We start from the raw sequence: 144,179 nt of genomic DNA, 5'->3' as shown, positions 1-144,179 counted from the left end.
GAAACGTGTCCATGCGTTACACAACGGGACGTCCACAATGTAAAACACCACAAGAAGACCGATACCTCACCATGAGTACCCGCAGGCGGCCACGGGGCACTGCAGGTAGCCTTGCTTCCGACCTTACCGCAGCCACTGGAACAGTTGTCCTGACACACAGTCTACAGACGACTGAACAGTCGTGGTTTATTCGCTCGGAGACCTGCAAGGTTTATTCCACTGACCTCTGGTCACAGGAGAGCCCGTAAAGCCTGGAGTTACACTCAGTACATGGTCATTGGAACAGTGGCCCCAGATTATGTTCACGGACAAGTATAGTCTGAACAATGATTCTCGCCGGGTTTGCATCTGGCGTGAAGCAGGATTCAGATACCAGCCCCTTAATGTTCCTGAAAGGGACCTGTATGGAGGTCGTGGTTTGGTAGTGTGGGGTGTGATTATGATTGGTGAACGTGCATCCCTGCTTGTCTTTGACAGAGGAACTGTAACAGGTCACGTGTATCGGGACGTCATTTTGCACCAATATGTCCGCCTTTTGGGGGTGTAGCGGGTCCCACCTTCCTCCTGATGGATGAAAACGGTTGGCCTCATCGAGCTGCCATCGTGGAGTAGTACCTAGCTGTTCGACCACCTGATCCACTGTATGCCATCCCGTTGTGCGGCCTGTGTACGTGTGCTTGATGGTCGTATCCCATATCGATATGGGGGTACGTGCGCAGCAAACAGTGGCGTTTTGTAGCACATGTGTTTCGAGACTGTTTTCTCAACTTATAACCAATACCGTGGACTTACAGATCTGTTTAGTGTGTGTTCCCTATGTTCCAAGCTATTAGCGCCAGTTTTGTGTAGCGCCACGTTGTGTGGCATCACTTTCTCCAATTATCCTTAATTTATTAGCATGAGTGTATTTTAACGGTTAGTGAACAGCTTATAATGGAAGAGTGATGTGATTAATCATCATTTCATCCCAATCGACGCGCAAGTCGCCGAAGTGGCGCTAAATCGAAAGACTTGCACCAGGGGAGCGGTCTAGCCGACGGGAGGCCCTCGTCACACGCCATTATTATTATTATGCAATGTGCATACTGTCTTCGTCAGTTCGTCGTTTAAAAAGATTTGTTAGTGCCGAAATACAATGTCTTACTACTAAAAGACTGCGTGTTTGCAGAATACAAAGATGAATGGAGACTAATGAATGAAATACTTGCGAATGTGATGATGAATTGCTTACTGAATCTTCAGCTGATCTTCCTCAGTCTTCGAACGAAAAATTTACTGTTTCTGGCCCATACTTAAATCGTCATCCTAAACAAGGCACTGAACACGAGATTAAGTACCAACAAACATGGGAGTAAGTACTATTGGTTGTACTTAAAAAGCAATCGAGGTGGGGAGTTTTGCAAAATTGTGTGAAACGCGTTTAAAAAATGATATAGAAGCTTTACAAAAGTACCAGGGGTGAATGTTCATTCCTGTATCTTTGACTAAATTTAGAAAAGCTACTGGAACACAGGAAAACTATAAAATCGTGCTATCAAAAAACATGCAAAAGCCATTGCACTTGAAAAGTGTAAATTACAGGGATTAAACGGTCGAATTCATTTCTGCTGCCATTGCTCATATGTATCAGGTACTGCTTTGTCTACGTCAGAGAGCTGTTGAACGGAGGGATAAATAAAAACAAACACAGAAAAACACTTGATGAATAAAGCTGAGAGAGAAGAATGGGTTAGAACATACATCTAACTGTGCAAACCATTTTTTCTGTCTAAAGGTGGTAGATCTCTGATAGCACACTAATGATCAGTATTTCACTATAATGTACAGAGCACAGGTGGCATATGAAACGAATCTGAAAAAGTGTTAAATCGCTAAATTGTGTTTTCTTTAACTGGAAGTGTGTATTTCCTTAGTAAGGATGAAATCTTCCACACAGCAAAATATGTATCTCTAAATCGTTAGATAACTCTTGAAGAGTGAGATAAATTTCGGAGTGGAAAGTCCATGTAAAGTCCATGTATGTTAGCAAATACATAGCTTCAGAATTAATAAATTGCTTTGGTAAAGTTCTAGACAATAAAGATGAAACAATTCTCCATGATAATTACTTTTACTTAATGACAGAGGAATCTACAAGTATTTGTAACCGAAGTCAACTGTCTTCACTTATTCGTCACTTTGCACCGCTTCTGTCGTTTGAAGTGCAGGAGAAGTTTTCATGCCTGTTTGAACTGAAGAGGACTACAGCTGAATCTATATTGAATCTTGGACTAAAGAAACGAAAACTTTCTTACAGCAAATTAGTAACATGCTCTTTCGATGGTACTGCTAATTTTAGCAGGCTTACACTCCATTATCAGAGAAAAGGGAACGCGAGTTGCAATAATCCACTGCCAACTGTCAATGCTGAGTCAAACTGTTTTCGTATGATACTTGTAGCCCGTATAGAATGGGAGTTAGTTGTGCAGATCAGTGCACAATGTGCAACACATCTTCATCTGCATTGGGGCAGCTCAAAATAAAACATCTTGAATTGACATATACATTGTCACGTTATACCAAAAACTGTAACAAATTGCCTCGTGTGACAACAAAATTGTAACAAAGTGCTTCGTGTTACAGTGAAAATGTATCATAATGCCCTATGTTGCTCTGATATTGTAACAAAATTGTCTTCATTACATATCAACAACAAATGAAAATATATTAAGTGTTAACTCTCTTTCTGACATTGCAACACCTGAACTGTTAAGTTTCGTACTACGTAAAATTTTGAAACTGTTAGTACAGACTTTCATATTTATGAGTTGTGCAAATAAAGCATTACTGCCATTCTTTTGTTTCTACATCAGCTGCATTCATCACTCTCAAATATTTTCAAATAACTGTTTTATGTGCTTTAAATTCAGCGTATATTTCACACAAACCAACAGAAGCAGTAATGCACTTAGAAATGCCATCTGTAAATGCCGGCTGTGTGTAATTTCTGTTTATAAGAGTAATACTCTCAGACTTAGATATGCACACACATGAGTATACACACCTAAATCCTCCTCCTCATTTCGAACTTTGTATTCCAGTGTATACTTGTTAACATCATCAAAGAGCAGTTTAACATACCGTCGCCACAGAATGTCTCTCTCCTTGGTGATCGATTTTGCAAGGTACAAGCAACATAGATTTATGACAATGTTACACTTTATATATACACATTGTGTTAGGTCTAAGATGTTAGCTTCATTATGTCATCTCCAAAAATGTCGAAGAGGAATATGATTACTGCCGAAGATACAAATGTCTCATGGGAATGAATTGTACAAAATTATCATGTAATCCTCGATGTATTTCAGCTTGCAACACAGTTGATCCCCACTCCATGACTGAAGTGCACCGTTCGTAGCCCATCCAACATTCTTATTCCTGCTATAACTTTGAAGTCTTTATTAGGTTCCAAACTGATATTAAAGTGCTTTGACCAATTGATGGTCAATTTATGACTAATGTTGAACTATACGCCAAAAGATATGCAAATACGCGTGCATTTCTGCTACTGGGCATTCTAAATGATAAGTAGTGACAATGAATTTTTTAGGTACGGTAAGTTCACCGATGAAGCCACACTCAAAAACAATGGCGAATTAAATCGTCATGATTGTCATTATTGGTCCCCTGTCAATCCACACAGGCACAGACCTGTTGACAATCAACACAAATGGTTGTTAATGGTCTGATGTGGAATTTTAAGTGGTTACTTGATAGGACCGTATTTTTGACCGAAATGTTACTAGGGACTCTTATTTACAACTTCTCCATCATGATTTGTTGGAGATAATGGAAGATGTTGATTTAGAAACTAGGCAACGAATGTGGTTCCAACAGGACAGAGTAGCTCCCCATTATGCTAAAATGTGCAGAACGTTTTAAATTTACGGTACCCTGGTCTGTGGATAGGACACAGCGGACCAATTCAGTGGCCTCCACGTTCACCAGATCTAACATCTCCTGATTTTTTCTGGTTATTATTGTTTATGCCAGACAGCCCAAAACCCGAGAAAATATGGAGCAACGTATTCAAAGAGCGTGTGCAGCCATACCATGGGATGTGCTGCTCAAAACTGTGGACAACTTTCGCAGACGACTGGCTTTATGCATTGAAGCAAATAGGGATAATTTGGAACAATTTCTTCATGGCTAATTTCATTAATTAAGCACTGCAAATTGTGAGAGTCGTGGGGACTCACACTAATGAAGCACCCCAACATGTGAGCGACAAGGAGACTCACACTAATGAGGCACCCCAACATGTGAGAGGCAAGGAGACTCACACTAATCAAGGAACCCTTCGGAACATCATTCTACTATGTCCATGTCGTCGTTCCTGGGTAACACTGAAAGTAGGATACAGTACGTTTTGTACAAAAATAACTTAATGTGGCGTAACGAAAGAAATGGTGCACATTTTTTATCGATTTGATGCGCCTTTCTCGGATAATTCTAAATAAATCAGAGTTCTTCCCCAATTTTACTTTTTTCTCGATTTCAGCGCCATCTGTCAATGATTTAAAAATGTTTCAGACAAGACTTAATTACTTTTTTATGGAGAATCCGAATCTGCAATAAAAATGGGTGTTTACATTTCAGATTTAAAAGTTGCCCCCCGGCCCATCCAAGGGGGCAGGAGCTGGTGGTCACGTGTAGTATCATTTGATGTCCCCCTTTGAGCTTACGAACTTGTCTTACCCACTATTTTTACCCGATGTATAGTTTTCGAGATAATCTCATCCGAAACTTCAGATGGACCACCCTGTATGTAACTGTGCAAATGATTTTTCGTGTCTAGGGGTGGTAGATCTCTGATAGCAATTTGTGATAATGATCAATATTTCACTATGATGTACAGAGCACAGGTAGCAGTTCGATTTGATGGATAGTAAACCTCGACACTGAAGATGATGGTGTGGTAAGTGACTGTAGGGTCAACAGAAATTGGACAACCCTTTTGGACTGGCAATATTTCAGGCTACATCTGTATTCCCAGGTCCACTGTCTTGGATCGTCATCTTGGATGGTGATGTAAGCTATGACATCATGGATCGCCATCTCGTATTCTAAACTTATAACCATGTAGACTGTACCAGTACCATCAGAATCATTATCATGGATTAGTCATCATACAGACTGCACTAAGGTCAGTCATCTTGTTTACTGCTTTGGGGCAACGGGTTGCAGTTTCGAGACAATTTGTAACAGTGGGACAGGGATATTTTGTTACAGAGTGAGGGCATTTGTTACAATTTGAAGGCATTTTTTACAGGTTGGAAGCAATTTATTCCAGTTTCGTTGTAACGTGTAGTTATATGAGTGAAGTATTATGTATTCTGCACTGTGCAGCACACACATTGTTCACTTTCCTGCCATACCCTCGCTTCATATAAAATTACTCAAGATCTGGACTTCATACAAAATATTTCATGATTGCCTCCATAGAATCAAACTTCTCTGCAATCATGAATAACTCTAAGTTTGACGAGTATTCGAAATATTTCAAAGTTTAACTACAGTCATACATATTTTAATGTCCTATAAACTAGCAGGCTTGTAGAATTTCTCCAGGACTACATGCACTGTCATGACCAGCAGAAAGACACCCTGCACAAGCACTTCATTGGAGGAATCATAGAGGCATTCATCGAAAAATTATTTAGAAATCCAATGTAAGCATTCAAATCGAAATCCCGCTGTCTTACCACTCTGTTGCGAATATAAAAATCTTTCATATATTGCTCACAACTTCAGATTACACAACTGTCGCCACATAAAAACTTCTGGAAATGTTAGAGCCTTATGTCTAATGTAAAATACTAACAATTTATGTGAGTAATCTCTTAAACATCACATGCTGGCCTGGACACCAAGGCATTCCTACAGCGAAAAATTAGAGATAGTTATATATCAATGTGCGTGGTTATTTCGGTACATCTTGTTGAGAATCCAGTACTACTACAGCTATTTGGGAACCTATTGCAGTCTGTAGTATGAATCTACTGCTACTACCTTACTGAGTTCACCATGGGACGTACTGATTGAATCTATAGAATAAATGTACTCTACCAGCTGAGCCAAATCGTCTACACGTCTTTAAGAACTACTATAGTGTTTTTCCACAGAAGCACCCTTCTAATTGACTGTGGTATAATACTCAACCATGCTGCTCATATAGCATTTTGAGGAGTACTTGCACTGATGTCTTAGCCACAAAATTCGTATAATCTGAATGCATCTGGGAACACTATTGGATGTGAAGCTCTACACCTATAACTTACAAGAGTTGTGTGTAAACATATAATGCCACATATCTCCGGAAGAAACTACTCTAGAGCTGATTCGTCTGCTTGCTTCACCTGCTGGTGATTGTAAAACTGCATGTGAAATGTGTTGTATCATGAGCATTTGCAACCTTGGCAAGCTAGAGATTTCCAACACAAGTGTGTTGCTGAAGGAATCATACCAACATTCGTCAGAAATGATTTGTAAATCTAGTAGAAACGTTGTGTATGTCTGTCGTTTGTGCGTACTGAGACGTAGTGCATTTGCAGTCCAGTCTAACGAACTGTGTTCAGTCTTCCAGCATGGAAGGGTGTCTGTCGTACAAGTGCAGAACTGTATTTTAGCCTGAGAAACTAATATATACATTTCTTTAACCATGTGCTTGATAGTTATTGTGTGGGAGAGAGACCAGGATATGTTTGTGTTCTGTACTGTTCGTGACGTTAGTGCAATGGCAGCAGCGTACTGTCAAGTTCAAACGTCAAACACTGCTGCCCTGCACACGTGTATTTCTGTCAAGGAGTTCGCTTTCATTGCACTGCTTAGTGAAATGTGTATTGATAAGAATAATTTTTGTAAATACAACTGGTGGTGTTGGTGTGTTGGGGCTTATGGGCGCTCAACATCGAGGTCATCAGCGCCCTGACACACATTAAAAGGAACGAACGTGGACAGACCTAAGAAAACTAAAGCACACACTCAAAGAAAGCAGGAAAAGAAGGAAAATGTTACATAAGAAAGTAAAACCTAAGGAAAGGGGAAACACAGCAACAAGAATGTCACAGGAAATTGTTATTGGCTGCCCACTTACATAAAATATAGGCTAGCTTGTCACACAGCGAGCAAATTAAAATCCTCTCCCTAAAATCTTTGTAAAAACATTTGACATATCACAGAACTTTAAAACTTTAGCCACATTCGTCCGAGTGTTGCCTAAAAGATATGGCAGGTCCGCTGGCAAGTCAGCTGCGGCCCGCTGGTCAGAAAATAAAACGCAATCCAATAAAACGTGGCGCACAGTGACCTGGACGCCGCAAGCACCACACATTGGAGGGTCCTCTCGCCGGAGCAGGTAGCCATGCGTCATAGGGCTGTGGCCTATTCGAAGCCGAGTGAGGAGAACCTCATACCGTCGTTGGGGCTGAAAGGAAGTACACAACACACGCGTTGTGGGCTTGACTATACGGAGCTTATTGTCAGTCACTTCCAGCCACTCATCCTCCCACCGACGCATAACCCGTGAGCTCAACAGCGAGGTGAGTGCGTGCAAGGGGATAGCACACTGAGATACTTGACAACTGATAACTAGCTGAGACAATCGATGAGATGACAACTTATTGTAGGCATTGGTTAAAAGCAAAAGCATGTTTGCAACATGTGGTCACTGTGTCTAGTATCATTTTTGAGAACTGCACAGAATCGAAAGATATATCACCATCTAAATGTTGTATGTAAACATAATATACTTGATTGATTCAGTACCGCTAAACATGTGGAATTGCGTAAGCCGTATCAAACTGTTCACAATTACACTGGAATCGTTCTCAGTCTTCGTAAAGTACAGGGGAAGCGGATGGAAGATTTGTTGGATAGGTTCTCAGAAAATATCGTGTCCTGTAAAGTAAACAATATAGAGAAGCTAGTGTGACCAGTTCGAGATGTTTATCTGGAGTGCTTACGAAGCAAACATGACAACAGATGTCGCATGAAATCAGAGACGCTCTGATACCATCATAACAGTTATGTATAGGCCAGACGAAAGTATAAAGGTATGGACCGGGTTTTATGAGAAGTTCACAGTTTCAGGTACAAATTTCATTGATTTAGAGACAATAATCGTTGATTTCAGCATAAAATTGATGTGAAAATGCAGTGATTTGCTATTTTTTGTCGCCTGTCTCCATTTAGAAATGCTGTGGATATGTCTGATGTTATGGACACTTATGCAATGTAAAATACATAGTGAAGCTGGAACCCTTAGATGTAAGAGTTCTCTAGAGTGATTGCTGTCATATGTCACTTGCTGACTGAGTAACTAAATTCGACTCTTCAATGTTCATATTCAACGGTGGAGGAGTAGGTTTGACACAGAAATTCTCTTACTTACGTAGAAAATTAATTGATTTCGGCATTACATTCGCTGAATTCGAAGCAAAATTCAGTGTTCTTGATAATATATTTCTTGATTTCGGTTCTATTCCAGTCGTAAATGGATTCAGGCATGAATGACTATATGGTTCTGTACGAGTACAAATTATTCTTGTCTTCACTGTCCTTATGTAAAATGTATTTATAGAATGAAAACCAAAATTCGAAGTACATTCCATTGCGTGCCGGCCGAGGTGGCCGAGCGGTTCTAGGCGCTACAGTCTGGAACCTCGCGACCGCTACGGTCGCAGGTTCGAATCCTGCCTCGGACGTGGATGTGTGTGATGTCCTTAGGCTAGTTAGGTTTAAGTAGTTCTAAGTTCTAGGGGACTGATGACCTTAGAAGTTAAGTCCCACAGTGCTCAGAGCCATTTAAACCATTTGAACCCATTGCTAATTGTGCAAGCGTTAGTTTTTTTCTAGGTCGCTTACTCGCATAGTAGTTCTTGCCATCTGAGCTACGCAAGCACGACTCACGCCCCGTCCTCACAGCTTTACTTCCGCCAGAGCACCTGCCCACAAAAGACAGAGGTCCCGAGTTCGAGTCTCGGTCCGGCACACAGTTTTAATCTGCCCGGAAATTTCAACCAGAATATGTTTACTTCCTTCCTAACTGATGACGGAATATAGTGACACAAACATTCTAAAAGCTCCGACATGCTGGCACAAGCAGTGCGATGGACTGCTAATGGGATGCAAGTGCCTGTGGTGGATAGTCAGTGGTCCACGCTGAACTATCTGTATTCAGTTCTCAATACAATACTGCCGAGGAAGAACATTGTGTATGCAATGTAATCTGTCTGAGCAGGTATCTGGCTGCGAGACGCTGACAATAGCTGGCTGCACTCTGGGTTAGTGGCGTTCTTGTATGTTGCACAGTGGTTGTTGACTGGCTAACACAATCTCACCAGCGTCCAGGGGTTGTCGACCTGTGCCTTTCCAATACAGGGAGGAATATGCTTAAATAAAGGCGTGATTGTGCTCTGTCCTACTAAGCACACATAGTAGTCGCAAGTACTTGGCTGCCGTAAAGGTTGCACTAGTCACCTATACAGTTTTAAAAGTTAGGATATGTGTTCCAGTTCTGAGAACCAGAGAGGGCTTCCCATCATTTTAAACGTAGGGTAAATGGATTTTTGAATTCCGCACCATTTTAAAGCCAAGGACTTGTGTATTTTTTAATATCTTGCCACTTTAAACTTAAGGTAACTGGGTTAGGAAAAACTGTTTAAACTATGTTGTCCAGAGGTGAAGGAAAAGTTAAGTAAACTTTAACATCAGAGTGTCTGTTGTTTAATCGTTGGACAGCTACGCTACCAACATTTTTAAGCTTAGGGAAAGCGGGCTTCTGAGTTTTAAACTGAAATGAATTTAATTGCATTTGAATTGAAATGAACTGAAAAGCACAAGCACCATGTGTGGTGTCAGGGGAAAAACCCAGTGACTATATTGAGTTCTGTACTTAGATTAAGTGACCTACGAACTATGGCTGGTGTATATAAATGTCTCTCCAGGTTCCTACACATCTGAGTGAATAACAACTTTCTACATGCACAGAGAAAACATGTTAAATGATTTTTTTCATCTTGGTGAAAGTAGTTCGTCTACAAAAGCAGACAAGTTCAGACAGATTACTTCCCATTTGTCCTAGTACGCAAAGTCGCCAATATGGATTCAGGTAAAATGAGGGTAATGGAATGAGTCAAATTATGTCACTGGCGATAGCAGACGTAACGAGGATATAAAATGCAGACTAACAATATCAAGAACAGATTTTCTGCCAAAGGGAAATATATTAAGGTAAAACATAAATTTTATTGTTAGGAAGTCGCTTTTGAAAGTTTTATTTGAAATGTAGGTCTATATGGAGGTGGAGTGATAATCAGTTCAGGCAAGTAGGGAACAGAAGCTTTTGAAAGTTCATGTTACAGGTTAAGATTGAAGTTTAGAAGGGCAGATAGGGTAACTATTGAAGAGACAGAGAATCGAATCAGGGAGAAATAGAGTTATTGGCCAATACATAAAAAGAACGGATAGGTTGGTAGGATACATTTTGAGGCATCCAGGAATAGTTAATTTAGTAATGGCAGGGAGTGGAAAGAGGGGGGAGGGGGAGCGGACAAAAATAGTAGACAGAGAGAGAGAGACCAAGGCTAGAATACAGTAATGAGTAAAAATGGACATAGGTTGCAGTAGTTATGCAGAGATTAAGAAACTTGCATAGGATAGCCCAATGTGATGAGCGCCATCGCACTATTTTTCGGACTGAAAACAACTGATAAAATGAATATTTCGAGACAGGGACTCGAAGACGTGTTTACTGCTTATCGCGAACAATCGCCTGAACTATTATGTTACCTAAGCATACTTTCAGTCTTATTTGCACTAATGATACAATTTCACGTCTCTTGGTCCTTATTGACTTCATCTTCATCGATCCATTCACTTCATTTCAATGCATTTGACATTTGATTTATTTCCTAAACACCAGATTAGATAACGCACGTGCGAAGCAAAGACGAATGCCATTAAATTTCTTCTGGAAGATGTGAGAAACACTGTTTATGTGTAGAAGAAATGTTGCAAAATGTCATAGATAACGGCTACGGGCCTCTAATGTCGAGGGATAACTTATAATCTTACCCACCTGAGACCGCAGTTTCATTTTTGCAGCATCATATTTCACAGTTTCTAGCATAGGAAATATAGTGAACAAAGGGAAGCTTTTTGTATGAAGTTGGTGACACTGAGCCAGAGTATGCTATTTCTCCGTTGGGTATGAGTAATATACGCGTTGTTGTCGAACGTTATTTCAGTGTGGCATGACACCCTCAAATATCTGAGAAAACATAAAAATATGTTTTGGACTACTTTCAATGTATGTGACGTTTAATAAATATTATGAGCAAATCTTCGTATACGAAGCGCAGTAAACTCTTTATCTTAGGACCTGCGCTCACAGATCTTCAATAAAAATCTGTTTTGCCTTTTTGGAATAACGGCCTTATTATTTTTACTCGGTTTGGGTATTCATTAGGTGAACTACTGAACATAATAGCAGAAGAGTATTCTCGCCTGCTCAGAGGAGATCATTTTATAACGTCTTCACTAACTGGAGATGACTCAGATAATAATAGCGGTAATAAAGAAGGAGAAAACATTGAACAGATCACTGGGAAACAGTTTATAACAAAATCAGAAGGTAAAATTACCACTATAGTTGGAGCAAAGTGACAACTGTTTCTGTAAGTGATTTCCTTGAGTAGGGTGAAGATGATGCAGATGAAGAAGAACGCTTTGTGCAAACTAGTGGAAACTAGTAATTCTTCCACAAGGCTCTCTTACCTGTAACACAAAAGGAACACAACAAAAAAAGTGCTGTTCCCCGAGGAAACTGTTCTGCATGACCTGTCCACTGACGAACGGGATTATGAGAAACAGTCACGATTGAGAACACGATATCTTGGATACAGATAATAAATAATCTAAAGTTTGGTGTTTGTAGCAATGACTAAATCAAAAATTGAAGAAGTTTTATCATGGAAACGTACAGTTGTCGATGCATGAGGCAATGATACCATATCATGAAACATATGGAACAAAACAACATATATATGATAAGCCAATGAGATTCGGTTATAAAGCCTTGTGCCTCTGTTGTCGTCTTGGCCATTTAGCGCAATCTGTTTCACATCGAGGCTCAAGAAATAGTATATAAAGGCCTGGTGTCGGATGATTTGTTGTCAACGTTCTGGAAATAAAGTCAATCGAAATCTCTTTTTTGACAATTTTTTTACTCGTATTATTGACGGAGCTGAAATATTCAGGATGTGATGGCACCAGTACCAGAGGGTCAAAAAAAGAGTATCAATGGCCAACTGGAAGACAGAAAAGAAACACGAGAGAATGCTGAAAAGTAATGCCTCCGATTTTTTTATGTGAATCTCTTGAAGCTAATTAAATAAATAAACATTACTAACATTCTGCATCTTTAATACTTATTTGCAACCCTCTGACGCTCTAGGGCTCCGAATTGTAGCTTGTAACATGGAGCTGCGTGATGTAACTATATCTGTGCATGAGAAACAGCGCGCTATGTTCGAGTTTCGAATTGTAAAAGTGCGCCCACAAATGGGGTACCCTCTCCCTCAGCAAGACAATGCGAGACCACTGGAGCGCTGTGAAATCTGCGACAGTTGACGGCTTGGATTCACTGTCATTGATCATCCTCCATACCATCCCGACTTGGCACCATCCAATTTTCATCTGTTTCCAAAACTTAAAGAATATCTTCGAGGACTTCACCTTGATAGTGCTGAAGCGGTGCAAGCAGAGGTGAAGTCGTGGATCCGTCAACAAAGTCAACCATCTACAGTGACGGTGTCACAAACAGGTCTCTCGTTGGGAGAAATTTGTTCGTCGCCAGGGTGACTATATTGAGAAATAAAAATGTAGACATGAAGAACAGAGATGAGGAATGTTAATATTGCCTGTTTTATACAAAAAGCTTTAAGAGTTGCTAGATGACTGACCCCAGCCGAAGAACTTCTTTGATGAGATACAATGGTGACGTAACTGTTGCATCAGCACAAGGAGGTGTATAACTTCTGGATAAAGATGCAAGATGGAGGAAACAGCTAAGGAGAAACATAAAAATCGATCAATAGTACTGCTTCTCTTTGCAACGAATACATGGGTGAAGTGGATTCCTGCATAAAAATATAGCAGAACATAGAACACAAATTTGAAGCTAAAAGTGATTCTGACTACTCATTTTATACCTACTAATTGCGTGAGTAGTGACTGCTTGGTAACTCTTCGGATATAACACAAAGAGCATAACTATGACATACTAATGTATCATCAAAAAATGTTTTATGGGAAGACCTCTTGCTAATTGTGTCAGATCTGCTGAAAACAGTGTCACACGGAAAGTGAGGTATGATAACAACGAACACTGTGTAACAAAAGAATACAAGCAGACGCAATATGGGCAGTGTAGAAAAATCTCAACTATGAAATGCTTTGAAGTGTTATTTTGCCTTCCAAGGACAATCTTTGGTAGGTTTTCATGACAAGTAACTGTATTTCAATTTTGTTAAATTGTTTCAGTAATATTTTAATAAAACTGTACACAGTTTCATACGTGGAAGAATAGATATCTGATTGAAATTTAATGTTTTATGTTTACAGTAATCTGTCAGGGTCCCTGTTCCGAAAATGGAACAACCAAGAAAATGTAGATATGTACTGTCCTAATACCATTGTTCAAAACAATGAACACAAAAAAACAAGGACAAATTTTTTTAAATGCAGAAATTTCTCTATGAGTCCTGCGCTTAGGTTGGAATTCATAAAGACACTAATTCCTTAAGGAAAACAAGTTGGTTCGAAATGGCCTAAGGAAAACTAGAATTACACTCAAAACACTGTTATTAGATTCAGCAAGCCTTTTGACCGACTCCTTCATAAGCCCTATAGAGACCGTCTTTCAGCAGTCGATATTGGCAAAATATGTAATAAAACGGTGAAACCGATCACGAAATCAAAATAAGCTATATGTTCAAAATGACTGTAAGCTATACAAAGGGATATATCGGAGTTTAATCGAGACTAATCCTTCTGCAAGATATGCCATATACACGGAGATTATTTGAATACACTCATGATAGAAATTATTAGCGCACATGACAGGAATTGGGACATCGTTTTCACAACGATAGACGGTAGCTCCACGAAATGGTTTCGCATCCTACGACTATGAATTTCCTGCTTATCGCTAGCGATCTCCTTAACCGTTTTGGCTGTTCGTGCATACCTCCAGGAGCAATCCAAACTTCCAGAGGTCAAGTAGTCACAAACCTTATGCTCGCACAATTCATGATTCCTGCACAGGGAGACAAATATTATACTGTCATTTTGAGTCCGTCGAGGTATGGGTACATCATTGATAGTTACAACCTCTGTGTTTATACAGTATCCGTATCCTCACAATACAAGCTTCTTCAGACGTGCAGCGATGTCTGTGTTTATATAACGTCTGTATAAATACGGACATTGTAACCATCAAAGAGGCCAACTCGCCAGTACGTTCTTCCGGCTGCCCTGTACGTGACTCAGTGCGAAAGAATCACAAGAACAGATGTACTGGCCTGTGTTTGACTTACAGAGTACTTTGTGTTCTCCAAGTAGGCCCGCGTCTAGACGAGTCTTCAGCATATGGAAGCAATCATCAGTTCTGCAGAACCACCCAGGCGAGCCTACCTCACACTAGCCCACAGTTCACGCCTACAAGCTTGACAAGGAATCTGCGACAAAGTTGCAAAGAATGGAAAGAACAGTCGCATCCAATGTTGTCAACGTAAACTTGAAGGATAAGAAAACTTAAATTTCGTGTGTAAGAAAAGGCTGATAAAGTACTGTAGCCGTCAGATTTACAAGAGCATATTGAATGGGTACAATTCCGATGGCATTGTTTTCGACTCGCTGCTTCTAAATGTAATAAAAATAAAAAAGTGGTCAATTTGGGTGTGATATCTTTGTTCATGGGGTTCCTGTAGAAGATACGTTAAGGTTATTAGCAAATAACTTCCCTCTCGAGATTATAAAACTGTTTGTATAGTTGTCACTTGGGGTCAAGGGCAGTGGCTAATATCTTCAGGGAGAAGCTTCGAATAACACGCGTTAAATTCAGGTCTCCTTCATCTATCCTGCTTATTTAGTTATATTGATAACATTTTTATAAGCTGTCCACAAGGGGTCGAAGTTCTTCTCGTGTTCATTGATCACATTGTGAAATATAGATGTATCTCACTGTATTACATGGTGCAGTCACATTTATAGCTTGATAACAAATTCAACTGGGAGTAGCACACCACAGAAGTGCTGAAGCGTCTAAAGAAATCTCTATTTGCAATGCGAATTGTGTCAGACATAGGGGCCATAAAAATGAAAAAGCTGGCATACTATGCTTACTTTCATTCCATAATGTCATATGGGATTATTTCTTGGGGTAATTCATCAAGCCAAGCTAAAGTTTTCCGGGCACAGAAACGCGCAGTAAGAGTTATATGTGGTGTCAAAAACGTCCTGCAGAAGCCTGTTTAGGGAACTAGGAATACTAACTGCTGCTTCCCAATATATTTATTCCTTAATGAAATTCATGGAATCAATACTAGAAATAAGAATAATCTTCACAAGGATTTAAAGTCACTTAGTCTTGTACAAAAAGGTGTGCACTATTCAGGAAAATACATTTTCAATAACTTGCCAGCAGCCATAAAAAGCTCAACAACTAATGAAATTCAGTTTAAGAGAAGCCTAAAGGATTTATTGGTGGCCAACTCCTTCTATTCCATTGATGAATTTCTCGATAAAACCAACTAATATAACTTCTGCACAATTTCAGTGCAGTAATGTGTTCATTGTAAATATGTGTATGTGTGTGTGTTTGTGTGTGTGTGTGTGTGTGTGTGTGTGTGTGTGTGTGTGTTTGTGTGTGTGTGTGTGTTTGTGTGTGTGTAAGTACAATCTAAATTCTGCACCATTTCTGTGTAGTAATGTGTTCATCGTATTATAGTAGTTGTATTACACGTTTATTACCTTATAAATAAATTTAAAAAAACTTTTTTATTTAAAATTCAGTGCATTATTATTTGTAAAATGACTCTTTCATATAGTGATCGTTAAAAAATGACGATCATTCCACTTCGAACGTGTGGAATGGTACATTGGCTTATCTGTTTTAGTTGTAAATATTTGTCATGTATTGTTGTTTTTCTGACATGTTCTACGTCCTGGAGGGCATACTCGCTATGGATCAATTGGAATGAAAGTAAATCTAATCTTCTGTGATCACCGCGTATGTTCAACATCAACGTGCAAGCTGTACTCACAGACGGCAGGTGGCAGCAGCAGCAGTGGAGGATATATAAAGCGTGTCGGGGGCCGCGGTGAGGGGGACCGGGGAGGGACGCCGACAACACTGCGGTAGTTGTCGTAATGCGGAAACGAAGTGATTCATCTGACGTCCAAAAGGACATAATCATTGACTTCCAGGCCAAGGGTGGAAGCATTTCCGAAACGGCTAAGTTTGTATATTGTTCCCGCTCCGCCGTGACTGAAGTTCACTTTGAAGGGCAAAATGGTGCTGTCCAAAACTGGCGCCAGCGGAACTGTGGTGCACCACAGGCAATAGATCACGGCTATGAACGACGGACCAGAGATGTGTGCGGGCATTCAGACGTGCAATTGTTCAGCAACTGACCTCCCACACAAACCAAGGGGCTACCAATAGTGTCTCCCCAACGACCATTCGGTGAACTTTGGTGGGTATGGGTCCCTGTAGTAGGTGCCGGGTTCATGCGCCCATGTCGACTTTTATTCATTGCCGCTGTAGACTGGAATTCGAACGCCACTACAGCAACTGGATTTCCAATGAGTGGCGATGGATAGCCTTCACAGATGAATCACATTTTTACTCCATCATACAGATGGCCTGTACGGCGTGAAACGTCTGAAAGTTAAACACCCTGCAACAACGTTATGGTCTGAGGAATGTTTTCGTGGCATTCTACGTGTGATCTCGTCATTCTGGAAGGTACCATGGATCACCAGAAATATTCACCTGTCCTTGGGATCCGGCCGGAGCGGTCGAGCGGTTCTAGGCGCTTCAGTCTGGAACCGCGCGACCGCTACGGTCGCAGGTTCGAATCCTGCCTCGGGCATGAATGAGTGTGATGTCTTTAGGTTAGCTAGGTTTAAGTAATTCTAAGTTCTAGGGGACTGATAACCTCATATGTTAAGTCCCATAGTGCTCAGTGCCATTTGAACCATTTTGTCCTTGGCGACCACGTCCAGCCCTAAATGTAGTTTGCTTTTCATCGGCATTATGGCATTTACAAGCAGGACACTGCAACGTGTCACACAGCTCGCAGTGCACTTGCGTGGTTCGAAGAGAACCAGGATAAATGTACCGTACGCTCCTTGGCTCCAAACTCCCCGGATTAAAACACAATCGATAATCAGTGGGAACTCCTCGATCGGGCTGTTCTCGCCATAGATCCTCAACCTTGAAACCTAGCGCAGCTGGCCACTGCACTGGAGTCAGCATGGCTCCACATCCCCGTCGGTACCTTCCAGAACCTCAATGACTGCCTTCTTGCACGTCTCGCAGCGGACTGCCCTTCAGAAGATGGGTAATCAGGCTTTTGACAAGTGGTCATATTAATGTACGCATACACATAAAATTTGGATCAGTTTTCTACATTATATCTTCTGAACTAACATTTTAGAATACCTTACTGTTTATTCCTAGTCTCAGCAATAGGTTTGATTTGCCGCACACAAACGCGAGGCGATTATTCTGTTGGTGCATCAACGAGAGAGAATCCCTGTGTGGACGAGTATCTGACAAAGAAACGTTGTTCGAGCTTGGTATCACGTTGTAACGACCCAGCGCGTTTATCCTGTTGAATGTTCTAGTACAAAAAGCATTATATGTAGGGCTGTCAGTATATTAATCTACTTCTACATACATGATTCGAAGCCACTAGCAAAGGCTCTTTGTACTTTGTGACGGTCCAATCCTATAATGTTCCTTGCTTATGCGAGATGGAAGTTGATGGCATCAGAATCGTTCTGCAGTCAGTTACAAATACTGGTTCTCTAAACTCTCTCAATGACGGTTCACGAGAACAACGTCTTATCTCCAGCGATTCCCACCTGGGTTCAGGAAACATTTCAGTAACACTCATGACCGGCTGCTGTGGCCGAGCGGTTCTAGGCGCTTCAGTCCGAAACCACGCGGCTGCTACGGTCGTAGGTTCGAATCCTGCCTTGGGCATGAATGTGTGTGAAGTCCTTAGGTTAATTAGGTTTAAGTAGTCCTAAGTCTAGGGGACTTATGACCTCAGATGTTAAGTCCCATAGTGCTTAGAGCCATTTGAACCATTTGATCAAACCTGCCGGAAACAAATGTAGGAGCACGTGTCTGCATAGCTTCGACATCTTCCTTTAATCTGACCCGATGGGAACCCCATTCACCACTTCATATCGCTTTGCTATTTTACGCCTATATATTCAACCGATATGACTGTGTCAAGAGCACACAACTGATATTGTATTCAAACATTACAGGATTGCTTTCCCTAGTCATCTGCATTAACTTAAATTTTTCTGCATTTAGAGCAATTTGTCATTCATTACACTTCTGTGTAAGTCACCCTGTATCCTCCTACTTATGACGATGCTTCTGTCCTTGGTGAACACTCACTGTCCATGTCAAGGCACTGGATTCTGTTGCTTAAAATGTTTTCGGTGCACTCAGATATCTGAGAAACTGTTCGTAATATGGACTTCATTAACAGCCTGCTGAGCAACATTGTGTAAAATGCTTTCAAGAAATATAGGAATACGGAATCTAATTGTTGCCCTGGAAGATAGTTCTTCGGACCACCCTCAGACTATCTCTCTACCGTTCCACTATCTAACAATGCATGCGAAAAGCGACCACTTAAATCTTTCTGTGCGAACTGCAATTTCCCTTATTTCATTATGATGATTGTTTCTCCCTGTGTAAGTTGGCGAGAGTGGAATATTTTCACATTCATAGCAGAAAGTTGTTGACTGGAATTTCGTGAAAAGATCTCGCCACAACGAAAGCGATGATTGCCATCGCAACTCGATTATCATATCCATACACTCTCTCACTCTTATTTCACGACCATACCAAAGAAGCTGCCCTCCTTCGAACTTTTTCGATGTCCTCCGTCAGTCATATCTAAGGATCCCATACCGCACAACAATACTCTAGCAGAGGACGGACAAGTGTGGTGTAACCTGTCTCTTTAGTAATAGTAGTAGTAGTGTTCATCTTCTAAATGTTCTGGCAGTAAAACGTAATCTTTGGTTGCCTTCCTCACAACATTTTTTTATGTCTCTGTCCCAATTTAAGTTATTCGTAATTGTAATCCCTAAGTATTTAGTTGAATTTACAGCCTTTAGATTTGTGTGATTTATCGCGTGATCGAAATTTAGCTGATTTCTTTTAGTACTCATGTGGATGGGTTCACGCTTTTCATTATTCAGAGTCAACTGCTGCTTTTAGCGCCATAGAGATATCGTGTCGAAGTCATTTTGCAATTGGTTTTGACCTGATTATTTTATTAGAGAGTGAATGACTAAGAGGCCTAATCGTTTGTGCAGATCAGGAACAGCAGATGACCTGTAACATTTCCTTGGGGAACGCCAGATCCACTTCTGTTTTACCCAATGATTTTCTGCCAGTTTTTTTTCTGAGAGAAAATCACCGATCTAGTCGCACAACTGAAACCCTACTCCAAAGGCATGTAATTTGATTATATGTCTCTTGTGAAGAACAATGTCAAAAGCCTTCTGGAAATCTAGAAAAATGGAATCAATTTGAGATCCTCTTTCGATACCTCTCATTACTTCGTGTGAATAAACAGCTAGCTGCGTTTCACAACAACAATCTTTTCTGAATCCGTGCAGACTGTGTGTGTCATAAGATCGTTACTTTTGAGGTTATTAATAATATTCGAACACAGTTTATGTTCCTAAATCCTACTGTAAGTTGACGTTAGTGATATGGGTCTGTAATTGATCGGGTTACACCTATTTCCTTTTTTGAGTATTGGAGTGACCTGTACAACGTTTTAGTCATTAGGTACATATCTTCGTCAAGTATGAAGTTGTATATGTTTGCTGAGTATGGGGCTACAGCGCCTGCATTCGGCGAATGGAACATTACACAGGCCAACGAAAAATGTTTTTTAACCTTTTTTACTTTGATAGCTGATCTTTTAGATTTTAATGAGCTGCATCCAAATCTGGCTTTAGTTTTTTTGTATCACCCATGCTTTTCGAGCAATATGCTTTTTGTTATATAGCATAAAAATCCTATGCTATACAGTAAACGGGGAAATTAATGAAACGCTTTGTTACAACATAAGCATGGTTTGTATTTGCAGTAAGCTGCCTTAAACAATGATATGTGTTAATAGAGGTTTCACTTGTCAGCTGGAATTGGTTTGTATTTTCTTTCTCTTTTTTCTTTGAAGCTTCTTGGGTAGCTTTTTCTATGATGAGTCGCTTGCTGAACTTCTCGGTTAAGTGACCAACAGTAGTATCCCATCATGTTGGTGCTACAGCGGCTTTGGTAGCATTTTTCCATCACTTTAATGTCCTGGTGAAATCGCTCTCCTTACTCCTCACTAACATCTCCCATATTCTCCAGGAAGTAATCAAGGTGACTGTTCAAAAAGTGAACTTCCAGGCTCATTAAACATCCTAAAGCTTTAACGTTCTTTAACATTATTGCTATAATAGAAACATGTTCTGGGTCTTTTTCATGTCCAAAGAACTTAATAACTACTTGCTTGAATGATACCCATGCTTTTTTCTCATTTAAGGTCATTGTGGATTCGAAGTTAACATCAAACATTAATTTTCTAATGTCACGACCATCAAAGACGCCTTCTTTTAATTTAGCTTCTGAAAGGTGTAGAAACTTTTGGCAGAGATACTTAAAACATGGCCCATCTTTAGGCGAAGCCTTTACAAACTGCTTCATTAGGCCTAACTTTATGTGTAGAGGTGGTAGGAGTACGTTTTTTGGATCTGCATTGTTTTTGCGTAGAATGTTCTTTTCACTAGGTTTTAAAGACTCCCTCACAGGCCGGTTCTTTCTACACCAGTGCTGATCCATAGCCCTACTGTCCAATTCACACAAGAAACATAGAAATTTGGTAAAGCCACCTTGCTGATCAAGAAGCATACATGTTTCTTTTAGATCGCCACATATCATCTAACCATGAGCCTATTTTATTCAGCACTATTTCTAGATTTTCACAGCTTTCTTTCATATGTACAGAATATCCAACAGATATAGATGCATACATGTTACCACTGTGTGATAAAACAGCCTTTAAACTAGTTTTGGATGAATCAATAAACAGACTCCAGTGTTCCTTTTTGTATTCAATACCAAACTCATTCACCAGACCAGGAATGTCTGAGCAGTACACTAAATCACCTTCTCGTTGAAAAAACTTGGAAAATAGGTGGTTTCTCTTTCTATACATGTATTTGCTGGTTCCAACTGCCATTAAGTTCTTTCCTTTTAATCTAGAGCCAAGCAATTCAGCTTTGTCTTTCGCTAAGCCCAGATCCTTAACCAAATCGTTAAACTCGGTCTGAGTAAACAATTTGGGCTCTAGACTTTCTGTATTACAATGGAATTCATCATGATGTGGTCCATCTAAATCACGTTGTACATCAGAAAATACTTGTGTTGGAATAGAATTTAAATCGTCTGGTGGTTCAGGAACCAGCAAATCTGCACCATGCCCTACTGGTCGGATGGCGAATGGAAGGTTAGGGTAGTTTATTACCTTTTTGTTTTTCGAATTATGACCAGTAATATCAACACTGTAAAAGTAGCAATCATCAGAAACATTTCTTGGCTCCCTCCATATCATAGGAACAGCAAATCTAAAGGTTTTTTTTTCTCCTTTTTGGACCATTTTATCAGATCTTCAACACGCATATAATATACCTTATGTGGCTCCCAAGTTTTATCTTGATCACCAAGTTAAGATCCAAAGTATGATAGATAAACCTATTTCACAAAGTCTGTAATGTTTCTATGGTGTTTTTTAATCACAAATTCACCCAAAAAATAACAAAAAACTGTCATCAGAGTTTTTACAACCACGATTACACATTGCCCTGAGCACATGTACAGGAAACGAGAAAGTGCTGTTAGGTTGACAGTAAATAAAACACCATCTGTTAACTCAAAAATAGAATCGACCTTTTTTGCCAGCATATTTTCAGCAGTGCTACCAACGTCATATACATTCATTACACCTCCATTTTAAATTATTTTAACTATATAAAAGCTGTTAAATTCTTTAAAAATGGCTTAATTTAATAAATTTAACTGTAAAATATGAAGAAATGGTGGGTGATACATCCTAAAAAAAACACTAGAAAAAGGTATCTTCAGCGTTCCCCATTCGAATTCTAGAATATTTACTTCGTCGTCTTTGGTAAAGGAATATCTGAAAAACCGTGTTCAGTAACTTCACTTTAGTGGCGCTGTCAACAGTAATATTACCACTGGTATAGCGCATAGAGTAAATATCTCTGGAGTGAGCATTGCGTTCTGCGCATGTTGTCAACATTAAACCAGGATTGTCAACGTGTTTTCGGGACTTCGCTGTGCGTGTGTGCTTTCTGCAGCGTTTGAAGTTTATAATATCAAGAGTTTTTGTTGTGTTTCACCGTTTGTTGATAGTGTAATAGCGAGGGTGAATTACTGTTGTTGCTACGGATGCAAAGAAAAATATGTGAAATGAGGGATAGTAACTTTTCATGGGTACATACCATGTAGCTCTAATTATAGTTATCATATTAGTAAGAGACACTGTACATGTTTAAAAATTTCGAGACGCCTTATAATTAAGGCTTGGTTGTGTAGACCTATTTTTCTGCGATTTTATGGCTATGTAACAGATATTACGGGTCGTACAAAACCTTACGAACAATCGCTTCCTCTCGTAAATTTGCTAGTGGAACAGGAAAGGGAATGGTTAGTTGTTTCAGTAAATACTATCCCCCATGCATTTATCAGTGACGTGTCGGTTATGTATATAGATTACTCAGTCTACTATTTATTTAATAAACTGGGAGCAAGTACTTAAAATGCGTTAAATAAATATCTCAAAGTGCCACCAGTAAGAAAAATTGTGCTTTAGGTCGCAAAAACGAGAAAATAAATACGCAGAAATGCAAGAAAAAAGGACGAATTAGCAGAGATATAATCGCTAATGTGCGACAAATTTGGTGTTTTTCGGACACTTGCGAAAGTACTAGCGTACTGGTAAGTCATTTCGTAGGACCAGGACTATCACTACAAAAATGTACGTCAGGCTCTGTAATACTAGAAAGTGCCGTATCATACCGAAAACTACCAAAAATCGAGTGCATCTCAACTGTGACACCTATCGCAAAGAAGCAGAATGTAATATCACTTGCCCTTAAAAGTTACGTAGCTGATTTATTCCCGGTATCAAACGGCTACGGTTAGAAAATTTAAAAAGGGAAATGGATAGGTTAAAGTTAGATATAGTGGGAATTAGTGAAGTTCGGTGGCAGGAGGAACATGACTTCTGGTCAGGTGACTACCGTGTTATAAACACAAAATCAAATAGGGGTAATGCAGGAGTAGGTTTAATAATGAATAGGAAACTAGGAATACGGGTAAGCTACTACAAACAGCATAGTGAACGCATTATTGTGGCCAAGATAGATATGAACCCCACACTTACTACAGTAGTACAAGTTTATATGCCAACTAGATCTGCAGATGACGAAGAAATTGAAGAAATGTACGATGAAATAAAAGAAATTATTCAGATAGTGAAGAGAGACGAAAATTTAATAGTAATGGGTGACTGGAATTCGAGTGTAGGAAAAGGGAGAGAAGGAAACATAGTAGGTGAATATGGATTGGGGCTAAGAAATGAAAGAGGAAGCCGCCTAGTAGAATTTTGCACAGAGTACAACTTAATCATAGCTAACACTTGGTTTAAGAATCATGAAGGAAGGTTGTATACATGGAAGAACCCTGGAGATACTAAAAGGTATCACATAGATTATATAATGGTAAGACAGAGATTTAGGAACCAGGTTTTAAGTTGCAAGACATTTCTAGGGGCAGATGTGGACTCTGACCACAATCCATTGGTTATGAACTGCACATTAAAGCTGAAGAAACTGCAAAAAGGTGGGAATTTAAGGAGATGGGACCTGGATAAACTGAAAGAACCAGGGGTTGTACACAGTTTCAGAGAGAGCATAAGGGAACAATTGACAGGAATAGGGGAAAGAAATACAGTAGAAGAAGAATGGGTAGCTCTGAGGGATGAAGTAGTGAAGGCAGCAGAGGATAAAGTAGGTAAAAAGACGAAGGCTGCTAGAAATCCTTGGGTAACAGAAGAAATATTGAATTTAATTGATGAAAGGAGAAAATATAAAAATGCAGTAAATGAAGCAGGCAAAAAGGAATACAAACGTCTCAAAAATGAGATCGACAGGAAGTGCAAAATGGATAAGCAGGGATGGCTAGAGGACAAATGTAAGGATGTAGAAGCTTATCTCACTAGGGGTAAGATAGATACTGCCTACAGGAAAATTAAAGAGACCTTTGGAGAGAAGAGAACCACGTGTATGAATATCAAGAGCTCAGATGGAAACCCAGTTCTAAGCGAAGAAGGGAAGGCAGAAAGGTGGAAGGAGTATATAGAAGGTTTCTACAAGAGCGATGTACTTGAGGACAATATTATGGAAATGGAAGAGGATGTAGATGAAGATGAAATGGGAGATTCGATACTGCGTGAAGAGTTTGACAGAGCACTGAAAGACGTGAGTCGAAACAAGGCCCCCGGAGTAGACAACATTCCATTAGAACTACTGACGGCCTTGGGAGAGCCAGACATGACAAAACTCTACCAGCTGGTGAGCAAGATGTATGAGACAGGCGAAATACCCTCAGACTTCAAGAATAATATAATAATTCCAGTCCCAAAGAAAGCAGGTGCTGACAGATGTGAAAATTACCGGACTATCAGTTTAATAAGTCAGAGCTGCAAAATACTAACGCGAATTCTTTACAGACGAATGGAAAAACTGGTAGATGCGGACCTCGGGGAGGATCAGTTTGGATTCCGTCGAAATGTTGGAACACGTGAGGCAATACTGACCTTACGACTTATCTTAGAAGAAAGATTAAGAAAAGGCAAACCTACGTTTCTAGCATTTGTAGACTTAGAGAAAGCTTTTGACAATGTTGACTGGAATACTCTTCTTTAAATTCTAAAGGTGGTAGGGGTAAAATACAGGGAGCGAAAGGCTATTTACAATTTGTACAGAAACCAGATGGCAGCCATAAGAGTCGAGGGGCATGAAAGGGAAGCAGTGGTTGGGAAAGGAGTGAGACAGGGTGGTAGCCTCTCCCCGATGTTATTCAATCTGTATATTGAGCAAGCAGTAAAGGAAACAAAAGTAAAATTTGGAGTAGGTATTAAAATTCATGGAGAAGAAGTAAGAACTTTGAGGTTCGCCGATGACGTTGTAATTCTGTCAGAGACGGCAAAGGACTTGGAAGAGCAGTTGAACGGAATGGACAGTGTCTTGAAAGGAGGATATAAGATGAACATCAACAAAAGCAAAACGAGGATAATGGAATGTAGTCAAATTAAATTGGGTGATGCTGAGGGAATTACATTAAGAAATGAGACACTTAAAGTAGTAAAGGAGTTTTGCTATTTAGGAAGTAAAATAACTGATGATGGTCGAAGTAGAGAGGATATAAAATGTAGACTGGCAATTGCAAGGAAAGCGTTTCTGAAGAAGAGAAATTTGTTAACATCGAATATAGATTTATGTATCAGGAAGTCGTTTCTGAAAGTATTTGTTTGGAGTGTAGCCATGTATGGAAGTGAAACATGGACGATAACTAGTTTGGACAAGAAGAGAATAGAAGCTTTCGAAATGTGGTGCTACAGAAGAATACTGAAGATAAGGTGGATAGATCACGTAACTAATGAGGAGGTATTGAATAGGATTGGGGAGAAGAGAAGTTTGTGGCACAACTTGACTAGAAGAAGGGATCGGTTGGTAGGATATGTTTTGAGGCATCAAGGGATCACAAATTTAGCATTGGAGGGCAGCGTGGAGGGTAAAAATCGTAGAGGGAGACCGAGAGATCAGTACACTAAGCAGATTCAGAAGGATGTAGGTTGCAGTAGGTACTGGGAAATGAAGAAGCTTGCACAGGATAGAGTAGCATGGAGAGCTGGATCAAACCAGTCTCAGGACTGAGGACAACAACAACACAACAACTGTTAAAATGTCTGCGCAACATATATAAATAATCCACGATACGTACGAAAATAATCGGTCTGTACTAGGGATGTAGTACATTCTAAATATACAGGGACAAACACACCACATCCCGAGATCACGTGACCAGGCCGGCAATGTATGTTGGCAACACAAAATCTGTTCTGCGCATGTGAGTGCTCACTCCAGAGATATTTACTCTATGGTATAGAGCAGTGGCGATACTGATTGTGTCTTGCTGCTGGTGTGCTTTACATATGGCCAGAATCTCTTTGGATTTTTTGTCAGATTTCTAGACAGAGTTTCAGTGTGGAAGCTATTAAAAGCAACTCAGACTGAAGTTCGCGCTAAGTTTTAAGGTTCCCTAAAACATCGCCAATCTTTGAGATTTTCTGTTCTTTTAGATTTGGCATCCTAGTTTTCGTTGCTTCTGCAAAAGTATTCTCGCCCGTTTTCTGTACCATGAGAGATCAGCGCCGTATTTTATTAATTTATTTCGTATAAAACTCTCAATTGTCCCAGATACTGTTTCCTTGAATTTAAGCCATATCGCATCTACACTTACATAGTTAGCTTGGAAGGACTGCTGGCAGTCGCGTAGGATATCACGTGAGAAAAATGCAAGCTAAGTTTCTCATGAATGATGCTTCTTAAAACCGTGCTGTTTTGTGGATAGCAGCTCTTCCGTCTCAAGGAAATTTATTGTTATCTGAATAGGAATACGTTCAAGAATTTTGCGGAAGACCTATGTTGAGTATATTGGTCTGTAATTTTGTTGGTTCATTCTTTTACCCTTCCTATATATAAAAGTCACCTGCCCTTTTTTCCAGTCGCTTGGGACATTGTGGTAGACGAGAGATTCGCGATAAGGGCCAAAGCTGTAGAGTACTGTTTGTAAAACCACATTGGGGTTTCATCTGGACCCGGTGACTTCTTTGTTTTCACCTTTTTCAGTTGGTTCATAACCGCAGGATGTCTGTTTCTACGTCTTCCCTGTAGGTGTTTGTGCGACGGTCAGACAATCGCATGTCTGTACGATCCTCCTGTGTGAAAACGCGGTATTTCAAACTTCAGATTTCCTTTTTCTGTATTTTATTGCCACACCTGTCTGGTCTGCAGGTGGCTATCGACACAGTCCTCACTACATTACAGCTAATATATCCATTAAATTCCACATTCTCCAGCACAGATATCTCATTCACTGCACACATAGTACACACGGTAAATTATTACGTCTATTATCCCAATTCAGCAGCTAGACACTGACTGAGCGATTTTCCGCCATTTTTCCCCAGACCACCATTTTGGATTTTGTCATGAGAGTGGAGAGGGGGAGGTCAACAGCACCCGCCGGTGGTGGTGTTGTGAGCTAGGTCAGTTGGACTTTGGTCCCTTGGTAAATACACTGGATAGAGTTACTGTCTATGACAACTCAAATTGGTTAAATAAACAATGTACACATAATAAAGACTTAAGTCGATCATATCCAGCAGCCCAGCGCTGTGCTGAGTCCTTTTCCCATAATTTCCAGATGGGGAGGGAAGAGGTGGTGAGGGGAGCGAAGGGGGAGGAAGGAGATTAGTGAGACAGGAAGGGAGGGGGTTAGGTTAGTGGAGGTAGCCCAATTGACCTGTTTTCTCGCCAAAATTTAAACTTTCCGTCATGATGTCACTGCGACATTGACATCTTGCATCAGCCATCCTGAGTAAATTTTCTAGACTGCAGAGTGGTAGCTCGGCTGTTTTGTAAGCGATGTCCATCAATGAACCGAAGCATACAGCCTGTTTTACCTAATGTTCCATTTCACATCCCCACAAATTGTTACAGCCAGGTAATTTTCAGTTGATTGATTACAAGTGTGGCTCACTGATATTGTAGTCATTGGATACTGTATGTCCTGTAAGGTGAACAGTTATATATCTCTGAACATTTAAACCAAACTACTAATCTTCGCAACACTGAAATCTTATCATTACCTAGCTGGATATTTGTGCAGCTTTTCTCAGACAAAATTTTATTACAGATAACTACATTATCTATAAAAATGCTGAGACTCCTAGTAGTATAATTTATCAAATCAATATTTTACAACTCAAATGGCAAGAGTCTCAACACACAGCTTTTTTTAAACACAATATAGGGGTCCGGGGTGGCATTTCTGCTCTTTTAGATAATGGAAAATTGGATCATAGACGGCTCTGTCGACCACGCGTGAACCGTTTTGCATTTGATCGAGTCTGGACGTAGGAGAGTTAACGCAGGCTACTTCAGTGCCAAATATCTATTAAAGGCATTATTCTGTTTTCCAGTGCAATGTTACTTTTCCTTCGCTACATACTTTAACCGTAGTCGCTGCTCTTTTCCAAGGTGACTAATACAGTGGTGTAAATCAGGCAGAAATGGAATGCCAACATGATACCGGTTTAAACCGGGTCTCCAGCAATGAGGAAGGCCACTGCAAGTTTAGACGTTACAGTGGAAATTACTCTTAAATTCGAGGAAATAATGAACGTTTGAAGACATTTTTTCAAAGTAGGGAACAATACTCAAAATTGCCATTTTTGATATAAACGAGAGGATCAGTTTCGAGAAGTGCTATGCCACCTTGACGTCCATAGACAGACAATTAAAAGAAAGAAATTACATACATGCAGTGAAAGTATAATGAAATTCACAAAGCGTGTTAAGTATTTCAACTAAGCGTAATGTAATGGGATATCATTGTGACGATGAGCGAGGTAACAGATATTTACTCACTCCATCGATAATGCAAAACAGAACGTCAAACCAAAACTGAGTCTGCACCATCTTAAAAACGTTTAGAGCAGAGTAAAAGATTAAACAACATGGAGAGTGCAGATATAACAATGTGAAATAAAGAGTTCAGAAAAGTCTTTACCTTATTGTATATAACTGAACGTATATTTCTTCCACAAAAACATTACATTAGTCGCACAGAGCTGAGCGCATATGCACATGTCAAAATGATACCAAGTACTGATGAAAGTGAGATTTATGTGGAATAATTATCTGAGGAATGGCACTTGCGTCCTAACTCTGAAAATGCTCGTACCCAACAGACAGAAGAAGACAAGCTAGTCCGTATTCTCTTATCTTAAATAAATGAAAGACAGAATTGCATCCAACGACGTGATGCAGTGTTTTAACCAGTTATCAATTGTTCGGCCTCAACTCACTGACTCACTCTTCCAGTACATTCACATCCGCGTGGGATTGGCCAAGCGGTCTAGGGCGCTGCAGTCATGGACTGTGCGCTTGATCCTGGCGGAGGTTCGAGTCCTCCCTCGGGCATGGGTGTGTGTGTTTGTCCTTAGGATAATTTAGGTTAAGTAGTGTGTAAGCTGAGGGACTGATGACCTTAGCAGTTAAATCCTACAAGATTTCACACACATTTAAACATTTTTTGAGGACATTCACAGGGGGGCCTCAGTTCATCACAAGCTATGACAGTACATAGCTACCAGATTAGTGACTATAGTGGGACTTGTACATTACCAGCAGTGAGACTACAGTTTGTAATAGCAAGATTACTGATACTGTCTTAAATATGAGCTTGTACCACATCACATGGACTCTACTCAAATTAAGTAAATGTTGTTGTAAATAAAGAACCGTATTAATCCACATGTGCATTTGTGTTGTAGACAGAGGATACTGGCTGCCCATAACAACATCCTCTCCCTTGCTTCCTTACAGTACAAGGCTCTACATACCATATTATTCCACTAACTACAGACTTTTTAGATGAAAGAATGTAATTTTTAAGGCCATCAATAGCTGGTGAAGTGAGAAACCCCGTAGGTTTTGAAAACATAAGAGAAGGCATTACATGTTTATTTTGTATGAAAATGTGCATTTTTATAAGCTATTGACTTTATTTCTCCTCAGTTCCTCGCTTAGTAAAATTAATGAACAAGCTCCAAAATAACTTAAAAAGATCCAAGTTCAATACATAAAAGACCAACTAGCATAAATAGACTCCAACTACAAACAGAACAATGCTAGGGACTTTTACAAAACTTTCAAAAGTAGCTTAATCTCCTCCTAGTCTATTTTTCACGGACCCAAAAACGCAGAAAACTGCATACAATAGCATAGAGAACCGTAGAATACTTGCTGAATATTTTGAAGAACTACATAACTGTTATCCACCGAAAGCAAAATTTAATTTCAATATTGTAAACCCAACACCACCAGACTCCAAGCCGCGAACCACAGAAGAAATAAAATAAATCATAAAAGAGCTTAAAAATAATAAAGCCCCTGGAGAGGATAATATAGTTGCTGAACTATGGAAGTACTCTAGTGACAACATGATACAGTGTCTATCAGAAATACTAAAATAAATCTGGACAACACACAGATTACCACCAGACTGGACATCTGCATTAATACATCCACTACATAAAAAAGGAAAGAAAACAGATCCTAGCAATTATAGGGGAATCTCCCTCTTACCAGTGACCTATAAGATCTTGTCTAAGGCGCTTTTAAAAAGAGCAGGTAGGAGAGTATCAGGCTGGATTTAGGAAGGGAAGATCATGTGCAGAACAAATACCAAATTTAAAGAACGTAATAGAAATGAGGAAAATCAGGAACTTAAAATATGTAATTACTTTTGTGGATTTAAAAAAAGCCTATGATTCAATTGACAGAAATACACTGCTTGATATCTTAAAAGAATTGAGACTCGATGCTAAAACAACTGCAATAATTAAAGGTACTTTGACAAATACAAAATCGAAAGTAAAATTTAGAGGAGAGCTCTCAAAATCGTTTGAAATAAAGTCAGGTGTTCGACAGGGAGATGGTCTGTCACCTCTGCTTTTCAATTGTGTCTTGGAGAAGGTAGTTCGAGAATGGAGGAAGGCCATCGATACTAAAGGGATTCAACTAGGGAGAAATTCAAACAAGATCACTGTCGACTGTTTAGCCTTCGCAGATGACATGGCATTGATTACAGATTAACTAGACAATGCCGAAGAACAAATAAGAGAACTACAAAAACAACCAGCCAAAGTAGGACTACAAATATCCTATGAAAAAACAAAGTTTATGACAAACATCTGTGATGCTCCTCAAAATATTGCAGTCGACAACAATACAATACACAAAACAGATTCCTTTAAATATCTAGGAGAGTGGATTACATACAATGCCAAAGAAAAGATAGCTATAGAAACTAAAGTGCACAAAATGGAAAGAGTGTTTCATATGACCAAAAACGTTTATAATAAAAAATCCTTGTCCTAGAACACGAAATTAAGACACTACCAAACAGTGGCCAGACCTGAAGTTCTCTATGCGGTAGAAACACTTAAACTAACAAGAAATGGGGATCTTGAGAAACTAGAGAAGGTCGAAAGAAGAATTTTAAGGAAAATACTGGGAGCTAAAAGAAACGATAATGCTGAATACAGATTAAGACCAAACAGAGAGCTATATCTGAAAACGGAGAAACTAACTGATGTCATGAGGAAGAGGAGACTACAGTTTTTTGGACATATATTCAGTATGGATAACAACAGATTAACCAAGCGGATATTCACATTACTCAATAGCTACAAATCCAAGCCAGCATGGTTCATAGAGACTGAAATGGACATTGAAAATGCTGGAGTTACAATAGACACAATAGAAGACAGAACACATTTCAGAAAGGCAGTTCAAAAGGCAGAATTTCAGGAGAGAAAGAAAATAACTAGACGAAAATGGACTCAAGAAGAAAGAGAACAACACTCTAAAAGGATGAAGGAAATTTGGAAACTGAGGAAATCTAATACAATGAAGAGTAGCGAAAGTTGATTCATCGTACCCTCCAAATGGGTTATTCGAAAGAAGAATAAGAAGAACCACTGTTTCAGAATCTCTCGCAACTGTGTCTGCACCACATGTATGTGAGGTGACATTGTGTAAACTCCACTGTGTTTCCGCAAAAGAAGCAAATTTAAACATGGCTTCAAGAGAAATATAGGTTTTACTCAAAATTCGACACTCATGGCTTTTCTCTGTTAAGTTGCAAATGGTTAAAAAGCCAGGCAAGCAAAGCGAAATCAAATCGCTATTTTTGTTGCATTTTCAACCGAATTCTTTTTAGATTCTAACCAAAGCAGTGGTGACGGTGGATCTCTTTGAATGGTCGCCATGCAAGGGTGGGTGTGCAGGTGCTCCACTTAATATATACAAAAAATGTGACCATAGCCTTCAGTTTAGAATGACACTTTCCCTCCAGCACCCTGCATTTCCCCTACAGCGCCTGCCCACAGCTACCACCACTACCGTTCTCCCCACACCCCCTTGCCCTGTTGACTGCACATCTACCGGCCGCAGTATTCTGCATGCACTATGGTCGATGAGTTTTGCTATTTGGGCAGCAAAATCATGAATGACGTCCAAGGTAGAGAAGCAGTAAAATCCAGGCAGGCAACAGCAAGAAAAAAGTTTCTAAAAAAGAGAAATCTTTTAAGATCAGATACATATTTAAGCATTAGGAAGTCTTTTCTGAAGATGTAGCCTTGTGCAGAAAAGAAACTTGGACAATAAGCCGTTCAGGCAACAAGAGAATAGTAAGCAGTTGTGCAGTGATGAAGAGGCTTGCATAGAAGAAGACTAGCGTCGAGAATTGCATCAAACCATTCTTAGGACTGAAGACCTCATCGACAGGAACAATGTGAATGTGACTTTGTGCTGAAATTTTAACGTGGAAGCCTTACATGTGGGGCAAGAGACCAAACAGCGAGGTCATCGCTCTCAGAGGATTAGGGAAGGACGTCAGCCGTGCCCTTTCAAAGGAACCATCTCGGGATTTGCCTAAATTGATTTAGGGAAATCACGGAAAATCTAAATCAAGATGGGCGGAAGCGGGATTGAACCGTCATCCTCCCGAATGCGAGTCCACTCTGCTAATTACTGCGCCACCTCGCTCGGTACATGTGTGGTGTTCTGAACTGTGGCTGTGAAAAGCACTGGTAAAAGCCAGAGCTTTACTGCCTCGTTTACGGCATTTCCAACCTCAGCAAGCTACTGCAGCATCCATCGCCTGATGTTCTGTGTTTTCTACTTTGTGTTGTGTGCTGTCTACAATGACCTTTTCATATTTTCAGTTGAGTGAAGAGGCTACTCAAGGTCCATCACAAGGTTCGAGTATGACTCCCACTAAGCCCAAAAAGGATCGGCGATCGTTATCACCATGCATCAGTTATGCTTTCGCAGAAGGGCAAATCTATGATGATGGCTTCCAGCCTTGCGGAGGAAGGGTAGACGCCACGTCACGTAGAGTATTAAGTTATCTGGGGTGGGATTTCTTCCGTCGCGTCTTGTCTCCCCGGAGCAGTCTTAATCTCGTTTGTTCACGCTCGCTACCAGCTGCCACGTGTGTCTATAGTCCAATACACGAACGATGGCTGTTCGCGTAGGTCGAGACACAGACGGGATTTTCATTGTTGTTGGTTCCAAATGACAGTTGTGGTGCCGCTCATACATGTGTTTTGCGCTTGAAGAATACGTATATGCTTATGCATGCTTGTCGCATACCAATCGTGCACTTAACCTCCAGATTTACGGATCGATCAACACCAACAGCGTCATACCCTTACCCTGCGGTACGCTGTGGAGAGACCTGAAATTTCTCCCGTGATACTGGAGCAAGTTCATGTGATCAGGAACTTCCTATCCCATTACTTCTTACATTGTCAGCAAAATAATGCGTGTAACTTCCACCACCTGGTTTCTAAATGGTTACCTCTCAGTGCATAATCAATTTCTTATGCAGAATTATTTGAATAATTAAAGGAGTTATAATAAACTGCTCATAAGAGGACTGCACTCTCTCATAACTTGCACAATATGTCTATGCTCCTTTTTATTGGAAAGTACTTTCTCAATATTCTTTTGATCTCAGGAAATTGCTGCATACAACCACCTATGTAATGTAAGTAAAATTAAGCCACATTCTCAGCACAGTTCAGTGGAACGCAGTGAGCGTGGTGGCGGAATGGTCAGCACACTTGACTCGCGTTTGGGAGAACGAAGGTTCAAACCCCTGCCCGGCCATCGAGAATTAGGTTTTCCGTAATTTCCCTAAATCGCTTTCAGCAAATGCGGGCATGGTTCCTTCGAAAGGGCCCGGCTGATTTCCTTCCTTAATCCGAGCTTGCTCTTCATCTCTGGTGACATCATTGTCGATGGGACGTTAAACCCTAAACCAGGGATTAATTTCGGCCGAAACGGCGTTCCGAATTTTCCAGGTAACTTTTCTTTAACTTACTGGAACACGTAGGCACACTCGTGTAACAAATCCCAACGTGACTATAATTTGCCGCAGCGTCGAGACCAGTGAACGTGACAATGGGTGACCAACGTGATGCGATAGGCAGAGCCGGGGGCCGAGATATTGTGTGTATGTGTGTGTGTGTGTGTGTGTGTGTGTGTGTGTGTGTGACTGTATAGTATACCCAAGATAAGCTGAGCTTCGATTCGAGTTCAAATGCGTTGCTTATGTGCTGTAGTAAATGTGGACTTAAATTAATCCAATTGTAATACAACTTAATGAGCAGAAGACAGCTGATATACTTAAGGCATTTGCAAAACATCTAACTCAGTGTCTCACGTCACATCGTGTTTTGCTTTTACTAACTCTTTCGCATATCGGAATTGTACATGGGTCTAATGGGCTAGAAATATCTTCATTGTCATTCATGGATAAATGCTTTATTAATCAATACCGAACACTCATTGACTGAGCAGCTACAACACAACTGTTTGAACGCTGCAGCTTCTAGCAGTCATAAACATGACGTCATAGTCATGAAGACTAGGGAACAAAGTGATTGCTGCGGGGACACGGTAGCACCAGTTGTTTATATTATATCTTGTGGTTTTATTGTTTCGATTGTAAGAAACTATCGACCGGACTCGGATCCGCACGAGTAGCCTTAAGGGGACCACACCCTTCCTATCTAACCCATGTTAATTTAAGCAAGTATTTTACCCATTTCTGAAAAAAACTATTTGGTGCAGGACCTTAATATTTTTACTGTGTGTCACATGATGCTAACAGAATCAACTGTACTAAAATCTACTTTATCCATTTTATAGTTTTTAAGAAATACTTTTTTAAATTTATTAACAAAAAATATTAAGTTTTTTCTGCATAAAATATTTTTTGTGAACTTCCTAAAGGGGGAATATTAATGAATGTAGTACCAGAGGTGGATTTTTATGTTATGCAGAGTCTCTGAAAATTGCATTCCTTTATCTCTGACTGCTTCTGATATAATGGGGCATATGTAATAAAAATTTTAGTTTGCGGGAAATTGACTTTAAAGAAAAAACTTTTGAAATTTGTTACTTACAGTTAATTAAAACTGTCCTGCTGCATGTGATGGCCCTTCTTTGGCCTCTAGCAGGTCTTCCAGCTTCTTCTTCACCTTCCTAGATGTTTGCCTTGCTTTCTTGGCCATATTGAATGCAGACCTGTCTGCATCGGCTATCCTCATTTTATCGCAATGTTGCAGCCCTGTGATCATATTTTCACCACGATTAATTTCCAGCTTTTTCAGTACCCATCACTTTCCAATATTACCACAATTGAATGTAATAACAGCATCATGAACTCCTAGTTTCATTGCATGCATGCCTATAAATACAGTTTTAGGAAGGCGGTTCCAAATTATGCTGTTGAAACATTCATTTGGGTTCTGTGTCTGCCCATGCACACATTTCCTTAGAAGATTAGGATGAGCCAAGTCTCTGAAAATAGGTTTCATTGCTAGGCGCTTCAGTCCGGGACCGTGCGACTGCTTCGGTCGCAGGTTCGAATCCTGCCTCGGGCATGGATGTGTGTGGTGTCCTTCGGTTAGTTAGGTTTAAGTAGTTCTACGTTGTAGGGGACTGATGTCCCCGGATGTTAAGTCCCATAGTGCTCAGAGCCTTTTGAACCATTTTTTGAATTGCTGTAATAACAGCAGCAGGAAGAGAATGCTGGTGAGAATACGATTCTCCAGTTGCCTGAGCCCTGTTGTATTTGCACCACGAATTTTCTCCTGATGGACACAATCCATGACATGGCTTCTCATCAGTAGAGGACTTATGGGAGAATATGGTCCAAACATTTCTCTTCATTGCCTCCAGATTTTCTTTATTTCTCTTAATTGCCTGCCCATAGTAACTTATACCTGCAAGTTTTCTATTTCAATTTTAGTTAACAGACCCTGTTTGGTCAACAATTTTTCACCTTCTAATATTTTTCCTCTCATATCAACAGTTAGTTTTCTCAGCCTTGTTCCCAAACGTTTTTGAACATGGCCTACACATTCTATTTTGCTAATAATGGCATCTCCATGTGGCTTAGAGTTCACCACATTGTTGTATGCCTTCTGCCGAAATTTTTACAAAGGCACAGACGGTGTTTCGAAATGATAGAGTGCATGCAACCGGTGGTGGCGTGTTTGTCGCTGTTAGTAGTAGTTTATCCTGTAGTGAAATAGAAGTGGATAGTTCCTGTGAATTATGATGGGTGGAGGTTACACTCAACAACCGAGCTAGGTTAATAATTGGCTCCTTTTACCGACCTCCCGACTCAGCAGCATTAGTGGCAGAATAACTGAGGGAAAATCTGGAATACATCTCACATAAATTCCCTCAGCGTGTTACAGTCTTAGGTGGAGATTTCAATTTACCAGATATAGACTGGGACACTCAGATGTTTAGGACGGGTGGTAGGGACAGAGCATCGAGTGACATTATACTGAGAGCACTATCCGAAAATTACCTCGAGCAATTAAACAGAGAACGGACTCGTGGAGATAACATCTTGGACCTACTGATAACAAACAGACCCGAAATTTTCGACTCTGAAAGAGCAGAACGTGATCATAAGGCCGTTGCGGCATCCCTGAATATGGAAGTAAATAGGAATATAAAAAAAGGGAGGAAGGTTTATCTGCTTAGCATGAGTAATAGGAGGCATGTTTTAGACTACCTAACAGATCAAAACGAAAATTTCTGTTCCGACACTGACATTGTTGAGTGTTTATGGAAAAAAGTTCAAGGCAATCGTAAAATGCGTTTTAGACAGGTAGGTGCCGAGTGTAACTGTGAGGGACGGAAAAAACCCACCGTGGTTCAACAACAAAGTTAGGAAACTACTGCGAAAGCAAAGAGAGCTTCACTGCAAATTTAAACGCAGCCAAAACCTCTCAGACAAACAGAAGCTAGACGATGTCAAAGTTAGCGTAAGGAGGGCTATGCGTGAAGCGTTCAGTGAATTCGAAAGTAAAATTCTATGTTCCGACTTGACAGAAGATCCTAGGAAGGGAAGTTATGGTCTTACATTAAATCAGTACGTGAATCGAAACAGCATATCCAGACACTCCGGGATGATGATGGCACTGGAACAGAGGATGACACGCGTAAAGCTGAAATACTAAACACCTTTTTCCAAAGCTGTTTCACAGAGGAAGACCACACTGCAGTTCCTTTTCTAAATCCTCGCACGAACGAAAAAATGGCTGACATCGAAATAAGTGTCCAAGGAATAGAAAAGCAACTGAAATCACTCAACAGAGGAAAGTCCTCTGGACATGACGGGATACCAATCCGATTCTACACAGAGTACGCGAAAGAACTTGCCCCCCTTCTAACAGCCGTGTACCGCAAGTCTCTAGAGGAACGGATGGTTCCAAACGATTGGAAAAGAGCACAGGTAGTTCCAGTTTTCAAGAAGGTCGTCGATCAGATGTGCAGAACTATAGGCCTATATCTCTGACATCGATCTGTTGTAGAATTTTAGAACATGTTTTTTGATAGCGAATCATGTCATTTCTGGAAACCCAGAATCTACTCTGTAGGAATCAACATGGATTCCCGAAACAGCGATCGTGTGAGACCCAACTTGCTTTATTTGTTCATGAGACCCAGAAAATATTAGATACAGGCTCCCAGGTAGATGCCATTTTCCTTGACTTCCGTAAGGCATTCGATACAGTTCCGCACTGTCGCCTGATAAACAAAGTAAGAGCCTACGGAATATGAGACCAGCTGTGTGGCTGGATTGAAGAGTTTTTAGCAAACAGAACACAGCATGTTGTTCTCAATGGAGAGACGTCTACAGACGTTAAAGTAACCTCTGGCGTGCCACAGGGGTGTGTTATGGGACCATTGCTTTTCACAATATATATAAATGACCTAGTAGATAGTTCCATGCGGCTTTTCGAGGATGATGCTGCAGTATACAGAGAAGTTGCAGCATTAGAAAATTGCAGCGAAATGCAGGAAGATCTGCAGCGGACAGGCACTTGGTGCAGGGAGTGGCAACTGAGCCTTAACATAGACAAATGTCATGTATTGCGAATACATAGAAAGAAGGATCCTTTATTGTACGATTATATGATAGCGGAACAAACATTGGTAGCAGTTACTTCTGTAAAATATCTTCGAGTATGCGTACAGTATGATTTGAAGTGGAATGCTCATAAAAAATTAATTGCTGGTAAGGTGATTGCCAGGTGGAGATTCATTGGGAGAGTGCTTAGAAAATGTAGTCCATCAACAAATGAGGTTGCTTACAAAGCACTCGTTCGACCTATACTTGAGTATTGCTCATCAGTGTGGGATCCGTACCAGGTCGGGTTGACAGAGGAGATAGAGAAGATCCAAAGAAGAGCGGCGTGTTTCGTCACAGGGTTGTTTGGTAAGCGTGATAGCGTTACGTAGATGTTTAGCAAACTCGAGTGGCAGACTCTGCAAGAGAGGCGCTCTGTATCGCGGTGTAGCTTGCTGTCCAGGTTTCGAGAGGGTGCGTTTCTGGAAGAGGTGCCGAATATATTGCTTCCCCCTACTTATATCTCCCGAGGAGATCACGAATGTAAAATTAGAGAAATTCGAGCGCGCACGGAGACTTTCCGGCAGTCGTTCTTCCCACGAACCATACGCGACTAGAACAGGAAAGGGAGGTAATGACAGTGGCACGTAAAGTGCCCTCCGCCGCACACCGTTGGGAGACTTGCCGAGTATAAATGTAGATCTAGATGTAGATGTCACCATCGCCCAAATATCTGGTGTACCGTACGCCTCTTGTTTCTACAGAGCGATGAAATAATTTTGCACTCCATGAACTTCCATAACACCACTTGTTCCTCTAAAATTAGCCACACAGTTGTGCTCTTATGTTCATTAACTTTACAACATTTGCAATATTTAGACATTATCTCCACATCTAACCCTTTACCGGTGTCTACACTCATGGCAGTCACTACTCCATTCAGACAAGTATGTCCTCTTTTCTGCCAACTTCCATCAAGTGCAACTGCATTATCCGAACAGCCATCATTTTCTTCCACTGCTTCGCTAGCAGCCCGTTTCATGCTTTCTCACATACAGCTTTCTGCAATATTGCAGCCAGTTCTTCAAATTTATTTGGTGGTTGATGTAAGTTCATCACTAAACAAAATGTTCTCCCTGCAGCCATGACCTTGCTAATGGATCGTAAGGCATAAACTAATCTAGTATTGATTTCATAAAGGCCACTTGCATCTGGTTTTGAAGAAGCATTTAGTGCAAATTAAATCCAAAGCAATTGCTAGGCCTTTCTCCCACTGGCACTCTCACAAATTTTCACACTCTGTGACTCACTACATTGTACAAATTTAGAAATTACATCTGAAAATATTCTCGAATTTAATAATGTTACTGCACCCCTTGTCACTTACAGTAAATTCGTTGTAATTCTCTTGAAATGGTGAGAGCTTCTTTGATATTGCACTTGTTGAAGAATAACGATTAGAAATATGGTTGCCAGGCGACATAACCTCTTGCTCAGAAAGCTTTCTAAACTTGTTTCTTCTAAAATGTCGTTTCTTGAAAATGCTTTTACGTTTCGTCATCTTCAATAAACACAAGTTAACAAGCACTGCAAACGTAAGTATAACAACTACTCGCAATCAAACTTGAACAAAACTAATTGCGTATTTCGAAACGTCTTGTTTAGAAACAGCAGAAGCGAAAGAATGCCGGTCGTTGCATTGCAAGGATAGCCAACACACTAGGGAGTAAAAAAAACCAAACATGCAATGTAGTGAATATAAAGATCTAAAATATATGCAGAAAAGTGGGTGACATAAAAGTGGGCGTGGCACATAAACACATGTGGTAGGAAAATTCACTTTAAATGCTCGAATTTTTTTTCAGCAAAATCTTTTTCAGAGTACTTAAATAAAACCTTAATCTATCGTATGGTGAAAACCGAAAATCGATGTTTTTGGACCTGAACCACGGTGTGGTCCCTTTAAGCATCCATAGACAGACGATTTGACTGGCGTAGCATGTCTTGCTTACGGGCTACAACAATGTAGCTTACGCGATCCAAGCAGCACGCGGCAGGAAAATTGTCTGGAAACATGAATGTTGCATGTTCCATATAGAACTGACGTTTAGAGTGACATCTCATGGGAATGATGGGACCACATCGTGATGTTAGTAATATGTTTACAACCAATGTAAATATTGTATGCGAATCATGAGTGTATGTATGAGTTTAATATCTATCATAGGCGGGCTGGAGTGGCACAAATAAGAGAAAAATAAAAAAAAACACGCACATGTAGGATGTTTTGCAGCACAATTCTTATGAAGCTATGATGCATTGTTGAGACTCGTTGCAACACTCGTGAACTCTTTGTAGCAGACTTCTTCGTCATGTCACACATAAGAATACTGTCGATATCTAGGCTTGATTCAAGGAAAGCAGAAAGAGAAAACTGACTCATCTACTGCGTTGCTGAAAGAACGTAGTGCATGTAAACGAAGCGAAGTTGCTCAGGTAGTTTCTCGGAAAACGTTTTACTTAAAGCATAAAAATCAAAACAGATATTTTTGATTGGCGTGTTTTTTCATGCAACTGCTCTCAAACGAATACAGAGAATCTAGTGGTTAAAATATTTGAGAATTTCAAATTATAAGTCTTACATCATATGATGAGGCCACATTGGTTGGAATATTTGAAGTTGGGTACTCGTTGCCCGTTGTTCGAAGGATTTGCGGTGAATTGAGAGTGCGAACTGCAGAAACTGGCTGTCTGGAACCTTCATATTTCGAAATGCGTCGCCAGTGAAGGTTCGCTTACCAGTCTTCTGCACAACTTGAAAGTTCCAAACAAATAATATATCTTTCGCCACACGACGCAGAGAATCGTGTTCGCATTTATGTCTGACTCAAGAAAATCAGAGACCTAAACGACGAGTCATATGCTGGGTCGTTGTTAAAATAGTTTTTCGCTGGCTCTCTATTTGCTTTATTTTATTATTGCTCGCGTAACAACTAATATATGAGATAAAATACGTTGCCACGAAAAGAGCCCCGAAATACCTCTTAGTGAGGCTGTGCTGTGAATTTCATTGGATCATTAATTTTCAACAAAACAAAATATATTATGTTCTTATTATTCTTGATCTGGCTTTCTAGTAAAGAAACATTTTTTTCGTTACTGTAACTCGCCATAAAGTTCAACATATCTTCCTTACGTTACAGTTATTGAAAAGGTTAATGAAAGTTATTTCGTTATCAATACGGATGTTACAGTACGCAATGATTGTTCAACATCAAAATTTTGCAGTGGACTTTTGATAACAGTAAAACACCAATAAGTACCACGACTAACACAAGATCATGAGACTATTATCATAGAAAAATATGTTTTTACTATAAGGTTTGCCAGACCAGAACTACGCACAGCAAGATTTCTTTTATGTTATGAAGGTAAATTATCTTTTTGCACTGTAAATAATATATCATCAGCAGCCCGTGTCAACCTGTAAAACACATCATAAAATCTGCTGCTCTGCTCTGCAATTCCGAAAGCTGAAAGAAATAATTTTAGTTTACTATTACCTGTTCGCTTCTTTGCGGTATAATTGGTTTCATTTAATGGAGTTTGAATGCGCCACGGCAGCGACTCTTTCGTTCTTAGCGCAGCTCTGCACCACGAATAATATTTAAATAGCTAAAAATGTCTTAAAAGGAGATAAAATACCAGGCAAGCTTATTACAAATTATAATGCAAGTTTTCACTAAGTAACTCTATTCAAAACATTTAAACAGATTAAATTATTACACACCTATACAATGATTACGTAATGGCGTACGTCTCTCAATCTTGACAAAAGAATGCTACGCAAGCGTACACTATAACGACACAGGCTCTTCCTACTCACGTAAATCCAAGAAGACGACAGAGAAATTAATGTTCGGTCATTACTATTTATACTAGTCACATATTCTCATCTTTGTTTGATATTTAATAAGTATCGTCTGTGGCGGTTTCAGTACTCGCCGACACAGATATTATCTTTAAAAAAATCAGTACATAATTCTATACAAGAACAAAACATGACACATAATGCTTTCTCTTTATTACATAAAGTTCACACAATCGTTGTCCATGCAATTACAATCATCCAGTTCAATTATTCTTTTCTCCTTTTCTTTTTTACCACATATAATACACTCCTGGAAATTGAAATAAGAACACCGTGAATTCATTGTCCCAGGAAGGGGAAACTTTATTGACACATTCCTGTGGTCAGATACATCACATGATCACACTGACAGAACCACAGGTACATAGAGACAGGCAACAGAGCATGCACAATGTCGGCACTAGTACAGTGTATATACACCTTTCGCAGCAATGCAGGCTGCTATTCGCCCATGGAGACGATCGTAGAGATGCTGGATGTAGTCCTGTGGAACGGCTTGACATGCCATTTCCACCTGGCGCCTCAGTTGGACCAACGTTCGTGCTGGACGTGCAGGCCGCGTGAGAGGACGCTTCATCCAGTCCCAAACATGCTCAATGGGGGACAGATCCGGAGATCTTGCTGGCCAGGGTAGTTGACTTACACCTTCCAGAGCACGTTGGGTGGCACGGGATACATGCGGACGGCATTGTCCTGTTGGAACAGCAAGTTCCCTTGTCGGTCTAGGAATGGTAGAACGATGGGTTCGATGACGGTTTGGAGTACCGTGCACTATTCAGTGTCCCCTCGACGATCACCAGAGGTGTACGGCCAGTGTAGGAGATCGCTCCCCACACCATGATGCCGGGTGTTGGCCCTGTGTGTCTCGGTCGTATGCAGTCCTGATTGTGGCGCTCACCTGCACGGCGCCAAACACGCATACGACCATCATTGGCACCAAGGCAGAAGCGACTCTCATCGCTGAAGACGACACGTCTCCATTCGTCCCTCCATTCACGCCTGTCGCGACACCATTGGAGGCGGGCTGTACGATGTTGGGGCGTGAGCGGAAGACGGCCTAACGGTGTGCGGGACCGTAGCCCAGCTTCATGGAGACGGTTGCGAATGGTCCTCGCCGATACCCCAGGAGCAACAGTGTCCTTAATTTGCTGGGAAGTGGCGGTGCGGTACAATACGACACTGCGTAGGATCCTACGGTCTTGTCGTGCATCCGTGCATCGCTGCGGTCCGGTCCCAGGTCGACGGGCACGTGCACCTTCCGCCGACCACTGGCGACAACATCGATGTACTGTGGAGACCTCACGCCCCACGTTTTGAGCAATTCGGCGGTACGTCCACCCGGCCTCCCGCATGCCCACTATACGCCCTCGCTCAAAGTCCGTCAACTGCACATACGGTTCACGTCCACGCTGTCGCGGCATGCTACCAATGTTAAAGACTGCGATGGAGCTCCGTATGCCACGGCAAACTGGCTGACACTGACGGCGGCGGTGCACAAATGCTGCGCAGCTAGCGCCATTCGACGGCCAACACCGCGGTTCCTGGTGTGTCCGCTGTGCCGTGCGTGTGATCATTGCTTGTACAGCCCTCTCGCAGTGTCCGGAGGAAGTATGGTGGGTCTGACACACCGGTGTCAATGTGTTCTTTTTTCCATTTCCAGGAGTGTATATCTTTTGCTAAGAGGTTACAATGCCCCCTGGCAGCAATTGACTAACGTTAAGAATGTTCGGCAATATGCTGCCACCAACGTCCATTTCGTCATTATTTCTCACCTTCACTTGTTTGCTCTTTTGCAATATAGTTTTAATTACACTCTTTATGGTTTTCTCACACTTTGCGAGGTGACCGTAAACCTAGTCCCAGGGTCATTACATTTTTCTGACTCCCCCTTTGGGCTACGTGCGGTCAGAAAACCCGGGAAAACTGCGCCGGAGCCATGGTCATCTCGCCGGGTTTGTCGTAAAACGTAGTCTGATTATTCATCAAAAAAGGTTAGCTTTTATCAAATGTTCACAGATTAGAAAGGTTATTTATGACAAAATGTTAAACTTTTAGTCTCCTTGTTGAAAATGTACATTCTACTCTCTTTCACATTCTTGGTAATGTTTGTGTTCCGTGTCACACTGAAAGTCAATCATTAAGTAGTTTTACAGTAGTGTAATTGATTTTCTCTACAATTACTCACGACATATGTTCTACTATGGTATGGCATTCGTGTCAGTTTGCTTCAATAATATGACGATAACATGTAACATATATCATCTGACAAATGAATATTTTGAGTTTATACAAAGTAAACTAAAGAAAAACTGTTTGTCACGTAATTTCGTGTGCCATAAATCCTTTTCATGTTAGTACATTAACAGCGTAGTTAGTAATGTTCGGTTGAATGTCGACAACGTCGTACGCAGCGGGCGGCGCGAAGCAATTGTTGCGTAGCGTCGTCTGGAAGGCGGCGTGCAACGACGGCTGGGATCGGCGACCTGCTCGCCGCAACAGCGACGGCCTGTTGGGGTGGCACCTGCGCAGTCTCGAGCTGCGCCGCACCATTCACCAATGTCGGCGTGTTGCAGTTGTTTCCCGCCACCGGCTGGCGGGTGGCACGGCACTCGTCTCTGCTTCTCGCACGGCTCCCCGTCACAACGCACGAAACAAATATTCCACAACGGTGTACTGTCTTTAAGGATACAGATTATTAGCTGTGGAAGAAAATGCAACTTGGTTAAAAGCGTTTATTGTTCAGTAAGCCGTCGTTTCGCTGGTCTGCACAGGATGTTTGGGCGTGATAACGGGTTTCTTGTGGCTTCACAACTGAATCGCATTGTGACTGGTATTTAGGGTTCGTCACACACACGTTGTACTACACACTTTCATTTGTTCTCACGGTCGAAACGCTGCCAGAGCGTCTCTCAACACGCGAAAATATTTCGGTTCACACACACTAAATGTTTCCGTCGAGCGATGTTTGTTTAAATCTACTCGGAACGGATCACTAACTACTGTTTTTACGCACAGTAAATTTATTGTTCGTTGCCCACTGCACTATGACAGTTAGTCACTCAACACTTGACTTATTCCGACGTATATATTGGTGGAGATACAACAGCCATTTTCTGTCCCTGCTACACACAATATTCCGTTCTTTCCTAGATTGTTTATTCACACAGTTTATTTTCAATGCATAATCACTCTCATCTATGATGAGTCCATTGTGTTTATCATGTCATTACACACTTTTAGTATTGTTACTAGGCATATACGGCTTTTTTTATAATTATTTTAAGGTGTGTGATTTTTGGTACATAGTTTTCTTTTTTGGTGTAGCTTGGCAGGTTATCACCCATCTCGCAAACAGATTTTACCATGTGGATGAAGCTGGACTTGGGCATATTGCTCAATAAACACTTCATTTAGTATTAGTATTTTTTTTAAATGATCTGTCCTACAGGACTACAGTGTAGTTTCCGCGTGGATTGACTTGATTCGCGTACCGCGTAATTAATATTCAAGGACGTGTACCAAGTACACAGGCTTCAATTGAAGCATCGATACATACATAACATGGGTTACACGGAACGGGTTTGTCTTTGATTGAATTCTGCTCCAGTGTTGTTCTCAGATCACTATTGGCAGTAACGTTACATCACATAATTGTTTCGTACTGCAAAGTCATTTTTTTGTCCAGTAAAGACTCTCTCTCAGTGTACCTTAATTCTAACACAATTACACCTGTTACATTACTGTATGAAATCTCATCGTTAATTGTACTTACTTACTACAAATGAAAAATGATACAAGAAATTATTCATTACATTGTCAACAAAAAGATAGTTCATTGCTTGATGAGCATATAGTATTTTAATGACACTAATTGTCTGTAAACAGACTCTTCAATTTGCATGCTATTGCCCAGTTTGTTGATTCTACTTTCATGCTGTACTTACTTATTTATGTCTTGCTTTCTCAAAATTTTAAATACACACAAATTCTTTCTTAAAGCTAACATAGTTATACTCTAAAACACAATTGAAATCTTCTTACTGCTACTATTTACATCTGACAGGTCATTGAATAAATAATTTTACTATCCCACTTTAACATTTCCTTAGCCACTACTTCCTCCACGACCAAGGGATGGAGTAAGATGCGCGACAGTACGTTTTGTGGGGCATCATCTCTATGTGATAGTGGTACCCCTTCATTATTCCTGGTCGGTCGGTAAATACCATGGTATATTCCGATAGCAGCTGCATCAACTGTTGCTTTTGTATGTTGCTTAAACTTTCAGATTCCTGTACTTTGGTTTCAAATGCGTCAACATTTGTTTCAAAATTTCTGTCTTTCATACTAGGATAATAAAGATCTGTCACATGTGAATAATCATCTAGGTGTAGTACCCAGGGGTTCCTACATTTGATATTAATTCGGTTGCAACATGGCACAAGTACCTCCTTCGATTTCATCATAGACAACTCAATCCTCCTACCTTTATTAACTATGCTTAGTTTTCCCGAGGAGAGGTCGATCACTGCGTCCCTCTCACGGAGAAAATCTACTCCCAGAATGCAGGCCACCTTTAACCCTTTAACAATGAGGAACGAGCTCACTATGGCTTCGCCCTCCTTACAAATCTCCACCTGCACCTGGCACTTAAATAATTGGCTCTGTGCACTTATAGCTCCAGACACCTCACAATTATTAACCGGGAAAGTCGGTATGCTACGTCCCTTCCCCAACGCTTTAAACAATTCTCTACTCCTTACACTCACTGAGGCACCTGTATCGATGATTATATTCACTGCAACATGATTGATTTTCGCTTCTATTATGGCTTGCACATTTTCGTTGCTATCTTTATTACATTCATGGGGTTCGGTCAGTAGATCTTTATCCATACTGATACCGTCGTGGTATCACAGTATATGTATTCCAGGCATATTATTGTCATTCGTGTTGCTCTCACTCTACCCATCGGCCAGCGACGGAGAGCATATCGTGGCCGATTCTAGTTTGTTGGATGGCTTGCTTGCGAGGTACTTGGACGGCTATTGTCCGCGACTTCTACTATGTGTACATTTTCATTTCTAGGCCGCCACGACTGCGCAATAGGCACGTTTTGCACTGGTGGTCTGTTGTTGTCGTACCAGTGATTACCTTGTCGTTCTGGGCTTGGTCGCTGATTCAGATTCCAATTGTGATTACTGTCGCTGTAATTGCTATGCCACTGACCTCGCGCATTTTTCCAGCGGTTGGTCCCGGGCGGTCCGGAATCGTACCGGTCATCAAATCGACGCTTTTTATTATGGGACGGCTGCCCATAGCCGTTCTGACGTCTACCATTATTACCATTTTGCGAGTGCTCTTGCCGCTTGTTACCGCCCCCACCATTTCCATGGTTGTGGTTTGGTGCACTATTATTTCTGTCATGTTTACACCCTGATTCATTGTTCCGTGAGTGATCTAACGCTGCTTTTGCGTCTTCCTGGATTACTTCTGTTGAATCTAGAACAGACAGGAAATGTTCCATGTCGTTCTCTGATACGTGTATTAGTTTCTCTTTGATATGAATGGGTAAATGTGAGTTTAGGAGTCTTATTATGTCTCTTGGTGAGATAAGCTCATCCCAGTAGCGCGCCTTGTTTAAATACTTCTCGAAATACCGTCTCAGATTCCCAAGATGGGGTGAGTACTCTTCGGGGTTGTATACTTCTTTTCTTAGCCGCTCTTGTATACAAGGTTACCAGTATTTTGACAAAAACACCCTTTCGAACTGTTCATACGTCATGCAGCTGTCTGATACTTCCGTAGCGCATAACGCTGCATCACCCTGACTGCATGACATTACGTATTGAATTTTCTGTGCTTCGTTCCACACACTAGGCAAGATATTTTTAAAGCTTTTTATTAATACTACTGGGTGTACTGACTTCCGTTCAGTAGTAAACGTTTGAAACTGCCTATTTTTGATCAAACTTTCTTCAACCAATATTTTTGGACTATACTGGTTTGCTCCTGGGACATAGGCTGTGTGCTCCAAACAGAAGCTACAGGTCTTTGCATTATCGCCTAAAGATTCACCATTGCTGCGTCACGCATAAGTTTGTGCGTTGCCAAAAGCATTGGCTGTTGGCGACATAGTTTCATATTCAAGATGTTTGCTGCTTTGTGCTAAACCCTTTTCCAAGTCGGATATCCGTTTGATGATATTCACTAGCCACTGCGGAATATCCTCGTTGAGTATTTGATGGTTTGCACGTCGTTCTGTACTTGACTATTTACTACCGTACTGAACGATTCGGAGTCTGTCTGCCATGGCTGCTTGTACCTTAGAATCAATATTTTTGTCGATCTCGTTCTCCTTCTCCTTCTAGCCATGAGTTGAATTCGGTTTCAATTTTAGTCGCTTGTTCGTTCCACTTCTGCTCTACAAGCTGTGTGGAATGTATTTCTAGCTTTTCTAATCGGTTGGCCAAGACACTTACCTCGTCTACAATGTTAGTGTTTGCTAGTTGCAGGTTGTTGACCTGTACAGCCAACTCCTGCACGGCCTTAGGTGTCGACTCATAATTCTGTTTCATACAGGCAATCTCTTTTCTCAAAATTTCGAGCGATTGCACAAGTTGCTGGTCACGCTCAGCATGCTGGCGATCCTGCTCCGCTTACTGTGCGAGAAAGGTCTCAATTCTTTCGTTCTTTTCGTCCTTTTCAGCTTGTTGTTGCGCAAATTTTGACTGGTAATCCAGCACGCGCTCTAATAGTGCCTGAAGTGAATACCCACCAGGCAGATTACCACTCTATGGTTCCTACTTTTGTGGGGGTGGTACAATTTCTTTTTCTACATCTCCTTGTGCACTCGTGGGCGGTGGTACCACTTCCTGTGTCCCTGCCCCCCGTTTTCGCATGGTATATCCTCAAAGAGAGTACTTGTAATGCTTAATGCACCTGTTTCTACATTTCCTGAACTAACTAATGGCTGTCCCTCAGTATCCACATTGCTCGGACGTTGACTACGCAATTTATCCATATTCATAAATTACCCACTCGAACACACGATCTCAGTTTTGCCACTTGCACACAAAATATGGTAATTTATCTACAATACACTGCACACTAAAAATTACTATCTACACTCAACTTTGCCCTTTCCTCAATACTAACGTCGAACTACGCCCACCACTAGCGATATGAGATCACTTCACTGGAGTTACGCTTCTACGAACAGGACAACAACACTTTAGTCTTACCTTTAGTTTATCTGATTCGGGGTTCGGCTGCCCCCGGATTATGTAGTCGTTACAGTTTCTCAGTACTATCAGGATCTTTTCCTCTGACTCGCTTTCAGTGGTGCGTTTTTTCATGAAAGAATTTTTGTACATTCATTAATACATGGCATCAATCATGAGACACATACAGACATTTATCACTAAATACATATATGTATATAACAATAGACAATGAAAGAAAACACATAAAACAGTTATTATTTTCGTGGCCACTGCAAATACTGCACGAGCTTTTGGGCGACAGTTTCGCTGGTGTTCTCTATTTGCTTTGTTTTATTATTGCTCGGGTAACAACTAATATATGAGATAAAATACGTTGCTACGAAAAGAGCCCCGAAATACCTTATAGCGAGGTTGTGCTGTGAATTTCTTTGGATCATTAATTTCCAACAAAACAAAATATATTATGTTCTTATTATTCTGGATCTGGCTTTCTAGTAAAGGAACATTTTTCGTTACTGTAACTCGCCATAAAGTTCAACATATCTTCCTTACTTTACAGTTATTGAAAAGGTTAATGAAAGTTATTTCGTTATCAATACTGATGTTACAGTACGCAATGATTGTTCAACATCAAAATTTTGCAGTGGACTTTTGATAACAGTAAAACACCAATAAGTACCAAGACTAACACGAGATCATGACACTATTATCATAGAAAAAAATGTTTTTACTATAAGGTTTGCCAGACCAGAACTACGCACAGCAAGATTTCTTTTATGTTATGAAGGTAAATTATCTTTTTGCACTGTAAATAATATATCATCAGCAGCCCGTGTCAACCTGTAAAACACATCATAAAATCTGCTGCTCTGCTCTGCAATTCCGAAAGCTGAAAGAAATAATTTCAGTTTACTATTACCTGTTCGCTTCTTTGCGGTATGATTGGTTTCATTTAATGGAGTTTGAATGCGCCGCGGCAGCGACTTGTTTGTTCTTAGCGCAGCTCTGCACCACGAATAATATTTAAATAGCTAAAAATGTCTTAAAAGGATGGGATAAAATACCAGGCAAGCTTATTACAAATTATAATGCAAGTTTTCACTAAGTAACTCTATTCAAAACATTTAAACAGATTAAATTATTACACACCTATACAATGATTACGTAATGGCGTACCACTCTCAATCTACGAGAATGCTACGCAAGCGTACAATATAACGTCACAGGCTCTTCCTACTCACGTAAATCCAATGAGAAGACAGAGAAATTAATGTTCGGTCATTACTATTTATACTAGTCACATATTCTCATCTTTGTTTGATATTTAATAAGTATCGTCTGTGGCGGTTTCAGTACTCGCCGACACAGATATTATCTTTAAGAAAATCAGTACCTGATTCTATACAAGAACAAAACATGTCACATAATGCTTTCTCTTTATTACATGAAGTTCACACAATCATTGTCCACCCAATTACAATCATCCAGTTCAATTATTCTTTTCTCCTTTTCTTTTTTACCACATATAATATGTCTTTTGCTAAGAGACGTTACAAGTTGGAAAACCAGAGGTTTTGGATTCGCAAGATATTTTCGCAGTGCAGTTGTAGCGTAACGATAATAATCAAACTGGATGCACTAAGGCGACTTAAATTTGCCTAAACAGTTCCCATCTGGGAAAAGGGGAGCCACAGTGTAACGTGGAATGTGAGCCACGTTTCGTTTCTGACGAATCTCCGCATGGTCGGTAGGTGAATGCCAGGTTAAAAGGCAAGATTCGATTTGATAAATTGTCTGGCCAGACACTTTACCATTAGACCACTACACCACATAGGAATTGGGTGATACTTCCTACTCTCTTAAGTAACTGCTCCGCTCTCGAATTAGAGCGGCTCGCTAGGTGGCAATTGCTTTCTCTTTCACAACTGAACTTAAATTCTTAGCAATCCAGACAATTTGTACAAAATATTTAGAAATTATACACAAGAACCTTCCTCGTGAACCAGTGTTTCCACTAGACAAAACCAGATCAAAATCCTACAGTGGTTCCTGAGATTAGCCTGCACATACAGATGGATTCGAGGACGCAACTTCAATTTATGTAATATAGAGATTATGTTTTTAAAAACCTGATTCTAATTCTGATTCACGATTACCTCGAGACACTGTTGCACGACAACTGATTTGCTTGGATGAGTCAGATGGCTGTGTCCCTGATGTTCCTTGCATGTCTCGTCGATTGAGGTTCTCATAGTCTACCCTACTTGAGACATGCCGTATTCACATGGAACAATTTACTGTCTGACTTAAGTCAAGGCAACGAATGTTCAAAACAACAAAGCATGCAGTACCTGAAGCAGATGATTGGGTCAGTCGTCGAATTATCTTGAAAAAAAAAAAGTTATTAGCAACCAGACTGAACATTTTAAAGCATATCGTTACACCTGGAAGGGTAATCGTCACTTCTTGGCAGCACAGGAAGTAGCCCGCCAAATTCGTGTACCCAACCTGAGGCATAAAATGTTTAAGATTTGCCTCGTGGTGGTCATTTGCGTTCAACAGTAATATCTAGAGACCGCTACATTCAAATTACGGCTCATAGGTACCGGGACGAGAATGTAATAGAAATGTGCACTGCCTTTTGCTTCTGCGAGTTGGTTTTTCAAGACGATAGGGCACGAGTGCACTGCGCCCACCTCTTGAATACACGCTCTGATCAAAAATATCCGGACACCTGTCAGTGGTCATTAATGAGTGGTGCCTTTGTGACGGTTTGGGCACTGATAAGGATAATTTCAATTAGATGTCTGAATGTCAGTGAGCGAACGACAGCCTATTCTTCCTCAACAGCCGTAACCAGGTAAGGTAGTTTTGCTGAATGTCGACGTTCTAATTCATTCCAAAAGTGTCCAAATGAGTTCAGTTCGGGACTCTGGGTAGTACATTTCAGAAATGTTACTGTCCGCAAACCACTATGTCAAAGATTCTGCTCTGTGACAGGATACGGTGTCAGGCTAATATAAACACTTGTCGTCCATGAACCATTCCTCTACAGCACGCAGCATTTAGATTTTCTTAAGCACAATGAGGGGACCACACCCTACCTACGAAAAAAAAAAGAAACGTACCCGAACACCACGTCCCCCGTATTTCACTGATGACGCCACTCATGACGAGAAGTTCTCTTGCTATTCACCAAATCCAAACCACTCCATCGGATTGCTGCAGCGTATATCGTGATTCATTACTACAAATCATTCGTTTCCAGTCATCCACTGTCTAGTGGCGTTACTCTTTACACCACATTAAGCGCCGCTCTGCAAATGGTTCAAATGGCTCTGAGCACTATGGGACTTAACATCTGAGGTCATCAGCTTCCTAGAACTTAGAACTACTTCAACCTCACCAACCGAAGGGCATCACACACATCCATACCCGAAACAGGATTCGAACCTGCGATCGTAGTCGTCACGCGGTTCCAGACTGAAGCGCCTAGAACCGCTCGGCCACATCGGCCTGCGCCGCTCTGCATTGGCTACAAAAATGTTGAGTTTAAGAGGAGCTGTTCGAGTATTGTACCCCCTCCTTTTTAACTCCCTACTCACTGTCATTGTGCTAGCTGGACTGCTGATAGCACTCTGGAACTCTTGTGTGACTCCTTCAGGTTTCACACGATCTTTTTACGACCAGTCTCCGAAATGTTCGATGGTCGCTGATAGTACATGAGGTCTGCTTGCTCTTCATTTAGCTGTGGTTGTTCCTTCGTGTTTCCACTTATCAGTCTCATCACCAACACTCGACCGGGGCAGCTCGAGAAGTGTTGAAAGTTTCCTGGTTGATTTGTTATCCATGTTCGAAGTCACTCCTCTCCTCCGACCCAGGCTGCTGCTACTGCATCTCTGCTAACAACAGATCTCATGGTCTCACTAGGTCACGGACTGGTCATCGAGTCCGGTGTCAAAGGAGGCTAAGCAGAGAAGCTGCCTGTTCCTCCATTGGCCTCTCTGGTGGTAGTGTTGCCTCTCTTTGGAACTGTCATCGTGCAACTTCCGTAGATTTTGGAAGTAGGCTACTGCTGCGAGGTCCTCAGTGGCAGGCTGTCTTCTGCCGGAGCGCCACTCCTCCTTCACCCATTTCTCCGGACTCGGTAGACATGCTCCCAGTCGCGGGGGGTGAAGATGTGGTGGTCGTTAATCAGTCACAGCTCCTTCCTCGGATGTGGCGGAGGTCGCACGGGTGGTGGGGAAGGGGAGGCTTGGAGATGTCCGGTGGCTTGAAGGGATAATGGTTGTCCCAGTGTGGTTATGACCCATCTCTTATGGACGCCGCAATCTTCTTGAGGAAGGGCTGCACACTGTGCTCATCTGGGAGTGGCAGGCACAGGGACAGCTCTTCCTCTTCCGATGCCTTTTCCTCGTCGAGGGAGGAAGCAGACGGCGTCCCTTCCCTGGATGTTGTGTCTGTCTCCACAGCGGGAGGCAGAGCAGGCGTCTCTCGACATCAATCTCCAGGTGCACGGCCTCCGGCATTTCTGCAGAGGGCGAGGCGATGGCCGTCTTCGTGGCGGCGTCCTCGCGCAGCTGCTGCTGCTGGCGATGGACAGCTGCTAGCTCGTCTTTGAGTGCAGCCCTTTCGGCTGCAAAGGCGGCTTGGAAGCCGGCTATGACGTCATCAGTGGCGGCTTCGAGCAGCACCCCCTTTAAAAGACAGCCTGTCTAGGTAGTGAGTGACGTCACAAGAAAGCTACACATATAGTCCCTTCTTCAACAGTTTCACGGAACGAGTTTGGCGTCAGTTTAGTATTATAGTGAATGGTGTTCCTGCGTTAGTGTACGTGATTTAGTAGTTTAGTTTCTGTGCACTAAACTGGTGATCTGTTTTTCTTGCCTGTGAAAATTTCAAGCCGGTCGGAGTGGCCTGCGGTTCTAGACGCTACAGTCTGGAGCCGAGCGACCGCTAAGGTCGCAGGTTCGAATCCTGCCTCGGGCATGGATGTATGTGATGTCCTTAGGTTAGTTAAGTTTAATTAGTTCTAAGTTCTGGGCGACTGATGACCTCAGGAGTTAAGTCGCATAGTGCTCAGAGACATTTGAACCATTTTTTTGAAAATTTCGTTGCCTGGAAAATGCCGTATTGTTCCTCTGTGCCGAATTGTAGAGGAAATTACGACGGTGGACCAAAAGTAACCGTGTTTAAATTTCCGGAGGGTGAAGCAACGAGGAAGAAATGGTTGTCAAGTATTTGCAGAGATAACTTTACTCCTGCTTCAAGTTGAAGAGTGAGTATTTGTCTTTTTATTTCTTAAAAGATGTTAAGTGTGCTAACAAGGAATAGGCACTTTTGCAGTAAGGAAGGTCGGCGACATTTTGACTAATATATCAGGTCGTAAGTGCATAAGTGCCGAAGAAAACAGTGTTTCGTTTCCTTGCCCTGGCAATTCTGCAGTTTAGCTGGTTTAGGTTATATGAATTCTGTATTCTGCAAGTTCAACCAGTATAGCCTAAGCACAGTTAAGTAGTTAAATATCTCAGGATATCTTTATACTTAACTGTGTTTGCTGTTTGTTGTTAGGAATAAAAGTCGGTTTATGATTAAGTACATGCACTTAAGATACAGACGACTTTCGATGTATTCTACTTCTAGTATTTAGTTCTGTTTCTTTCTGCTGTAAAAGTCTTTAGGAAGTTACCTGTTCAAAAACAAGGGATGTGGTGTTCCCAGAAATTGAAAATGAAGTAAAAACAGTGTCACAATCGCTTAGTTTTAATAAGTTATTGGTGGGAATTTGAAGTCAATGCAAGGAATGTTACTATTAATGAATATAGTAGGGTTTCGAATTTACAATGAACCATAGACCCCTATATAGGGGGTGCTGCTCCGAGGCGCGGCTCGCATCCCTCGCCAGAGCAGGGGGTCGGGGCGGCCGTCTTGGCGCCAGACACCGCCGCAGAGCGTGTCACGGCGTGCTGGCGGAGGGACTCCTTAAGATAGCAGCAGCTGCGCGATTTTGCGGCGTGTGAGCCTCCGCAGTTCGCGCGTCTGCAAGCCACGCCTCGTGGCTTGGGGCAATTTCGAGTGTCGTGCGCTGCCGCGCACTTCAAGCACGCGACGGCGTTCTTGCAAACGCTCTCAGCGTGCCGCATATCCTGGCACTTGTAGCACTCCACCTTCTTCTGAGTACGCTGTGTACGGTTCGGCTACCGTTTCTGGCCGCGGTTGCTCCCTATTGCGTCGATGAGGAGCTCCAGCGCGGCTGCCAGCTGGCTTCCCTTGTGTCCAACCATATCTTGCGGCTAGTGGCGTAGGCGAGACACGTTAACGAAGTGCTGTCGCTGTCGCTATGTCGCTGTCGCTATGTCGCTGTCGCTGTGTCGTTGTCGCTAAAATTACAAGCCTTGTCCTTGGCCCAAGTCGTAGGAGTTGGATCTTGACTAAGCTATTCCTCCTCAATTCCTCGCTGTTTGGGATGTTTTGCCTCTGGCTCTGGATGGGCCTCTGGTTATCTGTAGAGGAAAGAATTATCGGCCAGATGTCTCGGGCAGCTTCTTATTCTTCTTCTTCTTCTTGTGGTTTCCAGGCTGTCTGAACTCGATTTTGTTCAGACGTGAGATGTCCACTGGTGGCGTCTGCTGTTTGATGTACAGAACGGCTTGATCTATCAGGTACTTCCAGTCGTCGGCGGCAAAGATCGGGTAGCGGTTTATCAGCTCCAGATCTGCACACCGGACGAGTTCCCTCCCGTTGACCTTCTGGTTTCGGGGAAAGGATACAGTTTGTGGTGTAGGGGTAGGGATTACCATGGTGGGAATAGGTGCCGTTGCGCAGCGAGTCTGCAATCTTGGTGAGTACCTCCCCCACACAATTCTTGTTGGGGAGGAGCAGGCACTCGAACGGCTCGTCTTCTTCTCCCTCGGTGTCCATGGGCGTCTCTTCCACCCTCTGCGTTTCTGCAGAGGCAGAAGAAACGGATGCTTCCAAGGGGGCCGTTTTCTTGCTGTCGGTGGGTGTCCCCAACTCCATGACCACCTCTCGCGCAACCTGCGTTGCTCCATCGGCCAGGGAGGCGATCGTTTGCGTTTCCGCGTCTACACCCTTACTGGGAGGGTCGGCGCCTCTTCAGCTGTCGTGGGAGATGCGAGGTACAGGGCTACCCTCAGTTGCGTCACCTCGAGTTCCGCCCTCAGGGTCGCCCTCTCCTCCGCCTTGGCGGGGTAGAGAGCGACGACGGCGTCCTCGCTGGCTTTCCGCAACGTTTCGCGGAACACGTCTTTATTGTGGCGCGGCTCTCTTCCTCGATTTGAGTAAGAGAGCGGGGTATCCACCTTTTCTTCTTAGGCCACCTCTTCATGTGTGGTGACCCCTTTCTGCCGCAACTGCACGAATTTGCGGCGTGCGTGCCGTCGCAATTTACGCACGTTGCCGCGGTACCTCTTGGTTTGTCGCAGTTGCGCGTGTCGTGCGGTTTCCCGCACTTCACACACGCCACCGCGCCGTCACAGCTCCTGGCTGTGTGTCCCAACTTCTGACAGTTATAGCGTTGTAATTGTGCCACAGGCTTCTGCTTCTTCTTCTTGCTGTCGCAACCGTTGCCCCCGACTGCTTTTAGCAGGAGCTCGACGGTCGCGGCAATCATGCCTCTTCCTCCAGTCCCAGTTCCGGCAGGGCGTTGGGCTAGTGGCGTTGGCGTGCGCGAGCGACGGTAACGAAGTGCTGACTACAGTTTCTCTTATACTGGCGAGCCAGTCTCTAGTGACATCTAGTTGTCAATTCCGCATTGCATAGGGGTGTCCGTATACTTTTGATCAGATACTGTACCTTCCTCCGTAGGCCCTATTCTGTCTTCTTTCGGTTGCTCTGCCGATCTGTTCGGTAGGCGAGCGCACCGATCGGCGTTGTTTTCGAAGGGAAAGCAATCTGGCTCAGATCCGCGCAAGTGATTGCTGCGCCACAGCGGCACGAACCCGAGCCGACTAGAAGCCAACACAGGCACACTGATCTTCACAGTACAGAAAAGTGTGAAGTACGAAACACTGTTCAAATTTCACTGACCACGTGCTTCCATGTATGCATGATAACGATAGGCTATTGACTGTGTTCTGGAAACTGTCCTAAATGTCACATTCTGTCACTTTATTCTCATTCACATCGACGTCTTGTTTTGCATTTTACGTTTTGGAATGTGTGAGGAATGGAGTCTAGTGCCACACTGTACAAACACCTCTATGGAAACACCCGAAAAATTCGTCATTTTTTCTGTTTTCCGTCGTTACTTACTTGCTTTAGAATTCATGGAGGTACGTTCCGTCTATGCAACTAGTTGAAGGCAGTTTGTTTATTGCAATATGAGTTTCAGTTCTTTCATTTGTGGTAATGCTTTACAAATAAAAGAAGGGAAACGCGTATTGCAATAAACAAACTGCCTTCAACTAGCTGCATAGACGGAACATACCTCCATGAAGCCGAAAAATCGTTTAAGAGAGTGTCAAAGAATAGGAAGATGCATACAATTTGGTTGTAACTCGCTCCTAGAAATATAAATGACGAAATAGCCTACTTCCCTTTAAGATACATCAACGATTTGACTCTTAAAAACAAAATTTAAAAACGCTCTTCCGAGGACGTGTGGCGAGTGCAGCTTTTGAAGTTCGTTGTAGTTTATAACATGCATCTCATGAATAAAAATGTTTCTTCTATAGTGGTATAGTCTAAAAATATTATGGCGGGTATCTTTAATCTCTGTTTACTGTTGTTAAGAGTTCGATCGCAGATAAATATTTGTAACAAGCAGGCGTATAAAGACGATTACTGTTAGTTTCATTCGCAGTAATTTTAGTTGTGCTCTTAGAGTCTTTTCTGATCACACATTCGGAAATCGCTACATATTCAGAAAAAATTGTGAATTATTTGTAACAAGGAATAATATAATATCTTTGTCAGTTGTTTCACGCACGACAATTTCATCTCTAATTTATTACACATATGGAAGTCATGAAATCGAAGATATTCATTACTGAGAAAGCGCGCTCTTACGTGTAAGTAACAACGAATATTTCAGAAAAGTACTTAACTTTGACGATTAACGAAGTCTCAGAATGTTTTACAAACACAAAGAGGAAAAAAGTATCTTTGTACACAGCGGTATGCGAACCCACGACCTTTGACGCTGCAGTTCGTTGCCTTACCCGCCTTTTTCGCTTCTTTTTGATTTTGTTCGTTCTTGTTCGTTGAATTTGGTCACTCAGTTTTTTTTATTACAGAGACCAGCCAGCTCTCTGACCGAACACGCTCAGCTACCATGCTGGGCGCTTGGCTACTACAACTCGGATGCCTCAGCGCTTTATTCCACGATTCCAGTCGAGAGAAATTCAGGGTGACTTCCGTTGCCGAATGATGCGGGAGTAAGCCGTAAATGCATGAAATTTTGGAAGGTTTCCTCTATCAGGATTCACAAGAATCCTTTCCATTGTAACTTAAAATTTTTAAACGCGTTTCAATAATTAATAAGTAAACCATTTGCGGAAAAAAGTACGCAGAGTCACTAGTAATTTCAGCTAAAACTCGTGTGATACATGTAAGCAGAGCCGACCTTTCTAAATTTAATCATTTTTTAAACTCTTTATTACATAAAAATAACAGGTATTTTGGGAGAATATTGACTGAAACTGTTTTATGATGCTATAATCATTCACAGTAACAACAATACAAACCATATTTCTAATAAAGGAACACAGTCTATAATGAACTCATTTTCCATCCAGATGTATCCCGCTAATTCTTCAGTTGCACAATTACTAAATTCGAAGCTAAAACCGCTCAATATGTCTAAAATAACAAATTGTAGGTGTAAATAAATCACACTGAACCGAACAAGTAGGCCATACCGAAACTGAAAACCTCTCGGTACAGTTGTCGAAAAATCTGCAGGAGGACCGATCAGTAAAGAACTGAAAATGATGTCACTACTGAGAGTAACCCACTGCACAGATCGGTATGAACGATACAGAAGAGGGCCCCTGGTCAGCTGGGCAGTACTCAGCTCTGAAAACCAGTTCCGATACGGAATACCGTGATGATGTTTGTGGAGAGAGCGGGGGGGGGGGGGGGGGGGGGCGCATTTGATGATAGCACATTCTACAGCTAAAAGATTTTTTCTGTGGGTTGCTTGAACTCATCCGAGTCGACTGTGCTCTGCATCCCTACCCTCTCTCCCCCCTCCCCTTTCGTCGCATAATCTGTTTATACTCTTATAACACTATAATAACCGCTGGATATATTTCGTAAACCACATCAAATACCGACGAATCGATTCCACAGACCGAACGTGAGGAGAGGGGCTAGTATAATTGGTTAATACAAACCATAAAAAAATGCACAGAAGTATGTTTTTTAACACAAACCTACGTTTTTTTAAATGGAACCCCGTTAGTTTTGTTAGCACATCTGAACATATGAACAAATACGTAATCAGTGCCGTTTGTTGCATTGTAAAATGTTAATTACATCCGGAGATATTGTAACCTAAAATTGACGCTTGGGTACCACTCCTCCGCTGTTCGATCGTGGGTATACTATGTGTGTGCATGAAACATGAACCGCCATACTCGAAGTGATGATACCACTAATAAGCATCCCAGATTAGGATCCACTGATATGACAGGTATGCGATAATTTCTGTCCATGTTGTTGTTGTTGTTGTTGTGTACATAAGTGAGATTTTGTTTGTTTCTGGGTTCTCACAAAGGTAATATTGCGCTGGATGTTGATCTGCAGGGTGAACTGAATAATACCTCACAATACATTACAGCCAATAATGATTTGTTTTTGCTCATGAAACTTATCAATATTTTTTCTCTCTACACAGGTGTGATGGAGGACATAAGCAGATGCAAGGTTGCAGCAACTACACCACCACCTGACCCAATGATGATGACGAAATTTTTGCCCCAGCCTGGTCCATCAACAATGATGCATTTGCCTCAGCCTGGTCCATCATCATGAGTGTAACAGGGACTTATAACTCCAGATCGTCTGCAATGCTCCTTGTGCCCTGGACCATCTCACTCTCATTGCCATTGGGCATCACCACACTCTGCCCTGGCCTAGCAGTAGCAGTATCCTGATCGCTCTGTTACTCATCACCAGGTTAATTCTGTACCTGCACTGGATATCTATGTGGTTGGTGACACTTTTTGCATTAGCAGCGTTGGACACCATCTCATAAGCTTGCATTAACAACATGAAAACTGGCTGCCAAGATCCTCAGACATTCCTTAACACTTTTGAAAGCATTTCGGAAAGAAAGCTATCCAGATTCACCAATGAACCACAGTGCCCTGCCGTTAAGTGTAAGGCAGTTTTGTACTGTGAACTCAGGCACACACCCTCTCCCCCTGAAAGAGGGCTGTGACACTGTTAAGGAAAAGAGCATCAGCTAGATTTGGGACGCTAATGGCCTGATATCACCGGGTGAGTCAATAGCGGAGTGGTTCGAAACGTTTGCCTAGAGCATCATACTCGGCCATTTTTCTGAAATGCGGGAAAGAGGACTGCATTAGGTGCTCCGCTGTGCAATCCACCGTGTTGTATACACGCATGTCGTTTCTCCACGTAATGGGAGGGGGGGGGGGGTCCCGTTTCATTACTCTTCTGAAAATTTTGCTAAAAAAGCATGCATTAATGTCCAGAATACTGCTGAGGTGGATGAATTTTTGCTTTGCATGGTCGCTTCTGGCCTGGATAGAAATTATTCTAATACTGCAGTACTCATAAAAACATACCATTCATCGGATGTCTGTGGTCATGATAACTTCAAAGGCATCTCTCACTTCCTGTAAAACTACAGGATTTACCAAAATTCCAGAGGCAGAATTCATACTATCCAACTCAAGTTTATGGCCTGCATATAGATGACAGTAGATGACACTGTGCAGAAGGAAGTAAAGCATAAAGCAGTTGGACGCCCTACTTTTCAAAATTAGGTAGTCAACACCCAAAACATGTAGATTTGTTGCTATTCCCCCAAGGGTGAAATACAACACTATGTGGATCAAGTGCATGTCCAGCCTACTTTCTGCCCAAATGAGAAAAACACTCTGTACAAGACAATTTTTTCATAGATGGCTCAACTGTTTTGCCAAGAGAGAGTATACTGAAAGGCACCTCAGTGACTGCTCAAACCAGAAACCAGTAAATGTGGATATGCCTTCTGAGGATAAAAAGTTCTTAAAGTTTAAGAATGGCCACCAGCGATGTCCCTTCATTGTATATGCTGACTTCAAGTGTCACCTGTCTCTTGCAGCCCATTGGAAAGGTGCCCTTGATGCCTCTCCTACTATCTTCACAGAACAGCATGTACCAGACGTGGCAGTACATCAAATTGTGTTCTTATATAACTCCAACTGCAACAAATTCAAATCATACAATGTGGATAACCCTACAAGACGGCTGCTCTCTCAGCTCGAAAAAGCTGCTTGGGAAGTGAATGGGATTTACTGCAACAATATTCCTGTGACCAACCCACAGGAGAATGTTGCCTTCTACAAGCAAGAAGTTAACTGTTATATCAGTGAGCTGCCATAGGGTAGATAAGCGGAAACTCCATATGGAGACCACTGTCACATGATGTGAAAGTTCTGCAATGCAGTTCACAATGCATGCAACTTGAAGTTCCAACTGTCATGAACATACCCATCTTTTTCCATAATTTCAGTGGATACAATGCACACTTTCTTGTTGAACACTTGGATGATTTAGCTTGAAAGATGACAAGGTCATCGTCAAGTTTAACACTGTTGAAAAGTAAATTTAATTTCCCAAGTGAATCTCGCCAAAAATAACTCTCTGCTTCCTGGATATGCTACATTTCATGCAAATGGCTCTTCATAAATTTGCTAAGACAATGTATCAGGAGAATATGCACATCACCAGAGCCACAAATCCCAATGATGCTAAGTTTCACCTTGTGGCAAAGACAGGGATCTTTCCATATAATAGCTAGACTTGATGGAGAGACTTCACAAGCCACATTGCTCAACATAACCATATTATATAGAAAACTAACAGGCACTCCCATAATAGATGTGTAGTGTGAGAATGTGGTGAATGTTTGGCATGAATTGGGCATCCCTGATTTAGGAGAAAACACTATATTATTCATAAACACCAATGTATATCTGCTCACAGACATTTCTGAGATTCCAGAGTGTATACCTGGGCAAGGATCTTGTCTTCTGTTTAATCAAAATGGTTCAAATGGCTCTGAGCACTATGGGACTTAACTTCTGAGGTCATCAGTCCCCTAGAACTTAGAACTAATTAAACCTAACTAACCTAAGGACATTACACACATCCATGCCCAAGGCAGGATTCGAACCTGCGACCGTAGCAGTCGCGCGGTTCCAGACTCTAGCGCCTAGAAGCCAACGGCCACTCCGCCGGCGCTCTGTTAAATCATGCCAGGACTTTCATGTGATGTAATTTTAAGAACACGTGTCAGCTTCATACTATTGACTGATTATGACACTTCGTTTTTCTCCACACTGGGGATTCACATGGGTCTTTGCCAGCATGTGTACAGGTACGCCAAGGTGAATAACCAGTCAATAAGTAAGGGTGATTAAAGGCTGTATGCTGATTTACACTGAGGTGACAAAGTTATGGGAAAGTGACATGCACATATGTAGGTGGCAGTAGTAACATGTACACAAGGTATAAAATGGCACTGCATTGGTGGTGCTGTGATTTGTTCTCAGGTGATTCATGTGAAAAGGTGTCCAACGTGATTATTGCTGTATGCTGTATGAACTTACACCACATATAGCTCGAACAGCCGTTTTTGAGCCAAAAATACCCTTTTTGAATCAGAAGAATTACCCCAAAAAATAATACCATATGTCATAAGCGTATGAAAATATGCGAAGCAGACTACTTTTAGTGTTGAAGTGTCACTTATTGCAGATACTGTTCTAATGGTAAATAAAGCAGCATTTAGTTTCTGAACAAGATCTTGGACATGGGCTTTCCACAACAGCTTACTATCTATCCGAACGCCTAGGAACTTGAATTGTTTCGTCTCACTTATAATATGCCCATTCTGTCTGATCAAAATATCGGTTCTTGTTGAATTGTGAGCTATAAACTGTAAAAACTGAGTCTTACTGTGATTTAGCATCAAATTATTTTCCACAAGCCACAAACTTATATCATGAACTACATTATTTGATACTGTTTCAATATTACACACAAGATCCTTCACTATCAAGCTGGTGTCATCAGCAAACAGAAATATTTTTGAATCACCTGTAATACTAGAAGGCATATCATTTATATAAATAAGAAACAGCAGTGGCCCCAGCACTGACCCTTGGGGAACGCCCCACTTAACAGTGCCCCATTGGGACTGAACATCACTACCACTCTCAATATTGTGGAGAATTACCTTCTGCTTTCTGTTCTTAAAGTAAGAGAGCAGACCAATTGTAAGCTACTCCCCTTACTCCATCCATTATGGTCCAACTTCTGCAGTAATATTTTGTGGTCAACACAGTCAAAAGCCTTCGTTAAATCAAAGAAAACACCTAGCGTTCGCAACCTTTTATTTAATCCGTCCAAACCATCACAGAGAAAAGAGAATATAGCATTTTCAGTTGTTAAACCATTTCTAAAACCAAACTGAACATTTGACAGCAAATTATGTGAATTTAAATGCTCCAGTAATCTTGTATATACAACCTTCTCTATAACTTTAGCAAACACCGATGGCATAGAAATAGGTCTAAAATTGTCAACATTATCAGCGTCTCTCTTTTTATGAAGTGGCTTCACTTCCGAGTACTTTAATTGGTCATGAAACCGACCACTCCTAAAGGAAAAGTTACAGATATGGCTAAGTACTGGGCTAACATATGTAGAACAATACTTCAGTATTCTGCTAGACACCCCGTCATATCCAGAGAGTTCTTGGTCTTTAGTGATTTAATTCTTAACTTAATCTCCCTCTTGTCAGTATCATGGAGGAGCATTTCAGGTAACAGTCTCGGAACACTTTTTTCTAAGAGCGCTATATGATTCCCTGTTGGGGCTAAGTTTCTATTTAGTTCACCTGCTATATTCAGAAAGTGATTATTAAATACTGTACATATATGCGACTTATCAGTAACACGGACATTCCCACTACACACCGATTCTATATCCTCGACCTGTCTCTGCAGACCAGCCACTTCCTTTACGACTGACCATATGGTTTTAATTTTATCCTGAGACTTAGCTATTCTATCTGCATACCACATACTTTTTGCATTCCTAATAACATTTTTAAGCACCTTACAATACTGTTTGTAATGGGCTGCTGCATTTAGATTTTGACTGTTTCTAACATTTTGATATAATTGCCACTTTGTTCTACAAAATATTCTTATCCCTCTAGTCAGCCACCCAGGCTGCCTGTTTGTGCTAGTACCCTGTATTGAACGTTCTAACAAAAAGCAACTTTCAAAGAGCACGAGAAAAGTCTTGAGAAAAGCATTATATTTATCGTCTACTGTAGCAGCGCTATAAACATCTTGCCAGTCTTGTTCCTTGATAAGATTTACAAAGGTCTCTACAGCAACTGGATCAGCTTTCCTAAACAGCTGATGACTATATTTAACACGCGTTGCGGCACAAAAATCTTTTAGAGTTAAAATTTGTGCATCATGATCTGAAAGGCCATTCATCTTTTTGCTAACAGAATGCCCTTCTAATAATGAGGAATGAACAAAAATGTTGTCTATGGTTGTTCTACTGTTCCCTTGCACTCTGGTTGGAAAGAATACGGTTTGCATAAGATTATATGAATTAAGGAGGTCTACCAGCATCCTCTTCCTTGCACAATCACTTATACAATTAATATTGAAGTCACCACATATAACTAACTTTTTGTATTTCCTATAAAGTGAAATCGGAGTCTGGGGATCTATAAATAACAACAGTTAGAAGTTTAGCTTCGTTAAATTTAACCACAACTGCACAACATTCAAACACCTTTTCAGTGCAGTACTTTGAAACATCAATTGACTCAAATGGGATGCCGTTTTTCACCTACATGGCTACTCCCCCACACCGCAAAGAGCTCCTCGAAAAGCTGCCAGCCAACCTGTATCCTGGTAAAGGAAGCCTCTGAATTATCTCCTTATTTAACAAGTGTTCAGATATACCAATAATTTCAGAGTCAACATCTATAAGCAGTTCACTAACTTTATCTCTAATACATTGTATATTTTGATGAAATATACTAATTCCCTCATTACTCGGATACCTAAGCTTTGTCAAAAGTGGTTCCTTTGTTACAGAGACTTCCCTTAAGCAGGAATACCTATCAGCTGACTTCAATATAAAAAAGGTGCAGCTCTAACACCCACTACTGCAGGAATTTTCCCATGAGTGATCCCACCTATGCTGTCACCTATAAGCTTTGCCAACCTCCCCTTCCCATACCTGTTGAGGTGCAGGCCATTTCTATTGAAACCTGTCCTGCTGATAGACTCCACCGACACCACTGAAATGTGACCCATGCTTTCTGTCATCAGCACACCCCCAAGTCTCATGTTATTACGCCTGACGCCCGTATTAAGATGAGGCCGATCGTGCTGCTGAAACAGTTCCACGAGATGCACATTCGTGTTGCCAGTCTGAGTGGCTACCTTTTCCAGATCACCATCTATGTCATACTCCCCATCCCTATCAATACTATTACCAGCCCCACCCACAATCACTACCTGATCCTCTTTAGTAAAATCCCTACATAAGCCCCCATGTAAAGTCACCTGAGCCAATCCTGCATTAGGCTTCACAATGCTGGTGACCTGGTACTCACTCCCCAACACTTCCTGTAACTGCTGGCCTACACCTCTGCTGTGAGAACTACACAACAGCAGAACCTTCTTCTTCCTCTTCGACTTTGCAACTGTTCTAGCCACCGTAACTACTGAGGTCTGCTGCATACTTCCTACGTCTACAGCTACTAGAGATTCCTCTCCACTAGACTCTGACAGTTGGTCATATCTATTGTAAACACCAATAGTAAAACTATCTGAAAATCTTCTTCTCCTAGCAGATCTCTTGCTAACAGCCAGCTCCCATTCCCCTACCCCCTTCACCCTCCTCATCCTATCTAGCTCCTCCTGTGCGTTTTTCAACTGCACCTGAAGGGCCCAGATCTTACACTCCTGCTCCTCTATCAACTTACTCTTGCTACATAACCTGCAGTTCCAGGAGAGGATCTCACCAGAATGCCTACTGGCTTCCCCACTGCATTCCCCCCAGTTAAGATACTTCGAACAAGTCTCACACCGCAATCCCCTACTCACGAACCTACGGCAAAGCCCACACTTCTCACTCATGGGAAAATTTTACTAAGTTCCGCTACTACAATAAGAGGATGTTAAAAACCTGACTACAATAATCACAAACTTACTCAACAAGGGAAGTAACTACTATTATTAACAGTATTAATAAAAAACAAATGTGAATATAACAAGAGACTAATACAGAAAGAGAATCAAACGTCTAATGACACAGTGACGAAGCTGAAAACAGTTCCCAAAAGGTTCTTCTAAAATTATTTCACCATGAAACAAAACAAAAACTCCGGTTGAAGACTACCAAAGTCCCTAAATAAACCACTATACACAAACAATTAATTAGTACTTAGCTTTCGATGGGCCGCTACAGCTACAACTGGTCAGCGCGGAATGTAAACATAGGTAAGAGATTACGTTGTTCGATACGAAACACTCACAAATATCAGGTCACACGACAAGAAAGGCAGAGGTGAATGAAGAAACCACTAATAAGTCACTTATATAGTAAATATTATCACAAAAACCGTTAAAATATGTATCTGAAACCTAAAAATATATAAAAACTTGGAGAGCGATCTCACACGCAGTTACTCGCTTATGACGCAGACTCGTGAAGCCATAGATCCAAGCTGTCCACAAGGCACTGTTAAGATGATGGTGGCTCCATAATGGTGTAACATAATTTACATGGAGTATACTGGGTCCTCTGGTTCACATGAACCAAACATTGACTGGAAATGGTTATATTCGGCTACTTGAAGACCATTTACAGTCATTCATTTGCTTCATGTTCCCAATCAACAATGTGCCATGTCACTGTGCCACAACCATTCACGATTGGTTTGAATTACATTATGGACCATTCGAGCAAATGGTTTGGCCACCCACATCTCCTGACATGAATCCCATCCAACATTTACAGGACAAAATCCTGCACCAGAAACACTTCCACAACTATGGATGGCTGCAGAGGCAGCATGGTTCAGTATTTCTGCAGGGTACTTGTCGAGTCCATGCCACGCCAAGCTGCTGCTCTACACTGGGCAAAAGGAGATCCAACATGATATTAGGAGTTATCCCATGACTTTTTTCACCTTAGTGTAAGGTACGAGCTTTATCTGGATGTAAATTGGCACACCATGCAACAGACTCTGCAATTTGGAGGAATACAACGGCTTCACAAAGAGGAAATCGTGATTGAAAGATGAGAATGTGGCTGCTGATTACGGTAAGGGGTATATCTTGGAGGCCAAACTGACATAGCTCTCTCATTTGCAAGACGCGCACAGGCACTTGCAAGTGTGTCTGTCGCATCTAATTCTTCAAACTGGTTCTGTCCCAAAGCTCATGCCAGGAAGTAAGCTGGGGTATATTCTGCACTTCAGAAACCTCCATCTTGGGGATGAAACTTGCTAGAATCACCTGGTGCATCTCCTTGAACCAGCATCACTGGTTGGAGGAGTACATATATGTAAACACTGAACAAAGGGCTCTTGTGACTTTGAAAACGACTTTTATAAATTATTGAGCAATTCAATTTTCAAAAAACAATAAAAAATTTTAGAGAATTCCCTGAAATTCATTTAGTTTACTAGTGGGAAGGGGGGGGGGGGGGAGATCTGTTGAGGCGCAAGAAATTATATCATGAGGCCAAATTTCAAATGGGCCACAGTCTTAAAAACGGACTAAACACTGTGAAGATGGCCAAGGCTCTTGTGCAGTTCACAAATCCTCTCTATATCAGTATGCGTGTTTAGGGCCTCTACACACTACACTTCTACTGATTCCACTATCAATCTGCGAAGCCGAACTTCGTCTATCTCAAATTACTTTATATGCAGCAGAAAATTCCTTCTACTGGATGAAAGGCTGTAATCTATATGAAGTAATTAGGTACAATCCCAAACCATTCCGCCTGTGTGAATACATGGCCAATAATCCTTACAGAAAAACACCACAAAACAAGAAGGTTATCGTCCTGATGAAGGACAAGGCGAGTGGTTCACAGACTAGTGGAGTTTGTAGAGCTCAGGTTGAAAATATATGCATATCTTATAGCTGTAGGTGCCACCCACAGATGGTTGAAGGATGTACATTCTGCAGCCTCAAAGGCTCTCATGATGGAGGATTGCAATGGCTGCCTGCTTGAAGGCTTTGATACCATTCCACATATAGTCAGCCAGGTAGTCTTTTGATCACAAGACCATGAGTTACTTACTTTTCTGCAGCTGAAATTATGGCTGTTAAGTCACGATAACAAATGATTCATCTCGTTGGACGGGACTCTGACCTCCCCAAACTCGCACTATTTGTTGAATGATTGTGTGGGTGGTCGTGTATTTGTTAGTAAATAATGGTTGTGTGTACAGAAGAGTTGGATGGACAGCTCATGTGTGTATGAATATGTGTGAATGATTACACACTACATGTGCATGGAAATTATATGCACACTATGTGTGTATGTTTGTAATTGTGAGTAGGTGTGCTTTTTCTTCACTTGCTACTGCCTGTCCTTGTTTCCCATACACAGTATACTGTTTATAGCAGAATAATTAAAATATATACTGCATATCTACTCTGAAAAAACCAGTCAGTTGTTAAATTTAAATACTGTGCACAGAATGATCAAACTATTGATTAAAATGTGTAAACTCTTATAGAATGAAAAACAACACAGTTCAAATTCAGTGGGAAATATATAGTGTTTCAATTATTCAACTTTCAGTGTACCTGACAGTATTAGTAATGTATATAGTTTTCAGAAAAATGTATGTATGTCACCAGAAAAATGAATAGTTTTGCAAACTATTCTTCATCAGGAAAAAATTGCTCTGTAAATATCTGTAAATAAACCAACAAAAGATTTGAAAACTAAAAAATAGCTTTGCAAATTATTCTTCAACAGAAAAAATAGCTTTGTAAGTAAATGAACAATTGTCAAAAAAAAAAAAATAGCTTTGCATAGTATTGTTCATAAGAAACAAATAGCTTTGTAAATGAACCGACAAATGGATTAAAAATTTGTAAAAACAATAGCTTTGCAAATTATTATATATAAGTCATCAGACACAAACAGCTTTGTAAATAAACCAACAAAAGGTTTGTCAATAAAAAAGCAAACTTGCTAGCATGAAATTGTATTGACAAAAAATTGTTAGTATCGAAACACAAATTCATGTGTTATATCACTCTTCTTATTTCCTAACTCTTTCACAACAGAACTATAGGGAGAACATTTTTGTAAATAATAATTTGTTTATAACAAACCTGTATTTATAATAAACATGAATCTCTCCTTACAGTGCACAGTCCCCGGATGAACAAGCCTGAATAACTAAACCAGTTATTAAGGAGTAGGAGAGGTTTCCTGCACCATTAACCTAATAAAATTACGGAAATTGACTGAGAATACACAAAATTAGAGACAAATACTTTGAAAAAATACATACCCATTTCCTCAGGTGCAGAGGTTGCTATTATGATATAAAATTGAACCATTTCGACATTTGTCTCCTGGCTGATTTGACAAAACCAACTGACTGCTACTGAATTCTTAAGATTACTAACTGCCCATTTACAAACTGACACTGACATGTGTCCAGCTGACAGCACATTTGGCAAGTTAGTAGGCCAATGAAAAATAATTTCTTCTGTCCCAGTATGACGACTTGAAGTGGAATTCTTGCAGTGTGTTGAAGCAAGGCTTTTACAATGTCACTCACACCTTTCCACATATGATGACTTGTAAAAATTCTTAGCATTCAGGATAACCCATACCCACAGGACCACACAGTACAGTACCTGTTGAACAATTCTCTAACAACCCTGCTAAGCAAATCTGAGAACAGTCAGTACCTCAAGTCAAGTTACTATCACGAAAGATAGGTCACTGGATTATCTGTAAGAAAAGTCTCATATTTTTGAAATTATATGCTGAACTTTCCAAATACGTTAATGTGGCCATTGTCCAAGGACAGCACATGCTCTTTAGCACAAGTGTGTGTGTATGAGGCAGTACTACTTCAAGCACAATATCAAGTTCACTGTCGTGTTTTATGTAAGAAAAAGCCAATTGAGAAAATGGAGTAAGTTCAAATACAGAAAGACTGTGGGTAACCTAAAATTCAAAATTCTTGGCAAATTTTGTAGAAGCTGTTGGTGCTCAGGACCATTGTCAAATAAGTCCACGTAAACTGAAAATGTCTTGGAAATGTTAAATCTAATGATCCTTCTCACATGACTAACAATATTAACTAACAAGGACTATCAGATTATAAACTTAAGTGCACAGATTTATCAACAAATATTCTTTCTAATGGTTGTGGAAACGTTACTTTACAGTTCAGTTACAGAGGCCAATAAACAGAATCTGTTGCAGTGGTTTTCAAGGCAACTGTTCTCCACAAATCACTGATGCCAGAATGTATGTGCAATATGGTCTAGAAAGGTGCAAACAATACTGTTAATTTTCTGTGGGAAAGGTGAGACAGAAATGAGTCACAGTACATGAAGTCCACAGATGGCATGTCTAGAGTTGGCACTTAGCGTGCATGCGTCTCTCTCTCTCTCTCTCTCTCTCTCTCTCGAAGTCTCAATTTTACTATTCACACAAGGTCATTATTTACTCTTACTGTCTGAAATGATGTGCTCTGCTGGGCGTAAACAAAATGTCCATGCGAGGCCAAAGGGGCCTTTATCCCCATCCATTGCCCATTTGCTCGACAAATTGTAGAGCTGTGAAGTCAGATGGCACACCATCTCATTTGTGGATGGTTTTGGAGAGAAGCTGACTCGCAAATGCAGCTTACATACTATGCTGCCTATAGTAATATATTATTGACCAACAACACACATCTTACCCATTTATACAGTACCAATGCAGTGTTGCTTTACCTGAAACTGCAACACAAAAATTAATGTTCATACCTACATTCTCTATTTATTACTGTGTGTACTCTTTTGACACATTTCACTTCAGTTTCCTCTTTCTCATATTCCACTCTCCCCAGACCTTAGTTCCTTTCCTTATTTCACTTTTTCTTTCCCGCAATTCATAATGTTCTTTACTGGATTCACACACTGGTTTCATAACATCTCCATTACTCAATATTTACTTATTCTGATTAGAGTCCAGGCACACACTCGTTGTTCCATAACCTTTTTTATATGGTACTACCGGTCTCTACTGTGGAGAATTTTCTTTCTTGTCAGTTGTCTGTGCAAACTCCATCCAACTACTCTGTCTTGTCTTGTCCTCTATTACTAGTACACCATTTGTACAATAAGTAATCAAGAGGAGCAAATAAAATACTAATAATAAAAAAAATCAAATCAAATCTTCATTGCTGTGAGCTGTTTGATCCACTGTTTCTCGTATTATATCTTCCTTGACCATAGCACATTATAAAAAGACTGTACTGTTCTGTTCTAGGTGGCGGTCAAAGAATTCCTTCAGCTAGTGGCTGTTCACATATGGTCTTCGTATTTCTAAGTTCCATCAGTCACTCTCTTATTCATTAGATTCTTTAAAATGAAAGCATTCATGTAAATTTGCTTCTGTTAGAACTCTTTGTTCCGCAGATGTTTGGTTATGCTATTGATAACTATCTACTCTGCCATGTTTAACAATTTACTGGCCTGTTGGGTGAGCTTTCAGATAACCTGAAATAAGGGGAATCTCTTAGACTACATCCTTGGTGTAAACAGTCAGGAGAATAATGGTATGGTACAGGGTTTCTACTGGGCCACAGCTTAACCATTAATCTTACAAGAGCAATTCCAAACTCTGGTCTGCAGGGGAAATGCACTGCTGAGCACAACATGCTCATTTTCAATGGCTGCTTCACAACCTGTGCCACCTGGATCCTTCCCTCTGTCTCCAGCTTCTCTGAACTGCCTACATACCCCGACAGGCAAAAAAGTTCACAAAAATTCAGATTTATTCTTCAGTGTCAGTTGCTGATTTTTAAGTGGGTGACGTGCTTCAACCTCTCTGAATCCACTGTCAGACCTACGTAATTCCATCTGCAACCTATTATGTCTGTGACAAGCTCATCCGAGTCACATATATTTGCAACTTAAACTGGAGAATAAATGAGAAATGTGTTAAACAGCAAGACAGTTGCTGTTCTTTCATGACAAATGTGAGTTATAGTGAAAGTCCAAATAGTTTTGAGAATGGATTAATAAAAAGTAGAGAAACATTAAGATGGTAGTTTTAACACTCCAGGTGTTCTTTGTAGTATCCCACTCTTGACTAACATGCACAGAACATCCCTACAACCATGTTAAACTGTCAGAAAAGCACTTTGGGATGATGCTCATCTCACATGTCACATTGTCTTGAATGTCAGTTAGGTTGTCAAAGCACTGACTCTTTATGTGAATTTCCATATATTGTCATAGGTTTGTATTTGTAACACCAAGTCTCATCATCCATGAAGTTTTTTTCCCCCAAAAGAATTGCTCATATTTAGCACTTCAATCAATTCACAGCCAATGTTCATGCATCATCACTTTTGTTCTGGAGTCAAGGTGTGCAGAACAAACTCTGCACAATTTTCCCTTCTTCAAAGCATTCCAGAGAATGTCTTTAACATCTGACTTAGAGATGATGTCCCATTACAATTTGTGATAATGTAGACACACCAGGACTATACATCCAAGGCTTAACACTGGCTGCTCACAACTGATTTGCTGAATGTGCACCTGTTGTTTAAAGCTGTTTGTTCCAGCTGTCACCATAGTTACTAATATGCCAAGAATAAAATCAGTCTGGCCTTTTTGAATGGATGGTTTAGATAGGAAATACCCGTGCAACACATCCTTCGTTTCCGTAGTAGTCCTGCCCTCAATCTCTACTAATGCCTTGCACCCACACCTTCTTCCCAAGCCTCCCCCCCCCCTTTCTTTTGTTCTGTCACTCCTTCTCAATCCACTCCTCCCACAGTGTTGTTGCCGTCGTCATCATCAGCCTATGCTGCATGAACTCATTGAGTCTGGTGCCCGTGTGTAACATTTCTGCCCCATGCATCTGAAGCCTCACCCTTACAAGTTCCTATCTTGTACACCTGATGCCTCCCACTGCCCGTCAAGCCATCAGCCACCCTTCCCCGACCCTTCTTTCCACTTCTGCCTCTTTTTGCTCCTCACCCCAGCCTATCTTTCGGACTGCAGCCCCAGCACTGTATATTCAGCAGACACAATGTAGCTGTACAGGTGTGGAGGCATATGTGTATGTAGGTGTACTCTAGCTCAAAGAAAGTATTCATCCAAAAGCTAGAAGAATTTTAATTTTTGTTTGTATGCCTGTCAACAGGTCAACATCTCTACTGTTCGAGCTATCACCATTACTTCTGAATTATTTACCTTCAACCAGAACTTTCCACACCTTACCTAATTATAGTAATCCAGAGTTAATGTCCGTTAATTATCAGCACTAGTCAATTTGTTGTTAGTACATTTTACAGAAAGCAGCTGCTTCTGCCTATCAATGGATAACTTTTCATATCCCTGAAAGCTCCCCTTCACTATTTGATTTATTGGGCATACAATGTGAATGAATAAACCCCTCACACTTATGAATGAGCTCTGCTGTTCTGGCAAGTGCAGTAGCACTGCAGATAGTTGTGACAACTGTCAACTGAGTACTTAGCACATTTTACAACTTGGGTTCAGTGCCATGCCGCACAGTTATTACTGTACAGCTCTACCATGTAGGTGAATTTTACCACCAGGGATCAGCTAGAAGATGTCACGACTGTTCTGCTAAGAACTTTTATAGTGGACAGACTAGGGGCCTTTCTGACATACACGTAAAGAAGTTATCTTTGAGGAAAAGCTCTATTATAATAGTGCTGGATGAAGCAACATTACCTTACACAAAACTTATCACCCTGTCCCCATTAAGCACGCATGTATTTGTGGGGCTTAGGGGGGTGCAAAGATGAATGAGTGACGGGGTAAGTGGGAAGGGAGGGGTGATGGAAAAAGGGGAAGGGGAATGAGGGGGAAAAGAAGGAAGGGAGAGGGAAGGTGGGAGGGGAGGGGGAGAGGCAGCAGTAGAATCGTTCAGCCGTCAGCTTCAAATGCCGGTTCTCTAAATTTTATTATTTAAATACTTATTAAATATTTTCTAACAATCTCAATATGTAGCACAATTAATTTTTACTTTTTAAGTGCCACACTTTTCAATGTCTAATATTATTTTGATGCAGTTCTGGGCCAGATTGATTAACATAATTGGAAAATTGAAGTCAGGGGAGACAGTTGGAAAATTTCTTCCATAATTTATACTAGAGATGTAGACACTCATGACGATTGCAAAGCTGAAAACTTATTTTGTGGCACCAAAAATTTCCAGATAAAACTACATTCCAGCAGTTTTCTAACACACACACACACACACACACACACACACACACACACACACACACACAGTATAAATGGTCTAAAACATACTTTTACTGAAAGATAAATCACAATATAAGAAGCGAAGTTATTTTCTCCTTAAAAGTTCTGTATATTATGCAACTATTCTACACTGTAATTTACATATTTATATATGACACTGCCATATTTACAATGTTTGGGCACTACAGAATATATGGCACAATAAATGCTGAACATGGCACATAAGATTCGAGATTTTTTTTTACATCTCAGGATGTAAAATAACATGTTGCAGTCTAACACTTTAACATGCTAAATTCTCTATTTCTGACTTGTTAATCATTCTAGTACTGCAGCAAAATACAGTCAATAAGTATTGGTTCCAAATATCAACCAAGAACAATGTGTTGGGTACTTTTATTCTCTGGCATACTAACATATATTTGTTTCATCTTTTTGTGATATTGCTAAAACAGGACATACTGCATTCTCACAATATAAGAACAAACAGAACTGAAAGTAGACAAACGTTACCATGTCAGTTTAGTTCTACTAGGCCATACAGATGAATGAAAAGCGGATTTGTAGAAAATAAATTACATGTATTTAACGGAGCCAAACAAATTTTTTTCATGTGTACTGGTGCCTACCAGTGTTACATAATCCTTTCCAGCCCATAAATAAAATTTCAGTTTCAATATAACCAAACACAGTACACATAAACAAACTTTTTTAATTCCAAAAGACACAAAAATAAATGGATGGTCTTGCACCTGGTGATATTCACATGACATTGCAGATTCAGAACTCACAAGATATCCCATAGAATGTCGCATAGTAGACTAATTTAACAAGCATTTCATAATTTTCCTTTTGCGACTTTGGTAACTGTGTGTCAAAAAATTAAGAACTCTGAGAACTGTATATTAGATAGATTAAAATATTATGTTCACACACACAATTAAGATTTTTTGGAAGTATTTGCACACAGTGTAACAAAATTAAGTTTGCTAAACAGAGACTGGAAGCCTTGAGTTATCTGTGTTTATGAACTGCAGAAACCAATGGAAGGATGAATACAGTTGATGGGCAGTATTTAATAAGTACTTACATGCAGTAAGTATTTACTAAATACATACATGCATACATAGAGAGAGAGAGAGAGAGAGAGAGAGAGAGAGAGAGAGAGAGAGAGAGAGAGAGAGAGTCTTGCTTGTTACATTTAGACAGCATACTTAAATGGGGTACAAGTCAATTTCCTAGATTCAGGTTCAGTCATCATGTTCACAACTGCAAATATACAGATCTCAAGCAACATGGATGTACAGAATAGGAAAAAGCCTTTAAAAGAATAAATGAAACAGAAATAGTTAAGTGTATGAGAAGAGTGTGATGTATTAAATGTTGTATGCTGCATCACAAGTGGCCAACTTACGTTTGGTATAACCGATTTTACCGGATCAAACATAATAGCTAACATAAAATTTTTATAAATATATATTTTTAAATACAGTTGCCTGGTTTTCAAAACAATGAAAAACTGTTTTAACACTTCTTGACATCTTTGAAACTGCACACAGGTCCTTGTAAGGGGGCAAAAAAGAATGGATCAGCAGTTGTTAATGTGCAGAAATTTTTTTTACTGCTACATAAAAAAAGTTTGTGTACAAACTTTCACAGACAGACATTAAATCTAAACTCAATGCATCAAAACTGACTATAACGCCAGCATAAAAAGCGTCACTGAAAAGGACTTACATTAAAGAGTACACTGAACTACACAATGATAAATACTAATTACATATTTAAAGATACTTAAAAACACAAGTCTTACGAAATATTTTAATACATAGGAGAAATGAGGTATTTCCACTTTACGAAGAGGATTATTACAAATAATACAGCAACTGCTACCAGGAAAGCTACAGTTTTTTATCTGTTTCCACAGAAAACAACAAAAATTGATCTCTGAAGCTTTCCTGGTATAGCAGATACCCCTCTCATTGGCAAGATACATAGAAAAATCTTTCAGTCAAAAAATGCACTACAGAACTTTTAATTCCAATAGTGAAACACGAAACCCCAATGAACTGGTTTTTGTGTCTTCAGCATATTCGTCTGGCACAGTTCAAGTGACAGACAAAAAGCTTTCAATGAACTGAAGTGCTGGGAAGCTGTGCAGACTAGAAAATGGGAAAAGAAATGCAGTTTAAGGCAAGTTTGGATTAGCTAGGGTTCTTTTCCCCAACTTGAGTCATGATCTGGTCACTTTTGCTTGGGTCAGGTGTTCTCTCCTCTTGCATTGGTTCATCATTAATGGAGGCTGCAGGACGTCCTGGTGATGGGCTGTCAACAGGCCGGAATGAGAAGCCAGGAGAGTCAGCACTAGATAATGATTCTGGAGTGCCCACTGAACTCAAGGAACCTGGTAATGGACTTGAGGAAGCATCCATTCTGCAAAATAAAGTTTACTTGAGAAAAATGCCCCACTAAAATTATATGCTAGGGTTATTAAGATTGTTGTACTCATTGCCATGCACTAAAGTTACACAATCATCTAATATAATTATTGTCAACAACAAACAAGCTAAAAGTGTTATGATAAGAGCACTTAATTTGGTTACAATATAAGATGGTACTGGGGACTGCCTAACTAAAGAAATTAATGAAAGAAGTAAGTAAACATTTAAGTTGAACAGGAAGTGGAATATGAACGACTTTTACTACTGGGACAAGAGTAGCAGAAACAGCACTGGTATTGATCAGCAATTATTGCAAAAACTTAGAAAACCTTGTTTCACAACCATTATACCAGGTGTTACACATAAGTATGTGTGATACCTCTATCCTACCTGTGAGGGTAGGAAGGAAAACAAGTGTAATGGCAGGCAATAGGAAACTTTAATCCAAAGAATTAAAGGAATAATACACCTACAGATGATAACTGCATGAGATTTGTTTTATATCTTACTTTTGTATAATATCCACCTGCAGTTAAGTGTGCGTTATGGGGAACTCAAACTTGTAGTCAGTCAGCATCTTTATCATAGACCTTATGCTTTCAGATTCTTGTATTCTTTGAATGTGCAATGCATTGTTACCATTTATCTTCAATTTCATGAAATTTCTGATATGAGAAGTATCTTTTTCTGCAATGTGTTGTCTTAATGTTCCAAACTCTCCTGAGAATGACCTAGTTTACTGCTCAAGTATTAAATGTATTCTCCACAAGCCAATATATTTGGTGTATAGGCTACATATTGCATCAGTATAAATTTACCACCTTTCTTTTTCATTTCCTGAGCCCAAACTCATAAGTTTACTGTCATTTGTTTGAACATGTCCACTCAAATTACATAAGCTATCCCAAATCAGAGCCTACCAAAGCAAGTGACAACAACTGGTGTGGCAGCTAAGGATTTCACATTTGGCAATGATGTAGTGTTGTCACAACCTATACTCACCTCAGAAACAACACACTTAATTTTTAAAGTTCATTTCACTAATTCATAATTATTTAATTTAAAATTTATTACTGTCAATCAATCAGTTCCTGTCACAATAAGCAGACCACATACTGTCCTAGAATAACAGTTTGCTGATGTGTGAGAAATGAAATGCTTGAAAGCATAATTAGAAACAAAAGCATTTAAAAATTATTTAATGTCAAAATATGTATTTTCATAAACATGAACTTACTAATGATACTAGAACTTTGGTAAGACTAAAATGAGTAAGGAAGAATTTTTGCATCAAAACTAACACACAAATTGTACACTATCTTCTGCAGATGGAGACCAATCAAGAGGAGCAAAATACGTATAAAATTTTATTTACTCAAGAGTACTATGAAAAGGACAGACTGCTGCTCATCACATAGAGGAGACACAGACATATATAATGAACAGACTGATACTATTAAACATGCAAGGTTTCAAACAAACAGTCCTCCTTCGGAAATAGACGAGTTGGGCCTTTGGAAATAGACGAGTTGGGCAACAACTGCTGGAGACTCTGGACTGTGTGTGTGTGTGTGTGTGTGTGTGTGTGTGTGTGTGTGTGTGTGTGTGTGTGTGTGTGTGTAGAGATGCATGTGCATGTTTTCCATTTCCAAAGGACTTTTTGTCTGAAATGTTAAATATTTGGCAATCCTTTCTTTGTACTTGTCTGTGACTCAATGCCTCCTCCATGCAGTGAGTAGTGATTCATCCTTTTCACAATATTGTTGTCATTACAGCCTGGACTTCCCATCGTTTCATTTTACTTACTCATATTTTAAATTATTTTTAAATTGTAAAAAAGTCTATTTGTATACTTTTTTTAAACTCTTCAGAACTACTGCATAATTACCGCAGCTGTAATAACTTCTAGGCAGAAATCAGTAATAATGAACAGTCACAAAAAATGAAGCAATTAATAAAGAAATACATATTACACAACAAGTACCTGTATATGTTATAAATTCTTTGTCTAGCATTAAAATTGATCAATAAATTCACTGAAATACAAAGGTGACAGAAAACCAAAAGTTTTCACTCCAGCAATGCTTAACTGTTGGAATTATTACCTGTTATTCTGAGTCATTAGAAGACCAGCTCTCTCAGTTCCATAGTAACTGGGCCTTTTGGCTGGTGGAGGAACATAGGGATCAACCTTTTCATCCTCTAATTCACATTTGCGTTTCACAGGGCCCAGTGAACTAGCTCGAACAGTATTAGGACTTAAGCTTCTCCTGCAAAAAATATAAAAAAAATTACTCTTTTTTTTTAATTAGAGTCTCATAGCATGGTATATTCACATGCAAACTAAGAAATAATTCAGGAGCAAATAATACATGGCTGATGAGAAAATCTAATAAAATACAACAGATGAACAAGACAGACAAAATGAAATAGCACAAATAACTGAGTGGCGATGCAGTCTTGTTGAACTATGTCACATTGTCCCTCAGGTTACTTAATTGGTTTGGACTACTGTCCTAACTGTGCAGAAGTGAATACATTTAATCACATAACTACGGTGTTCGGAAGGGGAGACATTTGGTAAATTTTTTGGAAATATTTCGAAGAAATACGTGGTTGCCAGGGGCAACTCAAGAATCAACATTGGAACTCACAAGTGAGTACACATTGCGTAGTGCCCCACAAAGCCATCTAACAAAAACAAGTTAATATTATTCTACATAACAAAAAAGATAATAAGAAATTTTCACAACCACAAGACACACAATCACGGTTGTCCACACTGAGACAAGCACTGTGGACATTATTCAAAAACCACACATTTGCATATCAATTATGAAATGGAGGAGTTTGTGGAGGGTTTGGCAAGGAAGATTAATGACAGGATAGCAGCAGGCAGACCAAACGACATCAGTCAGCTTAATGTGACGATTACAGGAGCATAAGTTTTCATGACACATCACTTCAGCAGCACATCGCCAGAACAGCAGCTGCCTGCCACTGTTGCTCAACATGATGCACCAGCTTTGCCTGTGCAGTAAACAGCAGTGTTCACAGTTCACATTCTACACATTGAGTGAGCTGCGATTTTGTCAGTTTAGCACTTTTTATTTTATTGTTGTGCATGCGGGAACTTACAGGACTAGTCACCAACATTTGTGAGTGAAGAAACTCAGTGAACATCGACTTTAAATAATGAGTTTGGAATTAGTAGTGTATGTCTGTGTGGACTAGTAAAATGATGGTAGCAGGTAGGTTATTTGTGTAACAGAACAGTGATGCTATGTGCGAAAACAGTAAAGCATTTAACAAGAAATTAGAAGAAATGCTAAGAAATTTAAAGGGAGCCCTTCAAGCCAAATTAAACTTTAATATAAATACAGCCCTTAAAGTACATGGGAATGATATTAAAAGAATTGAATTTAAGTATTGACGAAAAAACTAGAGGAAGCTATTAAAGCACAAGATGAAAGTAGTAAGAAATTTGAAGATAACCTTCATGGAAAATTAGAAGAAGAGCTTAATCCAAAATTGGAAGGTACAATCATGGCTCAAGAGGATGCTACTTTTAAAAAGCTAGAAGAAAGTATCAACCAAAAGTCAGAGGCTACCACTACCAAGTTGGAAGCAATTAAATTGCAAGCAGAAGTATTTGAAAAAGAGTCAATATTGATAGTTAACATACATGAAAATAAAATTACTGCTATGGAGAAAGAATTAAATTATCTGTCCAAAAAAGTACAAATGGACATTAATGTACAGTGTGATTTAGCGAGGAATGAATTACACAATGAAGTCATAATAAAATACAAACTGTGGACAACCAAACCTCAGGTTCACAGGAGCAGGTCAAATTGTTAGAGCAGGGAAAATTTTTAAATGAAATTCTGAGTACCCAAGCAATATCGACTGGTTCGAAAGACACATTACAGAAGCTTGTAAAACAAGAAGTACTTGATACAGTTGAATCTATTAGTACTAAAACCATTTATTTGGGACGTGCTGTAGATCACAGAAAGGAAATGCAGAAATTGTGGGACACCTTAGAAATTGTAAAATCGGAATTTAGAACTAATGAGACTAATGATAATGTTGGTGTATCTTGAGAGTTTTTTGAGGGTATTCAAATGGGAAACAGAATAAAGTTTTCCAAACAGTTTAAAAAGTTCACACCAGATGGGGACGTGGATCCAGTACATTTTTATGGATGTTTTCTAGATCATCATCAAAAATATGGGAGGACTCCAGAAAGACAGATTTTACACTTGTTATTTAGTTGGTGATTCAGCATAATTGGCAAATGCCCACTCTGAAGATTTCAAGTCGTGGGAGGATTTTCAGGAAATCCTTAAGAGGAAATATTGGTCTCCCAGCAAACAAGGCATGTTACTACTGGATTTAGTTGACCCAAAGCATTAAAATAGTTCTTGGAGTAGCTATAAAAGGTACCTGGAGCGGTATCTGATGAGACTGAAATATTTAGATAACCCATTAGAGGAACCACACTTGGTAAGGGTGTTAATAAGTCAACAGCCACATTACATGCGTAAAAAAATTTGGGATAGAGGCTGGACAACTGTGGATGATTTACTCAGGGATTAGATACCCTCAACAAGGAACATAATGAAAATGTTCATAATTCTAATTAATACAAGGGCGACAAAGATGACAGATGGTTTTCAAATTCATTTGCAAAGTTCAGAGAAATGACTGTTGCATCAATGACAGATGTAATAATCCGAGCACAACTATCAATAATAATATACAGTCAGAGGTATTACTACCCACTCCTAATAATAATGTGGATAATAATGCTGGTCATATGTCAGAGTTAATAAAGATGTAATAATAGGCAGTTATCTTGTAATTATAACGAAAAACACAAAATTCCTGGGTTGAGGGCCAAAGTCCAGAATATGACCAATCAATAGTTGGCCCTAAAATACAAAACTTAGTGGGCAGTGCAAAACAAAATTCCAATAACGAATGGTTACTAGAGGAGGAGGAAGGGGAAACCATGAGTATTCTAGCAAAACCTATGGTGCTAGAAGAAGGCAGATATATCCATTGATTCAGGTACTGAAGTATCACTGATATCAGAAGAATTATTACACAATATAAAACAGAAACAATTAGATCCTACACTACCAGTTACTGTAGTGTGTACTACTGTAGGTATTACCAGAATAAAAAATAAAATCAATCAAGTCTCAGATGAGAGTCATAAAATTGGTATGGTTTTAATGTATTAAGTCTTTCTTGGATGTCTCAAATATTAATTTAGGTGTATACTGTTGGGAATAGACTGGCTGCTAAAACACAAAGGGATTCTAGATTTTCATACAGCTAGTCTGTCATATGAAGTTGGTGCTACGTGTATATTAGACTTCTCCAAAATAAGTCATGAAGTTGTCACATGTAATACGGTCATACAGATGTTAGTCACAAAAGCAAAACTAAGCGAGGAAGAATCAAATACACTGGCAAAAAACCTGATTGATGATTATATATATATATATATATATATATATATATATATATATATATATATATATATATATATATATATATATATATATATATATATATATATATATATATATAAAATAGAAAGAAACTTCCACATGGGAAAAATATAAACCCACATCCTTTCGTCTTTCCCTCTACTTCCTGAAGAAGCAAACATCGGTTGCGAAAAGCTAGTAATTCTGTGTGTGTGTTTGTGTGTTTTGTTCATGTGCCTGTCTGCCGGCACTTTCCCGCTTGGTAAGAAGCTTACAAATCTAAGATGTTAATGGATGATCAGAAAGTGGCAGTGTATCATACTCTATCAAATTACAAATCTGTGTTCTCCAATAAGTCAGAAGTTTTAGGAGATTACATTTATCCCTTTGATATCAAAACTAACAACCCATTCTTTTGCAAACCTTATCCTGTGCCTTTAAGATTTGTAGTACAGGATGAAATTAACAAAATGGTTGGTAATCCGGCAGCTGAACGGACTACTGGCATGTACAACCCATTAAAAGTGGTTAAAAAGCCACAGGAGGCAACTGTTAGTGAACCGTTAGCCAAATTAGAGCAGACCCAGTATTGTAGCTCAATGGATTTACCGGCTGTAAAGAAGTTCCACAAAAAACAGCTTTCTCATTTGATTGAAAATCTTACCAATTTCGCATCTTATCTTTTGATTTGAATATCTCTGTGCCAGTCTTTATTCACGCTCTGGATCAAGTGTTGTTATTGTTGTCTTTAGTCTTGAGACTGGTTTGATGCAGCTCTCCATGCTACCCTATCCTATGCAAGTTTCTTCATCTCCCAGTAACTACTGCAACCTACATCCTTCTGAATCTGCTTAGTGTATTCATCTCTTGGTCTCCCTCTACGATTTTTACCCTCCACGCTGCCCTCCAGTGCTAAATTTGTGATCCCTTGATGCCTCAGAACATGTCCTACCAACCGGTCTCTTCTTCTCGTCAAGTTGTGCCACAAACTCCTTTTCTCCCCAATTCTATTCAATACCTCCACATTAGTAATGTGATCTACCCATCTAATCTTCAGAATTCTTCTGTAGCACCATATTTCTAAAGTTCCTATTCTCTTCCTGTCCAAACTATTTATCGTCCATGTTTCACTTCCATACATGGCTACACTCCATACAAATACTTTCAGAAATGTCTTCCTGACACTTAAATCTATACTCGATGTTAACAAATTTCTCTTCTTCAGAAACGCTTTCCTTACCATCGCCAATCTACAGATTATATCATCTCTAATTCGACCATCATCAGTTATTTTGATCCCCAAATAGCAAAACTCCTTTACTACTTTAAATGTCTCATTTCCTAATCCAACTCCCTCAGCATCACCCAACTTAATTCACCTACATTCCATTATAGTCGTTTTGCTTTTATTGATGTTCATCTTATATCTTCCTTTCAAGACACTATCCATTCCGTTCAACTGCTCTTCCAAGTACTTTGCTGTCTCTGACACAATTACAATGTCATCGGCGAACCTCAAAGTTTTTATTTCTTCTCCCTGGATTTTAATACCTACTCCAAATTTTTCTTTTGTTTCCTTTACTGCTTGCTCAATATACAGATTGAATAGCATCGGGGAGAGGCTACAACCCTGTCTCACTCCCTTCCCAACCACTGCTTCCCTTTCATGCCCCTCGACTCTTATAACCGCCATCTGGTTTCTGTACAAATTGTAAATAGCCCTTCGCTCCCTGTATTTTACCCCTGCCACCTTTAGAATTTCAAAGAGAGTATTTCAGTCAACATTATCAAAAGCTTTCTCTAAGTCTAAAATACTATAAACGTAGGTTTGCCTTTCCTTAATCTTTCTTCTAAGATAAGTCGTAAGGTCAGTATTGCCTCACGTGTTCCAATATTTCTACGGAATCCAAACTGATCTTCCCCGATGTCGGCTTCTACCAGTTTTTCCATTCGTCTATAAAGAATCTGCATTAGTATTTTGCAGCTGTGACTTATTAAACTGATAGTTTGGTAATTTTCACATCTGTCAACACCTGCTTTCTTTGGGATTGGAATTATTATATTCTTCTTGAAGTCTGAGGTTATTTCGCCTGTCTCATACATCTTGCTCACCAGATGGAAGAGTTTTGTCAGGACTGGCTCTCCCAAGGCTGTCAGTATTCCAATGGAATGTTGTCTATTCCCGGGCATTGTTTCGACTCGGGTCTTTCAGTGCTCTGTCAAACTCTTCACACAGTATCGTATCTCCCATTTCCTCTTCATTTACATTCTTATTCCATTTCCATAATATTGTCCTCAAGTACATCACCCTTGTATAGACCATCTATATACTCCTTCCATCCTTCTGCTTTCCCATCTTTGGTTAGAACTGGGTTTCCATCTGAGCTCTTGATATTCATGCAAGTGGTTCTCTTTTCTCCAAAGGTATCTTTAATTTTCCTGTAGGTAGTATCTATCTTACCCGTAGTGAGATAAGCCTCTAAATCCTTACATTTGTCCTCTAGCCATCCCTGCTTAGCCATTTTGCACTTCCTGTCGATCTCATTTTTGAGACATTTGTATTCCTTTTTGCCTGCTTCATTTACTGCATTTTTATATTTTATCCTTTCATCAATTCAATTCAATATTTTTTCTGTTATCCAAGGATTTCTACTAGCCCTTGTCTCTTTACCTACTTGATCCTCTGCTGCCTTCACTACTTCATCCCTCAGAGCTACCCATTCTTCTTCTAGTGTACTTTTTCCCCCCACTGCTGTCAATTGTTCCCTTATGCTCTCCCTGAAACTCTGTACAACCTCTGGTTCTTTCAGTTTATCCAGGTCCCATCTCCTTAAATTCCCACCTTTTTGCAGTTTCTTCAGCTTTAATGTGCAGTTCATAACCAATAGATTGTGGTCAGAGTCCACATCCTACCCTGGAAATGTCTTACAATTTAAAACCTGGTTCCTAAACCTCTGTCTTACCATTATGGAATCTATCTGATACCTTTTAGTATCTCCAGGATTCTTCCATGTATACAACCTTCTTTTAAGATTCTTGAACCAAGTGTTAGCTATGATTAAGTTATGCTCTATGAAAAATTCTACCAGACGGCTTCCTCTTTCATTTCTTACTCCCAATCCATATTCACCTACTAAGTTTCCTTCTGTTCCTTTTCCTACACACTAATTCCAGTCACCCATGACTATTAAATTTTCGTCTCCCTTCACGTTCTGAATAATTTATTTTATCTCATCATACATTTCATCAATTTCTTCATCATCTGCAGAGCTAGTTGGCACATAAACTTGTACTACTGTAGTAGGCGTGGGCTTCGTGTCTATCTTGGCCACAATAATGCATTCACTATGCTGTTTGTAGTAGCTTACCCGCGCGCCTATTTTTTTTTAGTCATTATTAAACCTACTCCTGCATTACCTCCATTTGATTTTGTATTTATAACCCTGTATTCACCTAACCAAAAGTCTTGTTCCTCCTGCCACCAAACTTCACTAATTCCCACTATATCTAACTTTAACCTATCCATTTCCTTTTTTAAACTTTCTAACCTACCTGCTCGATTAAGGGAACTGACATTCCACGCTCCGATCCGTAGAACGCCAGTTTTCCTTCTCCTGATAACAACATCCTCGAGTAGTCCCCGCCCGGAGATCTGAATGAGGGACTATTTTACTTCCGGAATATTTTACCCAAGAGGACGCCATCATCATTTAACCATACAGTAAAGCTGCATGCCCTCGGGAAAAATTACGGCTGTAGTTTCCCCTTGCTTTCAGCCGTTCGCAGTACCATAACAGCAAGGCCGTTTCGGTTAGTGTTACAAGGCCAGCTCAGTCAATCATCCAGACTGTTGCCCTTGCAACTACTGAAAAGGCTGCTGCCCCTCTTCAGGAACCACACGTTTGTCTGGCCCCTCAACAGATACCCCTCCGTTGTGGTTGCACCTACGGTACGGCCATCTGTGTCACTGAGGCACGCAAGCCTCCCCACCAACGGCAAGGTTCATGGTTCATGGAGGGGGGGGGGGGGGATATCAAGTGTTAGGATTAGGATTACAACAAGAGCTACTCACAGAAGTCAATGATACTCTGTTGGTGTCAAAAACATGGTAAGAATATTGTACACTATTAACTAAAACCATACGAAAGTTTTATGAAAAAGGTATTACAATCAAGCTTGGGAAAAACTTAAGTTTTTGGGACATTTGGGGGGAGAGGGGGTTAAATGGTATAAAGCCAGACTTCGATAGATTGTCCAGAACCACGGAATGCTAGGCAATTACATTCATTCCTAGGATTAGAAGGGTTTTATCATCACTATAGACATGGACAAATTATGAATGTCCCCCACTTAATAAGTTTGTTGAAACAGAAAGTGAAATGGATATGGAATGACGGTACAGCAGAAGCATTTGGTAATATCAAGCAGACACTAGTGAAACACCTATTTTGAAGCATCCTGTGATATATGAACCTTTCAAATTCGAGACAGCTGCCTGAGAATATGGTATAGTCATGGAATTATCCCAAGGAAAAAGGGACTTGGTAATAGGGGAGCACAGAACAATTGCTTTCACAAGTAATAGTTTAAGTAAACAAGGGATGAATTACACAGCTACAGAGAAGAAACTGCTTTCTATCATTTGGAGCATAAATAAATTTCAGGCTTTGATTTGAGGCTTGAAAGTAGTTAAACATGCTGATCATCAAGCATTAGCCTTTCTCGTGGAGAGCATACTACTATATTATCACATGATGAGGTGGGCTGTCTTTATAAAGCAATTGCCACTAGAGATAAACTATATAAAAGGATCGGAGAACCAAGTTTCCGATGTATTATGTAGACTACCATTAGGTAAGAACAATATGAAATGTACAACGGGCCCTGGGATGATATTTGAAATTAATTTCTTAGGTATTAGCTTTGCCAATAATGAGGTATGCAATTTAGCTCTGAAGATCATGCAAGAATTAAATGATGACTACTTCAGTGAGAAATGACGATGAGGTCCCATACTCCGAGGAGCATAGGGGATGATGCGGGAGACCTGCACTGCTGTACTAGGCAATGTCCTAGTGGAGGTAGTTTGCCATTGCCTTCCTCGGACCATAATTGGGATGAACGATGATGATGATGATGATGATGACACAACAATACCCAGTCATCACGAGGCGGGAAAACTCCCTGACCCCGTCGGGAATTGAACATAGGACCCCATGCACGAGAAGCGAGAACGCTACTGCAAGACCACAAGCTGCGGACTCAGTGAGAAATATCAAAAGTGTAAAAATGGTTCCCTGGTGCCATCAGACCAATTTTCATTGGAAAAAAAAGATATTTTATTTTGGAAATTTACGTGCTCCATGTTGGATCTTACGCATGTCTCAGTATGCTGAGGATGAATTAATATGAATCATATACTAACATTATGGACATTTTGGAACATGTAAATGCACACAACATGTGAATAAATTTTATTATTTTAAAATTGTAGTCAAAAAGTAATTAAACTATTGCAGAGTTTTATTATATGTCAAAAGGTCAACGAATATAATAGTGGTATAAAATACATGCCGTATCCCATGGTATCTAAAACATTACAGGATCTTACGGGACGCAGATTGTTGGCCAACTACCTACGGGTAGAGGGTATGTGACTTATATTTTTGTGCTGATAGTGTACGGGTTGAAATATGTAATGCTTAATCCAATCGAGCAAGCTAATACAATCACAGATGGACCACAGCTTACCAGCTACAATTTTAAAGTTTTTGGCAAGGAAAGGAGTATATCGTATTTACTCGAATCTAAGCCGCACTCGAATCTAAGCCGCACCTGGAAAATGAGACTCGAAATGAAGGAAAACAAAATTTCCTGAATCTATGCTGCACCTGAAATTTGGGACTCTAAATTCAAGGACAGAGAAAAGTTTTAGGCAGCACCTCCAAATCGAAACAGAGTTGGTCCATTGTAATATGAGACACAATTTAGGTCGAATGAATGACGATACAGCTACAGTAGTTTGGTTCGAGTCGTAAGCTTAGCAGTTAAGGTTTACCAGGTAGCCATTGCTATGCGTCCGTCCTTATTTATACGGGTACCCTTCCTTTGTTACGTGCTTCGTCTGGTTTGAATAGATTGTTTATTTTTCTTTGATCTGGTAAGTACCATTCTCTTTGTTATAGGTGTTTATGTCACTCTAAGCTGGAAATTCATTACTATACTGCGTCATGCATTGTTTGTCGCATTCTGATAATGAGTGTTTACGGCCTGTCACCGCTCGCGGCATGGCTTGCTTTTCTGCACGCTGCCGCCGCTTACAATTAAAAAAAAGAGAGGAATCGTCTCATTAGCGAAACAATGGCAATAGACTGCTATTTGTTGATACTTACACTACTGCTTTCTTTGATAATGATCAACAAGAACCAAATAATAGACTGCGTGTGGTAGATGATGTTCTGAACGAGAGTTTAGCGAAAATTTTTCTCCATGTGAATATCTTTGCAGACACCTCTTTAGTACATTACATTCTGCACAGAAATTAGAGTCATCTTAGATTTAAAAATCTAGTCTATTGCCGTGCTTCACTAATAGGCATAAGAATAATACGAATATAAACATGACATGATATGTATATTCTTCCGCGTTTACTGTTGGCTCACTCCAGTTTTGAAGTTTATTAGGCAGACAGGATTTAATTGAGATCGCAGCAAACACGAAAGAATACATGGTAAAAGTTTATATTCGTATTATTCTTATGGTGAAGAGAATACTGCATGTGATTCACAATTCATAAAAGGACGTAGAGTTGGTCATATTGACAAACATCCCAAACAGTCTTGCCAGTCAGATTTTCGTAGTACATTGAAATGCTGCCACATTCGAAGATGTACAATATGGAATTTGTATTTTCTTCGTTGGATAATGTATGAAAAGGCAGTGGTCAAAACAAGGGGCGGAGAAAAAAGCTCGTCTTCCACCTTTTTTAAAAATTTATTTACTGTCGCAGAGGTTTTGGTGCCAGTATTTATTTTTGTGCCTGCAAAGCATGCCTGTGTAGCGCTACATATATTCGACGGCAGAAGTTAGTTGTGGCGGCACCTACCAACATTTTTCAGAACTTCCACTTACTTTGCACTCGATTCTAAGCTGCAGGCGGTTTTTTGGATTTCAAAAACCGGAAAAAAAGTGCTGCTTACATTCGAGTAAATACAGTATAACGTAACCATATCAAAATATCACTTGCACTCTAATGCGTGAGAGACAGTAATGAAAGAGTTTGGCTGATTATGTACAACATACTGATCCCACAAACATACCACATGGGCACAGACGATACCAGAATTCCATGTCACATTGACTGAGTTAACCCGTATCTGCACTGAGTTATCACCGATAGAGATAATGAATAAGAAATTTATAGGAGAACCATTATTAAAATTGTTGAGATACCCCTCTTCAGAGGAAGAAGAGGCAGCAGTAATGTAGATCCAGATACAGGCCAGGAAAAGGAACTAAACAATGTTGATGTGATTAATAAATGTGAACCACCAGGAGAATTTGCACACTTCACAAATTTATCAGAATAACACCCGTTGGAAATCAGAGTTAATGGCTTTTGTATTTCTTATTTAATTTCTCTAAAAGCATTCCTTACCCCTACATTATTCTATATCATGTACCTCTTACTATTCTACCTTATTAAATAACTGAACTGTATCCTTGTTTATGATAGCAAGAAAGCATTAAAAGTTGCTATGTGGATAACTGTAAGTACCATAATTTTGAAAGTCTTAACAACAGGTAGTATGTTTCTTACAGAAAGAGATACATTCTTTAGCAAAAGTGGAAATTCCTTGGGGTGGGGTGTGGAAAGGGGTTCTGCCTTTCAGGGCTATATTCTTTCTTTGTTTCTTTCTTCGACCTTAACAAATCAATTCTTCTCTTTCCTTTCTTCCTTTTCTGACTGCCCATATCCATATGTGTCTATCAGTGAATCCCTTCTCCTTTACCCATGTTTCTATCACAACCTGTTGCCACAGGATGGCCGAGGAGCACAACACGTGTGACGATATGACTTGGACAAATGGACATAATTTTGTGCCATACACATATTGTGTATGGGGTCAGTACACTGCTTTAAGGCATGCCACACATTGTGTGGGAAGATAAAGTCCAACACTCTAAAATACAATGTGCTAATGTGAGTGTAATGAGCATAAGATAGTAGTGACATCTAGAGAGAAATCGGATCAATTTATAGCGCAGGTGCATAATCAATAAAACAAGATTGTTTTATCAGTTTTAAATAGAGAGGAGGACTTACACAAGGAACGGTAGTAGTGGACGTGAAAATTAGGCAGTATTCAAGTAACATAATGTTCAATCAGTGTGAGAAGACAAATAATAGTTAATCACCCGGGTACATATTGTGATATAGGTGTTTTATAAAATAAGTGGCAATGGAGAAAAGAAAATTGTTATCTTGACTACCCTGGCAGGTTTTGTCGTCAATATAAAATCCAGAAATGGCAATTTCAGTCCTTGCTTTATTATTTCTTGAGGTATTTTTAGTGATAAATTGAGCTGTATGTGTTGGCTTGGATAATTTTAAATACAAACATAGTAGCAGACCTAAAATATCCTGAGAAAAGGAAATGAACATGGGATTATCGTAAACCAAAGTTATACGCTAACACCGATGTGTTTCCGCAAAGCACCAAGCATGTAGGTAAAAGCAGTTTTGTATATGGAGTATGGTGCAGTATGCTTTAAAATTGGGGTAAAGACAAGCCATAACTGAAGGAGATCTTTCCTGTCATGGTGAAAAATGATACTGAGATACTGTGTAGACAGATTTTATATGGTGAAGTGTACGCTGCTTTAGATTAGTTGGAGTAGAAATGAGCAGGCAGACCTATAGAAGGGCAGTCCTATGCCTGTGGACAGGTGCATTCAAGAAAGAAACGTCCTGTGCTGCATCTTGGGAGGAGAAGTCTGGGGACAGGTATACCAAACAGGGGGGCTTAGTCATTTGGTTAGCTGAATCCACCTAATAGAGACATCTTCCATGCCAACTCTTCGAGACCAAAGAAAATAATCATGCATAAACTTATAAAGAAAAAATTATTTTCATCAAGGATAAATTAAATGGATAACAAATTGTAATATGATATCAGATATGTTATACTGAATTGTAAAGAGCACATTACAGGAGTTTTGCATGACATCTTCTGTCTCAGTCAGTGAATATGTCGTGTTGTAATATGGCTTATTTATGAGAATGACCTCTGTTCCGCTGAAGACATTCATGCTGGCGAAAGATGGTCATATCTCTCATATACATTTTATGTAGTGGAAACAATCCACAGTGCACTCCTCAATTGATACGCAGAATATGTGTATGCAGTGATGTAAAATAACAAGGCCAAGGTGCGGCGTGGTAGTGCAGTAGCACTTATGGATGTGGACATGTATGGCTTCGTGATACCCCTTGAAGGTGTCCTGGATACCTACGAAGACAACGGACATACACTCAAGACAAATGAAGATTTGAATTCTTAGACCTCAAGTCAAAATATTGATCAATGTGCTGGAACAACACAGAAGATTATTGTTGAAGATGTGTTCATCATTCGGTAGTTGGACATAGTGAGACACACTCTTACATCATCACCCTGCCTGGACATGATGGCAACAGGAATAAGTTCACACACGGCTGCAGTACGAAGTAGCCGAACCATGAGAACAAATCTAAAAGATGAAAGAACAACAACAACAACAACAACAATTAATGGTAACTTTGACAACATCGCACTGACATATCTGCCACGCAGTACTCCCTATTCATTGTGTTATAGCTAAGACGCCAAACACACATGGGAGCAACTTTTCTCCTAGATGGGTCTGGGGTCACTGGTGGAGGAGGAGGAGGAGGAGGAGGAGATTAGTGTTTAACATCTCGTCGACAACGGGGTCATTAGAGACGGAGCGAAATCTCGGGAGAGGGAAGGGTGGGGAAGGAAATCGGCCGTGCCCTTTCAAAGGAACCATCCCGGCATTTGCCTGAAGCGATTTAGGGAAATCACGGAAAATCTAAATCAGGATGGCCGGAGACGGGATTGAACCGTCGTCCTCCCGAATGCGAGTCCAGTGTGCTATCCACTGCGCCACCTCACTTGAGGTCACTGGAGTTAACCTATCTTGTCCCATTGGTAATCCCAATGAGCAAATAAACTGATGTGGTTTCTTATTTTAAACCTGAGCCTCATATATTAATTACAAGCCTACACTGCTTTCCAGTACTGAATACACCCCCTAGGGCCTTTACAAACTAGTGTCAGGAATATGATACTGAATTCACCTTGCTTTTACATTTAAGGTGTCACATACAAATTACTAAGCCATGAATGGATGCATGAAACAGTTGTGGAGGGCTTCATGCTGCAACACAACAGATGAGTGTTTGGCGCATACAGACTGGCCTGCCGGTGAGCAGGTATGATGACCCAGCACCACCCTGATGGGGAGTGCCACTGTTGTGTCAATGCCCAACACCGTCACACCATTCATCTAGCAACAAATGTAAGTTGCGAGCTTCACTTTTAGGGAAAAGATGCCGCCGAGCTACTATGCTGCAAGAAATGTCACTGAGAGCAAGCAAGACTGGATCAATCCTGGGTAGAGAATGAAGACCTGCAAAGGTACCTAAATGAAGCATTAGTAAATTTAACACAGCAAAGCAGAACTGTGCTTGTAGCTAACCTTTCTTCCCCATTTCCGGAGTTCCTATAGCCGGTTACATCTAAGCCTGTAATTGATGCTGCAAACTGGTTGCTGGTTCCTACCTTCGAAGGTAAACCACGTGAAAATGTTCACACTTTCATATAAAATTTAACAGATGTAAGGAAACTGTCCATATGTAGTGATGAAGTTCTGAGAGGAGTTGCTAACCTTAAGTTGCAAGGAGAGGCATGCAGTTATGCAAATTCCATGGAAAGGCTCAGAAATACCACAGCATTTCATGTCCTTGCTAAAAGACTAGGGGATAGACATAGATGTAAGCACAGTGAAAACTACAGAGAAAGTTCCACCCTAAGCCAAAATTCTGGAGTAAATTTACAGCACTTTGCTGACACAACAACAGCTGTGTCATGTAGCACATTTGTATTAATGATCAGTAATGAAAGAAAAGAGGTATAACTCAGTGAATCATGAGCTTGCTGTGTAGACCTATTTGTTTGCAGGACTGATCCGCAGGTAGGTGCTGAGGTGAGAGGGCTTCACCAGGCACACTAAGGGAGGCCATTTGACTTTTGTTTTTACATGAGAAGTCCCAGTAATTCGTACAATCTTCCACCAGAGTAAGCCCCGCCAGATGTACATTCACTGACAGTGCGCTGCAATTTTTGCAAATTTGCTTGTCTCTGCCATCACTCAGCTAGCGAAACAGGTTACCAAAGCGCTCAAAGGAATGGCAATACATGAAATACAAAATGGAACAGTTCTGCCACTGCTCATCACTTTCCTTCCAAAAGTGCATCCAATAAGAGAGGTAGGACTCGCTCAGGTGGCAAACTTAACTTTGCACGGTAAAATCTACAGCAGACAGTCTACCTTTATCATTGATACAGGTGCACAGTAAGTGTTTTGTTTGTTACATCTATTTGCGGCCGTGAATTAAAATCACTGCATTGTAGACTAACTGGATTGGGCAAAAAGGTAACCTACTCAGTAGTTTCAGAAAATGTGGGACTGGAAATGGACAGAAGGAAGTACGAGTTCACATTTGAAGTGGTCTGGAAGCATCACTACAATTTTGATGCCATTTTAGGCAATGATATCCTGCACCATTTTCTAGGCATAGTTAACTTTTAAACACATGAGCTCCAAATTGTGGGAAATATCCACCATTTTAGCAGTGTTCTTACTATAAGAATGAATGACTATTTCTGACAACCCATTAAATAGAGTACCAGAGCAATGAAGTTAAACAAAATCTAGAAAATATCGTATGGTACAGGGAAAATTGTAGGTCAAGAAAGATTTGTTAAGATGAAGTATTTTCTTAGTGGATCCATTAAGAAGAAATAAAGATTGACATAGTAAACTGGTGCATGTGAAGCACAGTTTATCTTGACAGAGTAAGACATAAGAGAGCCCATTTTTGTCATTGACCATGGATGATTTTTGAAGCAGATGTGTTAAAATTCCCTGAGGTACAATACAAGCCAAAGTGTGTGAATTAAATACTGATTAGATAACAGCATACCAAGAAAACAAACAGCCCTAAAGAACAGTTACATCACCTGTAAAAGCGAAAATTAAAAAGAAACTTTAACACCTGGGTAAGACAGATCAGGAAGTATTGTACCCTGTTCTAGCCAAGTTTGCAAGTTTGTCTGAAGAAAAGAAACAGTTTCCAATAATTTCTTTAACATACTATGGGGCCCTACATGTGATGGTTAGCCTGTGGTCCAGAAACCTTGTTGGTTACCTTATCACTTGCAGCCCATAGTGGAGAAAAATGTTTCAGATTTGCTAGAAGTATGATTAATTCAACCTCTTTTCAGTTTCTGGGCTTCACCTAAAGTGGTTGGCCTGAAGGAAATCAATAATGGAGAAATGGTTTATCGATCTGTGTAGATATGAGAGCATTCAAGAAGGATCCTTCCAAGGATCACCTTGGCAAATGCAAATTTTTCGCCACCTTAGATATGCACTCAGGCTACTATCAAATTTCTATAGCTCCATAAGATCAGGAAAAAGATAGCTTTTTTTGCCATTTGGGCATTATGAACCTAAGGATGCCCTTTGGCCTCCAAAATGGTCCTGCTACATTTCGGTTTTTTTGTGGATTTATTCTTACAGGGTTTAAAGCTGACCATGTTCTAGTTTATCTGCATGGCATAATTATTTCTCCAAGTATGATGAGAGAACATGCATAATGACTGAGAAATCTGCTAACTCATTTTAGTGATGCTAATTTAAATTTGAAATTATAAAAGCGGAGTTTTATGCTACCACAAGTGCACTATCTAGTCCAAATAATTCTGGCAGAAGTGTAAGATCAGATCCATAGTTAACGGATTCAGTGACCAATTTTCCAGCACCGAGAAAAATTGCAATCATTTCTGTTTAGCAAATTACTACCATCATATGTGAGAAAACTGTGCAGACACCAAGAAACCACTCACAAAATGTCTAAAGAAATAAACTCCTTTTGTCTCGACAACAAACAGAGTGTGCCATCTTAAAACTGAAAGGAATTCTTCATGTTCACCTTCCTTGTCTTATCCAGATACTGCGCTACCTTTTATATTGTTGTGAGATGCTGGAAACATAGCTATTAGCTGCATTTTGAGTCAATTACAAGACGGCAAAGAAAAACCAACTGGTTATGCATTACATCAGCTGAATCAAGCTGAACAGAACTACAGCATAACAGAAGGAAACTTTTACAACCCATTACTTTCAGTGTTACCTATATATGGGTGACAGTTCACAGTAATTACAGACCACATGGCTTTTGAATTTAACAGACCAGAGCAGCAGATTTTTAATATGGGCTTTGAAACTTAGTGACTATAACTACATAATCAAATACATGAGCCTGGCAAGGTTAAACTATAATGCAGATGCTTTGAGTATGAAAATTAAGATCCTGGTAGTGGATTATGTTCTTATTGAGGAATTAAAAATGGCACTAGAATCCATTCCCGGCTGTAAGAAATTGACTACCTCACTGCATTTTATTACAAGACAGTTTATGAAATAAAATGGGGAAAGCACTATGCAAGTGTGCATCACGAGCCATTATTGGCATCCCCCAATGAATGAAAGATGTTGAAGATGTCTGTGCACTAAGAGGGCACAAGGCCAAAGATCAAATCTCTCTTCAAATTTTGAGACTGTAGCACCCAATATTGTTGAATTGTTCCGCATAACAGCCTGAAATAACTGATACATTTTGTCAACCACAGACCATTTATATTGCTATCTTATTATGATCCCTACTAGAAGACATGACAGTTGTGAAAGAATTTGGCAATCATTTAGAACGAGTATTTGGAAGTCCAAAGGCTACTGTAACAGATCAACATTAAACCAAGTATTTGCAAAACTAAGAAATTTATGGGCCACTGGGATGAACCATTTCAGATATTACATTTCATGTTGTCTGTCAATGTCGAATTACATCTGCCAGATCAGAAGATTGTAGTTCATTCTGATCACTTAACAAAGTATAAGACTAGTGATACATTGTTTCCTGCAGTGGACTCAGCAAAATTCCGAAAGAATCATTTGGCAAAAAAGCCAATATGCACTTAGCTGTTACACAGCAACCGACAAGTTCACATCAATGTAATTTATGTTCTGCTCCTCCGTATTATTTATAGTTTATGAATTAAGAACATACTTTATCGTAAGTCTTAAATGGAAGATAGTGTCAGTATTTTCAATGTCACTTTATTGTTTAGCCATACTGATGATTCTGCTGCACGTTTTTTCTCAATCAGACCCTGATTAGCTACAATATTTTGCTTAAGTGTTGCATTTGTGCCATTCTTGTACAACTGCCTCTGAGCCTTACATGTTTTTAAACATGTTAATTCAATATCACTACTGGCATTGCAATGGGTCATCAGCATACATGGTAATAAAGCACTTAATGCCTAGAAATCTTGGGGAAGTCATTCACATTGCATATAAATGAAATGGATGATCTCATTCACTGAGGACCAATGAAGAGTTGATTAATTCATCCAAATAATAAATGAACAGAATACCTGATAGGTAATATTCTTATGTAACAACCTAGTTAATATTTAATGACTCTGTGCTGACCATCACCAACATATTAATGAAGCAGTTGGTATATAGAGACTTTTGGTTATCTTCATTACAAGATTTGGCACTCCTCTTGCTCTCTCTTGCAATATATTCCATAGCTGGAGAGAGAGAGAGAGAGAGAGAGAGAGAGAGAGAGAGAGAGAGAGAGAGAGAGAGAGAGAGAACTTTTTCAAAGATCTTTAAAGAGTTTCTAACAGCCACATATTCCTATATTTTTTTGCAATATGCTGTGAAGTATAAACTGTGTCGATACATGACCTACCTTTGAAGAAACAATCCTTTTCAACCATTGCCTGAAAACCAATGATTTTCATCTTAGCACAGAATGGATAAGCTTATGGTACTTCCAATATTAGTATCATCCTTTATCCTTTCTCCAACATATATTTATAATAATGAGTTCTATCTGAATTAGGAGTTCCTTTTTTTTCAGTTTATTTGATGTGTCATCCAGTTCTTTCACACTTCTGGTGTCAGCAGTACAGTTTTCGAACTCTTCTTCTAGTGTTGATTAACACTAGTTTACTTTTTTACTATACATTTCTGTAGTGGTTTCCTCAATCAGTTTGTGTTGCAGCATTCAGTCACATAACTTCCTATCCTTCTCTGTTAAGACATTTCAGGAACTTTTTACCACATTCAGAGGCCATCATACATTCAAATGTGTGAGACAATCAAGTGCTCAAGCCCTGCAGCAGATTATGATAGATATGAATTAAATATTTGATTTTTTTGAAACAATTTTTAAGAAATTCTCCAAGATTTAGCTCAGACTGCATGTTACAGGTAACTTTCTGGGAATACAATGAGCCTGTTGTGGCTAATTTTCTGCAATTCTAAAACTTTCCATTTTAATCTCCAAACTTCACAGCAATGCAGACACATCAGAAGCAAGACATATTTGCCATTTGGCATAAGGAATTGGGAATAAAAGAAAGAAACCCAAACACAAACTGAAAGCTTACATAATTTGAGAACTGTAAACAGAATATATGAAGCCTTTTTCAATTTTTTGGTAGAGAAAAATAATCAAATATGAGTGATATCACTAGGCTAATTGGGGATGGGAAAAGGATAGTGAGGGGAAGGGATATAGAAAAATGCAAATGTACACACCAAATCTCATATACAGCAGGTTACGTGTTGACAGTACATAACTGTTGTAGCAGTAACAATCACAGACCAAACTTCACAACCCACTGAGAGGCGTGTAGGCAATCCGTCTACGAAATCCTGTCAACGGATGCCAGACTACTGCTGATGTAGCATTCTGCAATACAGCAATCTGCCATAGTGGTAGGCTGGATTTTCACATGCCACGGACAATGTTGCACTTCCATAGCCACTTACATGAGACCAGCCAGGCTCCTGTTACAACACAGCTAGTCAGAGCAACTACAACTACTCACCCACCCAGCCATTAGTGGCATTTGTACTTTTACTTTGACTGGTTCATTGACTTCTAACTACAGCCCCTGCTGTAACAGTCTCCACACTAGCCATCAGTCCATTGTCAGGCCGAGCAGCTTCAACCTTGCTAAGTAGCATCATCAGATAGCCACTGGTCTATGAGCCACCACTAGACCTGATGGTTCCGGGTTTTGAGCCACTGCCACTGAGTAGAGGCCATATCTAGGATGACTCCAATCAGAACTCTGGGTGACTCCAAGGTTCCTGGATTGGCAGCAGTCAACTGTCTAACATACACATCTGCTAGTGTAGGGCCATGAACACCAAGGAGTCATGACGAGGTAGTACTCCACTGCCTGGATGACCAAACAAGCAATCAAGATGCTGACAATGACCTCTTGTACAGAAGTCATGCTGAATAAAGAATGTTTATACTGAATGATATCTTCTGACTCTGCACTCGCTGTGGCACTGATAAAATACAACCCACAGTTCCTGCACACACTGTTCTGGGGCAGAAGTGACCTTCCTGGCTAATGGTGGTGTCTGCATCACAAATACCATTACACTGAGCTAAAAAGTTTAATAGTGCAGTATTTGGAACTCTTTAACATACCTGGTGGCAAAGGCCTTTCTTGTTGGGCTTGGTGATAAGCTGTTCTTGAAAAAGCCTGGTGAAAAACATTGTCTTCCAAGACCTTGTCTTGTTGGTGATGGTGATGAACACACAGGTGGTCCTCCAGTATTTGGAAGCGACAGTTGCAAGGGATGATCAATGTAACGTTGCAACATACGTCGATTTGCTTCATTCTGCTCCTGCTGCTGTAAAATAATAAAGATACAGTTAAGTTTTCATTACATTTTATAGATGTAACTTTTGTAGCCTATACTGTCAGTACCCATTTGTTAGGAAAACCAAGAAGGAATGCAGGCAGTAAATAATTTCAAATCAAAATGAACACTGGGAACTGAAAATCAATAATATTTGAGACAAGAGTTCCTATTAACCAATAGTCAAAAGAGGAAGATCTGAAGCTGAATTGTCAAGCACACAAATTAGAAAATCCAGTTGGACCTCTTGGTTTTAAAGCTTTTAATGGTTATCTCATTGAGAGAAGAAGGTAAACAGGTATTAAAAAATTAAAAAGGATAGTGAGATTTTGAAGTGCTAGAAGTAATGGGAGAGTGATCATACCAGATCCAGAAGAAGGAAAGGGCCTAAAAGTCTAGATTCTAATTCCAGAACTAACAGGTTAAATATAAAAGCTTCAATGGAAAATGAGGCTAGAGAAGAGTGGCGAATCAAGCATGATTACTGACAGATGAGGTACAATGTCTAATCTCAAGGTTATAAAACTAGACTTCATGTGTTCACGAGGAACCATCAATATGAACACAAATATAACACTGGACATTAACCATTTCATAACATACTGGTTACTGCAAACTCCTTCATCCTTTCGTAACATTGATCGTCACAATATTCAGTAGGTTTTTGGACGTTACAACAGGCATATTGAGGTTTAGAGTGACATAGTATTTTACTACATTTTAGTACGCCATCAGTTTATTACTTTTTAAGAGGTTGTTTGTCTCAATAGAAATGGTTCCCAAAACTACTTGACAACCAATCTAAAGTCTTTAGAATAGTTTTGCAAGTGTTTTGAGCAATACATAAAATAAGGGAAAGGCAACAATTCACCTCAAGTGGATCGCTGCATGGAGCACAGTACTCACACTAGTTTTCGAGCACTAGCTCTTTTTCCAACAACGGTACACACATACATACCAACACACAACCAGACAGACACCCACACACACACACTCCTGTGGTCACGACAAATTTAATTATTGATACTTGATTACTGAAAGCAGCTGCCTCAGCTGATGGCTGATGGAGGTGGGGAGGGGATAGGGAAGAATGCAAGAGGAGGCAGTGGGAAAGAGGCAGGTCTTTGGGCAGGTGACTTTGTGGGCTCACAACAAGGTGAAAAAAATACAGAGGGTACAACAAAAGAGATGTAGAAAGAGGGAGAGATTGATATCCAGGAAGTTGGCTCAATGATTTGTGAAGGACCAAATGAAACAGATTTGGGAATAAGTGTTGAAGTTACAGAGGAAACAGCAAATGTTATCCTTCAAAATGTCATCAATGAGCCTGAGCCATGCAAGAGGTTTCAGTTGTTGACTAGATAGGAAGGATTCCTCCAGGTGGTCCATAAATAAGTTGGCATAGGATGGTGCCAAGCGAGCACCCATGGCAGTATGACAGATTTGTTTGTACATTTGGCCTTCCAAAGTGAAATAATTGTGCATCGGGATGTGGTTGGCTACGAGGATTAGGAATGCAGTGATGCGTCTGGTATCAGGACAATGTTGGGAAATGTTGTGATCCATGGCCGCAAGGCAATGAGCTTGGGGGATGTTGGTGTACAAGGATGTCACAGTCCAGTGACCAGCAAGGAGGCAGGTGATAATGGGACAGGAACAATTTGAGATGGTGTAGGAAGTGAGCAGTATCTTGAATGTAAAAGATTACGGACAATAGTTTGGAGGCATTCATCAACAATGGCAGAGATTTGTTCTATTTGCGCATTGTACCCAGCTACAATGGGACGACCAGTTCGGAGAGCTTTGGGGTTGAGTTTGTGGACTTTGGAGAGTAAGTAAAGCATAGGATTGTGTGGGGTTACTGGTGTGAGGAAGCAAAAGTATACACGTGCCAGTGGAAGTAGTTTCAGTTCCCACATAAGGTCCATTAAAATCAGAAGTTTAAAGAGGGCTTTCCATGTCTGGGCATGCTTACCATAATTGAGTTGCAGCAATTTTTGCACAGTAATACATTTCACAGGTATTAACTAGAATCATTCAGTAATGATCTCACTCAGTATGATTACAATTTGAAATATGTGCCAGAAATCAATTAGATACTTAATGAGACTTGTATTGAAGAACTGAAACTTTTTGCTCAACAATGATATGGCAGATGATGCAAGCACCATGAATCTGCTGGCACCTGGAAACCAGATAATACACAGATCACAAATTCTGAACTAACATTTTATTTCTTTGGTAGCTGTAGATACTTTGTATCATAACTCAGCGGAAAACTTGAATAAAATAGAAAAGAAAATGTGTTTCTTGTACCATAATTACAGAGTTTCACCAAAAACCCCAGTCAAGTCAGTTAAAATATTGTAGTTTTGTTTTAAATAGGGGACTCTGTTTCTTCAACATTTAAGTTCAGTGGGAAGTAGTTGAAAATTTAGGCATGAAATTTACTTGGCACTTCTTTGTACAATGTCATTCTTATGTCTTGTCTTCTGTGTGACGTTCTACAATACTCTGGGGTTTTCTTATAACAATGCACACGAGGGAAAATATGTACTGTGAAACAGTGGTAGGCATTCCAAATGGCCTTAACAATTTGTGGATACAGCTTCTTGGATTTACACAATAAATTATTCAAGTCACTCTTTCCTAAGGGATTTAATACTTTGTGAAAAAGTCTACTTCCAGAAGGTATAATGGAAAGAGCAGGCCCAAGTGGCTGCCTGTATGACCTAGTCAAAAATGTGAGAAACTGTTCTTAATTCAGAAGCAGCCAAGCTCAATCTCTACACAATACGAAGTATGTGATGTTCCTAGTATGGTTTGTACTCTAAGTGAAGACCCATGAACTTATAGCTACTCCCTGTAATAGCTGGTTACAGAAAATGCTTTGGAATTTCATGGTAATTGTGAAACTGGATGAAAATGCAACCTGTCACACAGCTCGCAGTGTATGTGCATTGCTTAAAGAGGGCCAGGATCAGTTTACTATATTCCCCTAGCAAACAAACTTCTGGATTTAAATCTAATAAAAAATCTGTGAGACTACATCAATTGAGCTGTATGTGCCATGGATTCTCAAGCAAGAAACCAAGTGCAGGCCACAGAAAAGGACTTGGAATGGCTACACATCATTGTTGGTACCTTCGAGCACCTCACTGACAATCATCCTACATATCTCGCAGTTGCTCGCACTGCGAAAGTTGGTTATTCAGGTCTTTGACAGGTGGTCACATTAACATGACTGGACAGTGTACCTCTAGTATCATCAAGACTGTAAATCTTGCTGCAGCTGAATTCCTTTTTTAGGTTCATACTGTGTTATGGTCTTCAAAAATAAGGTGAGGAAAGAAACTAAAATTTTATGAAACTATGATAGTGTCTACCCTTGTCTACAGCAGCGAGACCTGGACACTATCAAATGACAGAAATAAGATTCAACCATACAGTTGGTTGGTTCGTTTAAGGAGCCAAACCAAGAGGTCATCAATCCCTCTATGTGGAACAGGCAAGTCAGCAAAACTTCGCACCAAAGAAGGGCCTTGTGCACAAAACCCAGGAAAAGAAAACCCCAGGGTCTATTGAAGGTCAACAAAGCCTAGAGAAATGAACAAGCAAGAAGAAAAGGGAAGAAAAGGGAGAAAGGCGGGTGAGGTGTCCCATCCTGGGAGCAGCTGGAGGCTGCCAAAGACAAAGTGTAATGGGGCACACACCACTTGCCATGTAATTGAGACACCCCACCCAACAATACCCACAAAAGACTAGCAAAATGGACAGGAGATACATGTACAAGAAAACAGAGTAAGAACATCAAGTCAGACAGAACATACAAGGGGAAAGAACAGCAAAAGAGTGGGTAGGGCGGAGGCTGGGGCATACCACGAAGCCCACACAGCTGCCGCCTGTACAGGTCAGAGGAGGCAAGAGTCAGCCACACTACAGCTGCGTAAGGAAAATCAAGCAAAATGTGGAACACTGTCAAACACTCACCATGACAACAGTAGTGTGTGTAATCATGACAGAGAAGATGATCCTGAGCCAGTCAAATGTCTGATACAGAGGCGGCAAAGGATGATAGAGTCCTTTGCAAGAGGCCGGCAGGGAGGACCTCTGTGAGTTCATGGTTTCCTTTATCTTCCATAGTTTGTTAGGAAAATTCAGAGTACACAATTCTGTATTCCAAATCCTTATCCCTAACTTTAAAGTGTAATACTGATCAGAGATGCAATTCCGAAATACCGAACTGACAAGGCAGCCAATTAGGCCAGCCTGTCAACAAGTTCATTCCCCAGGATCCACACAAAGGTCACTGAGCACCCACACTGTTTAAGGGCAAAAAGGGAATCCTGGATAGTCAAGACCAAGAGATGGGAATGGTAACACTGGTCAAGAGTTTGTAGACTGCTCAAATAGTCGCTACGTATGAGGAAGGCTTCACCGGTGTGGGAAAGGATATGCTCAAGAACACGAGAGATGGCTACCAGCTCTGCACTGCAGCCATCTGGCAAGTAGCCAATCATTGAGACATCAGTATACACAACTTCTGAACCCCAAAATGTGCCAAGAATGGAGAAGAATTGGCAGTGGAGCACCTCAGGATAAGCAGAATCTTTCGGAGGTTGTGACAGGTCAACACAGAGTTTTAGACGAGGTATGAACCATAGAGGTTTATAAGTGCAGGCCCAGAAATGAGGTGGTGGAGGGGAAGGCTGGATATGGAAGGTGGGTCTCCATATCTGGAAAGAGGAGATGGTCGTTCAGGTGCGCTAAGGAGCAGTGGATGCATAACACAAAAGTAATCAACCATTGTGGCACAGAAACCACAATGATCGAACACCAGTCTCCACTAGGAGGCTGGTCATGGGGCTAGTTTGAAAGGCAGCAGCTTCCAGTCATACCACACAATGATGTACAAGGTCCAGCATCTGTAACATCACAGGTAATACCGAGCTGTATGTGAGACTTACGTAATCTAGACAAGACTCGATCAATGCTGTATAGACCCATTATCAGAACAGAATGGCCTGCGTCCCAGCTGGTGTTGCTGAGACACCAGGGAGTACTGAGGAGGGACCCACATGTTTGCTTTAGTTGATGGAAACGGTGAAGCAATGTCAACCAGGTGTCAAAGACCAGACCCAAAAAATGATGAGAGTCTAGCACACTGAGGGACTGGCTATAAAGGTACAGATCTGGATGGGGATGCACTGTAAGGTGATGACAGAAACGCATAACACAGGTCTTAGCAGCTGACAACTGGAAGCCATGAGTGATAGTCCAAGATTGTGTTTGGTGAATTGCTCCCTGCACTCAGCTTTCAGCAATGCCCATCGCGGACAAACAAAAATTAATGCAAATGTCTCAGCATACAAAGAGGGAGACACTGTAGGTCGCACAGCCCCAGCAGGCCACTGAAAAAGAGAGAGACAGTCAAAACAGAACCCCACAGAACCCTGTTCATCTGCAGATGAGAGGTGCTATGAGAGAGGCAAACATCTACCTAAAAGTGCAACATGAAATAAAGTTCCAGATAAAACATGGGAGTGGGTCATAAAGAGCCCACTTGCGCAAGGTGAAAAGGATGTGGTGGCATTGTGTGTTATCATAAACTTTATGCATATCATAGTAGACTACTACAAGATGTTGACATCCAGAAAAAGTCAGATAGATAGCACAATCCAGGTGGACTAAATTATCTGTAGTACTGCAGCCTCGGTGGAAACTACCCTGGGTCAAAGCCAAAAGATCCAGGATTGAAGAATCCAATACAGCCTCCAACTCGCCACACATTCAAGTAACTTTCAGAGGACAATGGTTAAACTGATCGGACGATAGCTGTCCATCTGAAGAGGAAATTTACCCGGTTTCCAAACTGGAATAACAAAACTTTCTCCCATTGGGAAGGGAATTTCTCCTCACCTCTGAGATGGTTCAAAAGGGCAAGTATATTATGTAGGCTAGCCATCAATAAGTGCTGAAGCATTTGGTTGCACTTGGTCCAGTTCAGGAGTTGTGTCAGGGCAGAGAGCGAGTATGCTGGCAATCTCCCACCACCAAATGAGGCATTATAAGGCTCCAGGTAACAGGGAACAAAAGGTAAAGGGAGTCATTACAGATGGTGTTTGAGAGGACAGAATGCAGGCAGATAGTGGACCAACGCTCAGGCCTATGCAAAACGCCGAGTAAAATGCTTAGCAATAGAGTCCATGCTGGGAATAACACTATTCTGGGAAATTCCCAAGGGCACCTGCAGAAGGACGCAAAAATGCACCTGATATTTGCCCATTCCTGAGAAAAGGGAGTATGGCAGTGACGTGGTTTCCAACTAACCCATTTCTGGCGTTTAAGAAGATAATGGGCCCAGGCATGAAGCCCTTTAGAGTCCAGGAGATGGAAGCTGTTTGTAGCATTGGAGGGCACAACAGCAATCGTTAATAGCCACCGCAATTTCAAGGGCCCACCAAGGGGCAGTGTTCAATCGAGGAGAACCCGAGGAAAAAGGAATCGTCAAAACAACTGGCGAAAGGGTGGTGTCGGTCAAACACTGTACAGACTCACCAATGCTTTCATGAGGTAAAGCGGTTTGGTTGGCAGCATAAGAAACGGCATCTCAATCCACATTAGTGGAGGAAGGCGACCAAGCAAGTGATGCTGGAGAAAATAAAGACGACTGGAAAATGATCACTGCTGTACAAATTGTCATGAACTCTCCATTGAATGAATGGGAGGATTCCAGGGCTACAGAGGGAAAGATTAATGGCTGAAAACATGCCATGTGCCACACTAAAGTGTGAGGGGGCTCCACTGTTGAGGAGGCCTGTCAGCAGGTCTTCAACAATCCTGCTCCAGTCAGTGGTCACAGTACCATCTCACTGAAGGTTACTGGTATTAAAATCCCCATGGGGAAGAAATGAGGTGGGAGCTACCAACGAAGGGCAAGAAGAGTGGGAAGTGTATAGGGCCATCTGGGAGGATATAAAAATTGCAAATTTTTACCTCATAGTCTAAATGGATCCAAACAGCCACTGCTCCCAGTGCTGTATGAGAAGGAAACCAGGAACTAACAACATCTGTGGACAGCAACATACCCTGATTGTGGCAGAAGGCTTGGAAACCATGAAGAGTCAACAAAAGAGTATTCACAAAATCACATCCCTCCATTACAACACAAGCTTCATAATATAGAGAAAGAAGATGCTGCAATTCCAAAAGATGACAATTTTAACCATTACAGTTCCACTGGAGGAGAGTAGTATAAGAGCCTGGATGGATGTCAAATAGGCCAGAATCAGTCATTGTGCTGAGTCAGTGTCCATCACCAAAAACGATGGATTGTCATCCACGAATGTAAGATCACACCCGTAGGGATGTCACAGATTCTCTCACCCCAGGACTTACATATCTTCTTCTTCTCCTTAGGAGGTAAAGAGGAAATTTGGTTGGAAAGACAGCAAGTCCCAGCAACATCAGAATCCGAAAGAGAATGCACAGCCCTGAAGCCCACACAGTGTAGGTTATAGATCAGGCTATCTGATGAGTGAGGAGAATGTGAGCAATAATACACTCCCGGAAATGGAAAAAAGAACACATTGACACCGGTGTGTCAGACCCACCATACTTGCTCCGGACACTGCGAGAGGGCTGTACAAGCAATGATCACACGCACGGCACAGCAGACACACCAGGAACCGCGGTGTTGGCCGTCGAATGGCGCTAGCTGCGCAGCATTTGTGCACCGCCGCCGTCAGTGTCAGCCAGTTTGCCGTGGCATACGGAGCTCCAGCGCAGTCTGTAACACTGGTAGCATGCCGCAACAGCGTGGACGTGAACCGTATGTGCAGTTGACGGACTTTGAGCGAGGGCATATAGTGGGCATGCGGGAGGCCGGGTGGACGTACCGCCGAATTGCTCAACACGTGGGGCGTGAGGTCTCCACAGTACATCGATGTTGTCGCCAGTGGTCGGCGGAAGGTGCACGTGCCCGTCGACCTGGGACCGGACCGCAGCAACGCACGGATGCACGCCAAGACCGTACGATCCTACGCAGTGCCGTAGGGGACCGCACCGCCACTTCCCAGCAAATTAGGGACACTGTTGCTCCTGGGGTATCGGCGAGGACCATTCGCAACCGTCTCCATGAAGCTGGGCTACGGTCCCGCACACCGTTAGGCCGTCTTCCGCTCACGCCCCAACGTCGTGCAGCCCGCCTCCAGTGGTGTCGCGACAGGTGTCAATGGAGGGACGAATGGAGACGTGTCGTCTTCAGCGATGTATCCCGTGCCACCCAACGTGCTCTAGAAGGTGTAAGTCAACTACCCTGGCCAGCAAGATCTCCGGATCTGTACCCCATTGAGCATGTTTGGGACTGGATGAAGCATCGTCTCACGTGGTCTGCACGTCCAGCACGAACACTGGTCCAACTGAGGTGCCAGGTGGAAATGGCATGGCAAGCCGTTCCACAGGACTACATCCAGCATCTCTACGATCGTCTCCATGGGAGAATAGCAACCTGCATTGCTGCGAAAGGTGGATATACACTGTACTAGTGCCGACATTGTGCATGCTCTGTTGCCTGTGTCTATGTGCCTGTGGTTCTGTCAGTGTGTTCACGTGATGTATCTCACCCCAGGAATGTGTCAATAAGTTTCCCCTTCCTGGGACAATGAATTCACGTGTTCTTATTTCAATTTCCAGGAGTGTAGTTCATGCACTTGGGTGGTGAGGTGCAAGGACTCCCCAGATGGAGAGGGGAGCTACAGATGCCACAAATATGATTTGCCTTACATCACAGAGACGTGTGACCGAAACAGAGAAACTGGAAACAGTGCATAAGAGGTGGGATACAAGGCTTAACATTGCAATGATAAACCTTAACTGTGACGTTCTCTGGAACAGTATCCCACTCAAAAGCCCGGATAGAGCACCAGTATCAACATGATTGTCCTTTGGATCTCTCTCTGTTCTTGCCAGATGAAATGAACACTGTGCCATGCCCGATCAGTCCCAAGTTCCTCATCAGATTGAAGGCTGAGGCCCATGTGGAAGATATTTAAGTACTGATGTGGAGTAATGCTCCCAAGGATGTCTCACAAGAATGTCTGCCACTCGCAAGCAAATAGGGAAGCCAACTGACTGGCAGAAGAGTGTTAATCAGTACAGAACCAGATCACATGTTACCAAGTGAGTCAATTTCACCAAACCTGTCTCTGTTATATTCAACAAAAAGGAAAGGTTTGGTAGTGGCAAAAGTCTCCCTGTCTGTCCTGTAACAAACAAAGTAACAAGAAAAGGGTTTCATTCCAAGCCATCAGGTCTGGACCTCCTCCCAAGTGGTGTCAGGGATGTGAAGGCCAAGGAATCAGAAGTAGGAGCAGAGAGAGAACCATTCCTTGAGACAACTGCGGGAGAGTGGCCAGAAGTGTCAGCTTAGCACATTTCATGTGCAGGGCATCTGCCTGGTACCACTCAATCTGATCAGGGGCTCACCGTGTTGGCACCACCCAGCTGCGGCAAGGGTTTCCTGGCACAGTGGTCATTGCTGGAAGTGCTGATGCTCCAAAAAGATGAGCAACCACTCCTAGAAATCCATGAGATGGTGACAGCTCAGGTAGCATAAGTGCAATCATTGTGTTGTCAGGGGGCTCAGCCAGACAAGTATGAACAGCCCGTGTTCTTCCTCAAATGGCTAACACTATGGAAACAATTTAGAAAGGGAGGTCAAACCCCAAGGGGAACCAGAAAAAGCTGAAAAAAGAAAAGAAAGTGGGAACACGAGTCTCACATAACAGAAAAGAAATAGCAGAACTGAGGGATTAGTGGGACTCTCATAAATGGAAACATGAAGTACAAAGGGGGGAGGGGGGGTGAAGGGGGAGAAGAAGCTAGGATGGAAAGGAGAGTGGATATGGGGAAGGAAATGGAGCTTGAGAGAGAAGAAAGCTGCAATAGCTTGGGGCCCCATGCGCACCACCCTGTGAAAGAGCTGTGAGCCCCATGGTTGGTTCAATCATATGAAATGGGGTTTCTAAGAGCTATGAAAGGATGTATAAAATTAGATAAATAAAAAATGTAGCTATTAGGTGAGAATTAAAAATTGAACCAATACATGATGTAATAATGAATAGTTAAATGGGAGGAACATGTCAGAGTAGAAACTACAATGAAAAGCAATCAAATATGTACAACATGGAAAAAAGTTTGGAACTCCCAAAAACATACAGTGGTGGCCATAATATAGAACACGTGTGTGTGTGTGTGTGTGTGTGTGTGTGTGTGTGTGTGTGTGTGTGTGTCATAATCTTTGCTTCTGAACAACTCCTCCTCCTCCTCCTCCTCCTCCTCCTCCTCACTGAGTTTCATAAACACAGCGCAGACTTTATACTTTGTAACTTTCTACTCACTGCCATGTAAGTTTATTTTTATATAAATGGTTTTTACATTTTTAAGCTTCAAAAGTTTTCAGTATATGTTAGAATATTACAGGACCTACATAGTGCTGCAGCCAAGTATTAAACATTCTCTTGACAAAACTTGCGACCTACAGTAATGCACTCAGCCCAGGGCTGTGTAGATAAATTATGATCTTCACCAACTTCCACAATATTCGGATGGAATGGAACCAGACTTGGTCACTTTCTGTGATCCAGTATGCCTCACCATTGTCCAATAGAACATAACAATCATCATTGTCACCACCACCACCACCACCACCATAATTATCATAATCATCATCAGAATCACCACCATCGCCAAAGCACTGCAATGAAGCAATGTAAAGCTTTGTTCATCGACTTGGCCCAACACTGGAACTCTAAAATAAGTGTCAATCTATCTGTACTGCTTATTCGACATTGCTGCAAGTCGAACTGATGGCATGCGTACCATTTTTTGGCTCCTGTTGCCCAAAAACAACAAATGTTGTGAACTGAAGTGGCCATCCTGACATGCTGAGAGGCAAAGTATTGATACAAGATACAATACTGATTCCCACATAATGAGGAAAATATGAAGAGCAACTAGTCTAGTAAGGGATTTTAAAATCTGGGTAGAGCTCCAACAGGCAATATCACATCTCATATTTCTACAAGACAATTTATGAGCACTGGTAGCAAGGAATGTGCAAGATGCCTTGTAAAAACAACAGGTTAGCAGGTTCGCTAGATATACCATCCATCAGTTATCTCATAGAACAGCTGGTCCACAACGTTACTTATATATATAACCAGACTCCCACAGTACAGAGAGACAAAATGTGTAAAAATTTTACAATTAGCGGTGGTTACATGGAACTTTATTTCACTACCTGCCTCTCTGATGAATATGACTTTTATGCTCAAGAAAGGGATGTGGATAAATGCACACAATTGCCTGCCATCAGATTGCGCAAAGTGTTGGATCTGTGTAGACACACGAGACTATCGTAAAAGACTGGCAGCCATAATGTGGTGTTAAACCACACTGGATTCAGGTAGCATTCACAAAGATAAGATTAGTTTTTTATATGTCATTGTGCAGTTATAAAATTGGAACCAAGAAAGATTAAAATTACTAGGGATTTTCAGGCTACTAAGGATTTTCAGACAACCAGTGATACTACCTAATAACATAGAGGAAGCCAGGAAGCAAATAATTAGCCCAAAAAACAGAACTACATCCGAAAACACTGGGATGACTGTAGCAGACCCACTAGAAGTACACAACATAACAGTAGGCAACAAAAAATAAAAGTAGTTAAACAATTTAAATACCTAGGAGAAACTATACAATTTTAACAAAAAATTTCTCTTGCAAGGAAAAAATCTAATAAAATGATAAAGGCTCGTAAACTAACACGGTCCACATACAACAAAAAATGTCTATCAATTAACAACAACAACAAAAAAAAATTAAAAGAAAAAAACAAAAGACAATGGTTCAGCCAGAGATAACACGCATGTAAAATCTTTTTAAAGTCACTTAGAAAAACAAAATCAACAAAAGCCTAGAAGTACAGATCAGAATAGCTAGAATATGCATAAATTAAAAATATAAAAAAGGAGGACAATTGAAGATAGTGCCAAATTAAATGCTGCAAAGGGGAATGGAGCATATTATAGCTACGAAACAAAGTAAGAAGAGTTATTTCTTTGGCTACATCAAGAGGACACCTTAAACTAGATTAACAAGGAAAAAATATGGAGAAACTCTGGAATTTGAAACAAGTAGGATGAATCAAAGAAATCAGAGAGGATATGGAAGAACCAGAAATAAGCCTGGATGATTTGCAAAACAAAACAGAAAATTTTAAGAACATGACAATAAGATATAAAGCAAAAATAAACACAGTAAGAGGGTTCTGACGGCTCAAGAAAGATAGAAAAGGTCAGCATGAATCAAAAGATACTGGGCGATTTGGGAGGAACGAAACATACACTTATTGAACAACAAGACTAGCAAATGACTGACAAAAATGCTCCAACAAGGTCATAAAAATATATAAAGGCCATAAAAATATATAATCATAAAGTCAAGAGATTTTTTAAATAACTCTTAATGACTTAGTGCTTATTTTCTTGTATACTTGCATGAACATTCCTGACAACTTCAGTGTACAATATTTAGGATATAGGCCATTCCCTCACACAACAATTGAAGTTCACTATTATTTGCGAATTTTGTCTACCCACTGATGGTTCTTTGTTCAGGGAAGAATAAGTCAGAACAGATGACCGAAGAAATGGTCACTGACGTTCATTACAATGAGGTCAGTGATGTTCATTACAATGATTTGTGATTTCGGATGCTAAATGGTGAGTCACTAGCTCCCTCATTTTGAGTCAGTGAACTTTGAGATTATTCTGCAGAAGACGAGGTACGCGAGCATACTACACACTGTATCACAGACACAGTCCCTTTGACTGTTCAGAGATGTCATTAAACCCACCCAAAGATGTAAATAACCATGCACGAGCAGCACCTATTAGACAGAGGGGGTCCGACAGCCGATCAGTTCCAATCATTCCACCACGAAGGAGGTACACAGCTCATGTTGTCTCTAGTACAGCCATGTCTAGATGGTGAATACTGTGGTTCAATCACGTCCCCATTCTTACTTTGTGCCAGGAAGGGCTCTCAAGGAAGTGTCCAGGCGTGTTGGAGTGAACCAAAGCGATGCTGTTCAGACACGGAGGAGATACAGAGAGACAGGAACTGACAATGATATCCCTCACTAATGTGAATTCAATGTGCTGTAAGGTATCCTGTTATAGTTCAAATAATACAGTGAACAGTACTTTTCTTTCCTTTAAGTCCTAACATCTTTCATTTTCTTGTTTACCAAACAAAACGGGTAACCTGCTATTAATTTTGAGGACAAGGGCGGAACAAAGAAGATCTGAAACCTCTCAAGCCATACCTTACACATTGATGATGATGTTGACGACGATGGGGATCCGGGAACAAGTGTGAGATCTTCCCATGACTGTGACATCTGCATTGCTGAATGTATTTCACGCTCATGGGCTGCTTCACGGTCAAGACATTCTTCTTGTCGTAACTGGCTGACACGTGGAGTCAAGCGAGGACCTTGTAAGGGGCCGCTCTGCAATTCAATAAACAATTAGTAGTAGTTGTCCATTCAAGTTCTGTTGGCACACAAAATTTTCAGAGACCGACATGAAATTATACACCGATTATTTCAATGAACATGGTTCTGCATCTCTACTTTCAAGTTATCCATGAAAATTGGATAGGGTTAAATGTTTGCCTATTCATTTAAAAATCATTTAACTATTTGCAAAAGCAGTGTGTTTTACTCATACTATTGAGTTCCTGTACAATGATGACTGAACACTTTCCAGTCTGCAAAAATGAAGTAAATTATTTACAGATTTCTCTGTGGTTTTTGTTGAGATTTACAATTTTTGAAGCATTTTTCTACAGCAGTTAGAAAAAGTTAATATCAGTAATTTCTTTACTTGATTTTTATACAATTTACAGCATAAAAAACACTATTCCATCCAATAAGAAGTATTCACTAATGACTTGCTGTATCAGTCATAACTTATATAATGTAAATATGAGGTTCCACATAAGCACTGTATTATTTATTCCCTTCTCTAAGAAAAATTCAAACACTAGTTTCCGCACATACATAAATTTCCTTAGGAAAAAACTATTTACATCTCTGCAACATCTGGCACTACTGATACTGTAACCATGAAACAGATCTGTAAGGCACACTATGTAGACATGAATGTCCCACTAATGTTGAAAGCAATATACTAACCAATGATTCAGTTTGACAGCAGCAGCCCAAAACTGGTAAACAATGGCAGTTTGAGGAAATAGGTAGCAATACAGCCCTGACAGGTGCCAGTAACTGATTAGTTAGCAAGTAATAATCAACCAGATGCAGTACTCATGAAAGATTGACCTACACAAAATATACTCTTGTAAACAAACAAGAAACAGCACCTGCACTCAACTAAAAGGCAACTAAAGTGATGTTTTTGCTTTGTATATGCATCTGATAGATCATGAGAGATTTGTAAATAGCCTGGTGTCCGGCTACTGCCACTGAGGCTCCAGGTACTCTCCCATTTATAGAGTGCACCACCATTTGTCACGTGATGACGACGGTATGCCTATCTTTCGAAGATGTCATCATTCTCGATTAAGAGTAATAGATTGCCATTTTGCTGGCGCAGCGTCGACATCCATATTTTGTCCAACTTTAAAACTTCCTCTTTTCTATTAAAATTATTATGGTGTTTGTGAATCTCTATTGCTCCTCTACACATATGCACACGATAATGGGATGTTTGTGGTAGAATACTTGTCTCATTTATACATCGACCATGGCCTCTCAGCCCGGAAGTTTCAATTGAAGACAACACCGGCCATGAAAGCTTACATTGTATGATTAAACGCCTCTACGGGGAGGAAATGTCAGTTTTGGTCGGCAACTGGAGGGACTGCGCAGGAAGAAAGTACAGCAACTGTGTACGCTTAACTTTCCTGCTACACTGCCGGGACAGTGTCGAAGTTTCTGAAGGCGAGGAGAATGTTTCACTCGGCGCAAGCAAACCTTATTTACAACCACATGCTACAGGAACAAATTCACCAGACACGGCAAGAACTAGCAGCAAGCTGTTATATCTCCATTTATATATCAGTAACATAATGGAGTGTTATGACTGGAATAAGGTGGACCGTCTAACGTTTAGGGCCATGGAGCTCAGTGCAGAAATGGCAACTAATAGGCAGAAGAGGAAATTTGATGGTCTACAGAATGGTAGAAGTGAAACATCATTTGTTGGCAAATCACAAACCGTGATTAACATGTCTGGGAGAGAATTAACAAAAGGGGAACATTCAGTTCTATCAAAAGGAAGCAACTTTGCAGTCACGCCACTACAGGTTCCCACAGAGGACATTATAGCGAATGTGGAGGCAGGAATCCATTTGTTATCATAGCATTCGGTGGATGAAATCAGGACAAACAGCCAGGATATTACACCAAGCGAAACCACCTACCAGCAATTTGTCTCAAAAGGAAAGGAGGACACTGAGGGAGATCAATGCGGATAAGAGCATTATTGTACTTGCAGCTGATAAAGGAAATGCTACAGTTTTGCTGAACACTGAAGATTATCACAAGAAGATTAGTGACCTTTTGGATCCCACTATGTATAAAAAGCTTCAGATGGATCCTACAACCAAAATTTTGAGAAATACCAATCAACTGATAAAACAATCGTCTCTTTCTTTGGATGATAAAAAACAACTCCACAAAATGGAATCTTATCCACCCAGACTATATGGACTCCCAAAGGTACATAAACCACAGGTCCCAATGAGACCAACTGTGAGTGCTATAGGATCTCGAACACAAGAGGTGGCCAGATATCTCGCCTGCTTGCTGCAACCATACATTGGAAGAACGGACAGTTACATTAAAAACTCTGTGCATTTTATTGAAAAACTGAGGGAGATTAACGTCAGCCCAAGTGATATTCTTGTGAGCTTCAATGTAGTGTCATTGTTTACCATGGTGCCTGTAAACGAAGCTACTTCATATATTGCAGATATTTTTCCATCTGACATAGTGGCTTTATTTAAACACTGCCTGATGACAACTTGTTTCCAGTACAACAACGAGTTTTACAAAGAGATGGGGTGGCGATGGGAAGCCTTTTCATCCCCGCTGTTGCTAATTTATTTATGGAGATCTTCGAACAGCAGGCACTGCAGACTGCCAGTAAATAGCCGGCTAAATGGTACCACTATGTTGATGACATTTGTAGTGTGGACTCATGGTGAAGAAGAGCTGCGTGTCTTCTTGGTGCATGTGAACAGTATTGGCCCGAAGATACAGTTTACAATGGAGAAAGAGAGCAACGGTCAACTCAGTTTCCTGGATGTGTCCGTAATTAAACGGGTGGATGTGACGCTGGGCCACGAGGTATATAGAAAGAACACACAATCGGATCAATACCTCCACAGGGAATCAAACCATCATCCTAGGCAAAAAAGAGGTGTCACGAAAACCTTGGTGGACAGAGCCAACAAAATCTGCGAGACGGCTTACTTGCAAGATGAATTAAATCACTTACGGCCAGCTTTAATGAAAAATGGATATACCAGCAAGGAAATTGATTGAGCCCTCCATCAATGAAGAAAAGAAGCCAGAAGTTAAGAGCAAAATCGGTCACCTACTGGAACAGTTTACCTACCATTCATTAATAAAGTCACAGACCGTATCGGGAAAGGCCTGACCAGGTATGGGATCAAAATAATCTTCAAACCCATCAAGAAGATTAAGAATATTTAAGAACTGCAAAATACGCCCGACACCCTCTAGCAACACCTGGGATATACAAAATTCCATGCAGTTGAGGACAAGTACATATTGGAACAACGAAAAGAAGTGTAAACACCCGCTTAGCCAAACATAAAAGGAACTGTCGCTTAGGACACATCGAAAAATCGGCCATAGCTGAGTATGTTTTTCGAGATGGGAACCATGAAATTAAACTTAATGAGACAAGCATTCTAGCACGAACATCCCATTATCATGCACACATGTGTAGAAAAGCAATAGAGACTCACAAACACCATAATAATTTTAATAGAAAAGAGGAAGATGTTTTAAAGTTGGACAAAATATGGATTTCGACGTTGCACCAGCAGAATGACAATCTATTACTCTTAATTGAGAATGACGACGCCTTCAAAGGATAGGCATATTGTCAGCATCACGTGACGAATGGTGGTGCCCTCTATAAATGCAAGAGGGCCTGGAGCCTCAGTGGCAGTAGCCGGATGACCTCAGAAGATGTCTGCTGCAGATGGAAATTTTATACATTGCCACGGCCTCTGAGCCTGGAAGTTTCAACTGAAGAGAACTCTTGTGTAGTTTTTTTTCTCTGTACTTCTGAAGACGACAATACGTCGTGTACAGGCAACTCATTTCGGTGCAAAATGTAATGGTTAATTGCAATGAGTAAACATAATAAGACTGCTGAGAATGTCTGTATCTATACTTTGTTTTTAGCTCAGAGGCAGCTCGCAGAATCACACATTAAACATTTAGCATATGATTCACTGTCCACATCACCCTCCCCCCCCCCCCCCCCCCCTCTTTGTCAATGGTATACTGGGTTGAAATACATGCGTTGCGCTGCCCAAAACAAATCGTGTGGCATGGTCACTGGCAATTAAGAATAGTTGCGTCCGGCATTCTTGTGGAACTACACATATGTAGGCCTAGCGCCTCAGTTTTAACTCTATCTGAAGGCTTGCTTTAGTCTGTCAATGGATATTGTGACTAAAGATCCATGGTTATCAAATGTTTTGTCCTGGTGTACCAATACTGTGTATGCATAATTGTATGGGGGTTGGACAGGTTTTCTAATAATACCATGCCCAACAAAAATGTGTTTGCATGACAATCACAGGAAACAAATGGTTGTTGAGCAGAATTTTCTTCGGAAATCACAGGACAACACTTATGGATCAGTGAATATTTTACACAAAATCCAAGTCTTCAACAATACTGTTTGACGAGTCTGTAACAAAGTCTCCTGAAAATCAACCTGTCTGGCCATACATTGTTGCACTGAGATCTTCTTCGAAGGCTGTTCAGAGGCTTAGTAGACAACAATTAGGCTGTCAGTCCAATGCTCTGTAGCATGGGAACTAAATGAAGCCTTTAACTGCCGATGAAGTTGTTCCGTAAGACCATTAGGAGTGGCATAGTTGGCACAGGTTCAAACATGGCTCATACCTAGCAGTGCAGATAGTGCTTTAAAAAGAGACAACTAACTGGTTGCCCTGATCAGTAGCGAAATGACGAGGTACGCTGATTATCAATAGTAAATTGTGCAATGAAGTCCAGACACTGTAAATGGTGTGGTGATGCCTTGTCTGGCTTCTGACAGGAAGCAAACAAGTGACTTAGTGTCTGTGAGGAGTGTGAAATGTCTACCTTCAATCATGCACTTAAACTTTCTGACAGAGGTATTTGCTACATACAGCTCCTTACATACATTGATCAATTTGATTGTGAAAGTGAAAATTCCTGTTTTGCACCATTGTTGTAACATGGCTCCGACTGCAGCTGATGGAAAGTCTACCATAACTGCCAGATGTTATTCAGGAAGAGGATGAGCTAATAATGCAGCTTCACTTTGGCCAAGGATATATTAATTTCTTTTTATTAGTCTATTGTAGCATACCTCCAGGTTTAGGCAGACATTTTAGCATTTTACTGAGAGTGCTAGCAAAAAGGCAAGATTGCACACAAAAGTCTCCAAAGTTTGTTAAAACCAAGAAATGATGTAATTCTTGCATTGCACTGGGTTGGGAATACTGAGAAGTAGCTTCCACTCTGTCTTGGCATAGCAGGGGTCCTTGTGTGCAGGAAAGGTACCCCTCCTTTTTTTTTTTTTTTTTTTTTTTTTTTTTTTTTGCAAATTAATCACTAAATCATGTTCTTGTAGCATAATGAATATTTGCTGCACATGTGCTAGATGCCCTGTCTCACATGGTGACATTAAAAGCAAATCATCAAAGTAGATTTAACAGAACTCTAAGTCTCTGTATACTTGATCCATGAAGTGCTGGAAAGTCTGAGTGGCACTGCACTGTCTGAATGAAATTGCACAAATTCATAAAATTCGAATTGAGCACAAGCAGCAGTTTTGGGTATATCCTCCCACACTACTGGTATCTGATAAAAAGCATGGATGAGGTCAGTTGTAGAGAAGAGTCTTACGATGAATGTGCATAACAAAGTCTTCGACATGTGGACAAGGTAACAATTAGGTACTGTTCTGACTTTGAGCTGATGACAGTCCCCACCTGAGTGCCAGCCGTTATTCTCCTCACTAATTATTTTGAGTGTAGACACCCAATTAATATTTGAAGAGTGACAGATCCCTTGTATTAAAATAAAAGAGAACTCTTGCTTTGCGGTCTTTAGTTTCTCTGGATGCAGACAAGTCAATGTGTGAATATCATTGGAGGATGACTCACCTTTAATCAGTTTCATGCCAGCATTTTTGGCATGGCATAGGTGCCTGTGACTAAACAACTATGTTGTAGACTGAACTAGGAATTGAATTTGAAGATGCAGGAGGAGACTGTAGACTGTAAAAAGATAAGGGATTTGCTCCAACATCAGGTACAGCACATCAACAACAATGAATTTCCATTTCAATTCAAGCAAAAATTTGAAATTTAGTTGTAAGTCGATGCAGCCATTAAGTCTCGACGGTAACCCATTTGCAGTATACAGGTGATTGCCATCAGTATTCTGCCGTGGAAGAAGGGTAAACCAAGAGATCAGCACTTGTGTCAATTAGAAATTACTGTTTATCAGAGCCTTCAGCTGATCGCTGTCCCCTCCGAAATCAGTCGCGTCACTCATGATTCCAGAGGCACTTCCCTTGTCAACTCCGCTGAGCTTCAGCTCAAAATTTTTTGTGATACCAGGAGAAATTCTCCCTGGTGGATAAATGATTGTTCCAGCTGGAACAGAATTGCTGCTGCAATGCGCATGTGGAGCACCATGTTTATAGGACAACGACTTGCTCTGACACTTCAGACACTGTTTGCAGTGCTTCCGAAGAAGTCTCTGTTTTGACAGAGACAGTTGCACCGCTTGTTGAAGGATACATATCTCCTACTCAATCAGCAATTTGAGTGAGAGTGCCAAGGTCACTAGAGCAAACAGTAAGCATTTTTTGCACATTTGCATCTAACCACAATAGCCAAATACTATGCGGAATATCATTGTTAACTGCATTGCCTGCCAACATGTGAAGATGATGAAGTAGTTGAGATTGTGTGCAGTTGCAGAGTTCTTCAGTGTAAAGCAATTTTTCAAGTCACTTAGCTTCTGAGTAGGACAAGCACGTGCTTCATAGAGGTGTATTTTTATTTTTCAGTGCTTGGCAACAAAGCTAGGAATCTAATACTTCCGCAGTCATTTGCTCATTAAGTACAGCCACCAAGTACTTATTATTGGTTTCCATCAATGGTGATGTGGGCCAAAACAAATTGGCTCTCAAGCTGGGCAAATCACAGTACTGCATCATCTGACAAGAAGGGCAGAAGTTTCACCGAAATGATTACGGATCACATCTGCCACTGTTAAGTCAGCACTTTTCATGGTAAGCACTGATTTAAAAAATGCAGTTGCTTACAAGTGATTCTGCATGGGAAGATTGACGCAAAAATTTACATGTGATGCATTTTATCATTCTGGCACAAAGTTAAATTTTTCCAGCATGTGATGGGATCGTTCTGGTGCGATTTAGATACTCTGGGCACCTTACATTGTATCAAAGTGCAATTTGCTTATTAAACACACAACATACCAGTTAATTACAATGAGTAATCTTAAGTGTTCTTAGCTCATAGGTAGCACAGAGAATCAAAGTGGTTATATTGCACGCATGAAATATTTAGCAGACAATTCATGGTTCATCTGATTTCCAATACATGGATTGCTATCTGGTTCTTGGAATACATGTAAAATGCCATGTCTCATGAACTGTTATGAAACTCTTTAAGAAAACTGGGCTATTCATCAATACAGTCTAAAGATAAGAATAACCTTACTTTCTCCATTCCTTTCATTCGACCAGACAAATCTTTTGGCATCACTTTTTGTAGTCAAGTTCCTTATGTTCAATTCCTCAGTTAAAGTGTTTTGAGCACTTTCTCTATTGAAACGCAAAATTTCAGCAGCACCACAGACACTAAATCTTCTGTCTTTCTTCTCAGACTTTTGCAACATTCTCCTAGATAGTGTATAAGGCTAACCATCTGTTCTACATCTACATCTACATCCATACTCCGCAAGCCACCTGACGGTGTGTGGTGGAGGGTACCCTGAGTACCTCCATCGGTTCTCCCTTCTATTCCAGTCTCGTATTGTTCGTGGAAAGAAGGATTGTCGGTATGCCTCTGTGTGGGCTCTAATCTCTCTGATTTTATCCTCATGGTCTCTTCGCGAGATATACGTAGGAGGGAGCAATATACTGCTTGACTCTTCGGTGAAGGTATGTTCTCGAAACTTTAACAAAAGCCCGTACCGAGCTATTGAGCATATCTCCTGCAGAGTCTTCCACTGGAGTTTATCTATCATCTCCGTAACGCTTTCGCGATTACTAAAATGATCCTGTAACAAAGTGTGCTGCTCTCCGTTGGATCTTCTCTATCTCTTCTATCAACCCCAACTGGTACGGATCCCACACTGCTGAGCAGTATTCAAGCAGTGGGCGAACAAGCGTACTGTAACCTACTGCCTTTGTTTTCGGATTGCATTTCCTTAGGATTCTTTCAATGAATCTCAGTCTGGCATCTGCTTTACCGACAATCAACTTTATATGATCATTCCATTTTAAATCACTCCTAATGCATACTCCCAGATAATTTATGGAATTAACTGCTTCCAGTTGCTGATTTGTTATTTTGTAGCTAAATGATAAGGGATCTATCTTTTTATGCATTCTCAGCACATTACACTTGTCTACATTGAGATTCAATTGCCATTCCCTGCACCATGCGTCAATTCGCTGCAGATCCTCCTGCATTTCAGTAAAATTTTCCATTGTTACAACCTCTCGATACACCACAGCATCATCTGCAAAAAGCCTCAGTGAACTTCCGATGTCATCCACCAGGTCATTTATGTATATTGTGAATAGCGACGGTCCTATGACACTCCCCTGCGGCACACCTCAAATCACTCTTACTTCGGAAGACTTTCTCTCCATTGAGAATGACAAGCTGCGTTCTGTTATCTAGGAACTCCTCAATCCAATCACACAATTGGTCTGATAGTCCGTGTGCTCTTACTTTGTTCATTAAACGACTGTGGGGAACTATATCGAATGCCTTGCAGAAGTCAAGAAACACGGCATCTACCTGTGAACCCGTGTCAATGGCCCTCCGAGTCTCATGGACAAATAGCACAAGCTGGGTTTCACACAACCGTCTTTTTCGAAACCCATGCTGATTCCTACAGAGTAGATTTCTAGTCTCCAGAAAAGTCATTATACTCTAACATGATACATGTTCCAAAATTGTACAACTGATGGACGTTAGTTCCGCACATCTGTTCGACGTCCCTTCTTGAAAACGGGATGACCTGTGCCCTTTTCCAATCCTTTAGAACGCTAAGCTCTTATAGAGACCTACGGTACACCGCTGCAAGAAGGGGGGCAAGTTCCTTTGCGTACTCTGTGTAAAATCAAACTGGTATCCCATCAGGTCCAGCGGCCTTTCCTATTTTGAGCGATTTTAATTGTTTCTCTATCCCTCTGTCATCTATTTTGGTATCTACCATTTTGTCATCTGTGCGACAATCTAGAGAAGGAACTACAGTGCAGTCTTCCTCTGTGAAACAGCTTTGGAAAAAGACATTTAGTATTTCGGCCTTTAGTCTGTCATCCTCTGTTTCAGTACCATTTTGGTCACAGAGTGTCTGGACATTTTGTTTTGATCCATCTAATGCTTTGACATAAGATCAAAATTTGTTAGGATTTTCTGCCAAGTCAGTACATAGAACTTTACTTTTGAATTCATTGAACGCCTCTCACATAGCCCTCCTCACACTTCATTTTGCTTCGTGTAATTTTTGTTTGTCTGCAAGGATTTGGCTATGTTTATGTTTACTGTGAAGTTCACTTTGGGTCCGCAGCAGTTTTCTAACTCGGTTGTTGTACCACGGTGGCTCTTTTCCATCTCTTACGATCTTGCTTGGCACATACTCATCTAACGCATATTGTACGATGGTTTTGAACTTTGTCCACTGACCCTCAACACTATCTGTACTTGAGACAAAACTTTTGTGTTGAGCTGTCAGGTACTCTGTAATCTGTTTTTGTCAGTTTTGCTAAACAGAAAATCTTCCTACCTTTTTTAATATTTCTACTTACGGCTGAAATCATCGATGCAGTAACTGCTGATTCCCTGTTCTGCATTAACTGTTTCAAATAGTTCAGGTCTGTTTGTCACCAGAAAGTCTAATATGTTATCGCCACGAGTCGGTTCTCTGTTTAACTGCTCAAGGCAGTTTTCAGATAAAGCACTTAAAAAAATTTCACTGGATTCTTTGTCCCTGCTACCTATTATGAACGTTTGAATCTCCCGGTCTATATCCGGCAAATTAAAATGTCCACCGAGAACTATAACATGGTGGGGAAATCTACTCGAAATATTTTCCAAATTATCCTTCAGGTGCTCAGCCACAACAGCTGCTGAGCCCGGGGGCCTATAGAGACATCCAATTACCATGTCTGAGCCTGCTTTAACCGTGACCTTCACCCAAATCATTTCACATTTCGGACCTCCGTCAATTTCCACACAGTCCTTGTCCTCAGAATATCTTTCATGGCATTCAAAGAAATGTGTGATGATTTTTATCAGCATCTGGCAGTTAAAAAAAGTCTCTGTTTCACAGAGGGGTTTGTATTTATTCACTTTTGTACATAACACTTTATGGTAGAGTGTAAGGACAGATCTTAAGTCAACTGCTCATCAATTATCACTGGACTGACTGAGCAAGCTGAAGGGCACAGTGCAAGATTGTAATGCACTAATATGTTCTAACAAACAATTTCTCTGTATTGGGAGAAATCTTTGATTAAGGACAGAACTTTTATAACTAATCCCTGAAACTACGATCGATTTATCTATCTGAAAGTGGCCAATGCCAGACCTCATGCTCTTCCTAATCAAAACATAAACCTCAGTGCCCAAAGATAGTGTAACTTTAACAGTATATAACACCTACTGAAATATGCTGAAGGTCCCACTATAATCCTTGAAGACAAAAGTGTGCATTTCACTTGCGTCATAAAAACTCTTTTTTTTATGCTAATATCAACCTCTCCAAAGCACCATAGCCACAGAGATACTCTCTCCTAATAATCTAATAATATGTTGGATTAACAACTGAACTAAATTCTACAGTGCTTTGACTGCCTTTATCACTGTGGTCTTAAATGATGAATTCCTTGAACTCTTTCCCACACATCGCAAGGTGACATTTAATTTGCGATTATTAGCTATGTAATATCTTAGTTCACTCTTATATTCCTCTTCTCAGATTTACTATCAAAGGTTGCAGTCCTATCTTTGAGCCTGATGCAAGAATTGCCCAGTAAACTCTACCACCACTTCCTACTGCAGTTGTGGTAAGATTGTTATAGACAAAAATGAATGCCAAACTAGTTGTTTACAAACTGACTGCAAAAATTGTGCTGGGCCATTTAGTTGTGGAACATGAAGCTGGTACAGCATTGCTCCTCTTACCATGTAGTTACATGATCTATGTCAATTGGATCCCTCTTTCTTACATCAGTTCCTCTGAAACGTGTGGTTGGAAGTTGTTCTTCCATAACATCCTCTAACTTCCCCTATTACTTGTTCCCTCAAACCTCTCCCAATCTAATGACTTCCATTTTTGTCTGCCCTGTTTTCACTTTCCAGGTCACTTCTCTACAACTTTCGTTATTCATGTTTTTTTCTGTTTTATTCTATTTTTCACATTTGTGATTTATCACTTCCACTTTTCTTACCCCATTAGTTGCTCTTTTTAATTTTTTTTCTTCCTCTCTCGTGTTCCCAGTCTCATCAATTCCTCCCAAATTAACTAAAAACCACTATTTCAATGTTTCTGAGGTCCCCCATCATCATCCATATCTCTTCTTCCCTGAAACAGTCCACAAATAAAACACTAATGCCCCCATGTTCAGTTCTGTGAGGTGAAAATTGTTTCTTCATATCATTGTGTTAGTTTTTTAGTGTCCGTAACTGTGAACATTCCTCTAATAGTCATGTAAATTTATATGCAAAATGTGATTATCTCTGTAATTTCTATTACACTAAATAATTCCTAAACAGTTGGGCATTTAAGTCTAGCACGAGAGAGAAAATGGCACAATTATTTGGTGTACTGCAAATGAAACCAAAATATATGAAATGTTCACTCTAGGTCTGTGCATTACGCAAAATGAATCTTCCTAATACTAAATATCTCAGGACCAAGTCCAGCAAACAAACGGCAAACAAAAATAATCTCCATCAGACATAAAACAATTACTTCAGCAATCTGATATATTTTCCAAATATTTGTTTTTTTTTTTTTGTATCACCAAATAGTCTGCATTGCTGGTGCACCCATAAAATACTTACACTCATGTTATGTACTGGACTGAAACTTGCGCTGAAACGACGTGTCCTGGGCTGGCCCGCTGAAAATATGCTGCCAAATGGGCCAGAATCCCTATTAAACACAAAGAGAGAAAAGTTTGATTAATGCTCACAAAATGATCCAATTTACTTTTTTGAAGCAACAAGAATCAGTTAACCTGGAAGCAGTAGAACACAAGCAGTGTAAGAAAGTAATCATTAAAGACCCCTTTATTGTGTGAAAGAGTATTGAGTATTTACAGCTCTTCTGTCCCAACATATTTAGTGAGTTTTCAATTTGTTAACTTGTCCTCATTTCTAACTACATGCAAAGCACCCAGCTACCTTACCAGAGCTCTGTAAAACTGTTGTTGCATAATTTCTAATTAGTTGGTATAAGTATCAGACTTAGCCAGTTTCAAATATGCTGATAGAAGAAACTTTCATTACCAGTACTAGCAAGGGGGAAGGAGGAGAAATTTTGTATGTGTTGACTAACGTGTCAACATGTCCCTCCAAAGTGTCTTGGGGAATCAGGGTATGTGACTATTGGTGAACTGCCCAATGGTGGGCGTATTAAACTCGATAACTCTCTAGGACGCCTTATTTTCTGGTTAATGAGATAAGTAGCTGTTTGGTTTGACTTTACAAAAATGTAAAGTTTTTGTGGCTTTGTCTTGAAGTAATTTCATGTTTGTTAGTTCTGTCAATAATGAAATGATCAGTCCCTTAAATTGACTTTGCATTTACTTTCCAATGATCACAAACTAAATAATGAAGTATATTACTGATTTTTCTTATCGGTGTGTAGGCTACTGTTATTTCCACAGGATAATAGGAAAATGAAAAAGATATAAAGTGATAGATAAATATAAATACAGTAGATTATGTAAGAGGGGTAGATAATAAAACATGTCACAACCGACCAAATCAATTAGGAATTCCAACTGATAGAAAAGCAGAAGATAACAAAAACAAAAATGGACAGGATAGAAATGTATGTCACCTAAGAGGGACTCATTATCAATATGCTAGTGATTTCTGTGTTCAATTAAAAAGTACATCCCGAAAATAAGAATTACATAATGGAAAAGAAAACTTTTTCTCATGATCATGATAAGGCCATCAGAGACTGAGTGTAACCTCAAGACGGGAATGAAAATCTGCCATATTCTCTTCAAAGGAACCACCCCTGGTACTTGCAGAAACAGTTACAGAAACCACAGAAAATCTGAATCTGAACTGGCAATGGTTGTACAGCTTTGCTTCGTGGCTTCTAGGCATGACTGGATAAGTGGGGAGGGGGTAAGAGATGTATAGATGCATATATTCTTTTAATCTAGTGTGCTTACCACTATCTGCTGGCAGCATTAAAAAAGTCTTTAGAACAGTAACTAATCAGCAGTTGGAGATAAATGTGATTAAAAGATGTGTTGTTGTAACCTTCTTCACTTGCTTTCCATCATTTGTTACGTTAACATTACCTTGTGCTCTTTCAGTCAAATTACAATCCATTTGCTTATGGCTCATTATTTACCAAAGAAGTAGCAATCAAATGACATGAATAAAAACTATTCTAGTTACCAATACATAAAACTACATCTGGATTATGTTAATACACTAATACAACAGCGAAACTGTACTTCATAAAGGTGTATTAATTATAGTAACAAAAACTAGTGTGCAAAACCGAAAGTCATTTGATATAGAGCCAATGAAGTTCACAGATTGTCTCGTAGATTAAGAGTTCTAGAAACAATCTTATTTAACTGGGTGAGCAGAGGGAGAGTGGTTGGAAGATGCTGAAATAGTCATTTAAAAATTACTTCTAAAACAAAAGCACAAAGATGTTAGACCTAATTGGGTTTCATAAAATATAATTTAACAATTGAAAAGTGTACATTCTAATAATCAAATGCATGCACAAATTACATGAAAATGGCACAACAAATACATCTGTAGCAGAAATTAGACAAAAGAAGCACTATACAGCTCAAGAGGAATATTCAATACTAGTTATCGGGCGTGATCTGTGACATACTATTAATGACTAATGTGTATGTGTCTTCGCAGTTGTCATTAGTTACTGAAGCCAAGGAATATGAAAACTAAAAACTGGGTTGCTGTGACAAACTGATCTTTAACTTAGCCCAGAGTCTAGGTAATGTTAGAAGGTAACTGACATTAGGGAAGACAACAAATGTGAAAGCAAAAAAACTTGGTTATGGTGAGAGAGTGATCTGTAGTCCGTTTGAAAAAACAATGCCACTAATATCATGTTATAATTGCCACACTGTTTATGATATTTGATGGATGTTTCCTGCGTCACTGAACAAAGATCACAACTAGGAACGAAAACGTCTCATTATCCAAGCCATACTACGCAGTGAACTTTGAATTATAAATACTTAAAAATACACAGGGTGACAAAAATAAAACTACATGGTTGAAACCCTGGTATTTAGTAATAACAATTACTTGTTTGAAACTTCCTGGCAGATTGAAACTGTGTGTCTGACCAAGGCTCGAACTCGGGACCTTTGCCTTTCATGGGCAAGTGCTCTACCATCTGAGCTACCGAAGCAGGAGTGATAGTTCTGCAAGGCTCGCTGGAGAGCTTCTGTAAAGTCTGGAAGGTAGGAGATGAGATACTGGCAGAGGTAAAGCTGTGAGTACCGGGCGTGAGTCGTGCTTGGGTAGCTCAGATGGTAGAGCACTTGCCCGCGAAAGGCAAAGGTCCCCAGTTCGAGTCTCGGTCGGGTACACCGTTTTAATCTGCCAGGAAGTTTCATATCAGCGCACACTCCACTGCAGAGTGAAAATCTCATTCTGGAATTACTTGTTTGTGAAAAACACATTTCAAGAACTCACATTTTCAACATCAGTGCTCACATTACCATTCTATATTAGATCAAATTGTACACAGAACACAAAGTATATGAACACTAATGTAACATCAAATCAAAACAACTGTGTTAGGCGACTTACTTCTGCCCTTTCATAACTTCCGAGGAGAACCAGTTGAAATTAAGCAATTATAGGCTTCAGTCTTCTGAGAAAATAGTGAGCAACGGTAGTTTTATTTTACTGCAAGTAATCATTTCAATACTATTTGGTCCAAATAAAATTATAGGAAGCAATATACCATAAAGAAAGGCTGAAAATAAAATGAGTCTATCGAAGTTTGCGTTCACAAAGCTTGACGGGTAGTAGCTGTCTGACTGTCTAAAGACTTGGACAATAACCATGAAACACTGAATTTGCGTACAAATATATTTTAGGTTTGTGAAAATTCAGGCAATGTCATGATTTAGAGTTCTTTACGCAATTGAAGGCAATGAAATACCACCTGCAACTGTGCTGTACCTAGTATGACACTATTTTCTTCAAACAAATGTTCGTGGTTAATGACCACTTAATTTTTCAATCTTTTCAGGATGCTCATTCTGTCATGAAAGATGCCTCGTTGTTCGCATCACATTCTGAGGAGTAAAATATTTTACCAGTCACTAATACATTTGTAAGGCTAAACCAACACTTAAAGACTGAAACTTCCTGAGAAATTAAAATCTTGTGTCACAGTAGAAAATGGAAGCAATACCCTAACCGAATGAGTTATCCAGGTATGAAGAGAGACTCGTGCTCAGATCGAGTCCTGGTCCACTATACACTTTTAATGTCGCAAATTCTGAAAAACAGTGCACACTTTGCTGCAAAATAACATTCATTCTTCGTACTGAGAAAGCTAGAATGGGGGATAGATGTTCTTCCTATTTATTTCATAAATTATCATGCTTAATTTCAATTTTACTAATATTGTTCACACTGTACGGACTAATTTCTTTTGGTGGCATCTGTAACAACTTTCCCACTCATAAGCAAATTAACATCACCACCATCACCTCTTGCTACAGTTTTCAATCACTGCATCACTGGCAGGATCTGCTTGGAATACAAGTCACTCAATCTTCTCTAGTCTTCCATTACTTTCTTGTCACACTCTGGCCCATTCCTCTAGACTCTGTGGAAGGCTTTGTTCCACTCTTTTCAGCCACTTGTCCCCTGGCGGTCCCCTTGGTCTCTTGTTCTCCTCCAGTTCATGCAACTTTCTACGCATTCACATCTCATGCATTCTCTTCACATAACTTCCAATTTTAATTTTTCCTCCTCACTCTTCTCTTGCTGAGATTTTTCATATGTTATCTCCCTAAATATTTCATCTTTTCCATTTCTGTTAAACCTATCCAACGCCTCAAAAACTTCATTTCACTTGCTTGTAGATATCATGAAGTTATCAGCTTGACTTACATTCATTTACCTCTGTTGGTCTTCCACTATCCCACAAATTATACTCCCGAGGTACTTTATACTTTCCACATTTTCAGCTGTTCCCCACCCAGTGTCATGTTTAGTACTGGTCTATCCTCCTTTCTAGTTACAAAGTTCGCCCTTCTTTGCGTTCATTTTTGTTATACTCTTATACAAATTTTTGCTCTGTGGGAAAAGGTATTTTACATATTATTCACTAACAAAATGAACATATTTTCTGTATAATTCATAACGGTTTCTTTCTTGGCAAATAATATATAGTGGCCCCTTTTTGCATTTCTCAAGTTGATGTAGAAAATAGAAGCATAAATGCACCAAATATTTATTAGAGATTTTTCAAATAACGGAAGTTAGAGATTTTTCTATTATTTAACATAAGTGTAACTAGTAGTTTTTTATTTGTAATGAATGAACAATGAAAGACTGTAATAATCCCAATTCTAAAGAAAACAGATACTGAAAGGTCTGAATGTTATTGCACTATCAGTTTAATAGGTAAGCCACGGTTGCAAAGTACTAACTTGAATTATTTACAGAAGAATGAAAAACCAGTAGAGACCGATCTTAACAAAAATCCATTTCAGTTCAGGAGAAATGTATGTGTTAAGTCCCATAGTGCTCAGAGTCATTTGAGCCAAGAAATGTAGGAATAAGTAAAGCAATAGTGACCTACTGCCTTATCTTAGGAGATAGACTGAAGAAGGTAACCCAATTTATCTCCCATAATGGATTCTGAGAATGCTATTGGCAATGGTGACTGGAATACACAATTTGAAATTCTGAAGGTTAAGTGGATGAAGTACAGGGAGCAACAGGTAACAGAGAGAGCAAAGGACTGAAGAGCAGTTGAAGGGAGTGGATAATGCCTTAAAAGATGTTATGAGATAAACATCCACAAAAATAAATAAGTATAGCTGAACGTAGTCAAATTAAATTAAACAATGCTAACAGAATTACACTGGGAAAGGATACATCAAAAGCAGTATATGAATCCTCTTATTTGAGCTTCAAAATAGCTGACAATGGATGGAGTACAGAGAATATCAAACACCGACTGTCAATATCAAGAAAAAATTTTCTGAACAACATAAATCTGTTACCACCACTTTTTCTGAAAGTATTTGTTTGGAGTGTAGCGTGGTGTAGAAGTGAAATGGAACAATAAATTGCTCAGGCAAGAAGAGAACAGCAGCAGTGGTGCTATAGAAGAATGACAAATATTGGCTGGGCATATCAGTAACTAATGATGAAGTATGATGAAGTACGGAAGCGGACTGGAAAGAAAAGAAATCCAGTGAACAAATTTACTAAAAGTAGGGATCACTTGAAGTAGCAAGTTATTGTCTGTTCATCTGTTTCGCAACGGTGGGATGTTTGATAGCTCAAACTGTAGAGGGAAACCGAAGATCGATTACAGTACGCGGGTTCAAGAATATGTAGCCTGCAGTAATTATGCAGAGATGAAGAGGCTCGCACAGAATATCTTACCATGTAGAGCTGTGTCAAAACAAACCTTCTCACTAAGGAAGGAAGGAAGGAAAGAAGAAAAGAAAGTGTGTGTGTGTGTGTGTGTGTGTGTGTGTGTGTTGTAATGCTAGTTACAAATGTGTTTTAATACAATAATTTGTGACCCATTGCCTATGCCTTATAAATTATTTGCTTAATCTACATTTCAATGTATTTTATCCCTTTAAAGTTTGCAGTCATGTAAGATCATTAGCTGATGATCAGAACCAGGCTAAAAACCAGTGATTAGGATTAAATTGTATGTCAACAGGTGACTGCTGACAGTATGTCATTTGATATGAGCCTGGGAACTCTTTAACTCTACATATAGTTAATTATTCGCATGTCTCATGGATCACAATTTCAACCTTGTGTTTGTAGTTAATTTTATTATTCCGTAAATTCTTAATATCAATGGGTGAGTACTCACAGATATTAATGATTGAATACCTCACTCTTTTCTGCGCTATATAAGGCTGGGTAGTGGACAATATAAATCATTTCTCCTTCTAGCATTATATTTAGAAATGTTGCTGGCAATGTGATCATGTAATGTGAAAACTACAGAACTCCTGAAAGATATTCTTCTGTATATCTACTTGTTTAGTAAATTACACTTACTGGCATGCAGGGCAGCAGATAGCTTTCTCTTACTCAAAATAATGTGTACTAGAAGTCTGTCCATAAAATGCATAATTTGCATCCCACATGAAGAATGACCATTCCACAAACTCCTAATGAAATGTTAAATAGTAGTGCACAATACTTGTCCCTAGTAAAATGAAACATTATTCTGAATGTGAACGTTGTGCAAGATCACTTTTAGTAAAAATCTAGATAATAAAATAAGTTATGACATAAGTTGTGTATTTGATTACAGAAATGTCAGGCTCATATATCACATGAATTCAAGATGTGACTTTATTTTGTGCACCAGACTAATTACAGAAATCCTTTACGGTTACTTATATCTGTTAATTTATAAACACACCATTACAAAAACCTTTATCATTACACCTGACAAAAGTAAGTAAGTAATTATATTTCTTGGTAGTACAAATTTTCTGTTAAAACCATGGTAAAAATGTTTACCTGTAATCCGTTTACACTAGCATTATCTGTCTAATATGTATAATTTTTACGTTAAATAATTAATTTCTTAATCTGTTGATGCAGTGACTGGAGTCAATTTCTAAAGAAATATATTGGGGAGCATTGTGCTATAAGTACCTACAATATACGTGATACTGACGATTCTTTTCAACCAGGGCAACATTTAGGTACGAAATACCATGAGAGGAGTAAACGGTACTCACCTTGCAGACGATGTTGTGGATGCTGCCGACATTGTGGTGTTCAATTCATTTATCATGGGAGCGCTGCTAGATCTTTTTAAACTAACTGGTGAATCAACATCCATTTTTTTATAATATCACAAAACATAGCCCATCGACACCTAGAACTTCTAGCATTTGTTCACAGCATTAGGCCGACCTCCGTCAAGTACAGAATTAACTAATAATTTTACTTATTTACCAGAGTTAAGCACACAGGTACTACAAAAACAGCGTCTTTAAGGTGAAACTAACTCGACGAACTAATTTGCATTAGGTATCACCATTCATTAACACGTAAAACACAATCTAACTCTATCACGTCGCAACCCAAGTAATCGGCTTCTCCTCAGTAACCACATTTTACTGATGTATTGTAAATATTATACTCGCTGCCAATGGTTTAAGCGATCGTTTTCATGTAAGTATCTACGAATTATTTTTTTATCGCCGGACTTCAACTATAAAAGCAAAACTATTCATCCTATTGCCCCCTTCCTGATACTATCCAGTCTGTAAAAACACTAGATCTTTCGTCGTAGGTGAGTTTGCTCCGTCACGAACATCAAGCCCTTTCGATCACAAATGATATCCGAAAATTGCTAGAAAACTCAATTTTTTATTTCATGTGACGAAAAAACCAATAGATCTTTGCTAGCAGGTGATCACAAAGCGTGGCACTAAATTTGGGTTGATTCAACTCTAAATATGTCGGTTACGACTCAACGCCAGTTTATGTATCTGTATAGCTAATGTCAAATTTAACATTCTGGAAAATATAGATTTATGCACGCTTCGTTGCAAAATCTAAGTTTGTTATTCAAGTAAAATTTAGAAAAAAAGCAATGGTAGAACGGAACGCCTGACTGCGACAATTATACTGACGGCGCCCTTAACAGCCGGTCTGTTAACAATTCTCTGGAGGACCACAAAGAGCTATGAAGAGCTTCCTCGCCAGAAAAAAAATTATGAAGCGTGCCTATCGTTTCAAATTGCATATTTTAGAAAACCAAATCCAGTATAATATTTTGCTACTCTGACTTCCTGTCTAACGGGAATAATTTTTAGTCCATGAAGATTATGAAAACGAGCCTTACATTAACGCACTGCCTTAAGTTTCAATGCAGATAAGTTCCCTGAATTTCGGAACAGTAGACTGAGAAACTGCGTACCATTTTTACCTATAAGGATGTCCCACTGGGCTTTTCTTTTCAATTAACTCGATTAGACAAACGGATCTATTTCATATATCTTAGTCTTCTTCAAAATAGTGGTTTATGACCTATTTTTACACAATGACACTATTTGGGCTCTCTAAAGACTAAAGTACAGACAAAGCCACGTTCGAAAGATTTGCCACAGCTAAAAACTAAAAATCTGAACTTTTCTGTAAAGCTGCCCAAATTTCCATTGTGGCGGTTGTAGCCTTTATGGAGGAGTATCGTGTTTTAATCAGGTGCAACCCTAGTCAGTTATGCAAAGTGTGCACCATACCTAAGCGCCAACTCCAGTGGATGCTGAAGGCTGACCATACGATCCATCCGTAAGACAATTGTTAATTTGTACTCATAACTAATATATTATTAATTTTATTTTATATGTAGACATGGATAACAGATCCTTTTATAGAACTGACTAGATTCCACAAGCTTATGATACACATATCTAAGTGAGCTCTCCTTTCAATAATTCTGATACTGGAAATTATAGCATACTGTGATGAATAGTCAACAATTTTGTGTGGAGAGGATAGGATTGTCATATCTAGCTGGGATCTCGTCGGGACACTGTGACATCAAAGTATAGGAATGAAGAAAAAAATGTGTTTAATATAATCACTTTTTTATTTAGAACACATGCAGCTTGTTGCAGCACAAGTAGTTAGTAAAACATATTTTTCGGAAAATTTCCCATTCTTCAGCAATTTTTACATATTAATAAAATTTCACGTATTACTTATTTATAAAATTCCGAGCAAGTCAGCTCGTACATAGTCAAACTGGCACTGTAAAACTAATTCCACAGTCCCTGGTAGCAGTCGATTTTTTTCACTAGTCCTCTGGACCGACAACAGCGAAAATGCTCTTTCCACAGTGGTGTTGTGTGCGGCAATAGAAAACAAGTACTCGCATATCTTAGCAGTTGGCATTTACGTTCAGGATTTTCGTTTTCATTAGGAAAGTAAATCCATCTTTCTTCCACAGAGTGCTTAGACTTCCATTCTTCCCAGTCTCACTTACTTTCTAAAAAGCTCTTCAGATACATACATTCCTGAAAACAATTGTCGCCCGAAATCTTCACAACATATTTATCCAGGCATGTAATAGTATTTTCAATCATCAAATAATTTGGAGTTTTAGATAGCGTCATCCAATCAGATACTTGATATTTATTAAATGAAATAGTCCGTTTCTCTAAGTAATCAAATGTTATGGTATAGAAAGCCATTGTCTCTCCCTCAAATTTCGATATCAAATTAATTATTTCTTGGTTAGGGTTCTCTTTCTTTAATTTGTTCAGATTCATCTTAGTCTTCACGCCAATAAAATTGGCAGTCTTCCTTTCATTCAGGCATCTTTGAGTGTCAATTAATATATTTCTGATTTCAGTTATCGAGACTTTATTCTTCTCCAAGCTTTTTATATTTTTTTCAAACAGAGCCAGGTTTGAATTCAGAAACATGAAGTAAATTTCACCAATTTGACTACTGAAAAAATCTGAAATTATTTTAGGTGGCCTGTCTTCAGGATAAAAAAATGTTTTAATGGAATGCAAAGCTTAAGAACTCTCTCAGCTATGGGAATACAATAGCCATATTCTTTTTGAGTGAGATAGAAGAGTCTGATGACAGACATCAATGTGTAAGCAGAACTCTTTCAGCTTCTCTGTCCTTACTGCATATATCGAAAAATAATTAAATATTTTCATGATGAATATTTCAATGTCGTCTGTTAAGACTCTAGCAGCTCTTGATATAGTATTGTGGAGAATATGGGCACTGCCTCCAATTCCTTCTACATGTATTCCTAGGTCTTCTTTAATTTGGCGAAACACATTCCACTGACCACATTTGACCCTTTGAAGTTGGTATTGTCTCCACAAAAAGCGATTAATTTATCTCATTGAATTCGCAGTTGTCTTAAATTGTCTAGCCAAAGTTTGCAATTGTCTCTGATGTTTCGTTATTCAGTGAATCAAACTTCAACAGCTTCTGTTAGATTCTGTCAGTTTCAGTAAAGTATGGACCAACTAAAGGAAACATTGTTTGAGCTTTGTGTTTGAATTTGTCGGCACCTATGCCGCAAAATGAAACTGTTTTATGCATCTGGACTTGGAGAGTGGACAAGGATACTTTAAAGAATCATTGTAGCTTTGGTCTTGGCTGCAGCAGACTGCTTTTTAGCGACTTTGGAGTCAGAATACATTGTGGCATTCTATTTTCTGGTACAGTCAAGAGAATTGAAGGATTGATGATGCTCGACAGTTTTATAAGCTGTTCTTGATTCTCCAGTAGCAACCAGCAGTTCTTCCTTGGCTGTCTTTTTTTAACCATGAATTATGAAATAGGATTTGATATCGATGCTATGCAAATCTATTTGTATGATCCTTAGTAGAAATGTGATGTCTCACATCTGCCTTAGGCCCATGGGTTAATGAGATGCAACATCTATAAATCTCACATAACACATCCTTTTTTAACAAGAGACCAATCTTTCATGTAACCATCCGAAAATGACACTCTTTCCATCCTTAGGCATTTTAGTAACCTATGATAAGACAAGTTTATTAGGCGGTAAACATTCGACAATAACAATTTAGTCATCAAAGTAAATGTCACTGTATGCTTCACACCCTCTATACCCGCAGTACACACTTAAAAAATTACTAACTTGCACTGATTGTTCGTAGCACGTTTAGAAAGAATCGTCTTATCAGAGCGCTATTCAAATGAGAACTACCCGATTCTTCCACATGGTGCTGCTTAAGTAGTTCCAGAACCATACTATGGAGAAGTCTGATATTTTCTCGAATGATGGCGCAGGATCTTGCATCGTCGATAAAGAATACGCAACTTGCTACCCCATCTGTGACACAACCTTGTCAACATAAACTTGTTGACATAAATATAACTAACGGATGCTGCATTTACATGTTGCTGTAACAGATGGCATTAGTTCAGTACTTTAGCCAAGAACGTAATAATATTTTGCAAAATCGGGACAAAATTGGGTCTTGTCAGGATGTTGGGACAAGAAGGTCCATAAAGATGACGGCCCCAGTATATTGGGACATATGGCAGCCCTAGGAGAAGATAGGCAGTGCTGTTTCATGTGAGCCAGTCCAACCTGGCTAAGGATAAGAATCGGAAACACCCCTTTGCAAACAGACACAGTGTCAAAAATTTGGCGAATAATAAAGTTTGGATAGGAGATTCTCTGTAAATATTTGTTATTTTTAAAGTTTAATGTTTGTATTAAACGTGTGATAGTGGATGAAGAGTCTACAAAACATATATTTGCATGAATTTTAAAACAAAAGTAAAATCACAACAAATTTTTGAATACTGGGGATGTATAGCTAAGCAGCCCAACTGAGGGTAACAGCATAGAGCTCACATAATATCAATGTATAGCCTAGGGCCATCACTGTTGTTGATGGAATCTACTTGTAAAGCAGATGTGTAAGTAAATCACATCAAGAAATATGACCAATTTAAGGAAACATATGAGTCTAGTATGGCACCCTCAAGACTGAATATTAGAGCTACTTATACACTCCTGGAAATTGAAATAAGAACACCGTGAATTCATTGTCCCAGAAAGGGGAAACTTTATTGACACATTCCTGGGGTCAGAAACATCACATGATCACACTGACAGAACCACAGCCATATAGACACAGGCAACAGAGCATGCACAATGTCGGCACTAGTACAGTGTATATCCACCTTTCGCAGCAATGCAGGCTGCTATTCTCCCATGGAGACGATTGTAGAGATGCTGGATGTAGTCCTGTGGAACGGCTTGCCATGCCATTTCCACCTGGCGCCTCAGTTGGACCAGCGTTCGTGCTGGACGTGCAGACTGCGTGAGACGACGCTTCATACAGTCCCAAACATGCTCAATGGGGGACAGATCCTGAGATCTTGCTGGCCAGGGTAGTTGACTTACACCTTCTAGAGCACGTTGGGTGGCACGGGATACATGCGGACGTGCATTGTCCTGTTGGAACAGCAAGTTCCCTTGCGGGTCTAGGATGGGTTCGATGACGGTTTGGATGTACTGTGCACTATTCAGTGTCCCCTCAACGATCAGCAGAGGTGTACGGCCAGTGTAGGTGATCGCTCCCCACACCATGATGCCGGGTGTTGGCCCTGTGTGCCTCGGTCGTATGCAGTCCTGACTGTGGCGCTCACCTGCACGGCGCCAAACACGCATACGACCATCATTGGCACCAAGGCAGAAGCGAAGCGACTCTCATCGCTGAAGACGACACGTCTCCATTCGTCCCTCCATTCACGCCTGTCGCGACACCACTGGAGGCGGACTGCACGATGCTGGGGCGTGAGCGGAAGACGGCCTAACAGTGTGTGGGACCGTAGCCCAGCTTCATGGAGACGGTTGCGAATGGTCCTCGCCGATACCCCAGGAGCAACAGTGTCCCTAATTTGCTAGGAAGTGGCGGTGCGGTCCCCTATGGCACTGCGTAGGATTCTACGGTCTTGGCGTGCATCCGTGCGTCGCTGCGGTCCAGTCCCAGGTCGACTGGCACGTGCACCTTCCGCCGACCACTGGCGACAACATCGATGTACTGTGGAGACCTCACGCCCCACGTGTTGAGCAATTCGGCGGTACGTCCACCCGGCCTCCCGCATACCCACTATATGCCCTCGCTCAAAGTCCGTCAACTGCACATACGGTTCACGTCCACGCTGTCGCGGCATGCTACCAGTGTTAAAGACTGCGCTGGAGCTCCGTATGCCACGGCAAACTGGCTGACACTGACGGCGGCGGTGCACAAATGCTGCGCAGCTAGCGCCATTCGACGGCCAACACCGCGGTTCCTGGTGTGTCCGCTGTGCCGTGCGTGTGATCATTGCTTGTACAGCCCTCTCGCAGTGTCCGGAGCAAGTATGGTGGGTCTGACACACCGGTGTCAATGTGTTCTTTTTTCCATTTCCAGGAGTGTACTTTCAAAGAGCTCTTCAAAAAATGAAATAGTAGAAATATTAGGATTTAGCACCGACAATGAAGTCAACAGAGATAGAGCAAGCCTGAATAAGGGAAGGGAACATGCAAAGAAACGATTCCAGTATCTGCCTTAATCTATTTAGGGAAACTACAGGTAGCTGAAGACTGAATTCACAGTCGGGGATTCCAACCTGTTCCTCCATTATGTGAGTCTGTAGTCCTCAAGAATGTGCCACTTAGCTTATTAAGGTTATAGAGAGCTAGGACTGTGGTTTCTGCAGTCATCAGGATAGCATTGTGGGGAATGTGGTGGTGAAGATCTATCAAGCGTCCAAAGGCGCTAATGAGGCATACACATTTATTGAGAATTCACATTTATTGATCAGAGGTACACTGTTATCTTGCTTTGTGGCTGCCAGCAATGCAGCGGGCAGAAAGGTGTCAGCCACACCAATATGCCCTGACACCAGTGTGTCTCACAGTCTCAGCTGCCACAGTGAGGGAGCTGCACACTTAGCGCCCTGCAACATCACAGCAAACTAGCCCCAGCATGAATTGTGTTGCCTGTGCTGCCTCAGCAGACAGCAGCATGGTTGCACTATCTGCTGTAACTATGCTGTGAATTCCTTCTGTGTTCTGCATAGTCCGGCTACGATTTTCTGTGGAAGCATCTACACAGAACTCAGTTCTCTGTGCATGGTATGATATACTGTTCCTTGTAACGTAGTCACTCCCATCCTTGCATCGTTCAGATTATCTGCCAATGCACACAATAATCTAGCTACATCCAGTCTCCCTCTACTGTATTCAATCGTTTTTGTATCTTTTTTAAATCGCTATTTATGGTTTGCATAGCGTTTCTTGAGTGTTGTTATTATTATTGGAAAGCGTCGATGTTCAAACCCAGGATCCCAGATGGCCGAGCTGAAGCCAGGACCCACCGCGCCGTATTTCGTCACGAGGTTGAACAAGTTCAATAGCGTCAAGGGGCAGTGCAGAATGATACAGCAGTATTCAAAAATATTCCTTTATTCACATATTTATATTATTATGATGGGTGCAGCATGATGTCGGCATGCCGCCTGCAGCGTTTCCTGCGAGTCCAGCTGGCTCAGCAACTCCTCGTATGCCGACACTGCTGCTCCATCATCAAGGCCGCTCAGCTGGAAGTCAGACGCTCTCCCCGGCCGCCGCTCGCCGAGGCGTCGTGTCTTGCACCTTGTAGCTCCCTGTGATACTGGAGACTTTTACAGTCCCTGGTCCCCGCTGACATCTGTCCCATTTGGCCTGCTCTGTCTGATCGTGGGAGAAAGGTGGGTGTACTGGTCACCCATGGCCCTCGGCCGCTGCTGCTCCCAGGACAGGACTAGACTCAAACCCACATCCTCTTGGATGCGGTGCCGCAACTTGCCGTTAGTGGAGCTTGCCGGATGGCAACACCTGCCGCCATCTCTGGGTCTGTTGCAGCGCGACTGCCGCTCCCGCCGCATAAGCGGATGTAGCCCATCCTGGACCCGCTGCAGATTGCTGTTACTGCTCTCATTAAGGCAGACCGTGCCGTCTCCAAGCACCCGGCTGCTAAGCCATCCTTCCCCGATGTGTGTCCTCAGAGGTGGAACACAGCCCAAATAAGTACACAGAAACAAAGTACAGATTTACACAGAAATTTACAACATCGCTGCCAGACTGGCTCCTATAAGCATAGACCACCACAGGTCCGACCCGACTCTCGACTGACCTGGCCCACCCCCTCAAGCTAAAAGTGCCTTACTATTTATACTGCTATTCCCCTCGCTTCTGACGTAGTGTCAGAGAGAGACAGAAACTATGGCAGGGGTAAATACCCATAGATTAGATTAGATTAGTACTTATTCCATAGATCATGAATACGACACTTCGTAACGATGTGGAACGTGTCAGGTTAATAACAAGCGTCAATACAAGGTATTACATTACACAAAATATTATTTTTTTTTTGGGTGGGGGTGGGGAAATTACCCACTTACTATATCCAAAAATTCATCTAATGAGTAGAAGGAGTTGCCATTCAGAAATTCTTTTAACTAATTTTAAATACTATATGGCTATGTGTCAGACTTTTGATGCTATTAGGTAAGTGACCAAAGACTTTTGTGGCAGGATAATTTACCCTTTTCTGAGCCAAAGTTAGACCTAACCTTGAGTAGTGAAGATCATCCTTTTTCCTAGTGTTGTAGCCATATACACTGCTATTACTTTTGAATTCGTTCAGATTGTTAATAACAAATTTCATATATATATATATATATATATATATATATATATATATATATATACTCCTGGAAATGGAAAAAAGAACACATTGACACCGGTGTGTCAGACCCACCATACTTGCTCCGGACACTGCGAGAGGGCTGTACAAGCAATGATCACACGCACGGCACAGCAGACACACCAGGAACCGCGGTGTTGGCCGTCGAATGGCGCTAGCTGCGCAGCATTTGTGCACCGCCGCCGTCAGTGTCAGCCAGTTTGCCGTGGCATACGGAGCTCCAGCGCAGTCTGTAACACTGGTAGCATGCCGCAACAGCGTGGACGTGAACCGTATGTGCAGTTGACGGACTTTGAGCGAGGGCGTATAGTGGGCATGCGGGAGGCCGGGTGGACGTACCGCCGAATTGCTCAACACGTGGGGCGTGAGGTCTCCACAGTACATCGATGTTGTCGCCAGTGGTCGGCGGAAGGTGCACGTGCCCGTCGACCTGGGACCGGACCGCAGCGACGCACGGATGCACGCCAAGACCGTACGATCCTACGCAGTGCCGTAGGGGACCGCACCGCCACTTCCCAGCAAATTAGGGACACTGTTGCTCCTGGGGTATCGGCGAGGACCATTCGCAACCGTCTCCATGAAGCTGGGCTACGGTCCTGCACACCGTTAGGCCGTCTTCCACTCACGCCCCAACATCGTGCAGCCCGCCTCCAGTGGTGACGCGACAAGCGTGAATGGAGGGACGAATGGAGACGTGTCGTCTTCAGCGATGAGAGTTGCTTCGCTTCTGCCTTGGTGCCAATGATGGTCGTATGCGTGTTTGGCGCCGTGCAGGTGAGCGCCACAATCAGGACTGCATACGACTGAGGCACACAGGGCGAACACCTGGCATCATGGTGCGGGGAGCTATCTCCTACACTGGCCGTACACCTCTGGTGATCGTCGAGGGGACACTGAATAGTGCACGGTACATCCAAACCGTCATCGAACCCATCGTTCTACCATTCCTAGACCGGCAAGGGAACTTGCTGTTCCAACAGGACAATTCACGTCCGCATGTATCCCGTGCCACCCAACATGCTCTAGAAGGTGTAAATCAACTACCCTGGCCAGCAAGATTTCCGGATCTGTCCCCCATTGAGCATGTTTGGGACTGGATGAAGCGTCGTCTCACGCGGTCTGCACGTCCAGCACGAACGCTGGTCCAACTGAGGCGCCAGGTGATAATGGCATGGCAAGCCGTTCCACAGGACTACATCCAGCATCTCTACGATCGTCTCCATGGGAGAATAGCAGCCTTCATTGCTGCAAAAGGTGGATATACACTGTACTAGTGCCGACATTGTGCATGCTCTGTTGCCTGTGTCTATGTGCCTGTGGTTCTGTCAGTGTGATCATGTGATGTTTCTGACCCCAGGAATGTGTCAATAAAGTTTCCCCTTCCTGGGACAATGAATTCACGGTGTTCTTATTTCAATTTCCAGGAGTATATATATATATATATATATATATATATATATATATATATATATATATATATATATATATATATAGTCCAGCTACAGTGGAGATTCCTAGCTCTTTAAATAAGTGTCCATATGATGATCTTGGCTGAGATGCAGCAATTATTCTGATTACATGCTTTTGTGCAATGAACATCTTTTACCCAGTGATGAGTTACCCCAGAATATGATGCCATACGAAAGCATAGAATGAAAATAGGCGTTGTAAGCTAATGTACTGAGATGTATAGCGCCAAAATTTGCAATGACCCTAATAGCATACGTCTGCCAGTTACACATTGCCACCCTCGGCTCTGGCCTACTGCCTCGGATCATACATCACAATAACTTAAAGCAATGCTCCAGTTCCCTGCCAAGCAGTTTCACCACTCCAAACAGTCGTACATGCAATACGCTGCTACTGCTCCGCACCATGTTTACTCTGCCTGGTCTACTGGCTGCCGACTATTACAACACATTGCCAGAGGCCCCAGACTTCATCCCCCAACCGCGCCTTCACTGGGTTTTTAACGAAACTCTCCTTTCCTATGACTAAGAGTAATACCAGCGCAGCACAGTTCCCTCCTTTCAACAAGATTCGTCCCGAATCGAAATATAACAGACGTGGCCTGTGGCTGTGTAAACCTACCTTGTTCACAAAACTTATATGCTACAGACTAAAAC

At 40.6% G+C, this 144,179-nt stretch overlaps 1 protein-coding gene across 2 annotated transcripts; it reads right to left on the bottom strand.

The window, feature by feature from the left end:
• Positions 1–75,745: 75,745 nt before the first annotated feature.
• LOC126333482 (P2R1A-PPP2R2A-interacting phosphatase regulator 1) lies at positions 75,746–134,478 on the bottom strand. Of its 2 annotated transcripts, none has more exons than XM_049996738.1 (6): positions 133,534–134,478; positions 126,386–126,476; positions 114,087–114,272; positions 100,479–100,684; positions 80,201–80,365; positions 75,746–78,087 (listed from the first exon to the last, which is right to left on the bottom strand). In XM_049996738.1, exons 1-6 carry the CDS (start codon positions 133,635–133,637, stop codon positions 77,859–77,861), a joined length of 981 nt encoding a protein of 326 aa, XP_049852695.1. In that variant the 5' UTR covers positions 133,638–134,478; the 3' UTR covers positions 75,746–77,858. The 2 variants fall into 2 exon arrangements, with proteins under 2 accessions (XP_049852695.1, XP_049852696.1); XM_049996739.1 differs by having other exon boundaries at positions 100,479–100,681; positions 133,534–134,462.
• Positions 134,479–144,179: the final 9,701 nt, after the last annotated feature.

Source organism: Schistocerca gregaria, chromosome 2, assembly GCF_023897955.1.
Source record: "Schistocerca gregaria isolate iqSchGreg1 chromosome 2, iqSchGreg1.2, whole genome shotgun sequence".
Classification (NCBI taxonomy): Eukaryota; Metazoa; Arthropoda; class Insecta; order Orthoptera; family Acrididae; genus Schistocerca; species Schistocerca gregaria.
The sequence above is the reverse complement of the archived record's forward strand: the minus strand, read 5'-3'. Positions and strand labels throughout refer to the sequence as shown.

What these genes read in the sequence shown, in the direction of transcription:
- LOC126333482 (XM_049996738.1), bottom strand. Translation starts at nt 133,637, where the DNA reads ATGGATGTTGATTCACCAGTTAGTTTAAAAAGATCTAGCAGCGCTCCC. An exon ending in GTCCAGTACATAACATGAGT is followed by an intron (nt 114,273 to 126,385) that starts GTAAGTATTTTA and finishes ATTGAATTGCAG; the next exon opens with AGCGGCCCCTTACAAGGTCC. An exon ending in AGAAAGGCCTTTGCCACCAG is followed by an intron (nt 80,366 to 100,478) that starts GTATGTTAAAGA and finishes TATTTTTTGCAG; the next exon opens with GAGAAGCTTAAGTCCTAATA.